This window comes from Macaca fascicularis, chromosome 6 (genome assembly GCF_037993035.2).
Source record: "Macaca fascicularis isolate 582-1 chromosome 6, T2T-MFA8v1.1".
Lineage (NCBI taxonomy): Eukaryota > Metazoa > Chordata > Mammalia > Primates > Cercopithecidae > Macaca > Macaca fascicularis.
In genome coordinates, this window is record NC_088380.1 from 144851528 (window position 1) to 144993339 (window position 141812).

A 141812-nucleotide genomic window follows, 5' to 3' on the forward strand; every position below is an offset into this window, starting at 1 on the left:
CAAGGGTGTAGACAAGGTTATGGACAGGAGATAGCTGGGTAGGCACAGAACCTACTGCTCTTTCCTGTCTGTAGGGAAAATCAATGAAAAAAAGTCATTTTTAGAGCAACAGTCATGGGTTATTACTAGACCCTTTATCTTTTGTACTCGTTTTGTGTATACTCAGTCTCCGCATCCATGAGACCATGGAACGTGCTAGTCCCTGATATTGCCAACTTTACATGATTGAGGCAATTTCCTGTTGCTTATTGTGGGTAACAATCTAGCCAAAAATCTCAGCATCTCACTTTCTCTACAGGCTCCTTTTCTAATCAGGAGCTACCAGTCTCCCACACCTGTATTAAATGCATTCAGATACGAGTTACAGAATTTTCTTTGCCCCCAGCCCCACTAATTCCATGGTAAGATGGGGTGCTACTAAGAGAACCCCTTTACTGCTGGTCTATTTCCAGTTCCCCTAAGAGTTGAATGGAGAAACACGTAGACTTAATAACATTGGTAGACTAGGAAGGGGAAGAAGTTAGGTCGGTTTTAGGAAACACACCAAGATGGGGGGGGGGGCACGTTGGCTTTCAGTCAGTGGAAAGAGTGGTGTTATGCATCCAATGGAAGTAATACATTGGCCAATTGGAAAGGAACCTAAGAAATACTGGCAGTATAGAATGGTGCTGTTATGGGCCAATGAGAAGAAAGATATTGTGTCTCATGGACCAATGGGGAGAACATTTCCTGCAAGACAGCAGGTTGGGTGGCTCATATTTTCAGGATAGGAAATCAGTGGGGGTATTGGAGATACTAAATAGCTCAAAACATCCACTCTCTAGGTACCTTGCCCCTCACCCTCTTACCCCGTAAATGTCTTTGGCATCCGAGGAGAGCAAGCTAAAAAGCCCTCTCATATGTACGACTCCCTAAAGGAAGATTGAGACCAGGGATGGTGCCAGGGGGAAGCTGAAGGAACCGCCCACTTCCCTACCCCGGCCGAACCTGCAATTCCCCTCCCGACCGCAGGGGGCACTGCAGGCCCCGGGGAGATTGGGGCGGAGCGCTGCGAGGGGCCAGGAGCTGCCGCCCCGCTCCAGAGCGCGGGGGGCGCTGTGCGGGGCCCAGGCTGCGGCTCCGCTCCCGGCCACGGGGGGCGCTGCGCGGCGCCGGTGGTTGGTGGTGGCTGTTGGGGGGGGTGGGGGGGAACGGCGGCCGCGGGTGGTGCGGAGGGAGGCCTTGCGGGCGGATCGGGCGCTTGGCGGCGGAGGCGGTGGGAGGCGGCGGGCGGGAGCGCGGGTCAGGCCGGCCCCGGCGATGGCGGACGCGGCGGCCTCCCCGGTGGGCAAGCGACTGCTGCTTCTGTTCGCGGACACTGCGGCCTCAGCCTCGGCCTCAGTCCCCGCGGCGGCGGCGGCGAGCGGAGATCCGGGGCCTGCGCTGCGCACTCGAGCCTGGCGGGCCGGCACGGTGCGGGCCATGAGCGGGGCGGTGCCCCAGGACCTAGCGGTGAGTGGCGGCCGAGTCGGGCACTCGAGGCCGGGGCTGCGGGGCCTGCGGGCGGCCTCCCCGGGGGCCTTTGTGAGGGGGCGGTGGGATGGGGGTGACCCATTTCCGTGCCCCCGCATCTCCTTAGCGCCCCCCGCCGGCACCTCGGCACCCCGAGCTCTTGCCGGCATGGCTTCCGCGTCGGGGTATGCGCCCCTGTTACCCCCGGGGGGCGGCCAGGGCGCCCGGAGCTGCTGCTTGCAGCCGGCAGGCCCCGCCTCCTGAGCGACCCTTTCTCGGCGTTCCCCCCAACACGCCTTCGGAGCAGACTCTCGAATCTTGAGCTCCCGGGAGCCTCAGAGTTCGGCCAGTGTTGCCGCTGCCCTCTCGAAGACGCGGACCTGTGGTCCCCAGCCTCTCCCAGGAGACCTGCGCCCTGTTCCTTTTCTCCCAGAGCCCCAAGTGGGGCGGGAATGTGGGCAGTTATGGGAGGCACGGAGATTGCAGTTGGAGCTGGTCGGGGCTTTTTTATCTGGCAGTTACTTCCTCGTCTGAGCTGGGCTCAGCCTGGCTGTCTCCAGAAAGGCCAGCTCTCGGCACTGTCTCGAGCTCTCGTCTACTTACGCTTCTGGGTGACAGGAGCTGCAGTTGTGGCTGTTTTTGATAAGTTTGAGATCTTTCTTAGTAGCCGAACGGGGCTGCTGGGTAGTGCTTTTTGCTCCCAGCTCAGCTACTCCCCCCCAACCCGGGAGAGGTTTTGTTTTGAAACTTTGTGTTTGGGCTTGGCCCCTTTTGAATGCCTTGGTGAGTTTCGTGATTAAAGCTGTTCAGTCTTAGAACTTAACTAGCATTCGGGATCTTGATGTGTTATTCTCGTTAATGTGGCGGTAAAATATAGTGTTTGAGTTTTGGCAAGCCACTTTATTTCCTCATTTTGATAGGGGCCCTAGCTTCTCTGGTGATATAAGGCTGTGAAAAATGGTGTGTGTGCGTGTTGGGGCAGGGGGTGGTCTTTTGGAATGTAATAGATCAGCAAGCAGAAAGTAAATTTTCTTGATGAACTTGCTTCTGCAGATATAAACGGTAACGCAGTTTGTGAGATTTGGAAGTGATGTTGTAGGCTTCCGATGTTCATTTTTCTTCCTATTGATCAACGGTGTTAGACTGTCCTTTTTCACTAATACACAAGCTTTATGGATTTTTTTGTGCATGGCTTAGGCTTTGCTTCTGCTACTTGGGTTCATTTGCTTTGATCTTTCTTCATGCTGTGTAAGAAACGCTGCTAGGACATTTATGAGGCCTCAGTGGGGCAAATTTGCGAAGATATATCAGAAATATAAGGGGATGGAATGATGATTAAGACTGGGATTTGGATTCCTCTGCGCTTTCTTTAAAAGATGGCTGGGATGGGAAAAGAAGTGTCCATTTCAGATTGATTCTACTCCCGTCGAGGCAAAACATACTTTGACCTAAGGCCTAGTTTGCCCTAGATATTCATTGGGATTTTTTTCTGGTTCTTGCAATGGTCGTCTCGTTTCCTCCATCAGATGAATTGCTAATGAGCTCTGCACCTGAAATGGCTCCCCATTCACTTTGTTGTTTGCTGTGCTCCCTAAGGGCAGAGGTTTTTGAAGCTCACTTCCTTTCTGGACACCCACTAAGCTAAATACTGAATAATTTTACCACTGAGCCCACGGAACTGGGTTCTCAAACCAAGTAAAAAGTTGCAGTGATTCTTGGAAATTAAAGCAAAGAACATTACAACTATGTTGAGGTCTTGCATGGGGCTGTGTGAATATAGAAGCAAAGGCAGGTTTGTATTTTGAGAATACATTTATGCTCGTCTTACATGTATATCCAGGGACATAGATGATAAAACAGCCAGACCAAAACTCAGAGCCTTTAGATTTTTTCACCAGCTTGCAAAATTGTTCAAGAATTGCTGTTTTGTTGAGGTTCTATTAATGACAATGACCAGTGTAGGATGAGAACGGGCCGTTTTGTTTTTCTTTCTTATTAAAAGAGATTTCCTTTGGACCGTGGGCATGTGGACCTTTCCAATTTGCACCACACACGGTAGTAAACACAACTGTCTTCCAATCAAAAGTGTTCTTCCCGTACTCAAGGGTGGAGTTTGCAAGCAGCTGGCCTGTGATTGGGCAGATTTTCATTCAGTTATGTTTAAGATGTTTTCAGGCATGCTTGGTTTTGAGTAATGCCTAGCAGGGCGCCCCCTTTTAAGGATGAGTAATTGAGGGTTGGATGAATGAGTTTCTGAAGTGATTGAAAACACACTTCTCAATTTTAGACTCCACAAATATACTCTTTCTAAATACTTTTTGATTCAGATATCCTATAAAATATAGTACTGATCCATTTAATGAAACGTTTTTTGGAAAACAGTAACAAAGCTAAGTGCTACCTTAAGATGAGATATGAAATAAAGGAGTCAGGATCTGAGAGTTTTGTTGATTGAGAGTTTTGTTGGTAAGGGTCTCATAGGTGGACATCTTCACCAGCAAAAGCCATGCTGACAAATTATTCAGATGTTTAGCCAAGGCATGAAAACAGCTTTTTCCCCCTTTCTCATGGAATAGTAGTAGTTTTGTGTTTTAAAATGGGCCTTTTATTTTTTTTAGAATAGTTTATTGGGTTTTTATGCATTTATCTCTGGCTCTTTCCTAATCCGGTGTCCTCTTTGTGTTCCTAAGTCATTATTGGCTCATGTAAGTTGCAGAGACCTTGGGACTGTCACATCTGTGTGTATTGTAGATAAAACAGACCAAAAAATAGAAGAAAGAAACCCATGGATTTTCCTTTTTTTTGTTATAAAAGCAAAGCTTGTAATTTGCAAAATGTCAAACAAAGGTTTACACAGGAAAAACCAGCAATCTCTTTGCTCATCTTTCTTAATACTAATACAAAAACATGAAAACATTCAACCGTATACAGTTTCCTTTTTTTAGCAAATGGTGTCATACTGCACAATATTTACATCCTGCCTTTTTTTCTTTCATTTGACAGTGTACCATGGGGATCAATACTTACAGATTTTACTCATCATTTTTGGTAACTACCTTATATTCCATAGAATGGATGTACCATAATTTATTCAGTTATTCCTCCTGTTAATGGACATTCAGGTTATCTCAAGTTTTTTTTGGCAGTATAGACGGTGCTGTCATTAATATACTTGTATACACATTTTTATGTAATCTAGGTTTTATTTCTGTAGTTTAGCAATCCAGGATTGAAATTGTTCTGTTAAGAAGTATATGTATTTTTTATTTTATTACATAATGCCAGGTTATTTTCCAGTAGGTGTATAGCATTTCCTACTCCACCAACAATACTCAAAGTGCTTGCTTGTTTCTCTTTACCCTTGCCATCACTGGTGTCATCAATCTTTCGTTTTTGCCAATCTGATGGGTGAAAAACAGTATCCATGATTTTCATGACTATTTGTCCTTTTTTTCCATGTGTACTGGCTTTTTCATTTATTTGTTACTTATGGATATCTTTTGCTCATTTGAGAAAAATAGGAGTTGTCTTATCACTCTCTGCAAGTTCTGTGCATGCATATTAACTCCTTCACCTGCTCAATGGGTTGTATTTTGTTTCATTTGTCTCTTGACTTTTTTTTTGTTTTGTTTTGAGACAGAGTCTCGCTGTGTTACCCAGGCTGGAGTGCAGTGGCTCCATCTCAGCTCACTGCAACCTCTGCCTCCTAGGTTCAAGCGATTCTCCTGCCTCAGCCTCCCGAGTAGTTGGGACTACAGGCACATGCCACCATGCCCAGCTAATTTTTTGTATTTTTAGTAGAGACGGGGTTTCACCATATTGGCCAAGATGGTCTCTATGTCCTGACCTTGTGATCTGCCCACCTCGACCTCCCAAAGTGCTGGGTTTTACAGGTGTGAGCCACCGGGCCCGGCTTCTTGAGTTTTTTAATGGGTTGCTTTGCCATATAGAAAAATAAGAATTTTATGTTATCAGAATTATCGGGCCTCTTTTTGTTTCTTTGTTTTGTTTTTGAGACAGAGTCTTGCTCTGTCTCCCAGGCTAGAGTGCAGTGGCATGCTTGCAGCTCACTCCTGGGCTAGAGTGATCCTCCCAGGGACTACAGGCATGCGCCACCAGGCCTGGCTAACTTTTGTATTTGTTGTAGAAATGGGGTTTCACCATGTTGCCCAGGCTAGTCTGGAACTCCTGGGCTCAAGCAGTTGCCTGCCTCAGCCTCCCAAAGTGCTGGGATTCCAAACATGAGCCACTGCGCCTGGCCTGACTTTTCTTAATAGTTTAGGATTACTTGACTGGGAAGGAATCCCCATCTTGAACCTGTATAAATATACTTTAAAAAACTTTTTTTTTTTTTTTTTTGAGACAGGGTCTCTCTGTTGCCCAAGCTGGAGTACTATGACACAATCACAACACACTGCAGCTTCGACCTCCCTGGGCTCAGGTGATACTCCCGCCTCAGCCTCCCAAGTAGCTAGAACCACAGATGCCCACTACCACGTCTGGCTAACGTTTATATTTTGTATAGAGGTAGGTTTTGTCATGTTGCCCAGGCAGGTCTTGAACTCCTGGGTTCAAGCAATCTGCCTGACTCGGCCCCCTAAAGTGTTGGGATTACAGGCGTGAGCCACTATGCCCAGCCAACATTCTTGTTTATTTTTACCTTTAGATTTTTGGTCCATCTGGAATTTATTTTTTATTTTTATTTATTTATTTATTTTGAGACGGAGTCTCACTCTGTTGCCCAGGCTGGAGTGCAGTGGTGTGATATTGGCTCACTGCAACCTCTGCCTCCTAGGTTCAACCAATTCTTCTGCCTCAACCTCCCAAGTAGCTGGGACTACAGGCATGCACGAGATCGGGTTTCGCCACGTTGGCCAGGCTTGTCTCGAAGTCCTGACCTCAGGTGATCCACCCACGTCAGCCTCCTAAAGTGCTGGGATTACAGGTATGAGCCACCGTGCCTGGCCTGTAATTATTTATTTATTTAGAGACAGAATTTCATTCTTATCACCCAGGCTGGAGTGCAATGGTGTGATCTCGGCTCACTGCAACCTCTGCCTCCTGGGTTCAAGCGATTCTCCTGCCTCAGCCCCCCCAAGTAGCTGGGATTACAGGCGCCCACCACCATGTAATTTCACCATGTTGGCCAGGCTGGTCTCGAACTCCTGACCTCAGATGATCTGCCTGCCCCGGCCTTCCAAGTGCTGGGATTACAGGTCTGAGCCACTGTGCCCAGCGGGAATTTTTTTTTTTTTTTTTTTTTTTTTTGGGAGACGGAGTCTTGCTTTGTTGTGCAGGCTGTAGTGCAGTGGCACGATCTCAGCTTACTGCTGCAACCACTGCCTTCCAGATTCAAGCGATTCTCCTGCCTCCAGTCCCAGTGGCTGGGATTACAGGCATGCGCCACCACACCCAGCTAGTATTTTTTATTTTTTAGTAGAGACAGGATTTCGCCATGTTGGCCAGGCTGGTGATCCACCCGCCTTGGCCTCCCAAACTGCTGGGATTACAGTCATGAGCCACTGCGCCCGGCCCTTTTTTTTTTTTTATTTTAATGGTTTTATCTGTCACCCAGGCTGGAGTACAGTGGTGCAGTCATAGCTTACTGCAACCTCAAATTTGTGGGCTCAGTTGGTCCTCCTGCCTCAGCTTCCTGAGTAGCTGGGACTACAGGTATACAGCACCATTCTCAGCTTTTTTGTTTGTTTGTTTGTTTTTGAGACACAGTCTTACTGTGTCACCCAGGCTGGTGTGCAGTGGTGCAGTCTTGGCTCACTGCAACCTCCACCTCCAGAGTTCAAGATATTCTCCTGCCTTAGTCTCCTGAGTAGTTGGGATTACAGGCGTGTGCCACCATGTCTGGCTAATTTTTGTATTTTTAGTAGAGACAGCGTTTCATGATGTTGGCCAGGCTAGTCTTGAACTCCTGACCTCAGCTGATTTGCCTATCTCAGCCTCCCAAAGTGCTGGGATTACAGGTGCGAGCCACCGTGCCCCTGTGCTTTTTTTTTTTTTTTTTTTTGGTAGAGATTGGGTCTCACAGTTTTGCCCAGGCTGGTTTCAAACTCCTGGCCTTAAGTGATCACCGCTCGGCCTCCCCAAGTGCTAGGATTACAGGCATGAGCCACTGCACTTAGCCTGGAATATTTTTGTAATTGGCAAGTGAGATGAGGGACCTAATTTTTTTTTCTGCTGAGTGACCAATTGTGGCGACACTAATTTTTTTAGGTAAACCATTCTTTTTCTTTCTGTACGTATAATTAAATAATGCTGTAAATGTAGTATCACTTGGTTTTGAATGTGTATCATAGTTATCTCATGTATCCAGAAGTTACCAGAGAAGTGAAAGCATATATGCCCTATTTTTTTTAGTCCCTTAATCTTTCATCTCTATTTCAAGGAAAGACAGATTCTAAAATACTCCCTTCCTTTGATTAGAGATAATGTAATAATTGTAGCAATGTCTAGGCTAGTACTATGTTTCTTCTATCTGAGAGTCTTCCAGGAGGAGTGACAGTGTATCTGCCTTCTGTTTTTACACCTCCCCACCCAACCTTTCCTCTGTCTCAGGGTGGGGTAGGTAACTCTAAAATACCTATTTTGTTTCTAAATAATGTAATAATTATAGTCAGGTCCAGGACAGTATTATATTTACTGTATTTCCAGTATACAATTCGCTACCTGTGGTCAAACATAGAATTTCAGCCCTAGTTGAAATGGGAGTTTGTGGCTTTTAAAATGTTTGTGTCCTTTTATTACTTATAATTCCAAAAGTTAAAACTCTGAGTGATATCTTGATACTTATGCTCTGTTTATTAATGTAAATAGAATATGTTTTTGTGAATCTGTGTATGGTGTAGAGAACTTTAAATAAAAATGACATTGTACTTTTTGACATTGAGTATATACCATTTAATTGTGAGCCCTTCTAAGCACACTCATCACCTTAACTCTCCCCTTACAGCAGCAGGTCTGTTTTTGAAACACTGAGCCATGGTTGAGTTTTTCAGACTCTCAAGCACTTTATATAGTTGATTTAAAAAAAAAAAAAGATTGTCTCTGTGTGTGTGTGTGTGTGTGTGTGTGTGTGTGAATCTTAATAGTTCTATTTCTTTTTTTTTTTTTGAGACGGAGTCTCACTCTTTCACCCAGGCTGGAGTGCAGTGGCACAGTCTTGGCTCACTGCAACCTCCGCCCCCCGGGTTCAAGTGATTCTCCTGCCTCAGCCTCTCAAGTAGCTGGGATTACAGGCAAGTAGCTGGGATTACAGGTTCCTGCCACCACACCCAGCTAATTTTTATATTTTTAGTAGAGACAGGGTTTCACCATGTTGGCCAGGCTGGTCTTGAACTCCTGACCGCAAGTAATCTGCCTGCCTTGGCCTCCCGAAGTGCTTATATTACAGGTGTGAGCCACTACGCCCAGCCATTAATTTCCCATTTGTTTCTAAGGGACTTGCTTCACTAAGTCCCCACCTGCCAAGAGTTCATTCTCTTTTTTTTTTTAATACACCGCTTCCTGGGTCTCTTCTCCAACTTGTTCTAGTTTATTTATTTAGTTCCCCCTCCACCAACAGACTCAAAATGGTGGGTAAGAAACATGGCATTTTCTGTTGTGATTTTCTTTGCAACAGCTGGGGTGGGTTCTATAGGCTTTGCTTCCACAAGGCCTGGGGGACGCAACACCTGTTGTTGCTTCTCAGTTTTCCACTGCCTTTGACAGGTTAGTGGTTTTTAAGCCCTTTCCACTGTACCATCCCTACTGCCCCTGGTGCGAAAGCATCATCTTTTGCTCTTGATCTCTAGGTGAGTAAAAACTGCCTGATTAGTAATGATTCAGATAGTGTGACCTCTTTGAGTTTGGCAAGGGCCGAAACTCCTTTTTTTTTTTTTCCTTTTTTCACGACTTCAGAGGTAATCAGGCTCTAGGGGACTGATTCTCTCTAACCGAACTCTGGAGACTGAATTGTAAATCCATATGCAAGGTTATTAATTTACAGTGGGAGGTATACCTACCCAGAGATCTGCATACAGCCCCTTCCTGCTCTGCTGTAGAGACCAAATTACTGGTAAGAAGGGTCTTCAATGTGCAAAGAATTGGACAAGGGAAGTTGGGTGTTGCCAAAAGGCTGTTTAAAGCAAGCAGCCTTGATTTTAGTGATCCTCCACTTTTCTAGTATTTTCTGGCTTTCATTGCTTTGTTCCCTCTTTAACCTTTTCTTTTAATGCTGTCATCCATTGAAATCCTATACAGAGAAAAGAAAACCTGCTTATCCTTCAGGCCCATGCATCCTGGGAGCTACAAACCCTATAAAGCCTTTCCGATTCCCCAGCATGTTGTTTTTATTCTTTGTTCCTTTAGCACTTTGTGGAGACCACTTTTTGGAATATTTATTGTAGTTTTTCTTGTTATAGATATGTGTAGCAAGATGTATAGCTTGTGAAGAAGTTCAGGAAACGCCACCCCAAAATGTGCTGCTTTGGATCTCAAACTGAAGGCACTTGGGGAGCAGCAGATGGAGGGCTGTCTCTGAGCTTACTTCATCTACCTAAAGACACATCCTCCAAGAGGAACTCTAGGCCGGGCGCTGTGGCTCACGCCCGTAATCCCAACACTTTGGGAGGCTGAGGTGGGCAGATCACTTGAGGCCAGGAGTTCAAGACCAATCTGGCCGACATGACAAAACCCCATGTCTGCTAAAAATTACAAAAATTAGCCGGGCGTGGTGGCGCACGTAATCCCTGCTACTCGGAGGCACAAGAATGACTTGAACCTGGAAGGCAGAGGTTGCAGTGAACCAAGATTGCACCACTGCACTCCAGCCTGAAAGAAACCAAAAAAAAAAAAAAAAGAAGGAACGCTATTGTCATGAATCTCTTCCCTGCTAACCTTATCAACCAGGGCAGATTAATTCCTATCACAGGAGATGAGACTGGAGGTCTATACCACATGCAGACAGGCAACTTTAGCTGTCAACCTGTTCTTCTGAGGACCCATTGATTTTTTTCCCAAAAATCATTAAGCCAGGTTCAGTGGTGTGGACCTATAGAGAAGATCACTTGAGCCCAGGATTTTTTTGTATACACACACACACACACACACACACAATATCTTAAATAAGTGAATAATGTATGTGGTTTACTCTCCCCTAAGTTGCCTATGAGAAATATAGAAATGTAATTATTTCTGTAATTTTATATTATTATATAATTATTTCTATAATTTTATAATTATATAATTATATAAAAACTATTTCTATAATTTCTTTAGAAATACAAGAAAGCTTCTCAGTCTCACTGGGTTCTGGGTATTTACTTTTCCTTCTTGTGATGCCCCCTACATGTAACAAATTTGTATTATTTTTCTCTCCTTAAACTGCTGACTGTTAATCACCTAACCTTCAGAAGGTAGAGGGAAAGTCTTCCATCCTCCACACTTGCTTATCTGTTCTACTAGACTGTAAATTCATGGAGGTCAGGAAACATGGATTTTTCTCTTTTTTCTCTTCTTTTCTCTAACCACTCTGTCTAAAAAAAGTAGAACATTTTGAAGCCCCTATTAGGCTGATGTTCACTTCCGATTTATTACGGAATTTCTACTCTGCGGCCCCGTTATCTTTATAATCTTTCAATTTTTTTCTTTTACATGTTTTTATTGATATGGACTCACTACTAATTTTTTCATCTTGATATTGGAGTCACATTTGGGACTCCAATCCAAGGTACACTTGCCTTTGGTTTTGTGATTTGCGTCCGGGTTGTTTTCTTAGATTTGAAACATTTGGTGTTTTCTTTTTCTAATTCTAAAGTAATGCATGTCCATTATACAAAATGTAGAAATTATTATTTTTTTTTTTTGAAACGGAGTCTCGCTGTGTCTCCCAGGCTGGAGTGCAATGGTGTGATCTCGGCTCACTGCAACCTCCGCCTCCTGGGTTCAAGTGATTCTCCTGCCTCAGCCTCCTGAGTAGCTGGGACTACAGGCTCCCGCCACCACACCCGGATAATTTTTTGTATTTTTAGTAGAGACGGGGTTTCACCGTGTTAGCCAGGATGGTCTCAATCTCCTGACCTCGTGATCCGCCCGCTTTGGCCTCCCAAAGTGCTGGGATTACAGGCATGAGCCATCGCGCCTGGCCTCATACTGCATTTTTAATTTTTAATTTTGCTTTTTCATTTAATGTGGCAGTTATTTTCTTTATTTTTCTTTTTCTTTTTTCCTCTTTTTTTTTTTTTTTTTTTTTGAGATGGAGTCTCACTCACTCTGTCGCCCAGGCTGGAGTGCAGTGGCACGATCTGTGCTCACTGCAACCTCCATCTCCCGATTTCAAGTCATTCTCCTCCCTCAGCCTCCCAAGTAGCTGGGATTACAGGTGCTGTGCCACCATGCCCGGCTAATTTTTGTATTTTTAGTAGAGATGGTGTTTCGTCACGTTGACCAGGTTGTTCTCGAACTCCTGACCGTAAATAATCTGCCTGCCTCAGCCTCCCAGAGTGCTGGGATTACAGGTATAAGTCACCACACTCAGCCTGTTATTTTCCTTTTTTACTAAAAATTATTCGTTTTATGGGTGATTTTAATTTTCTTGGTGCTCTTCTGTATTTTCCACTGGTAATTCATGTATTGCTTTTATAACCCAAAAGAAAATAATAAATGCTGTGCAAGGAATTTGAACGTAATCTTATGCACGTAATTTTTTTTGGCTGAGTAATTTAACTCTTCCCCTTTCATTGGATATTAAAATTGTTTCAGATTTTAGGCTTCATCTATAATGCCATGGTGAGCATTTTTGTGAATAAAACCTTTTCAGTGTTTAGGGTTATTTACTAGGATTATGGTCCGAAGTGATATGATAGACACTGAGTATGTACATGTTTAAGATTCTTGATATATAGCAATTTAAAAAAAAAAAGTCATGCCAGTTTTTACTCTGACCTGAGTTTGCTTATGGAATAAGCATTTATCTGGAGCCCATATTCTGCTACGCATTTAAAGTCTTTATTTCTTGTAATCCTACAGGCAATCCTTTGAGGTCTTTATTGTCCCTATTTATAGGCAAAGGAAGTGAGGCTCAAAGAGGCTAAAGTGACTTGCTCCAGGCTACACAGTTAAGAAATGGGAGAGGTGGGATGCAAATCTATATCTGTCATTCCACAACCCCTGAAAGCACTAGATTCAGGTTATTTCCGTTGTTCCCATGTACTTCACATTTATTTTATTCAGGATGTTAGAAAGTAGAAAAATTTGGGGATATTTGGTAGAAAGCTATCTCTTGAGAGTCAAAGAAACTGTAAAGAGAAAATTATTTTTAATTTGAAAACAGAGGTATTCAACTCATGCATCTACTCCCACCTTGACAAGATATCCCACAGTTGTGTAATATTATTTTTAACAGAGTTCACATTTTGTTTGGAGTATAGGTAGGAAAACTGGAAAATTTAGGAGCCTTGGAAAGTTATCTTTGATTTCCTTTACCATCTCACAGTCATCACCATATCCTGTTATTTTTATCTCTAATTTCTCAAATATACTTTACATTCATCCAGTATTCTTTTTTTTTCTTTTTTCTTTTTTTGAGACAAAGTCTTGCTCTTGTCCCCCAGGCTGGAGTACAATGGGGCAATCTCCACTCACTGCAACCTCCCGGATTCAAGCGATTCTCCTGCCTCAGCCTCTTGAGTAGCTGGGATTACAGGTGCCTGCCACCACGCCTGGCTAATTGTTGTATTTTTGGTAGAGACGGAGGTTTCACCCTGTTGGCCAGGCTGGTCTCAAACTCCTGACCTCAGGTGATCCGCCCACCTCGGCCTCCCAAAGTGCTGGGATTACAGTCATGAGCCACCACGCACGGCCCTTACTGGGTTAGGTCTTTTAACTGGGTTATTATTGCTTTGTAATTGGTCTCCCTGCTTCCAGTTTCTTCCATCCATATCTTCCAACCTGACCCCAAAGGCAATTCTTTCCTCTTTTTTTAAAAAAAATAAGTTAATTATAAATACATTCTTTTAGGCCAGGCACAGTGGCTTACACCTGTAATCCCAGCACTTTGGGAGGCCAAGGCGGCCAGATCACTTGAGGTCAAGAGTTCAAGACCAGCCTGGCCAACATGGTGAAACCCCATCTCTACAAAAAATACAAAAATTAGCCGGGCGTGGTGGTGCTTTGCCTATAATCCCAGCTACTCGAGAGTCTGAGGCACAGAATGCCTTGAACCCGGGAGGCGGAGATTGCGGTGAGCCTAGTGATATTGTCTCAAACAAATAAATAAATAAATAAATAAGTAAATTCTTTTTTAAAAAAGGAAACATCTACCGATGAGGCTAAAATACTGTTCACTGTCTCATCCCAGCCCTCCCACTCACAATCCCCTCCCCTCAGATAATCTGCAACTTGCTTTTTTTCCCTCACATAATGTATCTCAGTGATCTTTCCACATTGGTCTATTAGATAGATCTCATTTTTAAAAACTCCTATTATTTATTCCATAGTATAAGTTGTATTTTAGTTATTCACCTAATTATAAAATGCTTTATAATTTCCATTTTGATTTCCTGTTTAAACTGAGTTTTGAGAACTTCCCCCCATTGTCTTTCTTTTTTCTTTCCTTCTTTTTTTTTTTTTTTTTTTTTTTTTTTTTTTTTTTTTTTTGAGACAGGGTCTCACTGTTGTCCAGGCTGGCGTGCAGTGGCATGATCATAGTTCACTGTAGCCCTGACTTCATGGGCTCAAGCAGTCCTCCTACCTCAGCCTTCCAAGTGGCTAAGACTTATAGGTGCACACCACTATGCCCAGCTAATTTTTTATTTTTGTAAAGATAAGGTCTCACCTATGTTACCCAGGGTGGTCTCGAACTCCTAGGCTCAAGTGATCCTCCCACCTCAGCCTCCCAAAGTGTTGGGGATTACAGGCATCAGCCACCATTCCTGGACCCCATTATCTTTCTATAGTTTACTAGGTCTCCCCACCACCTTTAAAACTGTCAGTGCTCCTTCAAGGCCTGTAGAGGCAACATAAGCTCAGATAGGTCTAGGGAGGAACCAGACTTGTGAAAAACAGCTGGGTGACAGACCAAAAGGTGTAGTGGGCATTGGCAGCCGCTGGAAGTGCACACGCTGCCTAAAGATATTCAAATGCACAAGGCCGGGCGCGGTGGCTCAAGCCTGTAATCCCCGCAGTTTGGGAGGCCGAGACGGGCGGATCACAAGATCAGGAGATTGAGACCATCCTGGCTAACACAGTGAAACCCCATCTCTACTAAAAAAAAATACAAAAAACTAGCCGGGCGAGGTGGCGGGCACCTGTAGTCCCAGCTTCTCGGGAGGCTGAGGCAGGAGAATGGCGTGAACCCAGGAGGTGGAGCTTGCAGTGAGCTGAGATCCGGCCACTGCACTCCAGCGTGGGTGACAGAGCGAGACTCCGTCTCAAAAAAAAAAAAAAAGATATTCAAATGCACAATATAAACAAACGAAAGACCACTCCTGGCCAAACAGCATCTTTGTCAACAGGTTTCAATTTTTCAACCATTAATATGCCAGTCAGAGCGCTTTACAGCTTACTTACTAACCACCTCCTCCTACTGCTCCCAGGACACTTGATCTGCTTTTATTTTTCTCTGCCTTTGCACCTGCTGGAAAGTCTTTCCTTCTTTTTTCTGCCAGAAGTATGCAGCTTGTCCTTTAAGACCCAGTTTGTATACTACTACCTCTTCTTGAAAATGTTCTGGTTTCTCAAAGCAGACATCTTGTCTAATCTAACATAGCCTATTCAAATCTTTATTATTATCCTGATTACTTCGCACTGAAATAATTTCTGTACCTCTCTGTTGGGCTCATCTAGGGTGTGAGTCCCTACTGTCAATTTGCTGCCTTATTTACCTTGATATTCTTGGCCCTGGCAAATGCTTCACTTATAAGAGGCATTCTATTTGTGTTAAGAGAGTGAATAAAACGAATAATGTTATTAATTATAGTAAGAATGGCCTTGAGAACAGCCAGAATCCAAACTGATGATTACATGACAAACATGAAGCCCCATATCACTTGGATTACTACCATCTGATTTTGTCAAACTTAGGATAATTTATTTTTAAAGAACTTATTTAAATGTCACTAAAATGAATATAAATCACATGTAGACCACAAAGAGAAATGCAAGCAAGAATTTTAACACTAACTTTTCTTAACTAATAAAATACTTTACATGTAATCCTTGGGTTCTAACCGAAGCATGTGTTGTACCATTTGCTACTTTTACTCTAATAGTAGAAATTTAATCTGACTTTTTAAAAAATTTCTTAGCTGATCATGGTTTGTTTTAATCAGGCTTTTAAAAAATTATCTTGGCGGGGCGTGGTGGCTCACCCCTGTAATCTCAGCACTTTGGGAGGCCAAGGCAGGTGGATCATGAGGTTGGGAGTTCAGGACCATCCTGGGCAAGATGGTGAAACCCCATCTCTACTAAAAATACAAAAATTAGCTGGTGTGGTGGCGGGCACCTGTAATCCCAGCTACTCAGGAGGCTGAGGCAGGAGAATCGCTTGAACCCGGGAGGCAGAGGTTGCAGTGAGCCGAGATCGCACCACTGCACTCCAGCCTAGGCAACAAAGAGTCCTTCTCAAAAAGAAAAACAAACAAACAAAAAAAAACTCAAACTGTTTTAGTCCTCCCCTACTAAGATTATCAGCCTCCCTTGGTCATCTCTGACTCAATCCAATCACTACCTTTATTTTTGCTAGTTTATATCCCTTCTTTGTGTCCTGTGCCCTGGCCACTACCATTAAGAGTATGTGTTCTATGTACTTAGATTTAAAATGATTCTTCTTCTTTTTCTTTCTTTTTTTTTTTTTTTTTTTTTTTTTTTGAGACAGGGTCTCACTCTGTTGCTCAGGCTGGAGTACAGGCTCATGATCATAGCTCGCTCCCGCCTTGAACTCCTGGGCCCAAGCTGTCCTCCCATGTCAGCCTCCTGAGTAGTGTGGACTACAGGTGTACCCCACTATGCCTGGTTAATTTTTTCTTTTTTTTTTTCTTTTTTTTTTTTGTAGAGACAGGATCTTGCTATGTTGCCAGGTCTGGTTTTGAACTCTTGAACTGCTGGACTCAAGTGATCCTCCCGCCTCAACCTCCCACAGTGCTGGGATTACAGATGTGGGCCACCGCGTCCCACGTGAAATGATTCTTTACCTTGTATGTTCAACTCTTTCATTTTTGTAGCTAGGAAGCCAAGTACAGTCCTGGGCCAGAAACAAGCTTCACTCTTGAGGGAATATGTTTACATATATCCATAGTCCATGTTTATATATATCTACATTCCATATTGCTTTCAAAACAAATTCATATTATCAGATTGGAGCTGTCGTTTGATCCCAGGGTTTTTTCAGATTTAACACTTTATTCCATATCCTTTCCCCAAGTAAGGTAAGAGATAATTGCCCTTAAATTAGGTAAAATGTAACTCCCAAATATTTTAACTTTTTCCTAACGTTTTTAGGTATGTGATGATAGTATTGGATTCTTGAATATTAACTTTTAAAATATTCAAATTCTTATCTACAAAGAATAAAAATCATTACAGCTTTAGCCCAGTGGCTTATTTTAGTGTTGTTCTTGTTTTTGTGTGTTGGTATAACATAGAATATTATGATTCCTATGTTGATTTTTAAAGTGGTTGGCAGATTAGAACTATTCATCATGGCACCTAGCCATTGGTTACCATAGAGCCTCAACCTTTGGTTTTCTGAGGACACCTGGTAGAGTACTGTGTCACTCAGGGTCAGATCCAATCTGGGTATTGAACATTCCAGGCTGCTTTTCATGGTTTGCAAGGTCTTTTCTGTCCTCCAGCCATTGTGTCCTCCTGAGATCAGTTCATCTTTGTGATGGCAGCACTTCTTTTCTCTGGTTCAAAATCGAAGTCATTTTTCAATTCTCCCGTACTTCTGTGTTCAGCTAGTCATCAACTTTGTGATAGGGCTCTTGGATTCTCATAAGCACAAGTCACTTCCTTCCTCATTTTACTACCCCTAACTCTGGGTCATGTAAGAACACTCCCTACTACTCCCCTACCATATACACACACACAAAACCTTTTAATGATAGTTGCATGCACACACCCACACCTCCCATTGACAGCTGGATGAAGCGCCAATCTTTTATCCAAGTGTTCAAGGTCTTCCACATCTACTCCTAGCCTTTTTAGCCTTATTTGCTACTGCTTCCTCCATAGTATGTTAAATAGTTCCTGGCCATCCCAGAACTTAACTGGGGCTTTTGTTGTCCTCAGTCTCTATCAGTTCCTCTGCACCTCTGAAGTGATCTTGTGCCTCTGAATACCCACCATACTTTTTTTTACCCTGTTTCTATTTATCCTGTGACATACTGTTGCCCAAATAGTGCTTTATAATCAGCCAAAGTGCTTTAGAATCTGTTCCTTTATTTAATTTTCACAACCAGTCCATGAGGTAAGAGAAAACTAAGATTTGAGGAGGGAAAAGTAAGTTATCTAGGTTTTGCAAGAGAGTGGAACTGAGACACTAATCCAGGCCTCCTGGAACATGAGCTCCAAGCTTTGTACATTATGCTGCCTTTCTTGGTGCCGGAGTCTGCACTTAAAGTAAGTTTGAATACATCTCTCTCTTTCCAGTTGCCTGTAAGTTACCTGAAGGCAGGGACTATGTCTTATTCCCCTATAACATGTATGTATGAATGAGCCTATTTATATATTAAATATACTGCAGTTCAGTGTTCTGTCCTTTTTCTTTGTAAAAATCATTCTTCTCCTCTCTGAGCCTTGCATCTTTTTATTAAGTAGAAATGAAGCTTACTTTTCTCATTGCTAATTTCTTTGTTGGAGTATTATAGATAATAGAACTAGAACTTTATAACGAATTTAACTTTTGGGATAACTTTTCAGCAGTGCACTTCAGTTCACAAGGATTTGTTACCTGTGAAGAGATTAAACCAGTAGCCAGGCTACTGAGCTATGGTTCCATACTTTCCAAGTGTAAATTTCCTGAATTTTCATATCATTATAATTTTTATGTTGGTTATTTGAGAACACGTATACAAACAAAAAGCTATTGTGAATTCAGTAATATTTTTCTTCAAATTTTTTTCACTGTGGTAAAATCAACATAAAATTTTATTAACAATTTTTAATAGATTTGAATTTTATTAATTACATCATCTACATGTATTTGAAAAATGATAGTACATACATCTGCAAGACCTCTGACATTCATTCTAGGAAATGCTTGGTGCCCCTAATACTTACAGATTCTCCTGGTAACTCCGTAGTTGCCAGTTGGGAGTCATGTCTATGGGGATTCTAATATTGTCCTACATCACTTAGTGTTGCCTTAAGAATTTTGCTCTTGTTGCCTAGGCTGGAGTGCAATGGCACAATCTCGGCTCACCGCAACCTCCGCCTCCTGGGTTGAAGTGATTCATCTGCCTCAGCCTCCTGAGTAGCTGGGATTATAGGCATGCGCCACCACGCCCAGCTAATTTTGTATTTTTAGTGGAGATGGGGTTTCTCCATGTTGGTCAGGCTGGTCTCGAACTCCTGACCTCAGGTTTGATCCGCGCGCCTCAGCCTCCCAAAGTGTTGGGCTTACAGGTGTGAGCCACTGCGCGCGGCCTCACGTGAGAAATTTTTTTTTTTTTTTTTTTTTTTTTTTTTTTTTTTGAGACGGAGTCTCGCTGTGTCTCCCAGGCTGGAGTGCAGTGGCGTGATCTCGGCTCACTGCAAGCTCCGCCTCCCGGGTTCACGCCATTCTCCCGCCTCAGCCTCCCAAGTAGCTGAGACTACAGGCGCCCGCCACCACGCCCGGCTAGTTTTTTTTTGTATTTTTAGTAGAGACGGGGTTTCACCATGTTAGCCAGGATAGTCTCGATCTCCTGACCTCGTGATCCACCCGCCTCGGCCTCCCAAAGTGCTGGGATTACAGGCTTGAGCCACCGCGCCCGGCCCACGTGAGAAATTTTATAGAGCCAAGTAGTTGGAGAAGCTTTGCTTCCCTGAGTAATTGCTGTGTGTTTTCCTTGTGGACAACAAGAACTATGCAACTGACTTTGTCTCCATTTTTATATTGGGCTTTGGGAAACTTAAAGCCAAATATGTTACACAGGCTGTGCCCAGTGGCTCACGCCTGTAATCCCAACACTTCGGGAGACCAAGGTGGGTGGATCAGTTGAAGCCAGGAGTTCGAGACCAGCCTGGCCAACATGGCAAAATCCCATCTGTACAAAAAATGCAAAAATTAGCTGGGCGTGGTGGTGCACACCTATAGTCCCAACTACTCGGGAGGCTGTGGCAGAAGAATCGCTTGAACCCAGAAGGCGGAGGTTGCAGTGATCCAAGATCGTGCCAGCCTGGGTGACACAGCAAGACTCTGTCTCAAAAAACAAAAAGTCATAGAATCACAGCAGCTATATAGATCCTTATTTCCTGCTAAGTTTTCCTTTTTTTTTTAACTTTGATAGTGACTTCCTGTTGTAGTTTGCTTGGCTCTGATTTTAATTTATAATTTATTGTTTCGTTACACGTGTTTCCCAAAAGCCAACAAAAATCCTTAGTTGATGGAGTGGGATATAAATAAATAAATACTCTGGCCCTTTTGTGACCAGCTATATATTAGGCACTGGACATATCTATTATAAATAGTGATAATTTATATACATATGTAGCTTTTTTTTGAGATAGAGTCCCACTCTGTTGCTCAGGCTGGAATGCAGTGGCATAATCTCGGCTCACTGCAACCTCCACCTCCCGTGTTCAAGCAGTTCTCTGCCTCCGCCTCCTGAGTAGCTGGGATTACAGGTGCCCGCCATCATGCCCAGCTAATTTTTGTATTTTTAGTAGAAACAGCGTTTCACCATCTTGTCTAGGCTGGTCTTGAACTCCCAACTTTGTGATCCACCTGCCTCAGCCTCCCAAAGTTCTGGGATTACAGGCATGAGCCACCGTGCCTGGCCACATATGTAGCTTTTGATGCTGTGTTGACTCATCTTCAGAAGTCAGAATTTATATAGAAAGTCAAAGCTGGGGCCAGCCAGGGTAGCTCATACCTATAATCCCAGCACTTTGTGAGGCTGAGGCAGGAAGATTGCTTGGCTCCAGGAGTTCAAGACCAGCCTGGGCAACATAGTGAGACCCTGTCTCTGCAAATAATCAAAAATTAGCTGGACATGGTAGTGTGCGCCTATAGTCTCAGCTACCCAGGAGGCTGAGGGAGAACTGCTTGGGCCTAGGAAGTCAAGGCTGTAGTGAGCCATGATTGTGCCACACAGCACTCAGTTTGGGCAACAAAGTAAGACTCTGTCTCCAAAAAAAAAAAAAAAAAAGGTCAAATCTAAGCATAGTATTTATTAGAAAAATGTAGCTTCATTTAATGTAATCTGCTTTCAGAACTGTATAAATACAGTGTCTACTTAAGTATATCTCAAGAAGTGAAGTATCTGTTCAGGGAAGAAGAAAGCATTGTGACTACAGCAAGTCTCTGCTAGCCGATGTGAGATTACTGCTGACAGTTGCACTTAAGAATCCACATGCAGCTTTGTGTGGTGGCTCACACCTATAATCCCAGCACTTTGGGACGCCAAGGTAGGAGGATCACTTGAGCCCAGGAGTTCAAGACTGGCCTGGGTAACATAGTAAGACCCTATCTCTACTGAAATAATTAATTTTAATTTAATTTTAAATTTTAAAAAAGGCTGGGCACAGTGACTCACGCCTGTAATCCTAGACTTTGTGAGGTTGAGGTGGGCAGATCCCTTGTTCAGAAGTTCAAGACCAGCCTGGGCAACATGGTGAAACTGTGTCTCTACAAAAAATAAGCTGGGCATGGTGGCATATGCTAGTAGTTCCAGCTACTTGGGAGACTGAGGCAGGAGGATCATTTGAGCCCAGGATGCAGAGGTTGCAGTGAGCTGAGATCACGCCGTTTCACTGCAGCTTGGGCGACAGAGTGAGGCCCTGTCTCAATCAATCAATCAATAGAATCCACACACAGGAATGGGAGAACGATGTTTTTCAGTATTTTATCTTTTTGAATTTTTGCCATATACATACATCACCTATTGAAAAAATAATTAAAAGTTCACAATTTCAATAGAAGTATTAAAAATTTCTTCCCATTGGATTATGAGCTTTTTGAGACCAAGAAGTATGCCAGATTCCTTTCTGTACTCGTGAACCTAGTATAGTATGCCCTCAGCTAGTTTGTGTAAATATGAATTAGAAACTAAGAGTTGCCAATTTCAGTAGGGACATGACTAAAAATTACTGAATGACTGTGAATAGTTCATGCCTCCTTAACTCTGTTCCTCCTTTTCAGAATGGGGCTGAGACCAGCTTCCTGGCTCTGAAGATCAATTTTTATTGACATCCATTAAAAGATCTTAAACACAAGTTAGAATTATTCCTAGTCAGTTGTTCAGAACAGTGGGGTTTATGTTCATTTGTAAGTATAGTGTGAGATTTTTCCAAGTGTGACTTCCAAACTGCTTTTTATCTCTTTTTGCAGATCTTTGTAGAATTTGATGGCTGTAACTGGAAACAACACTCTTGGGTAAAAGTTCATGCTGAAGAAGTTATTGTGCTTCTGCTGGAAGGATCTCTTGTATGGGCACCCCGTGAGGACCCAGTCCTTCTCCAGGGTATTCGAGTCTCCATTGCACAATGGCCAGCCCTGGTGAGTGGCTTTTACTGGGTGGGAACGTATCTGAGCTTTACTCCTATAAACATAACTATGACATGTTACAGACAGAGTATGTATAAGAACTGTATACTTTGTCCTTAACATACGTTTATTCTGAAGTTACTAATGCAAAAATTAGGAGCAGTCTTTTCTCCTTTGTCCTCCAAAACGTTTTATATTAGGTGATATTTGATATGAAAGAATTTTTTTGGCCGGACACCGTGGCTCATGCCTTGTAATCCCAGCACTTTGGGAGACTGAGGCAGGAAGATCATTTAAGCTCAGGAGTTTGAGACTATCCTGGTAACATGCCAAAACCCCATCTCTACAAAAAATATAAAAATTAGCTAGGTCTGGTGACGCATGTCTGTGGTCCCAGCTACTTGTGGGGCTGAGGTAGGAGGATGGCTTGAGCCCAGGAGGTTGAGGCTACGGTGAGCCATGATTGTGCCACTGTATCCAGCCTGGGTGACAGAGTGAGACCCCTGTCTCAAAAACAAAAAAAAAAACAATGAAAAGAATTTTTTCACCTTTAGTCTTTTCTCAGAGCAAGGTTTTGAAACATTATTTGTAACCTTTGAAGTTTTTTTTCAATTATGGAGTGAAATAAAATAGCATTATAAAATTTATTTTATTTTTTTGAGACGGGGTCTGGCTCTGTCACTCAGGCTGGAATGCAGTGGTGCAATCACAGCTCACTGCAACCTCTGACCCTCAGGCTTAAACCATCCTCCCACCTCAGCCTCCCAAGTAGCTGGGACTACAGATGCACAGCACTGCACCCAGCCTAATTTTTGTATTTTTTGTAGGGATGGTTGCTCATCATGTTGCCTAGGCTGGTCTTGAACTCCTGGGCTCAAGCAGTCCACCTGCTTCAGCCTCCCAAAGTGCTGGGATTATAGGCATGAGCCACTGTGCCTGGCTGTGTGTTATAAAATTTAATTGTGAGAGTATCCATTTGTTTCTGTCTGTCCTATTAGCAAAGTATGGGTATAAATGGTAACTTCTAAAAAATCCTAATTCTCATGTGGCTAACCAAATTAAATAAATAATATTCAAAACAATCTTTTTAACCTATTGATGATATATATCATCACTTACTAAACTGTCTTTTCATTTGCTTTTTTTGTTGTTGTTGTTTTGAGACGGAGTCTCACCCTATCACCCAGGCTTGAGTGCAGTGGCACGATCTAGGCTCACTGCAACCTCCACCTCCCGGGTTCAAGCGATTCTCCTGCCTCAGCCTCCCGAGTGGCTGGGATTACAGGCATGCACCACCATGCCTAGCTAATTTTTGTATTTTTAGTAGAGACAGGGTTTTACCATGTTGTCCAGGCTGGTCTTGAACTCCTAACCTCAGGTGAGTCACTTCTCCCAGCCCTGTCATTTGTTTTTTTTTGTTGTTGTTGTTGTTAAGGAGTTTCATTCTTGTTGCCCAGGCTGGAGTGCAATGGCGCTGTCTCGGCTCACTGCAACCCCCGCCTCCTGGGTTCAAGCGATTCTCCTGCCTCAGCCTCCCAAGTAACTGGGATTACAGGGGCACACAACCACAATGGGCTAATTTTCTATTTTTAGTAGAGACGGAGTTTCACCATGTTGGTCAAGTTGGTCTCGAACTCCGGACCTCGGGTGATCAAGCCATTGAGCCCGGCCTCATTTGTTTTTAAGGCCACTTTCCAGTTGAACTTTTAGGAAAAGCTCTTGTATAAGTGCATATGGGGTCTCTTCATGACTTTTTTGTAGGCTATTTATTTATGAAATGCTAATATGAATTAACCATCCGTATTTATGCCGTTAATTATTTTATAAATTTCACAAAGATTTCAAGAGTTCTAGCGATGATAACAGTATAACTCTTTATTCTGGGAATTTACTGTAATTTAGCTCCCTTGAAACCTGACAAGATTGGCCCTGTTCCTAGGCAGAATTAGGAGAATTTCTGATTCCTCTTGTCCTTTTTAGCCAATAAGAGTATTGAGCTGACTTTCTGCATTAGTTAGCTTCCCATGACTATTTGAGGGGTAGATGCCAGGTTGGGAATGTTTCCAAGGACTTATGCTTTAGCTTATCTGTATTTACTGGGATGAAAGATATAATAATTATTTCTTTGAAGTTAGAGATTTGTTTGAATTGCTATTTTTTTTTAATTCCCAAGTTCTAATCAATTTCTTGTCATTGTACTTCACAGACTTTTACTCCCCTTGTAGATAAATTGGGTTTGGGTTCTGTGGTTCCAGTGGAATATCTTCTGGATCGAGAGCTTCGGTTCCTGTCGGATGCCAATGGGCTGCATCTGTTTCAGGTATTTAACACTTGCTTCAGCCTTGAGCCTATTTTTTTCTCATTGCTAATTTCTTTGTTGGTATAAATATAGGTGTTTCCCCTTTTGCTAGGTGGGAACATATTAGCGTTTCTTATATTACTTCCTCCAGTAAATACGCTGTGCCTTTATTTATTTATTTACTTATTTTTTTGAGACAGAGAGTTTTGCTCTTGTTGCCCAGGCTGGAGTGCGATGGCGTGATCTTGGCTCGCTGAAACCTCTGCCTTCTGAATTCAAGCAATTCTCCTGCCTCAGCCTCCCAAGTAGCTGGGATTACAGGCATGTGCCACCAAATCCAGATAATTTTTGTATTATTAGTAAAGATAGGGTTTCACCATGTTGGTCAGGCTGGTCTCGAACTCCTGACTTCAGGCAATCCACCTGCCTTGGCCTTCCCAAAGTGCTGGGATTATAGGCGTGAGCCACCGTACCTGGTATTTTATAAATTTTATTTATTTATTTATTTTTGAGACAGTCACCTAGACTAGAGTGCAGTGGCTTGATCTCATCTTACTGCAACCTCCACCTCCCAGTTTTAAGTGATTCTTGTGCCTCATCCTCCCAACTAGCTTGGGATCAAAGGCACATGCTATTACACCTGGCTAATTTTTGTAGTCTTTGTAGAGACAGGGTTTTGCCATGTTGTCCAGGCTGATCTCAAACTCCTGGCCTCAAGTGATCCACCCACCTTGCCCTCCCAAAGTGCTGGGATTACAGGCGTGAGCCACCGTACCCAATCTCCCTGTGCATTTTAAAGTTTTTCTGCTCGCTTGAAAAGTACTTCTGGTGGCTGAGGCTTCTTTCTTCTTCTACACGGCTCTACCCTACCCTAAAACCACCCAAGATTTAAGACCACAATTCTGAGTCTCTTCAGAAGAGGTGGTTTCGGCCGGGTGCGGTGGCTCACACCTATAATCCCAGCACTTTGGGAGGCCCAGACAGGCGGATCACGAGGTCAGGAGATCGAGACCATATTGGCTAACACAGTGAAACCCTGTCTCTACTAAAAATACAAAAAAATTAGCCAGGCGTGGTGGTGGGCGCCTGTAGTCCCAGCTACTTGGGAGGCTGAGGCAGGAGAATGGCGTGAACCTGGGAGGCAGAGCTTGCAGGGAGCCAAGATAGTGCCACTGCACTCCAGCCTGGGCAACTGGGCGACTGGGCAACTGGGTGACTGAGCAAGACTGTCTCAAAAAAAAAAAAAAAAAGGAAGAGGTAGCTTCTCTGAGGTGGCTATTTCTGTAACTTGAGTCCAAGGGGGCCTATTCATTATTGACATCCAGGAGTTTGGACTGGTTCCAAGCAACATGAAGTATCATAGTTACAAAGAGAAGGGACTAGTTAATAGTTAAAACAAACCAGTGTCTGAGTTATAGTTTCAGAATTTAGGAAAATACATTTATTTCTCACTTGTAAGGGTTGCTGTCTGCAGGAAGAAAATCAGGAGACTAAGAGTTTTACTGTCTTACTAAGACAGACAAGAGTAGTTATTTCCTAAATTGTCTTCCATGAGATGTTAATGATGATTTCTTTGTTGATATGTCTTCCCTGCTCATTAGGCCTCATTCCCTCTCAGCAACCTTGCTTTATTCATATTTATAATCTTAGTGCTTTATGAGATAGCACTTAGTAAATTTTGGATAAATACTGAAATAAGAAAAAAGATGTACAAGGAATAAAATGTTTTGTGGTCAAATAAGTATGAGAAACACTGGCCTAAATAAGTTTCTTTCCTGTATCTTCGCAGAGTCTTTAATAGGCTATTGTATGTAGAAAGATATATAATATTTCCTAATCCTAATTGATCCTAGCATTCTTAATTTTTGCAAAACATTTCATGAGACTAGAGTTCTTCTCTTTTTTTTGTTGTTCAAGAGACAGGGTCTTATTCTGCCATCTAGGCTGGAATGCAATGGCACAGCCATAGCTCACTGCAGCCTCAAACTCCTGGGTTCAAGCGATCCTCCTGCCTTGGCCTCCAAAAGTACTGAGATTACAGGCATGATCACCACACCTAGCCTGAGACTAAGGTTCTGTAGATACCGTTTGGCAAATGTTGATACGCAGCTCCTTAGGATATGATTTTTCTCAACTGATTAGATGTTTGCTATTCATGTTAACATTCAGTTGTTTTCTTCTTTTATCTTTACCAGATGGGAACAGATAGCCAAAACCAGCTTCTTTTGGAACATGCTGCACTGAGAGAAACAGTTAATGCTTTGATCAGTGACCAAAAGCTACAGGAGATATTCAGCCGAGGTAAGAACAGATAGTCTTCTGTCCCTGAACTCTGATTCAGGTGAATGATCACTGTTGAGTGATAGTATGGGATACCACGCAACCTTAAACATTTGTACTTACCTTCTTTTTGTGGGCAGAGTCAGATGCTACATGAAGGATAATTATTATTATTTATTAAAAAATAATGAAAATAAAGAGTATCTCCAGTTAGCTGGATCTCTAGAATAGAGATCTCATTCTCTCTCCATCACTCGTCTTATGGAGGTGTCTGTAACAGAGGTGAGACTCTGTATTATTCTGTCTAAGGTCCATCCATCCCCTTAAGATGCTCTTAGAGCAAAAACAGGATCTCATTCAGACCAGCGTTTCCGGTTCATTCTGCATTTCATAATATACAGTTTTATTGTGAGTTGAGTTTTAGTTTTTTTTAATTTCTTAAATATTATGTACTAGACAGTGTTAAGGCATTGGGGATATAGCAATGAATTAGAAAATCTTTGCTTTTTTAACTTACAATCTACAAGTTTCTCAAGAACTAAAAACACCAACAAATAACTTAGAGTGCAGAGTATAATGTGTCCACAGACTCATTCACGTTAAAAGCATGTTGTTTTTAAGAATGAAAAAAATTATTAGCTTTCAAGTTCAGATACAAGTTTTGCCCAAGATTCTACACAAAAGGTGTAAACTATTGGCTTCATTTATGTTATACATTCACTCCCCTTCCTTTCTTGATCTCATAATAATCATTATTTTCAGGGAAATAGTTTCCTTGTTTCTCTTTTGTCAAAATAAATCTAAACAGGTAAAGGTAGAAAAACTGACCTATTGGGGAAGGAAGGTGTCAGGATAAAATGATGTTAAATAATCAAGGAAAGATACAGTGGAAGAAAGAATATGAGGAAAATTGGTAGCAGAAAAGAAAATTGAGTGGACAGAAGGAGAGGTAGGACATAGAAAAGTTACAGAATCTTAATTTTAGCTCTGAGAGAGAATAATCTAAAATTGGTAACGATTTAGCTATCTAGTCTCAATGAACAAGGATATGGCGGGGGGGAAACTGTCCTTGGAGGACAGCTTAAATTGCAGAGTAACATTACCTGCTGATAAAGTAATATATTTGAAACTCTGCGTTCCTAGGAAGACAGGTGCTATATTTGTTCAGCCTATTATTAGTGCAAAAGGCTGGAAACGTCGTAAATTGAACTCTCCACCCACTGTTATTGAAACTCAGATACCAGAATGTAAACGGCCATATATAACATAACATAACATAACAACATAACATAACATAACATAACAGCACATTCAACTTAGTGGCCTCCCACTTTTTTTATGTACATGTAGTTAGATACATGTCAGGTATCTAACTACATTTTCATACTACCGTAGTTTTTTATTTGGAAGTTTGCTTTCCTTTCCTATAATACTTTCAGAACTGGAAGATTGAGGCAAGGGGGCATTGGAGGGCTGGGAAAGTCTGAGGAATTTGTGAATAAATGAAGAATTTACAAAGACCACTGGAAGAAACCATTCAGGTTTTGTTTTTAAATTGCTGAGTATGGTAAATCTGGAATTGCTCATTTGTTCAATTCTATAAAAGGGGACCAAAAGTGCCAAATATTTACATTACCTAATTTTCCTTTGACTTTTAGAAACAATTATGAAATATAGCTTAGCCAAAAATATTCAATACTGACTGATCTCCCTTTTAGGTCCCTACAGTGTTCAAGGTCACAGGGTCAAGGTATATCAGCCAGAGGGGGAAGAAGGGTGGCTCTATGGTGTTGTGAGCCATCAAGACTCCATCACTCGTCTTATGGAGGTATCTGTAACTGAGGTGAGACTCTGCATTATTCTGTCTAAGGTCTGTCCATCCCCTTAAAAAGGATGGTTTAGATAGGTGAGCACTTCACTATGTGTAAGATGACTTGGGTCCCATCCCTGACTCTATCACTTAATAGTTGTGTAACCCCTAGAAAGGCTATTGAACTTTCTTAACTTCACTGTTCTCATCTATAAACTAGAGGTAAATATGTAAACCCCCACTGACCTTACAACACTGTTTTAGGTCCTGAGATTAAAGTATCTGAAAGTGCTTTGAAATCTGTAAAACAATATATAAATGTATGATAGTAGTATTATATTCATAATGGTTAGTAGTTGGAGTGCAGTGGTGCGATCACAGCTCACTGCAGCCTCTGCCTCTCGGGCTCAAGCAATTCTCCCACCTCACCCTCTGGAGTAGCTGGCACTACAGGCGTGTGCCACCACACCTAGCTAATTTTTCTATTTTTTGTAGAGAAGGAGTCTTGCTATGTTGCCTGGCTGGTCTCAAACTCCTGGGCTCAAGTGATCTACCCACCTCAGCCTCCCAAAGTGTTGGGATTACAGATATGAACCAGTGCACCCGGCCAAAATATTTATATATTTATTTATATGATATATATGAGTTATATGATACATACTTTATATGATATATAATTTATATGCTGTCTATAAATATGTCACACTTTAGTAACAAATAGGATCATATTGTACACATAGTTACATAATTTACCTTTTTTACTTAATTGTATATAATGATCATTTTTGTATGTAAATGTAAAGATCTGTCTCATCCTTTAAAATAGATGCATTCTTTTCCACTACATAGATATATCATGACTAATCTAAAATTGATAGACATTTAAATCATTGCCAATATTTTCACTAGTACATGTAATATCACAGTGAACATCTTTTTACATTATTTATTGGAATAAATTTGTATGTATAATTACTAGGTCAAAGAATATGCACAATAAATTTGACATTTTCTATCAAATTGCCCCCCTACAGGGTTTTTATTCTCTAATAGTAGAATGATTCTTTTTTCTTTTTTAAACAGAGTCTCACTGTGTTCCCCAGGTTGGTCTCGAACTCCTGGTCATCCTGCCTCAGCCTTCCAAAGTGCTGGGGTTACAGGCATGATCTACCATGCCCGGCCTGGAGTGATTTTTTTTTTTTTTTTTTTTTTTTGAGACAGAATTTTGCTCTTGTTGCCCAAGCTGGAATGCAATGGCATGATCTCGGCTCACTGCAACCTCCACCTCCCGGGTTCAAGCGAATCTCCTGCCTCAGCCTCCCGAGTCACTGAGATTACAGTCGTACCACCACACCCGGCTAATTTTTTGTATTTTTAGTAGAAACGGGGTTTCACCATGTTGGCCAGGCTGGTCTTGAACTGCTGACCTCAGGTGATCCACCCACCTTGGCCTCCCAAAATGCTGAGATTACAGGCATGAACCACTGTACCTAACCTTAGAGTGATTCTTTTAATGATTATTGGTTCTGAAGGTTTTTTGTTTCATACTATACAGAATAAGATGGTTTTAGAGATACAGGATTCAAAATTAACATCGCTAAAAGGCACACTTGGATATGAATTCACTTCTTTCATTCATTTGCTTAACAAATATTTGAATGCTTACCGTGTTCTAACCTGTTGTAGCAGTAAATGAGACAGTAGAGAGCTCTGCTGTCATGGAGCTTTCATTCTAGTAGGTGAGTCAAAACAATAAAGAGATAATTACATCGATTAGGAAATTACATAATTATGTCTTTATGGGCAAGGCATTAAACATCTTTTTCCCCTCCTACTGTAGAGTGGTGAGATCAAGTCGGTAGATCCCAGACTAATCCATGTGATGCTGATGGATAATTCAACGTCTCAAAGCGAGGTATAGTAATGGACTGCATTCCTGAGCAGACTCATGAGCTTGCATTATCTTGCTGTATGTAGATCCCTTATATATGTGTTTTCCATGGATGCCCTTTGAGTTGTTCAGCTTTAGCCACTGTACATTTTTTTGCTGTCTCCACAGTCTGTCTAAGGGGGGATGTTCTCAAGAAAGAGACCTAGTTTGAGCAAACCCTTTTAATCATGACTATGTTCCCTAATTCTTCTAAAATGCAAGGCTGGTTTCTTCCTGTATTCTGTCAGGACAGGTATATTTGAAAGATACAGTAGTCAGTTAAAAGTGCAATAAGCAGTAGTAATACTCGTGATCTACCAAGTAACAAGAAATGAAGGATAAACTATGTCCACTTTTTTTTTTTTTTTTTCCATTCGGTGGCAGGGAGCTCCAAGGGAGTCTGAAATTCTGTATTCCCAAGTAGAATCAATTCAAGCTGGTACCTAGTTCAGTGTTCAGCCCACAGTGAATTGGTTACTCCATAATTGTTATGAGCCTGCCCAACTCTTGGTTTATTCAGAATTAATGTAGCCCAAAAAAAGATGTATTGATGATCTCTGGGCCAGGCGCAGTAGCTCACACATGTAATTCCAGCACTTTGGGAGGCCAAGGCAGGTGGATCACTTGAGGTCAGGAGTTCAAGACCAGCCTGGCCAACATGGTGAAATTCTGTCTCTAAAAAATACAAAAAAAAAATTAGCCAGGCATGATGATGGGTGTCTGTAATCCCAGCTCCTTGGGAGGCTGAGGTGGGAGAATCTCTAGAACCTTAGCTGGAGGTTGAAATGAGCCAAGATCGCACCATTGCACTCCAGCCTGGGTGATAGAGCAAGACTCTGTCTCAAAAAAAAAAAAAATCTCTGCCTAAACCAATCGAGTAATTCTGTGTGAATTTCCTTCAGTTGACCAGCTATCCGCATATTCCTCACAGTATCTTAGCACCTCTGTAATATTGCTGTCTTTGCCACTCCTGCTAAGTATATAGTCTTTCCTCATCTTTATCCAGTCATTCTTCCTAAAACAAGATCAGAATAGGAAAAGAAAAAAAAATTTTTTTTTTGAGACAGGGTCTCGCTATCTTGCCCAGTCTGGTCTCAAACTCCCACCTAAGCCTCCCAAAGTGCTGAGATGACAGGCATGAGCCACCGTACCTGGCCAGGGTTAAATTTGAAAACTGTTTACTACATGTAATATTACCACAAATAGGGTAAGTCTCCTGACTGTGTTTGCATGGCCGAAAACACCTGCTACTTTGATCATGTATTGGTCCCCTTTTTTGTTCCTTTCCTTATTTCATTCCTTCATTAAGCACATATTGTATGCCAGGTACTATTCAGCTGGCCAAATGTAACTGGGGAGTACTGGTCTCAATGTTATAGGCTGCTTACTCACATATGAGTAGCTCACTGTAAGTAGGACTTACATATAAGTTGTTTAGGGACTGGTAGTAGGTTTCTGTGAGCCAGGCTCTGCAAGTTGGCTGGATGACTTATAGGTGAGATGTTTGGTTTGTGTTTGTTTGTTTTTGAGACAGAGTGTTGCTATGTCGCCCAGGCTGGAGTGCAGTGGGGCGATCTCGGCTCACTGCAACCTCCACCTCCCGGGTTCAAGCGATTCTTCTGTCTCAGCCTCCCGAATAGCTGGGATTACACACGCGCACCACCATGCCCACCTAATTTTTGTATTTTTAGTAGAGACAGGGTTTCACCATATTGACCAGGCTGGTCTCAAACTCCTGACCTCATGATCTGCCCACCTTGGCCCCCCAAAGTTTTGGGTTTGCAGGCGCGAACCACCACACCAAGCGATCTTTGGTTTTTAGCAGCAGATGTTGGTTCTTCCTTTTTTAGTATTAGCGTGATATTACTGTTTTCTTTGCTAGCAAAGTCCAATTATTTTTTATAGTTCTGCCAAGTTTGATAGTAACCTTTTTTAGAGATCCGTGATCACCTCATCTCCTTTAAGTATGGGTGAATGAACAAGAAAGAACAGAGTTCACTGATTGTGATTTACATCAGTAAAAACTGGGTGGTGACAGAGATTGAAGAAAGAATTTAAAAGCTTTTAAAAATCAAAAGAGGCCAAGGCAGGTGGATCACCTGAGGTCAGAGTTTGAGAACAGCCTGGCCAACATCATGAAACCCTGTCTCTACTAAAAAATACAAAAATTAGCTGGGCATAGTGGTGGGCACCTTTAATCCCAGCTACTTGGGAGGCTGAGGCAAGAGAATCGCTTGAACACAGGAGGCGGAGGTTGCAGTGACCCAAGATCGCGCTATTGCACTCCAGCCTGGGTGACAAGAGGAAAACTCCATCTCAAAAAAAATCAAATAAAAAGAAAATCAAAAGAAAACAACACTTAGCAAACAGATAAACTTCTTGAATGAAAGGTTTAGAGACAGTGCGGTAGCTCACGCCTGTAATCCCAGCACTTTGGGAGGCCGAGGTGGGCAGATCACCTGAGGTCAGGAGTTTGAGACCAGCCTCGCCAACATGGTGAAACCTCGTCTCTACTAAAAAAATACGAAAATTAGGCCAGGCATGGTTGCTCACACTTGTAATTCCAGCACTTTGGGAGGCTGAGGTGAGTAGATTACCTGAGATCAGGAGTTCGAGACCAACCTGGCCAACATGATGAAACCCTGTCTCTACTAAAAATACAAAAAATTAGCTGGGCATGGTGGCAGGCACCTGTAGTCCCAGCTACTCGGGAGGCTGAGGCAGGAGAATCGCTCGAACCTGGGAGGCAGAGGTTGCCATGAGCTGAAATCACACCATTGCAATCCAGCCTGCATGACAAGAGCGAAATTCTGTCTCAAAAATAAATAAATTAATTAATTAACCGGGTGTGGTGGCACACGCCTGTAGTCCCAACTACTGGGGAGGCTGAGGCAAGACAATCACTTGAACCCGTTAGGTGGAGCTTGCAGTGAGCCGAGATCATGCCACTGCACTCCAGCATGGGCAACAGAGCAAGACTCCATCTCAGGGGGAAAAAAAAAGGAAAGGCTTAGAAACTTAGATAATATTACCAAAAGTATAGGGAAACAAAAATCTTGAGCTGTGCTTAACAGTTTTTTGTTTTGTTTTGTTTTGTTTTTTTGAGAAGGAGTTTCCCTCTTGTTGCCCAGGCTGGAGTGCAATGGCACAGTCTCGGCTCACTGCAATCTTCCCCTCCGGGTTCAAGTGATTCTCCTGCGTCAGCCTCCCCAGTAGCTGGGATTACAGGCATGCACCACCATGCCTGGCTGATTTTGTATTTTTAGTAGAGACGAGGTTTCACCATGTTGGCCAGGCTGGTCTCAAACTCCTGCCCTCAGGTGGATCCACCCACCTCAGCCTCTCAAAGTGCTGGGATTACAGGCATGAGCCAACACGCCAGGCCTCCTTAAGAGGTTTTTTGTTTTTTTTTTTTTTTTTTTTGAGACGGAGTCTCACGCTGTTGCCCAGGCTGGAGTGCAGTGGCGCGATCTCGGCTCACTGCAAGCTCCGCCTCCCGGGTTCCCGCCATTCTCCTGCCTCAGCCTCCTGAGTAGCTGGGACTACAGGCGCCCGCCACCGCGCCCGGCTAATTTTTTGTATTTTTAGTAGAGACGGGGTTTCACTGTGGTCTCGATCTCCTGACCTTGTGATCCGCCCGCCTCGGCCTCCCAAAGTGCTGGGATTACAGGCTTGAGCCACCGCGCCCGGCCCTTAAGAGGTTTATAGAAGACAGTTTAAGGAGAAAGGACGGTAATGAAGGCAGCAAAAGAGGAAAAATACAGAAACTAGGACTGGCAAAAAGAAATTTAAAAATTTTTGAGTTTACATTGTAACAGCTATGATAATGATTACAATAAAGATATAGATCTGCAAAGAATTTATAAATATTGAAGGACGTAAGAGTACATTAACTAAGTTGGTAAATATTAATGGCTAAATAACTGTGTGTCACATATTACCACCCCCACACAAGTTTCTGAATAAAACCATCTGGAAGTTACCCAAATAATGCTAAAGTGAATACCTGTTTCATGATGGAAAGCCAATCTAAAAAATGTTCCAGCTGTAACTTTGCTGCCCAAAGATTGCTCTAGAAAATGTTAGCTGCATCCCATACCTGACTCCCTTCATTCTCAGGGAGAGAGTCTATTCAGAGATGGGAATTGCCCCTTCTAATCCTATATCATCCTGGGTTGTTTTGGCCTCTTAAATAAGACACAAGATTTCATGAGGTAGTCTGAAATTACTAGAAGAAATATGAGATTTGCCTGTTTGGCTAGTGGTAGCCAGCTTTTTTCCCTTTCCTCTGTCTAATGCTTTGAAATAAGATCTGGGGATTGAGTTTTTACAGTGTCTACATGAGCAATCCAAACCTGTCTCTTTCAGGTTTTCTTTTCTTAATTTATTTTACTTATTTATTTATTTATTTTGAGACAGAGTCTCGCTCTGTTACCAGGCTGGAGTGCAGTGGCGCCCTCTCGGCTCACTGCAACCTCTGCCTCCTGGATTCAAGTGATTCCCTTCCCTCAGCCTCCCAAGTTGCTGGGACTACAGGCATGTGCCACCACACCTAGCTAATTTTTTATATTTTAGTAGAGATGGGGTTTCACCATGTTGGCCAGGATGGTGTCAATCTTCTGACATTGTGATCTGCCTGCCTTGGCCTCCCAAAGTGCTGGGATTACAGACATGAGCCACTGCGCCCAGCCCAGGTTCACTTTTCCTTTGGTCACAGACTCACAAATGTTGGTTTAGTGACTTCTCGTTAGAGAAGGTTCCCTATTTCAGTACTTAAAATGCAAGTTTCTTTCAAGCAAGGAAATAAATATGTAATAAAGTGAGTTATTTCATCAAGGGGTAAGAGAAAGTTTGCCAAGTGAGTTAACCTCTGGTAACTATTATCTTGAATGTGTGTATATAAATTGAGTCACAGAAAGATTAGAGCTTTTAACAAAGGGGATGTTTTAGAACTGGCATTGGAACTTGGCAGTCTATGCCTGCTTTGTCTGTTTCTAGAGATGGGAAAGAGCTAATGGTATATGGTATTCACAGGATGAAAGTTTCCTTGTAATCTTTTTTGAATTTTGTTTTGTAGGGGGGTACGTTAAAAGCAGTAAAATCTTCCAAAGGAAAGAAGAAAAGAGAAAGCATAGAGGGTAAAGATGGCCGGAGGAGGAAAAGTGCTTCGGACTCTGGGTGTGACCCTGCATCAAAGAAATTAAAAGGAGACAGGGGTGAAGTAGACAGTAATGGGAGCGATGGAGGTGAGGCAAGCCGAGGGCCCTGGAAAGGAGGGAATGCCAGTGGAGAGCCAGGGCTGGATCAGAGAGCCAAGCAGCCACCGTCTACATTTGTCCCCCAGATTAACCGCAACATTCGCTTTGCCACTTACACCAAAGAAAACGGCAGGACTCTGGTGGTGCAGGATGAGCCTGTAGGTGGGGACACACCTGCATCTTTCACTCCGTATTCTACAGCCACAGGTCAGACACCTTTGGCCCCAGAGGTGGGTGGAGCCGAAAACAAAGAGGCAGGAAAAACACTGGAACAAGTTGGCCAGGGCATAGTGGCTTCCGCAGCTGTGGTCACTACTGCCAGCTCCACCCCAAACACAGTGAGGATCTCAGACACTGGCCTTGCAGCAGGGACTGTGCCAGAAAAACAGAAAGGCAGCCGGTCGCAGGCCTCGGGAGAGGTGAGTTACTTCAGGGGCAGATTTGCAAGATTTGGGTTTACTCTTTCGCCCTCCTTTATTGCTAACATTAAAAAACATTCAAGTGCCCCAGGGAAGGAGTATTTCTGAGATGTGCTTAAAATGTACTCTATGGAAGGCCTTTACTGCTCATTGGGTAAATGTGTATATTTTAATAACTGTATCAGCTCTTAAAAGGCACCGGAACAATTGGGTGAATCAAAAACTGATGATAAAACCTAATTTAAAGACATGTTAAAGTAGATCTGGTGGGGAATGTTTTAAGTTCAATTATCTATTTAGTTCATATAGTGGTCAAGCCTCTACTAGGCCTATAAGAGGTGAGGTTAATGAATTACAGTATTAGTAATAGTGAATACTATAATTAAGGCTATGTGTGCAAGCCACCATTACTCTGTTTTCAATTCGTCATTTTCTGTGATATTTTCCCTTGAGGCTGAGTTAATTTCCATCATTTGATATGGCCATGAAAGGTTTTTTTCTCCCCAACTTCATCTTTTTAAGCCTTACCTGGAAAATTCGATGGATATCATCACAACAGTATCTGATTTCCTTTGTTCTTTATCTGATATGCATATATGGTTGCTAAAATGGAACCTCTGTTAAATGTAAGTTAACATCAAGTTGTCTCCCTAATCCAAAATATCAAAATCACTATAATATAATCTTTTTGACTAATTTTGGTCACCAAAATATGATTTATGGTGCTAGTCATCTTTTTTTTCCCAAACAGCTATTAACTCAAGCTAGAATATGAAATACAGAGATGAAATGGTTAATGATTTTTAAAAATTATATATAGGAAACTATTGTATGCTACGTACTGTATATTATATGTAAAGAATTGAAACCCCTATTTGAAGGAGCTCACATCCTAAAACGGAATCATTTCAGATATAACAATGCCAGACAAAACATGACAAACATGACTTCTTTCCCTCCCCAACAAGTGCAGATTGTTAATCCCTAGTGTGCAGGGATAGGGAGGGAGATGAAATGTCCACACAGAAGAGGAGAGGGCCTGTAAATGCAAATTTCACACTGTTGATGGTTTGTGCTGTTAGTTGACCAGCATTCCTAAGATAACCAGGTGAGGATCTTACATGGATTTCCAGTGTAAATCGTCATAGTGTCTAAATTATTTTTAAAAAGCTCCATGTCAAAGGCAGTGTGAATGTAAATGGGGCTTACAAAATAGACCAGGTTTTACATGCTATAAAAGAGACCCACTGAATGCTGCTACTCTTAGAGTAGCAAAGCTGAATATACGAAATTCATATTCAAAGAGTATTTTCTTTTAAACAGGTTGAGGAAATTTTTGTGACTATAAAATTTCTATAAAACATAGTCATGTTGCTATGTTTCTGTTTGGTTCTTCTAGGATATGATTTAAAAGTATAGAAATGAGCCAGGCACAGTACAGCTCATGCCTGTAATCCGAGCATTTTGGGAGGCCGAAGCAGGTGGATCACTAGGTCAGGAGATCGAGACCATCCTGGCTAACACGATGAAACCCCGTCTCTACTAAAAATACAAAACATTAGCCAGGCATGGTGGTGTGGGCGCCTGTAGTCCCAGCTACTTGGGAGGCTGAGGCAGGAGAATGGCATGAGCCCAAATGGCGTGAACCCAAGAGGCAGAGCTTGCAGTGAGCTCTGCAAGTGAGATCTGCAAGTGAGATCACGCCATTGCACTCCAGCCTGGGCAACAGAGTGAGACTCTGTCTCAAAAAAAAAAAAAAACAAAAACAAAAATAAGCTGGGCTTGGTGGCATGTGTCTGTAATCCCAGCTACCCAGGAGGCTGAGGCAGGAGAATCACTTGAACCCGGGAGGCGGAGGTTACAGTGAGCCAAGATCGTACCACCACTCCAGCCTGGGTGACAGAGTGAGACTCCGTCTCAATAAATAAATAAATAAATAAATAAATGTGTGGAAATTAATGTTTTCATTACAATGCCTGATCTAAAATAAAGACAGCCAACAGGAAACTTCTTGCCCTAAAAACTGGGTTGAGATGAGTTTCTCATTACCTTTTTATAAGAAAAGGATTTGGAATTTAATCATTTGAAGGAAAATGAAAGACTGTCCAAATTATTTTTCATTCATGTGTGTATTTATTTTTAAAGGGTAACTTTAGGAGTGAAACATGAGCTACCCATGCTGGTTCCTTGAAGTCATGCAGGTATCAAGGCTCCTGGCCAAATCCTGCCTGTGAAGCAACAGCAGCACCTCAGGGCTGTGTCTGTTCTCTTTTTCTCTATTGTGGGGAGGGAGTTTAAGTCAATGCTTACTGGTCAGTAGGAAGATAAAGAAAAAAGGAGCTTTAATTTTTTAACTTTAAGATACCCTGAAGTAGTCTCTGTAGCACAGACAGAGGCAAGCCTAGGTGGCCTGCTTGATTCTTACGTCTCTGTGCCACCCCTCAAGGAAAGCCTGAATGTTAACTCCTCTCGTGTATTTAAAGAATAGTTTAATTAAAACTCTGTCCCATCTTTATAAGAGAATAGCCCTTTTGTTTATCGGGAATCCCTTTAATTGTAGTAAAATATACATAATGTAAAACTTATGACTTGAAAATGTACAGTTCTGTGGCATTTAGTACATTTACAGTGTTGCAAAACTATGAAGACTATCTAGATCCAGAAATTTCATCACTCCAAAAGGAAAACTCCATATCCATTAAGTGGTGATGGAATAATTTTTATTTCCAGTGTTTTAAAGTGAATATTAAGGTATATCATCCTCTACTACTTGAAAGTAATCTATGATGTGCAAGTCAAGTACTAGGATCTGGGTTTTATTAAATTAATAAATATTAAGTAAGGGCTCATAACTACCTATGGGTCTCTTCTCTCTCTCTGTGTGTGTGTATGTGTGTGTGTGTGTGTGTGTGTGTGTGTCCCTCTTGTCTATATCTGGGTACATTAATATATAGGAAAGTTCGTTCTTTTTTTTTTTTGAGACGGAGTCTTGCTCTGTCGCCAGGCTGGAGTGCAATGGCGCGATCTGGGTTCACTGCAACCTCTGCCTCCCGGGTTCAAGCAATTCTCCTGCCTCAGCCTCCCGAGTAGCTGGGACTACAGCCACGTGCCACCATGCTCGGCTCATTTTTTGTGTTTTTAGTAGAGACAGGGTTTCACCATGTTGGCCAGGATGGTCTCGAACTCCAGACCTCGTGATCCACCCACGTCGGCCTCCCAAAGTGCTGGAATTACACCAGGCCCCATTCTTTATACAGTCATTCACAAGCAGAAGTTAACATTTTGAAGGTAAAAGAAGGAAAGGATAGTGTTTTATTATTTCATTCTTCAGTTACGCTGAAAGCTTTTTTTGGGATATTGTCAGTATATACATTTATCCTCTTGGTTTCTTATTAGATTCTAATTATAACAAAGGTCTTGGTAAATAGCTTGCTTTCTTTAATTTTAGCATCTGTATGTCTAACATTAATTGAAGTAGATATTCAACTCGTAGGTTGACTTGAACCCATAAATAGATGCCAAAATCCAAAAGGGTCCATGTTGTGGACTTTAAGATTAATGAGGAGAACACTTTTCTTTAATGTGCAGTAGGCTTGTCCTAGGATTAAAGCCATTTTTTGTAAAATGGGCAATTTTACAGTAGCCCAAATAAATCAAAACTTTAACAGTAGTTCCCAAGGTCATTGAGATATATTTTAATACTACAGGGGTCACTGTAAAAGCTGGTGTCTATTCAGGAACCCTTCTCTCCAATTCCTTAGAGGAGCTCTCCACTTCCAAATGCATGCCAAAAAGGCTACATGGCCTTCTAGCACTGTGACAACCAATTGGATAACAACCAAGGGAATGGCAGGATGAATGACATCCTGCTATCTCTGGTTCACCTTGCTAAAGATACCCTCAGTGTAGTCTGTGGCAGATTTCTTCCCACTGCTGGTGAACTCCAGTTATAAGAGAAGATCCATGGAATTGTAAAAGAGAAAAGTTGATTGACCCCCAAGAAATGCTGATATGGTGATAGTGAGGTCCAAGAAAGAGATCATTAGATAGTCATAAGAAGCCAGCATCACTAATTCAGACTATCTTCCTTTCAGAATTCAAGAAATTCTATTCTGGCCTCTTCTGGATTTGGAGCACCTCTCCCTAGTTCATCGCAACCTTTGACTTTTGGAAGTGGAAGGAGCCAGTCTAATGGTGTTCTAGCCACAGAGAACAAACCTTTGGGCTTCTCTTTTGGCTGTAGCTCTGCACAAGAGGCTCAGAAAGACACTGATCTCTCCAAAAACTTGTTTTTTCAATGCATGTCCCAAACTTTACCTACCAGTAACTACTTCACTACTGTTTCAGAGAGTTTGGCAGATGATTCTTCTAGTCGGGACTCATTCAAACAAAGCCTTGAGAGCCTGAGCTCAGGCCTATGTAAAGGCAGATCCGTTCTTGGAGCAGACACTAAGCCAGGCTCTAAGGCTGGCAGCTCTGTGGACCGGAAAGTGCCTGCAGAGTCCATGCCCACCCTCACTCCAGCCTTCCCACGGAGCCTCCTAAATACCCGTACCCCAGAGAATCATGAAAATCTATTTTTACAGCCCCCCAAATTGTCCCGAGAAGAGCCTTCTAATCCTTTCCTGGCATTTGTGGAGAAAGTTGAACACAGCCCTTTCAGCAGTTTTGCATCTCAGGCATCAGGTAGCTCCTCTTCTGCTACCACTGTCACCTCCAAGGTGGCACCCAGCTGGCCCGAGTCTCACTCCTCTGCAGATTCGGCATCTTTAGCAAAGAAGAAACCCCTCTTCATTACAACTGACTCCTCCAAGCTAGTATCTGGTGTTCTGGGCTCAGCTCTTACCACTGGGGGCCCAAGCCTCTCTGCCATGGGGAATGGCCGCTCCAGCTCGCCCACCAGCAGCCTCACTCAGCCCATTGAGATGCCAACTCTCTCCTCCAGCCCCACAGAGGAGAGGCCAACTGTGGGCCCTGGGCAGCAGGACAATCCTCTCCTCAAAACCTTTAGTAACGTCTTTGGCAGGCACTCAGGCGGCTTTCTGTCCTCCCCGGCAGATTTTTCACAGGAGAACAAAGCTCCTTTTGAAGCTGTGAAAAGGTTCTCACTGGATGAGCGAAGCTTGGCTTGCAGACAGGACTCGGACTCCAGCACCAACAGTGACCTGTCAGATTTGAGTGACTCTGAGGAACAGCTGCAGGCTAAGACAGGCCTGAAGGGGATTCCGGAGCACCTGATGGGGAAGCTGGGCCCCAATGGGGAGCGCAGTGCTGAGCTGTTGCTGGGCAAAAGCAAAGGGAAGCAGGCCCCCAAGGGCCGGCCTCGGACCGCCCCCCTGAAAGGTGATCCTGCTGGGGCTGTATTTGGGCTTTGCTCTGGCACTGGGCTCAAATGCCTGTTGTGTTCTTGTGCAGCAGAGGCCCTCACTTTGATGGAAAGTTCTGTAATCTCATAGAATTACAGAGCCAAGAGGACCTGGCAGAGGCCCCTCGTCAGACCTGGTTCAGGGCAGGATTGCATCTAAACCAGCACTGTAAGAGGGGTATCTGTCCCATATAATGATAATCCCCCAAAGGAGGACTCTTGATCTTCCTTGGCAGTCGGTTATTTTTGGTCAGGAACTATTTCTTTGCGTTTGTCTCATCCCTTTTTACTTCACTTTGGCTCATCCTCTTTACTTCAGAGGGGTTACTGGGAACTGGTATCCATTCCCACATAGCAGACATTTGTAGACGTGATGAAGCAGAGAGAATCACCCCTCAGTTTGCTTCTCTCTGAAACCTACATAAGGATTTTAACAGCTCTATCAAAATCCATTAACTTCTGTGGTGTGAGGTTATGATCCAGAAGCATGTAAAACAAAGTCTTGTGGTAAAAGCGGCTGTTTTCAATAGGAATTGCTATGTTGTGGGAGCTCAAGAGGTCCTGATGAACAGAATAGCCATATTGTGAGAGACTAGAGGCAGGTGATGGCTATATTCTGCCTCCTTGTGTTTTTCACACCCATATGCAAAGTTGTTTCGCCTTAGTGTGGCACTTCCCACAAGTTCTGCATGGTTCTTAGCTCCCAATGGAAGCTTCTTTGCTCCTTGCTTTCCCTTCCTTTCAAGGATGGACATAATGGGTACATGCCGAAGCAGGGAAAGAAGTAGCAACCCAGGTCAGGACAAATGTCTGTCCCCAAAAGAATCATGCTATTGGTTCCTGTTTACACCCCATGACAAACTTTTCTTCTCTTCCCCTTGCCACAGTTGGCCAGTCAGTGCTGAAAGATGTAAGCAAAGTGAAGAAGCTGAAGCAATCTGGAGAGCCCTTCCTGCAGGATGGGTCATGCATCAACGTGGCACCTCATCTGCACAAGTGTCGTGAATGCCGCCTGGAGCGGTACCGGAAGTTTAAGGAACAGGAGCAAGATGATTCCACTGTAGCCTGCCGTTTCTTTCACTTCCGGAGGTACCCAGACTCCTGTTTTCCTCATTTGCCACTTTTCACTAGTGACACATAACTTCCACTCTCTCTCTAAAAGTCTATAAACATGTTTCATCGTCTTGGTCTTTGCTTTCCTCAACTCCTTTGCTCTCAGCGTCTGTGAAGAGGCTCTGGCATAGTAGTCACTTAGTTGTTTGGATTGTAAAATGACATGTGGTTTTGTCCTTGGAGAATTGAAATTGAGCAGTGTTAGCTGTAGCCCTGTGCTATTCCCTGAGTTATTCCTAACTTAGGTTGGTTCTATTTGAAACCACTATTATAAGCAGAAGGACTGCATTTCATATTATGGATCTGCCTGACTGCTTATTCCTCCTCAGTGCTAGAGTAACTTGAATCATGTTAAAAAGAAGGGGAAATAAGATTTGGAGATAATGTGAAACATCTTTGAAGTAGATATAACTGATGAAAATCTGGGAATATCATCTGCTTTTACCAAACAACATCTCTTTAGTTACTTTTCTTCTGCTTGATAAACTTAGAAGGGGAGTTTCTTCTGAGTGACCTTTCAAGAATCTTTAATTTTAAAGTAAATCTAAATGGTTTATCAATATGGTATGGATTCACTTAGCAAATGTTTATTGAGCATTTAATGTGTGCTAACCCTTGCTCTGGCCATTGAGTGTTCAGCAGTGAACAACAAAAAAATCACATTTCAGCCCTCAGAAGGTTGGGGAGGCAGACAGTAAATAAGGAAAAAGGCCAAGCATGATTACACACCTTTAATTCCAGCACTTTGGGAGGCTGAAGCAGAAGGATCACTTGAGACCAGCATGGGCAACATAGTGAGACCTTGTCTCTACAGAAAAATTTTAAAAATTAGCCGAGTGTGGTAGCACACACCTGTAATTCCAGCTACTCAGGAGGCTGAGGTGGGAGGATCACTTGAGCCCGGGAGGTCGAGGCTGCATTGAGCCTTGATTGTACCACTGCACACCAGCCTTAGAAGCAATGCAAGGCTCTCTCTAAAAGAAAAATAAAAAATGATATGTCAGCTGATAATAACTACGAGAAAAATAAGGAAAGAGGATTGAAGTGTGAGGAGGCTAGAGAGGCTACAGTTTTAAACAAGATGATTTGAGAAAGTGAGAGTTGAAGAACAGTCTGCAGGAGGTGAAGGAGTACACCATACTGTGACAGGTATTCCAGACAGTTGCAGCCATCCCAAAGCTGGAATGTTTCTGGTGTGTCCATAAAGTTAGGTTGCTAAAATAGAATAAGCAAAGAAGGAAAAGGAGTTGAGGTGAATGAGTTAATGGTGGGTCCACATTTTAAAAGGCTATTCCAAAGGCCTTGGTTTTTACTCTGATGAGAAGTCATTGGAGGCCTTGAACTGATGAGTGACACTGATTAATGTTTTAAAAGGCCACTTTGGCCACCTTCTTGAGAATAGGTTATATAGAGGCAAGGGCAGAAGCAGAGAAGTTAGGAGGCTGTTGGAATTATCCAAGTGAGAAATGATGGGGCCTGGCCCAGGGAGATAGTGATGGACATGATGAGAAGTGGTTGAAGATAGAGCAGACATAATTTTCTGATGAATTAGATGTGAAGTATGAAAGAAAGGACCTAAGGATGATTCTATGTCTGCTTCTAGGTATGTCTTTTGGCCTAAAAACAGGAAGAATGAGATTGCCATTTACTGATAAAGAGATTCTTTAGGGAAAAGCAGGTTTGGGGAGGAAAAGGGGGAGTTTTAACTTGGCCGTGTTAAATTTGAGATGCCTGTTAGATTTTCAAAGGTGAGATACTGAGAAGGCAGCTGGAGATACAGCTCTAGAGTTAAGGGAAGGGGTCCTACTGAAGATATACATTTGGATATCACCAGGTATTTAAAGCTATCAATGTAAGTGAGATCAGAGGATAAAGAAGAATAGCAGTCCGGGGACCAAACTCTGGTACTCTCCGATTTTAGAGGTGAGAAAGATGGAAGCAACTAGTAAAGGAGACTGAAAAAGAACAGCTAGTGAAATAGCAGGAAAACTAGGCAGTGAAGTATCCCAGAAGACACTAAAGAAAGTGTTTCCAGGAAGGAATAATGAACTGTGTCAAATGTTGCTACTTGGATGGGGGCGATAGCTCACGCTTGTAATCCAATCCCAGGACTTTGGGAGGCTAAGGTTGAAGGATCACTTGAGGCCAGCAGTTTGAGATCATCCTGAACAACGTAGTGAGACCCTGTCTCTACAAAAATAGTAATAATAATAATAATTTTTTTTTTTTTTGAGATGGAGTCTTGCCCTGTTGCCCAGGCTGGCGTGGTCTTGGCTCACTGCAACCTCCGCCTCCTGGGTTCAAGCGATTCTGCTGCCTCAGTCTCCTGAGTAGCTGGGATTACATGTGCGCGCCACCACGCTCGGCTAATTTTTTGTATTTTTGGTAGAGATAGGGTTTCACCACGTTGGCCATGCTGGTCTTGAACTCCTAACCTGAGGTTATCCGCTTGCCTCAGCCTCCCAAAGTGCTGGGATTGTAGGTGTGAGCCACCGTGCCCGGCACAAAACAATTTTTAATAAAAAAATAAAAATGTTGCTGACAGGTCATGTTACATATGAACTAGAAGTGACTGATTTAGCAAGGTAGAATTACCTTATCAAAATAGTTTTGGTAGATTGGTAGGGGAAGTGCCTGATTGTAGGGAAGAAAATTTGAGGGAAAGGAACCGATGGCAATGAGTATAGACAACTCTTTTTTTTTTTTTTTTTTTTTTTTTTTTTTGAGATGGAGTCTCGCTCTGTCGCCCAGGCTGGAGTGCAGTGGCACAATCTCAGCTCACTGCAAGCTCTGCCTCCTGGGTTCGTGCCATTCTCCTGCCTCAGCCGAGTAGCTGGGACTACAGGCGCCCGCTACCACGCTTGGCTAATTTTTTGTATTTTTAGTAGAGATGAGATTTCACCGTGTTAGCCAGGATGGTCTCAATCTCCTGACCTCATGATCCACCCACCTCGGCCTCCCAAAGTGCTGGGATTACAGGCATGAGTCACCGCGCCTGGTCGAGTATAGACAGCTCTTCAGAGAAACTTTGCTCAAGCAGATAAATGGAGGGAGGGTATGGCTTGAGAGGATTTTTGTGGTAGAAATTGGAGTGAATTTATTTATTTATTTATTTATTTTTTTTTTTTTTTTTTTTTTGAGACGGAGTCTCGCTCTGTCCCCCAGGCTGGAGTGCAGTGGCCGGATCTCAGCTCACTGCAAGCTCCACCTCCCGGGTTCACGCCATTCTCCTGCCTCAGCCTCCCGAGTAGCTGGGACTACAGGCGCCCGCCACTGCTCCCGGCTAATTTTTGTATTTTTTTAGTAGAGACGGGGTTTCACGTGTTAGCCAGGATGGTCTCGATCTCCTGACCTCGTGATCCACCCACCTCGGCCTCCCAAAGTGCTGGGATTACAGGCTTGAGCCACCGCGCCCGGCCGGAGTGAATTTATATGCTGGCAACAGTGATCTGATAGAGAAGAAAATAGATGATACTGAAAAGAGAGGAGAGATTTAGTGGATAAATGTCTTTGGGTTGCGGAAAAGTGATAGGATGTAGCAGGAGATACTGGCCTTTGCTGGTTCAGAGCAGCAGGAAATCATACGGAATATGTGGGCCAAGTTGCAGGTAAGTGTGGTAGTGTCATGGTGTGAGCTTGTGGAAGTTGTCTTCTGGCTCCTGTTTCCTCAGTGGAATAGAAAGCAAGGTCGTCACGGGGGAAGTAATATTGGAGGTATGAATAGAAGGAAGGTATGAAAATAGGCATCTAGGAGAGGGAGTGTACCAAGAAACTGTATCATGACTGTCAGGCAGTATTAAGGACTCACCTGAGGTAGGCAGACGTGAATTTAAAGTGTTAAAAGTCCGGGCACAGTGGCTCATGCCTATAATCCGGACACTTTGGAAGGCCGAGGTGGGCGGATCGCTTAAGCCCAGGTATTTGAGATTGGCCTGGGCAACATGGCAAGACCCTGTCTCTACAAACAGTTTTAAAAAATGAAAAATTAGGCCGGGTGCAGTGGCTCACGCCTGTAATTCCAGCACTTTGGGAGGCTGAGGCAGGCGGATCACGAGGTCAGGAGATCGAGACCATCCTGGCTTAACACGGTGAAACCTCGTCTCTACTAAAAATACAAAAAATTAGCTGCACGTGGTGTCAGGCTAGTAGTCCCAGCTACTGGGGAGGCTGAGGCGGGAGAATGGCATGAACCCCAGAGGAGGAGCTTGCAGTGAGCCGAGATCATGCCACTGCACTCCAGCCTGGGTGGCAGAGCGACACTCTGTCCCAAAAAAAAATAAAAAAATAAAAAATTAGCTGGATGTGGTGGCATGTGCCTGTAATCCCAGCTACTTGGGAAGCTGAGGTGGCAGGATTGTTTGAGCCCAGGAGGTCAAGGCTGCAGTGAGCTCTGATGGCACCACTGTGCTCCAGCCTGGATGACAGAGCGCAACTTTGTCTCCAAAAAATAGTTACAAGGAAAGTGGCTCTGTGTTGGCCGGGAGTGGTGTGGTTCACGCCTGTAATCCCAGCACTTTGGAAGGCCAAGGCAGGCAGATTACTTGACGTCAGTAGTTCAAGACCAGCCTGGGCAATGTGGTGAAACCCTGTCTCTACTAAAAATACAAAAATTAGCTGGGCATGGTGGCTTGCACCTGTAGTCCCAGCTACTCAAGAGGCTGAGGCAGGAGAATTTATCGAACCCGGGAGGTGGAGGTTGCAGTGAGCCAAGATCATGCCACGGCACTCCAGCCTGGGTGACAGAGCAAGACTCTGTCTTAAAAAAAAAAACAACTGGAAAGTGGGTCTGTGTTTTTCTCTGGTCACATTCAGCAGTATGGGTGCAGGTGTAAAACAGGTAAATGGAAAAACTAAGAGCAACTCTGGGACAACTTTTTAAAGAATCTAAACCTATTAAATGTTATGTTAACAAGCTTTACTGTTAGCAGAGAATGCATACTGTTTTGGTCAACTTTGGTGAAAATTCTTAGTCTGATTCCTGTTGTCTCAGTTTAGGTGTGTGTTAGTTTGCATTGCTACTGCGATTTACCATGTATTTGATCATGTCTCAGGTTGATCTTCACTCGAAAGGGGGTACTCCGTGTGGAGGGGTTTCTAAGCCCCCAGCAAAGTGACCCTGATGCCATGAACCTGTGGATTCCCTCTTCCTCCCTAGCAGAAGGGATAGATCTAGAGACCTCAAAATACATCCTGGCCAATGTTGGGGACCAGTTCTGCCAGCTCGTAATGTCTGAGAAGGAGGCCATGATGATGGTGGAGCCGCACCGTAAGTCACCTTCTCACTTGTCTTCCAGGTGCTCCTAGTGAAAAACTTCTATTTTCTTTCACTTAAAGGGAGGATTGGGGACAGTGGCAGATGGCATTTTCTATGAATGAATTAAGACCGATAAGACTTCTCTTTGTAGCAACTTGTAGTTGAGACCTTAACTATATCCAGCAGACCTCATTCTTTCAGTCTTTGGCAATTAACAAACCAAAATCTCCTTCTCTGCTTGCCTTTCATTTTTGTAGCACAACAGCCATAACATCCATTTAAATTCCCATTTGGGTTTGCTTCATTCTGAATATTTTCAGTTAGCTTTGAACCAATTTCTATTAATAAGCTGTATGGTTTGTAAATAGATGGTGTGCTACTAGGTGCCATGTTTCATACCTAGAACGCACATTATTCATACATTTCAAATATTTCCATGTCTGTAAGATACTATGCCCTATTTTCCAGACTAAGAAAAATTATACTGTGAAATTATATCGTAAATTTCGTTTTTTTTTTTTTTTTGAGACGGAGTCTCACTCTGTCGCCCAGGCTGGAGTGCAGTGGTGCGATCTCAGCTCACTGCAACCTCCACCTCCTGGGTTCACACCGTTCTCCTGCCTCAGCCTCCTGAGTAGCTGGGACTACAGGCACCCACCACCACGCCCAGCTAATTTTTTGTATTTTTAGTAGAGACAGGGTTTCACTGTGTTAGCCAGGATGGTCTCAATCTCCTGACCTCGTGATCCGCCTGCATCGGCCTCCCAGCGTGCTGGGATTACAGGCGTGAGCCACCGTGCCTGGCCCTATATTCTAAATTTCAAGAGAGGAAACCTCTTATTTTGAAACTCCCCCAGTTAAAAATTTTTCAATTCCAGCCAGGCACAGTGGCTCACGCCTGTAATCTCAGAACTTTGGGAGGCAGAGGCAGGCGGATCATGAGGTCAGGAGTTCGAGACTAGCCTAACCAACATGGTGAAACCCCGTCTCTACTAAAAATAAAAAATTAGCTGGGCTTGGTGGCGGGTGCCTGTAATCCCAGCTACTTGGGAGGCTGAGGCAGGAGAATCGTTTGAACCCGGGAGGCGGAGGTTGCAGTGAGCCAAGATTGTGCCATTGCACTCTAGCCTGGGCGGCAGGGCAAGACTCCATCTCAAAAAAGAAAAAAAAAATTATAAGTAAGTTTGTTCAGAAATACTAGAAATTCTTGTATTTAGTTTCTCCTACAATTTTTTTTTTTTTTTTTTTTTTTTTTTTTTTTGAGACGGAGTCTCGCTGTGTCGCCCAGGGTGGAGTGCAGTGGCCGGATCTCAGCTCACTGCAAGCTCCGCCTCCCGGGTTTTTACACCATTCTCCTGCCTCAGCCTCCCGAGTAGCCGGGACTACAGGCGCCCGCCACCTCGCCCAGCTAGTTTTTTGTATTTTTTAGTAGAGACGGGGTTTCACCGTGTTAGCCAGGATGGTCTCGATCTCCTGACCTCGTGATCCGCCCGTCTTGGCCTCCCAAAGTTCTGGGATTACAGGCTTGAGCCACCGCGCCCGGCCAGTTTCTCCTACAATTATAGAAACACAGACTTCATGAATCTTTGAGTTTTATTGCTGAACAAAATAACTTGAGTAGGGAATCAGTGGGTCTGGGGTCTTTTGCTATTGGTCAGGATGATCAATGCCAATTCTGTTCCGTCTTTCCACCAGAGAAAGTGGCATGGAAGCGAGCTGTGCGTGGTGTACGGGAGATGTGTGATGTGTGTGAAACAACTCTCTTCAACATCCACTGGGTTTGTCGCAAATGTGGATTTGGGGTCTGCCTTGACTGTTACCGGCTCAGGAAAAGCCGGCCACGCAGTGGTAAGTAAACATTGTCCTGTGCAGCTCGAAAGGTAACCTGGAGGTATGTCCTTGGTGTTGTGGGATTTGAAAATTGAGGCAGGAATGGGCTTATGTCTCTCTTTAGCTACTTGGCTTCATTCAACTTTGTTGTATTGTAAGATCTTAAAATGGCAAATACTTAGCCTAGGAAGGCTGAAACAGGACAAGAAAGGTTATTAATTTTCCCTTGTTTTGTTTTGTTTTTGTTTTTGTTTTAAGGCAGGTTCTCGCTCTGTCACCCAGGTTGGAATGCAGCAGCACAATCACAGCTTACTGCACCCTTGACCTCCTAGGCTCAAGAGATCTTCCTCGACCTCTCAGAGTGCTGGGAATCACAGGCATGAGCCACCGTACCTGTGTTTTTTTTAAATAACATCTTTATTGAGGTATAATTCACATACCATAAAATTCACCCCTTTTAATGTGTACAAGGCTTAGTGTGGTGGCTCATGCCTGTAATTCCAGCACTTTGAGAGGTTGAGATAGGAGGATCACTTGAGGCCGGGGGTTTGAGACCAGTCTGGGCAACACAGCAAGACCCCATCTCTACAAAATAAAATAAAATTAGCTAGCTAGACATGGTGGCACATGCTTGTAGTCATAGCTACTCAGGAGGCTGAGGCAGGAGGATCACCTCAGCTCAGAGTATGAGGTTATAGTAAGCTGTGATCATGCCACTGCATTCCAGCCTGGACAGCAGAGTGAGACCTGCCTAAAAATCAATTAATTAATTAAATAAAGTAAATCTAAAAGGTTGTACAGCCATCACCATTATCTAATTCCATTTTCATCACCCCACACCCCACCTGACAACCCATACCTATTATCACTCCCCGTTCCTCCTCAGCCCTTGGCATCCGCTAGTCCGCTTTTCTCTCTTTTTTTTAGACTAATGCTATTTTAACAAGTAGTCTGCTTTTTGTCTCTGTAGATTTGCCTATTCTGGACATATCATAAAAATAGAATCGGCCAGGCGCCATGGCTCACGCCTGTAATCCCAGCACTTTGGGAGACCAAGGCGGGCGGATCCCAAGGTCAGGAGTTCAAGACCAGCCTGGCCAATATGGTGAAACCCCGTCTCTACTAAAAATACAAAAATTAGCCAGGCGTGGTGGTGTGTGCCTGTAATCCCAGCTACTCGAAAGGCTGAGGCAGGAGAGTCACTTGAACCTGGGAGATGGAGGTTGCAGTGAGCTGAAATCATACCGCTGTACTCCAGCCTAGGCAACAGAGCAAGACTTCATCTCAAAAAAAAAAAAAAAAATCATACACTATTATGTCTAGTGCATAGCTAAGTAACTTGCTAAACAGTTTGATTCTTCCAAGGCTTGCTTCACACTTTGTTATGCCTTCTGTGACTAGCCCTTTTCACTTAGTGTAATGTTTTAAAGTTTCATCTGTATTTTAGCACATGTGAACCATCATTCCTTTGCATTGCCAAATAATACTCCTTTTTTGGATATACTACATTTTGTTTATTCACCAGTTGATGGACTTTTGGGTTGCCTCCACATTTGGCTATTATGAATAGTGCTACTGTGAACATTTGTGTACAGTTTTTTTGTGTGAATTTATGGTTGCATTTCTATTGAGTATATATATATATATGTAGGAGTGGAATTGTCTAGGGCATATGAGAATTCTACTTTTAACCTTTTGAGGAACTGCCAGACTATATTTTAAAGTAGCTGCAGTATTTTACAATCCCACCAGCAATGTGTGAGGGAATTTTCCACATTCTTGCCAACACTTGTCCTTTGTCTTTTTTGTTACAGCCATCACAGTGGCTGTGAAGTAGTATCTCATTGTGTCATTTTGATTTGCTTTCCCCTGGTGACTAACGATGTTGAGTATCTTTTCTTGTGCTTTTTTTTTCTTTTCTTTTTTTTTTATTTGTTTTTAAGAAAGGGTCTTGCTTTGTCAGTCAGGCTGGAGTGCAGTGGCATGATCATGGCTCATTGCAGCCTCATCCTCCTGGGCCCAAGCAGTTCTCCCATCTAAGCTTCCTGCATAGCTGGGACTACAGGCATGTGCTATCATGCCTGGCTTATTTTTTTTAGTAGAGATGGAGTCTTGCTACATTGCCCAGTCTGGTCTCTAATTCCCAGGCTGAAGTGATCCTCCTGCCTTGGCCTCCCAAACTGCTGGAATCATAGGTGTGAGTCACTGTGCCCAGCCATTTGTTTATTTTCTTATGAAAAATGTCTGTTCAAATTATTTGCTGCCCTTGGCTCTTGCTTTATCTTATTATATGCCAAAAACCCTCCTTACCCCTTGACTTTTTCAGTCTTCCCTCTTCAGAGGTACAATATAATCATTGTACAGTGGTTTAGAGCTTAGGCTACTGTGATGTGACACCTATTTCTACCTCTTATTGTACCAATAATTGTATTTTGGGCTAGTTACTTAATCCTGCAGAGCCTCAGGTTTCTTGTCTGCAAAACAAAGGTATCAGTACTTCCCTCACAGCTTTGTTGTTTTGAAAGAGATGTATGTAACGTGGTTAGAACAGGACCTGACACCCACCAGGTATTCCATAAATGTTAGCTGCTAGAGTATTCTCCTCCCGCCCATGAAAGATTAACTGCCGCAGGAATTGCCCTCCTGCCATAAACAGTGAGAAAATTAGATAAAATATATGAAACCACAGTTTTTGACATCAAACAACAGGCAACATGGGACTGTTATCTCTGAGAGAAGGGGAAAAAACAAGGTGATCCCTACAGTTGCCCTGGCTTACTGCTTAGTCACAGTTCCTAGCTATAGCAAGGGAAAGAGAACCGAAACAGAAACTGCCAACCTTACTGACTAGAGACAGAGATGACAGTCTGAGAAGAGTAAGGCAAAGTGCTGAAAATGTTGGAAGTGCACAGAGATCTACAGAGAGCCCCTTGGTTTTTTGCCTATATAATAATCTGTGCATGAATGAGATGAAACTCCACAAAGCCCAAGATGGAACCTTCAGAAAGCAGTTGACTGAATAATTCACAAAATTCATGATTTGTATTCCCACCAGCCAATGTGAAGAGTAGTGGGACTAATTTAGTCTCAGAATAAAAACTATTCTGGAGCCTCCATAACAAAGTATAAAGCAAGCCTTGGAAGAGTCAAACTGATCAGCAAGTTACTTAATTGTGCACCACACTAACACCAAATACCCTTTAATGGAATAAAGGAGCATCCTTCAAACAAAACCTGTTACCCAGAAAAATAAGTCACAAAGCCTTGCATTTAATCAGTAATTATCAAGTGTGCAAAAATACCAACTTACATGACCAGTAAGCCGAGGAGGGGTAATCAATCAATAGGAAAAAACCCCAGAATGACAGCAAAATAGAATAGAAAAGAACCAGCCTGGCACAGTGGCTCATGCCTGTAATCTCAGAACTTTGGGAGGCCCAGGCAGGTGGATAACCTGAGGTCTGGAGTTCGAGACCAGCCTGTCCAACATGGTGAAACCCTGTCTCCACGAAAAATACAAAAAATTAGCCAGGCATGGTGGCAGGTGCCTGTGATCCCAGCTACTCGGGAGGCTAAGGCAGGAGAATCACTTGAATTCGGGAGGCAGAGGTTGCAGTGAGCCAAGATCATGTCATTGTACTCCAGCCTGGGCAACAAGAGCGAAACTCTGTCTCAGGAAAAAAAAAAAAAAAGAATAGAAAAGAACCTTAAGCCAGGTATGGGGGCTCACACCTGTAATCCCAGCACTTTGGGAGGCTGAGGCGGGAGGATCACTTACGTCCAGGAGTTCATTTCCAACCTGGGCAATATAGCAAGACCCCATCTCAACCAAAAAAAGAAGAACTTTAATGTAGCTACTATACATCTTATACATATGATTAAGGATTTAAAGAAAAACATGATGTGATGAGGAGAGAAAAAGAAGATATATAAAGGCCCAAATGAAAACTTATAGAGATGAAAAATATCTCAGATATTTACACCAGATGAGATTAACAGCAGATTAGATAATATAGAAGGAAAAAAAAAGACTAAACTTGGCCGGGCGCGGTAGGTCAAGCCTGTAATCCCAGCACTTTGGGAGGCCGAGACGGGCGGATCACGAGGTCAGGAGATCGAGACCATCCTGGCTAACATGGTGAAACCCCGTCTCCACTAAAAAATACAAAAAACTAGCCGGGCGAAGTGGCGGGTGCCTGTAGTCCCAGCTACTCGGGAGGCTGAGACAGGAGAATGGCGTGAACCTGGGAGGCGGAGCTTGCAGTGAGCTGAGATCCGGCCACGGCACTCCAGCCTGGGCGACAGAGCGAGACTCCGTCTCAAAAAAAAAAAAAAAAAGACTAAACTTGCGGACACGACAAAAGAAACTATCTAAAACAAAGCACAGAGAAAAATGACCTACATTTATTAATTGAAGAATGCTTTGTAGAGCTGCAGGAAATACCAGGTGGTCTACCAAACGTACAAGTAGAGTTTCAGAAAGAAAGAGTGGGAGAGCAGAGACAAAAAATATTTAAATAAAACCAAAAAATTTCCAGATTTGGTGAAAATTATGTACAGACAAAATTAACAAATTCCAAACAATAGAAACATTAAGAAAACCACACCAAAGCACATTTTGTGTAGAGTAACAAAGATAAGAAGGAAAGCCTGGATGGGCGCCGTGGCTCATGCCTGTAATCCCAGCACTTTGGGAGACCAAGGTGGGCGGATCACCTGAGGTCAGGAGTTGGAGACCAACCTGGCCAATATGGTGAAATCCTGTCTCTACTAAAAAATACAAAATTAGCCGGGTGTGGTGGCACATGCCTGTAGTCCCAGCTGAGGCAGGCTGAGGCAGGAGAATCGCTTGAACCTGGGAAGCGGAGGGAGGTTGAGGTGAGCCGAGGTCGTGCCATTGCACTTCAGCCTGGGCAACAAAAGCAAAACTCTGTCTCAAAAAATAAAAAAAAAGAAAGACAACCAATTTGTCAGAAGTCCTGTAGGCCAGAAGACAACAGAAAACAATGGAATGAACTTTTTTGTTTTGTTTTGTTTTTTCTTTTTTTTTTCTTGAGATGGAGTCTCACTCTTGCCCAGGCTAGAATGCAGGGGCGTGATCTCGGCTCACTACAATCTCCACCTCCTGAGTTCAAGCTATTCTCCTGCCTCAGCCCCTTCAAGTAGCTGGGATTACAGGCATGTGCCACCATGCCCTGCTAATTTTTTTTTTTTTTTTTTTTTTTTGTATTTTTAATAGAGTCAGGGTTTTGCCATGTTAATTAATCAGGCTCGTCTCAAACTCCTGATTACAGATGTGAGGCACCGTGCCCAGCCTACAAATTTTTTTTTTTTTTTTTTTTTTTTTGAGACAGAGTGTTGCACTGTTGACCAGGCTGGAGTGCAGTGGTGCAATCTCGGCTCACTGCAATCTCTGCCTCCCAGGTTCAAGTGATTCTGCTGCCTCAGCCTCCCAAGTAGCTGGGATTACAGGTTACTGCCACCACGCCTGGCTAATTTTTTGTACTTTTAGTAGAGATGGGGTTTCACTATGTTAGCAGGCTAGTTTGAACTCCTGACTTCATGATCCACCCGCCTCGGACTCCCAAAGTCCTGGGATTACAGGCGTGAGCCACCATGCCCCGCCACAAATATTTTTTAAAAGTAGCCGGGCATGGTGACACATGCCTGTGGTCACAGCTACTTGGGAGGTTGAGGTGGGAGGATCACTTGAGCTGGGAGGTTGAGCCATGATCACTTCACTGCACTCTAGTGTAGGCAACAGAGTGAGACTCTGTCTTACAAAAGAAAAAAAAAAGAGTGACTATTCTATCAGCTTTTCTTAAACCAAGAAAAGCTGATAGAATGCACCACCAGCAGATCCACACGATAATAAAGTTAAAGGTAGTTATTCAGGCAGAAGAAAATGATATGGAAATCAGAACTTACACAAAGTAATGGAGAACATCCTACGTGGTGTATGAGAGTGAATATAAAAGATCTCTTTTTCTCATATAATATTTTTAAAAGTTAATTGTTTAAAAGCAAAAATAGTAACAATGTATTGTGGGGTTTATACTATATGTAAAATTCAAATATATAATAGCAGCACAGAGAAAAAGGGGAAAATGGAAGTATAGTTTTGTAAGGATCTTACACTGTATATAAAGTGAATGTAAAGTGAAGATAGACTCTTAAGTTGAAGATTAATACTGAAAATCCTAAAGCAACCACTTAAAAACAAAGAAATATAGCTAATAAGTTCAAAATGGAAAACAAAATCAAATAACAAAAAATATGTAAGTAATTCAAAAGAAGGCAGGAAAAATGAAACCATAAAGAAATGGGACTGACTGGGTTCGGTGGCTCACACCTGCAATCCCAACACTTTGAGAAGTCAAGATGGGGGTTACTTGAGGCCAGAAGTTCAAGACCAGTCTGGGCAACATAGCAAGACTCCAATTTCTACAAAAAATTTAAGTATTAGCTGGGCATGGTGGCACACACCTGTGGTCCCAACTACTCAGAGGCTGATGGGAGAAGATCATTTGAGCCCAGAAGGTTGAGACTGCAGGGAGCCGTGATTGCACCACTGCATTCCAGCCTGGATGACAGAGTGCAACCCTGTCTCAAAAGTTAAGGCCAGGCGCAGTGGCTCACACCTGTAATCCCAGAACTTTGGGAGGCTGAGGCAGGTGGATCACCTGAGGTCAGGAGTTTGAGACCAGCCTGGCCAACATGGTGAAACCCTGTCTCTACTAAAAATACAAAAAAAATTAGCCAAGCATGGTGGCGGGCACCTGTAGACCTAGCTACTCAGGAGGTCTCACTTAGGCGGAGGTTACAGTGAGCTGAGGTCGCGATGTTGCACTCTAGCCTAGGCAACAAGAGTGAAACTCTGTCTCAAAAAAAATAAAAAAAAGAAAAGTTAAACAATTAACTTTTTAAAAGAGTATAAATGAGAAAAAGATATTTTATATGTACTAATCTTCTGCCTACATGATAAAAAAGAGAATATACAGTTTACCAATGAGAGATCGCAGGCACAGTGATGTGTGCCTATACTGTCATCTACTTGAGAGTCTTAGGTGGGAAGGTCACTTGAATCCAGGAGTTTGAGACCAGCAGGGGAATATAGTGAGACCCTATCTCTTTTATAATAAAAAAAAGAATATGAGGACCACAATACAGATCCTTTAGACATTAAAAGGATAAGTAAAATGAACATTATTATGCCAATAAATTTTTTTTTTTTTTCAGACAGTGTCTATCTCTGTCTCCCGGGCTGGAGTGCAGTGGCACCATCTCAGCCCACTGCAACCTCCACCTTCCGGGTTCAAGCGATTCTCCTTCCCTAGCCTCCCAAGTGGCTGGGGTTACAGGTGCGTGCCACCAAACCTAGCTAATTTTTGTATTTTTAGTAGAGACCGAGTTTTGGCATGTTGGCCAGGCTGGTTTTGAACTCCTGACCTCAGGCAATCTGCCCACCTCAGCCTGCCAAAGTGCTGGGATTACAGGTGTGAGCCACCACGCCCAGCCTATGCTTTTACAGCTTAGATATAATGGACAAATTCCATGAAAAACACAAACCATCAAAATTCCCTCGAGAACAAATAGAGAACCTAAATAACTTTACATTAAAAAATTGGTCTTTTCCTCTTGGAAGTCCCCTCTCTCTCACTAGAGAGAGATCTGTTTTCCTTTCTTTTTCTTTCTCTTTCTTTTGCCTGTTAAACCTCCACTCCTAAATTCCTCATGTGTGTCCATGTCCAAAATTTTCCTGGCACGAGATGATGAACCTCAGGTATTTACCCCAGACAACATAGCTGCTTCATATTGGGAACCTCGTCCCAGATACCAAGGTACAGCATTCATCAAAATGCAACATCTGGTGGAGGCAAACCAGTGTTACAACCCATCGGAATGGCTAACAGCAATCAAACTCCAAATGGTGCTACAGTCAAAACCACACATGGACATGCCTTTCTTCTGAGGACCCTTAGATCAACCCCAGGAGGAGCCCTACCTGCTGTTCCCCACACAACACCTCTTTTCAGCAGGAAGTAGCCAGAAAGAGCCCTCATCCAGTACCCCCTAATAGCAGTTAGGGTTACCACTCCAGAGGGCGGAATGATACAGGTGTTAAGAAGAAATTACTTAGGGGCCGGGCGCGGTGGCTCAAGCCTGTAATCCCAGCACTTTGGGAGGCCGAAACGGGTGGATCACGAGGTCAGGAGATCGAGACCATCCTAGCTAAACGGTGAAACCCCGTCTCTACTAAAAAATACAAAAAACCAGCCAGGCGAAGTGGCGGACGCCTGTAGTCCCAGCTACTCGGGAAGCTGAGGCAGGAGAATGGCATGAACCCGGGAGGCGGATCTTGCAGTGAGCTGAGATCCGGCCACTGCACTCCAGCCTGGGCGACAGAGCGAGACTCCGTCTCAAAAAAAAAAAAAAAAAAGAAATTACTTAGGCAGATACTGAGGGTACAGAAGTCCTTGGTAAGGTTTTCCATTTAATGAAAAGCAGCCCCAAATTATTTTCTTTCTGACAAAGAGCAGCCTGTAAAATTGAGTTGCAGACAGATGTTAGCAGTTATGAAATCATGTTCAAGATGGGAGCTCCATCTTCCCTTCTCTTTGTCAACCACATGTACAGTAAGGAGCAGACAAGATGGCACCAGCCAAGGGGAAAGTTCATTTGCATAATAAGATTAGGGTGGGGCTGTCAGCCTTCCCCTAATACTATGTAAACATCATACCTGATTGAACCAATCTGTAATCCCTATGTAAATCAGACACCGCCTCCTCAAGCCTGACTATAAAATCCAGCACATCTTTTCCTCTTGGGAGTCCCCTCTCTCTCACTAGAGAGCTGTTTTCCTTTCTCTTTCTTGTTTTTTGTTTTTGTTTTTGCCTATTAAATCTTTGCTCTTAAACTCCTAAAAAAAAAAGAGAGAAAGAAAGAAATTGAATTTGCAGTTTCAAAAACCTTTCAACAAAGAAGACTTAAGGTCTAGATGGTGGCCTTACTAGTAAATTACAGCAAACGTTTAAGGAGGAAGTAATACCAACTATGCACACAGTCTTTCAGAAAATTGAAGGAAACACTTACCAGCTTGTTTTATGAAACCAGCATTATACTAACATCAAAACCAAATAAAGACGTGAGAAGCATAGAAAGTTACAACCCCAGTATGAGTTATAAACATAGATGTAAAAATAGATGTAAAAATATTTTATAAAATTTAAGCAAGTTTGAGTCAAGAGATACATAAAAAGAATAATACATCATGAACAAATGGGGTTCACTTGAAAATCAGTGCAGTCCACTATATTAGTAGACTAAAAAATAACCACATGATCTCAACATATAGCAGAAAAATCGTTTGTCTAAATTATCAAAAATCTAGGCTATGCATTCTCATCAGGTGAAAATTGGCTCTTGCTGGGGATGGAGAATCTAAAATGTTAAAAAATTTTTGTGCCCTTTCAGGGGGCCATAATACATAAACAGATATACAGTATATTTGGTATTAAAATTTCTTGGGTGGAGAGCACAATGACCACAAAACAAAATCTGAAAAGGCTCTTTGGAGAATGATAATGAAATAATGTTTGAAAAACACAACTGTGTATAAGTAGAATATCATATGTAATATGAAAGATTGACTTCTTCCTCTTAGGTTCAGGAACAAAGCAAGGATGTCTGCTTTTGTAACTTCTATTCAGTATTTTACTGGAGTTAGTGGTCAGTATGAAGAAATAAAGGGGAAAAGGAAAACAAAAAAGAGACATACAGATTGGAAAGAGGTAAAATGGTTTTTATTCTCAGACAACATGATCATCTATTTAGAAATCCAGAGATCTACAAAAAAGCTAATTAATGAGTTTTTTTTCAATGTTACAGGATACAAAGTCAACATACAAAGATCAATTATTTTTCTGTATAATAGCAGTGAACAATTAGAAATTGAAATGTAATGGGAGGTTGAAGCAGAAGAATTCCTTGAACCTGGGAGGCGGAAGCTTCAGTGAGCCAAGATCACACCACAGCGTTATTTACAGTAGCATCGTAAAATCATGAAGTGCTTAGGGACAAATTTAGCCAATACCTACAAGACACATACACTGAAGACTACAACATATTACTGAAATTAAAGAATATCTAAATAAATGAAGAGATATACCATATTTGTGGATCTAAAGATTGAATATGGGCTGCGTGTGGTGGCTCATGTCTAATCCCTAGCACTTTGGGAAGCTGAAGTGGGAGAATCACTTGAGGCCAGGAGTTTGAGACCAGCCTGGGCAACACAGCAAGATCCCATCTCTACAAAAAGAAAAGATAAAGAAAAAAATAATAATAATGAAAAATAGGCCGGGCACCGTGGTTCACTCACGCTTGTAATCCCAGCACTTTGGGAGGCCACCTGAGGTTGGGAGTTTGAGACCGGCCTTACCAACATGGAGAAACCCTGTCTCTACTAAAAATACAAAATTAGTCAGGCATGGTGGCACATGCCTATAATCCCAGCTCCTCGGGAGGCTGAGGCAGGAGAATCGCTTGAACCCAGGAGGCAGAGGTTGCGGTGAGCAGAGATCATGCCATTGCACTCCAGCCTGGGCAACGAGCGAAACTCCGTCTTAAAAAAAAAAAGAGGAGAAAAGAAAAATAGAGGATTGAATACTAAGATGTTACTTCTTCTAAATTGATATGTAATTAAATGCAATTCCAAATCAAAGTCTCAGTAGGCCATTTTGTAGAAATTGACAAGATGTTTCTGAAATTTATATGAAATACAGAGGATCTAGAATAACCAAAACAATTTTGAAATAGATTCAAATTGAAGGACTTGTACTACATTTCAAGAATTAATATTAAAGCTACAGTAATCAAGACACTGTGGTAAGGGAACAGAAAACAATCTAGAAGTAAACCCACACCTACATAATCAACTATGACAAAGGTGCCAAGGTAGTTCAGTAGGGGAAAGGATAGCCCTTTCATAAATGGTACTGGAACAACTGTATATCCATATTCAAAGAAAAAAAGAGGAACTTCTCCCTTTACCTCCTACCATATACAAAATACTAACTCTTGGTGGACCATAAGCCTAAACATAAAAGCTAAAACTAAAACTTCTAGAAAGAAAGAAAATATTTGTATCCTTGCACTAAACAAATATTTCTTAGAACACAATGCAAATGAAAAACAAATATAAAAGTTTATTTTTTGGCCAGGCACGGTGGCTCAAGCCTGTAATCCCAGCACTTTGGGAGGCCAAGACGGGCGGATCACAAGGTCAGGAGATCGAGACCATCCTGGCTAACACAGTGAAACCCCGTCTCTACTAAAAACAAAAAAAAACAGCTGGGCGAGGTGGCGGGCGCCTGTAGTCCCAGCTACTTGGAAGGCTGAGGCAGAAGAATGGTGTAAACCTGGGAGGCAGAGCTTGCAGTGAGCTGAGATCCGGCCACTGCACTCCAGCCCGGGTGGCAGAGCGAGACTCCGTCTCAAAAAAAAAAAAAAGTTTATTTTTTATTCTTAATTTTTTTTTTTTTTTTTTTTTTTTTTTGGTGAGACAGTCTCACCCTGTCACCCAGGCTGGAGTGCAGTGGTGCAATCTTAGCTCACTGCAGCCTCCACCTCCCAGGATCAAGCGATCCTCCTGCCTCAGCCTCCTGAGCAGTCAGGATTACAGGTGCCCGCCATCACACCCAGCCAATTTTTTTGTATTTTTAGTAGAGATAGGGTTTCACCATGTTGGCCAGGCTGGTCTCAAACTCCTGACCTCGGGTGATCCACCTGCCTCGGCCTCCCAAAGTGCTGGGATTACGGGCACAAGCTGTTGTGCCCAGCCTAATATACAAGTTTAAAACTTTTATCTTTTCAGAAGACACATTAAGGCTGGGCACGGTGGACTCGTGCTTGTAATCCCAGCACTTTGGGAGGCCGAGACAGGTGGATCACCTGAGGTCAGGATTTCAAGACCAGCCTGGCCAACATGATGAAACCCTGTCCCTACTAACAATACAGAGAATTAGCCGGGCATGGTGGCAGGCACCTGTAATCCCAGCTGCTCGGGAAGCTGCGGCAGGAGGATCACTTCAACCCAGGAGGCAGAGGTTGCGGTGAACCGAGGATGCACCACTGCACTCCAGCTGGGCAAAAGAGTGAGACCCCGTCTCCAAAAAAAAAAAAAAAAGACACATTTAAGAAAATGAAAATAGCCCAGGCACAGTGGCTTATAACCTGTATTCCCAACAGTTACAGAGGCCAAGGCAGTGGGATTGCTTGAGCCCAGGAGTTCAGGACCAGCCTAGGCAACATAGGGAGACCTCATCTCTACAAAAAAACATTTAAAAATTAGCGAGACGTGGTGGCTTTCACCTGTGGTCCCAGCTACTCAGGAGGCTGAGGTGGGAGAATTATTTAACCCTGGAAGGTTGAGGCTGCAGTGAGCCATGATTGTGCCATTGCACTCCAGCCTGGGTGACAGAGTGAGACCCTGTCTCCAAAAAGCAAATGAAAAGCTGCTGTGCATAGTGGTGTACACCTATAATCCCAGCTACTTGGGAGGCTGAGACAGAAGGATCGCTGGAGTCCAGCAGGAGTTTGACACCAGCCTGGGCAAACAAGCCCGTTTTTTTGTTATTGTTGTTCTGTTTTGGTTTGGTTTTGTAGAAATGGGGTCTCACTGTGTTGCCCATCCTGGTGTTTAACTCTTATGCTCAAGCAATTCTTCCACATTGGCCTTCCAAAGTGCTACAGGTATGAGCCACCATGCCAGCCCAAGCTAGTTTTAAAAAGGTTTGAACAGATACCTCACCAAAAAAGATAGATCGATGACAGATAAGTACACGGGAAAAATTGTAATTCATTTGGGAAATATAAATTAAAACCATAATGAGAAATCATTATGTCCACTAGAATGGCTAAAATTTTTAAAACTGACAGTATCAGCCGGGCGCAGCAGCTCATACCTGTAATCCCAGCACTTTGGGAGGCCGATGCGGGTGGATCATGAGGTCAGGAGATTGAGACCATCCTGGCTAACATGGTGAAACCCTGTCTCTATGAAAAACACAAAAAATTATCTGGGCATAGTGGCACGTGCCTGTAGTCTCAGCTACTCGAGAGGCGGAGGCAGGAGAATTGCTTGAACCTGGGAGGCGGAGGTCGCAGTGAGCCGAGATCTCGCCACTGCACTCCAGCCTGGGCGACAGATTGAGACTCCATCTCAAAAGAAACAAAACTGGACAGTATCAAGTATTATCAAGGATGTGGAAGAAGTAGACCTCTTAAATATTGCTGGTAGGAATGCAGATTGGTACCATCACTTTGGAAAGCAATAAGGTCATTTCTTACAAAGTTATAAAACTAAAATTTACCATATGACCTAGCATCCCACTGCTAGGTATTTACAAGAGAAATGAAAACATTGCCCCAAAAAGACCTGTACATCAATGTTTATATCCGCTTTATTTATTTTTTTGTTTTTTGTTTTTTGTTTTTCAGACAGTGTCTCTTTGTGTTGCCCAGGCTGGAGTGCAGTGGAGCGATCTCTGCTCCCTGCAGCCTCCGCCTCCTAGGCTCAAACAGTTCTCCTACCTCAGTCTCCCAAGTAGCTGGGGCCACAGGCATGCACCACCACACTTGGCTAATTTTTTTTTTTTTTTTTTTTTGTCATGTTGTCCAGGCTGGTCTCAAACTCCTGGGCTCAAGTTCCTGAGCCCACCTCGGCCTCCCAAAGTGCTGGTATTACAGGTGTGAGCCACTGCACCCAGCCGTGTAGCAGCTTTATTTATAATAGCCAAAAATTGGAAACAGTCCAAATGTTCACCAGCTGATGAACAGATAAGTTATGGCACATTCATACCGTGGAATACTACTCAGCTATAAAAAGGAATGAATCACTAATACACACAACAATGTAGGTGACTCAAAAGCATTATGCTAAGTGAAAGAAACCCAACACAAAAACTGCATCCTACATGCTTCCATTTATATGAAATTTTTGAAAAGCAAAACTTTAGTATTATAAAGTTGATCACTGATGGCCAGGGCTTGAGGGAAGAGAACTGACTACAAAAAGCCTGAGAGAACTTTTGTAGATGGAATAGAAAGGTTCTTCGTCATGATTGTGGTAGTTGTTCATTCAGTTTCTCTAAACTCACTGAAGTAAACACTTTAAATTGCTGGATTTATTCTTTATAAATTATACCTTAGGTTGGGCACAGTGACTCATGCCTGTAATCCCAGCACTTTGGGAAGCCAAGGCCAGCCCAGGAACTTGAGCCCAGGAGTTGAAGACCAGCCTGGGTGACATGGCGAAACTCCATCTCTACAAAAAAATACAAACATTAGTTGGGAGTAATGGTGCATTCCTGTAGTCCCAGCTACTCTGCAGGCTAGGGTGGGAGGATGGCTTGAGCCAGGGAGGCGGAGGTTGCAGTGAGCCATGATCAAGCCACTAGACTCCAGCATGGATGATAGAGCCAAACCTTGTCTCAAAAATAAATAAATAAATAAATAAATAAATAAATGAAATCTCAGTAAAGCAGGGGCCTTTTTTTTTTTTTTAATTAGCTGTTATCTCCTTTGGCCATGAGAAAATTGGCCTTTGGGGTTCTGAAACTCCCACTCACTGAGAAGGATCCATTTTTGTGACCCTTATAAGTAAAATCATTCATTTCTGTTTCAGAGACAGAAGAGATGGGTGATGAAGAAGTTTTCTCCTGGTTGAAGTGTGCAAAGGGACAGTCCCACGAACCAGAGAATCTCATGCCCACGCAAATTATTCCTGGCACAGGTAAGGAAATTCCTTTTTTAGATTTGGTGGAAAAAATGTTTTTAGTTGAGATAGCCATACACCATAACATTTTTTGAAATGATTTAGCCTGATTTTTTCTTTTAAGCATCATCATATTTCTCTGAGAATCTGGATGATGATGATGATGATGATTGAAGAGACACCGTCTGCTCTGTCACCCAGGCTGGAGTGCAGTGGTGTGATCATAGCTTACTGCAGCCTTGAACTCCCGGCCTCAAGTGATCCTCCCACCTCAGCCTGTCAAGTAGCTAGGACTACAGGCATGCACCACCACACCTGGCTTATTATTTAATTTAATTTTTTTTTTTTCAGAGATAAGGTCCCAATATGTTGCACAGGCTAGTCTTGAACTCCTGGCCTCAAGTGACCCTCCCACCTCAGCCTCCCAAAGTGCTGGGAGTATAACCATGAGCCACCGTGCTCAGCCAAATTTGGATCTTTAGATGTGTGTTAGTGTGCATATGGCCACTGCACACTCTGCTCCCCATTACTGATTAGAGGACCTGGTCTTGTTTCCTGATACCATTTCACATTCCTGTGATTGGCTGGACCAGAATGAAAAAGCCAGTGCCTAGGCTTTCAGAGAGACTTCTGGTTTTAGGCTTGTAAAACAGCTAAAATGGTCAGGTGTGGTAGCTCATGCCTGTAATCCCAGCACTTTGGGAGGCCAAGATTGGAGGATCACTTGAAGCCAGGAGTTCAAAACCAGACTGGTCAACATAGGAAGACCCCATCTCATATAATTAAAAAATAAAATAAATCCAGCTGAAGATAATAAGATATCTTGAATCCATGAGGAAAACAGCTTGCTCAGCAGTAGGAATGAATGGTCATGTTTGTGTCACAATCCCAGTTTACTTCAGTGATTCTTCCAGAAGTTCTGTATGCCTAGCTTCTGTACTTCCATTAACATACATGCATTGAAGGTGATGACTCTGCCAAACTACTGCCTATATTATCCTCCACTTAAGAAAGCTTTGCCATGCCGGGCGCGGTGGCTCACGCCTGTAATCCCAGCACTTTGGGAGGCCGAGGCGGGCGGATCACAAGGTCAGGAGATCGAGACCACGGTGAAACCCCGTTTCTACTAAAAATACAAAAAATAGCCGGGCGCGGTGGCGGGCGCCTGTAGTCCCAGCTACTCAGGAGGCTGAGGCAGGAGAATGGCGTGAACCCGGGAGGCGGAGCTTGCAGTGAGCCGAGATTGCGCCACTGCACTCCAGCCTGGGCGACAGAGCGAGACTCTGTCTCAAAAAAAAAAAAAAAAAAAAAGAAAGCTTTGCCACAGTCTAGCCACGGTGGCTCACACCTGTAATCCCAGCACTTTGGGAGGTTGAGGCGGGTGAATCACTTGAGGTCAGAAGTTCGAGACCAGCCTGGCCAATGTGGTGACACCCCATCTCTACTAAAAATATAAAATTAGCCAGGCATGGTGGTAGGCGCCTGTAATCCCAACTACTGGGGAGACTGAAGCAGGAGAATTGCTTGAACCCAGGAGGCAGAGATTGCAGTGAGCCAAGATCACGCCACTGCACTCCAGCCTAGGTGATACAGTGAGACTGTCTCCAAAAAAAAAAAAAAATTTTTTGGTGGCACGTCCCTCGATCCCTTATACCCCACTGCTTCTAAGCCAAAGGGTTTCTTGAGTGCAGTGGTAGGATGCCTGCTCCCTGCAGGTCTAAGTATAGTTAAATATTTACCCATATAAAGTTTACATTGATCTATTAATTAGGTTTTACCTTTTTTTTAAGGTATAACTTACAGTACAGTATACAATTCCAAATGTTTACACTCTGAGGTGGAGTCTCACCCTGTCACCCAGGGTGGAGTACAGTGGCATGATCTCAGCTCACTGCAACCTCTGCCTCCTAGATTCAAGCGATTCTCGTGCCTCAGCCTCCCAAGTAGCTAGAATTACAGGCACGCACCATCATGCCCATCTAATTTTTGTATTTTTGGTAGAGATGGGGTTTCACCATGTTGGCCAGGTTGGCCTCAAACTCCTGAACTTAAAGCAATTCTTCTGCCTTGGCCTCCCACGTGCTGGAATTAGAGGCGTGAGCCACCACAACTGGCCAATATTTACACTCTTGAACACTAAAGAATCGACCCCTAAAGTTTCTCCTGGAGGATACTGTGTTAATGTTTACTAGAAGAGGGAAAGGAGTATAGCTTAGTGCTCAAAAGTAGCAGAACTTTAGGGGTAGTTATACCTGGGCTAAAGTCTTAGTGCTTCTGTTTACCAGCTTTATGTACTTGAGCAAATGACCTAACTTCTCTCAGTCTCAGTTTGATCATCAGAAATTGAAGATAAAAGCAGCTACCTTATTGAAATGTGGTAAGGATTGAGGGAGATAATGTAAAGAACACTCTTAGCAAAATATGTGGCATATACAAGTATTCTGGTGTTATTTTTATTGTTTACCTTTTTTTCCCAGCTCTTTACAATATTGGAGACATGGTACATGCTGCCCGGGGCAAGTGGGGAATTAAAGCAAACTGCCCTTGTATCAGTCGACAGAACAAATCTGTATTGAGACCTGCTGTCACCAATGGGATGTCACAGGTAAACTGGTGTGTGTGGGTATAACTAAGTGAAGCTTAAATTTTTTTGTACCAGGGTATGCCCCCTTTTCAACTCTGTTATGCCAGACTACTGTAGGATTCCTGAGGAATCAGGAGATGGGGAAGCCTTTCTAGAGAGAGGTTAAAGGACTTTACTCAAAGGATTTTAATTACTCCTGATTGGTACAGTCTCTCTTCATTCATCTTTAAACCAGTTCATGGTTGACTGATAGCACAAAGAGATTCTTAGCATCTTGTCAAGATACATACCTTAGGGTCTTTGTATGGGTAAAGAATATAGAAAAGGTTGCTGAGTACTGCTGGTCTTGAGTCTTACCTGAGAAGGCACATGGTCCCTATCACTGGATTCATCTCAGGTGCAGAAGACAGAAATAGGAAGATTGGCTCACTGAGTTGGGTTCAGAGGCAGTGGTTTTCACATTGCTCTGTCCGTTTTTGTTTTATTTTGTTTTGTTTTGTTTTTTTGAGACAGAGTCTTACTCTGTTGCCCATACTGGAGTAGTGTCATGATCTCGGCTCACTGCAACCTCTGCCTCCTGGGTTCACGTGATTCTCATGCCTCAGCCTCCCAAGTAGCTGGAACTACAGGCATGCGCCACCATACCCGGGTAGTTTTTGTATTTGTAGTAGAGACAGGGTTTCACCGTGTTGCTCAGGCTGGTTTCGAACTCCTGATATCAAGTGATCCACCCACCTTGGACTCCCAAGATTCTGGGATTATAGGCACGAGCCACCGCACCCGGCCTGGTTTTCTTTTCAGACACCCACAACCAACTGCTTACATTCCATGGCCTTTCTGGCAACACTGCTACAACATATCGTTGATGATAAGAGGCACAGGGATTAATGCTGAGGGGTCTTGAGATATATTTTCAGTAGAGTTGACTATATAGAGTATGCAAATATGCAAATACTCTAGATAGAGCAAATTATTTGGAAAAATCAATGAGTAATAAACATTTATTTAGCATTTATGTGTGTCAGAGTTATGCTAAGCCCTTTGCATATACTATTTTATGTAATCCTAAGAACAGCACCACGAGGTCATTTAAATTACCAATTCGCCATTGCAGAAATTGTGTCTGGCGTGCTAACTCTTTATTTTAGATTAGAAACTTCAAGCCTCATTCACTGATCTTTCCACAGAACCTAGCCTGGTTTCTGGCATGTTGTAGGACTCAATAAATATATGTTGAATTAAAGAATGTATGCAGTGCCAGTTTACAGGACAGATTATTCTTCCCAGGCCTATTTAGTATGTGAAGCCATTACTAGTTGTGTTGTATTTTTTTCTACCCAAGGACAGCACACCAGTCATGTTGGCCTTCTGTGTTTCAGCTTCCTAGCATAAACCCTAGTGCCTCTTCTGGAAACGAAACTACCTTCTCAGGCGGAGGAGGACCGGCACCAATAACAACTCCAGAGCCGGACCATGTTCCCAAAGCCGACAGCACTGACATCAGATCTGAAGAGCCTCTGAAAACAGACAGTTCGGCATCAAATAGCAATAGTGAACTGAAAGCCATCAGGCCTCCTTGTCCTGACACGGCGCCACCTTCCTCCGCCCTGCACTGGTTGGCAGATTTAGCAACTCAGAAGGCTAAAGAAGAAACAAAAGGTGAGCAGAACCTCTGTTCTGCCTGTGGTAGAAGTCATGAATTTTTTCCAGGATTCTTTGAACTCACACATTATCATGCACATTTATGAAACGTGCTGCTTGCTTTCTCTGGCTAATCACATAAAAATGAGGGACTGCGGCCGGGCGCGGTGGCTCAAGCCTGTAATCCCAGCACTTTGGGAGGCCGAGACGGGCGGATCACGAGGTTAGGAGATCGAGACCATCCTGGCTAATACGGTGAAACCCCGTCTCTACTAAAAAAAAAAATACAAAAAAAAAAAACTAGCCGGGCGAGGTGGCGGGCGCCTGTAGTCCCAGCTACTCGGGAGGCTGAGGCAGGAGAATGGCGCAAACCCGGGAGGCGGAGCTTGCAGTGAGCTGAGATCCGGCCACTGCACTCCAGCCTGGGTGACAAAGCGAGACTCTGTCTCAACAAAAAAAAAAAGAAAAAAAAAAAAATGAGGGACTGCCTTTCAACTTCTTTCTAGAAGTGGAACTTCTCTAAAAAGGCAGATTCCTGGGCCCTACCCTGGATCTTCTTAGTCAGTATTTATACAAGGGGTTTTTTGTTTGTTTGTTTGTTTGTTTTGTTTTGAGACGGAGTTTCACTCTTGTTGCCTGGAGTTCAGGCTGGAGTGCAATGGCGCGATCTTGGCTCACTGCAACCTCCGCCTCCTGGGTTCAAGTGATTCTCCCGCCTCAGCCTCCCAAGTAGCTGGGATTACAGGGATGCACCACCACGCCCAGCTAATTTTTTTGTATTTTTAGTAGAGACGAGGTTTCTCCATGTTGGTCAGGCTGGTCTCAAACTCCCGACCTCAGGTGATCCACCTGCCTTGGCCTCCCAAACTGCTGGGATTACAGGCGTGAGCCACCATGCCCAGCCATATACAATACTTTTAACAAGCTTCTCAGATGGTTCTGTTATACAGCCAGGGTTGAGAGCTAGACTTAGAGCAGAAGTTTTCAGCTGGGCACAAGAATCAGCTGGGGAATGGTTAAAAATGCAGATTCCTGTGTCCCACCCAGAACTATGAAATCAGAATCTCTGAGGGTAACAATCTCCATTTTTAACAGGCACTCCAAGTGACTTCAGTACAGGTATTCTGGAGATACAGGTTAAACACTATCTTAGAAAGTGAGGGAGATGGAAGATGGATGACAACAAAAGGGAGTTTGAAATTCAGATCTGGTAAAGAAGTAGTAGGAGAGCTTCTCCTTGGCTGTGAGACCTCCTATAATTCTAGCTTGTAAGGCTTGACCCAAACAAACCATACACAGTTTGGGGGGGTGCAGGGGAAGGGAGACAATCTTTCCTCCTTCCCATGTGACTGATTTTCAGGGGTCAGTTGTGTGCTGAGTATTCCTTTTCGTACCTAATGCTATTCCCGCTTATGTTCTTACAGAAGCAGGGTCCCTGAGGTCGGTGCTCAATAAAGAGTCTCATTCGCCCTTTGGGCTGGACTCGTTCAACTCCACTGCAAAGGTCTCTCCGTTGACTCCAAAGCTTTTTAACAGTCTGTTGCTGGGTCCCACTGCCTCCAACAACAAAACCGAAGGGTCTAGCCTTCGAGACCTCCTTCACTCCGGGCCTGGAAAACTTCCTCAAACCCCCTTGGACACAGGCATACCCTTTCCCCCGGTCTTCTCTACATCCTCAGCAGTAAGTGTCCGCTCTGCAACTCTAGCCTTTGCAGCTTTTCCATGAAAGAACCATCAGAGATCAGATTATTGGGTTAGAGGGTACATGGGTGATTTGTGGTCTCTACATTGTCAAGTTGACAAGGTCTCTCTTTAAAGTTTTGGGAATGTTTGAGATCTTTTTAAGTAGTGAACTTTTTGTACCATGTTAGGAAGTCTGTAAAAATTGAGATTTTGAAATTTTTCAGTCATCAGCAGAAAAGTTAATACACTGATTACTTGTTTTTCTTGATAATAACAGGCATTAATTTTTTTTTAACCTGGACAGTACATTTTTATTGTATTCTTGGATATCTAATAGATGTCTCAAACCTTTAATGCATCTAAGCCTGAACTCCTGAACATCTAAGCCTGACCATAAGCCTGCTTCTCCTTAGTTTTCCCCTACTGGTTGGTGACATCTCTGTCCTTCTGATTGCTTGCACCAGAAATCTTAGAATCATTTGGGCCTCGCCTGTCTTACCTTTCATATCTAATTTGTTAGCAAATCCTTTCAAATTTGATCTTTAAACTATATTCAGAATCCACTCATTTTTCATCAGCTCTATTGCTTCCTCTCTGTTCTGAGCCAACATCTTGCCTAAGTTTTTGCAATAAATTCCTTATAGGTCCCCTTGTTTCTGCCCTTTACAATCTACAGTGTATTTTCAACACAGTAGCTAGAATGGTTCTTTTAAAATATAAGTCATCCCATGGGAGACTTTTTATTAAGAAATAAAAATTAGGCCGGGCGCGGTGGCTCAAGCCTGTAATCGCAGCACTTTGGGAGGCTGAGACGGGCGGATCACAAGGTCAGGAGATCGAGACCATCCTGGCTAACACGGTGAAACCCCGTCTCTACTAAAAAAAATACAAAAAACTAGCCGGGCGAGGTGGCGGGCGCCTGTAGTCCCAGCTACTCGGGAGGCTGAGGCAAGAGAATGGCGTAAGCCCAGGAGGCGGAGCTTGCAGTGAGCTGAGATCCGGCCACTGCACTCCAGCCTGGGCGACAGAGCGAGACTCCGTCTCAAAAAAAAAAAAAAAAAAAAAAAAAAGAAATAAAAATTAAAAAAGAAATGAAATGGAGAAAAATAATAAAATATAAGTCAGATCATATCACCTCTGCCTGAAATCCTTCAAGGGCTTCCTTTTTCTCTCATAAGATGAACAGAGTTGTTATAGTGCTTACACATGAGTAGAGTCACGCACCTGGACTCTGAGGCCATAGTCCTATCTGTTCATCTTCCTCTTACCTTTCTGACTTCAACTACCACTCTCTGTCCTGTTCACTCCACTCCAGCCACACCCACCTTCTTTGAACATGGCCAGGCATGCTCCCTCTTCAGGGCCTTTGCTCTTGTTATTTCCTCCACCTAGAATTTCTTTCCCATGTAACCACCTCACTTGCTTCATTATCAGCTCCCTCACCTAACTCCTGAAATGTTACCCTCAGTAACCCTTTCTTCATATATCACCCTTCTGCACATACCTATTTTCACTTCTTTGTTTTTTTATAGCACTCATTATCATCTGACCTATTACATGTTTGATTTTCTGTCTCTTGCCTCTCCTAAAGGCATTTTTGACTATTCTGTAGTATATCCCCAGTGCCATGGTGTTTGATCCAGTCATGTTTAGTAAGCATTTATTGAATGAATGAATTAACAAGGTACAATATCTGAAAGATAGAAAAGAGGCTGGGCACGGTGTCTCACACCTATAATCCCAGCACTTTGGGAGGCCGAGGTGGACAGATCACTTGAGGTCAGGAGTTCAAGACTAACCTGACCAATGTGGTGAAATCCTGTCTCTACTGAAAAACTACAAAAATTAGCCAGGCATGATTGCACATGCTTGTAATCCCAGCTACTCGGGAGGCTGAGGCAGGAGAATCGCCTGAACCTGGGAGGTGGAAGTTGCAGTGAGCCAAGATCGCACCACTGCACTCCAGCCTAGGCGACAGAGGGAGATCCATCTCAAAAAAATAAATAAATAAATAAAATAAAAAAGGTTTCGAGTGAAAAGTTTCCTTTGCACCCTTGCCTCCCAGCCACCTGTTTCCCTTTCTAGAAGTCTCCAGTGTTTCTCGAGATATGATAATTCGTATGTATGTTTTTCCCCTTTCATACAAATGTTCTACACCTTGCTTTTCTGATTTTTAGTTTATATGTCCTGCAGATCATTTCAAGTGAATACATAAACATGTTTCTTATTTTGTTTTATGACTAATGCCTGAAACCTGATGAATTGTGGGTGACTGAGCCCTCTATACAATTTGGGTTATTTGTTTCTCTTTTGGATAAGTAACTGTTTTTTGTTTTGTTTTGTTTTTTTGAGACACAGTCTCACTCTGTTGCCCAAGCTGGAGTGCTGTGGCATGATCTCAGCTCACTGCAACCTCTGCCTCTCAGGTTCAAGCAATTCTCCTGCCTTAGCCTCCCTCCCAAGCGAGTAGCTAGGACTACAGGCATGTGCCACCACACCGGGCTAATTTTTGTATTTTTAGTAGAGATAGGGTTTCATCATGTTGGCCAGGCTGGTCTCGAACTCCTGACCTCAGGTAATCCACCCGCCTTGGCCTCCCAAAGTGCTGGGATTAACAGGCGTGAGCCACCATACCTGGCCTGGATAAGTAACTTTTTAAAAGCAAACAAAACAATTACTTTGGGTACTGTTTCATGTATACTTGCTCATTATACCACCAGTTCTTTTTCTAATTCTCCCATGATGTTACATAATTATACATACTTTATAGAGATAGGGATTAGTAATACTGTAAGCATAGGATTATCCAGTTTATAAAAGCTTCCCCACCTTCAGTTCTGTGACCTTAGGTATGTCACTTTCATCTCTGGGCCTGAGCTTTCCCATCAACTGAAACAGGTGAGTGATTCTCAGTGGGATAGTAGTGAGGAAAAAATGGAGAGTAGGAGACTGCTTTCAGAATGTACAGTTACTCTTGGACACTCTGCTACACCCATCATTGAGGTACTCCCTGGTAGAAAATCACTGCCTTGATAAGTCACTTCAGTTACTGAATTGAAGTATTGTATCCCTTGGGCATGCTGGTTAGGAAAAATTTAGAACCCTCAAACTAAGTGACCTTATTCTACTCAGTTACAGCATTTGATGATCCCTGTAGTCTGCATGCATATGTGCTTTGTATACTGAATGGCTGATGCCAAAGGTATTTCTTAGGTCTCAGATCTCTCGAGGCAGAAGGGATCTGTTATACTTTTCTTTCCTAAATGTTAAGGTAAAATATGAAGGATAAAAGAATTTAAGGTGTTGACTTATTATCCCCCTTCCAGTTGTAAAAGACATTTTAATAACTTTTGTAGAATTTAATCAGATAGGTCAGAACTCCTTGTGAATACAATTGTGAGACAGTTTTTTGAATGCCGTTACCTGATGGATTTGTGTCTGACAGGGAGTGAAGAGCAAGGCCAGCCTACCCAACTTTCTTGACCACATCATTGCCTCAGTGGTAGAAAATAAGAAAACCTCAGATGCTTCAAAGCGGGCCTGCAACTTGACTGATACCCAGAAGGAAGTGAAGGAGATGGTGATGGGGTTAAATGTGCTAGATCCCCATACTTCTCACTCCTGGCTTTGTGATGGGAGGCTTCTGTGTCTCCATGACCCCAGCAACAAAAACAACTGGAAGATCTTCCGGGAGTGTTGGAAGCAAGGTCAGGTAAGCAAGAATAAGTCGTTCCAAGGGCCAACTATCTGCCTGCCTACCACAGCCACCTGGACAATTCCAGGTCTCTCTTTTTGCCAGGGAGATTTAGACATAGTTAGGTTATTGTAATAGCCTTGCAACTTCGAGTTGTTTTGGGTTTTTAAAAGCAAGGAGATGGTCAGGCACAGTGGCTCACACCTGTAATCTCAGCACTTTGGGAGGCCAAGGCAGGCACATCATCTGAAGTCAGGAGTTCAAGACTAGCTTGGCCAACATAGTGAAATCCTGTCTCTACTAAAAATATAAAAAAGAACTAGCTGGGCATGGTGGTGGGCGCCTGTAATCCCAGCTGCTTGGGAGGGTGAGGCAGGAGAATCACTTTACCTGGGAGGCAGAGGGTGCAGTGAGCCAAGATCATGCCGCTACATTCCAGCCTGGACGACAGAGCAAGATTCCACCTCAAAAATAAATAATAAATAAATAAAAGCAAGGAGATTACTAAAAACGCACTTTGCATCCTCTTGTTTCTAAGCTATATAGTTCTGTGTTCTTAAAAAGGCAGTCGAAATGTCTGTTAGGTGGTGATCTGGCATTGATGACACCTTTAGAGAAGTGTGATTTTAAGATGGGGCAGAGGAGGGGTTGGAGGTAGGTAGTACTTTTCTAGGTAAATGTTTTAAGGCCACACAAGTTTTTTGATAGTGTGATAACACTCCCAACTTTAAAAACTTGAGCAGGTGCTTGAGGAAGAGGAGCTCATGGCATCATCATTTTCAATATGAGGAAGTGTTCACAAAGTACAAAGTTGCACTTGTCAGCTTTTTGTCCTCTCACCTCAAAACAGTGGTAGGTATTAGGGCAACAAAAGTGATTTCCCCAGGGTGAGAACTAAGCATAACGATGGAGTAGAAGCATTTCCTTTCACTTTAGTTGACATGTGGAAATCCATGGATTATACAACTGGGAAAGAACAGTAGAGCTTCCTGGAGAAGAGGAGGCCCTCCTCAGGAAACCCTCCTATTCTGTCTCAGCCCTAAAGCTGGAAGTTTTTCCTGGATTGCTCTGATTGGGATATTTTTGTTTCCACAGCCAGTGCTGGTTTCGGGGGTACATAAAAAGCTCAAGTCTGAGCTCTGGAAGCCAGAAGCCTTTAGCCAGGAATTTGGAGACCAGGATGTAGACTTGGTGAACTGCAGGAACTGTGCTATAATTTCCGATGTGAAAGTTCGGGATTTCTGGGATGGTTTTGAGATCATATGCAGTAAGTAGCTTTCATATCTAGTTCAGTAATAGCAGACTGGAAAATAAGCATCTATATGCCCAGCTCTGCCCTTGAATAATAAATTATATTCTGGGGCATAATAGGGACTTGAAAAAATTAATTAATTAAAAATTAAAAACAGGCCGGGCACGGTGGCTCAAGCCTGTAATCCCAGCACTTTGGGAGGCCGAGACGGGCGGATCACGAGGTCAGGAGATCGAGACCATCCTGGCTAATACGGTGAAACCCCATCTCTACTAAAAAATACAAAAAACTAGCCGGGCAAGGTGACGGGCGCCTGTAGTCCCAGCTACTCGGGAGGCTGAGGCAGGAGAATGGTGTGAACCCGGGAGGCAGAGCTTGCAGTGAGCTGAGATCCGGCCACTGCACTCCAGCCTGGGCGACAGAGCAAGACTCCGTCTCAAAAAATAAAATAAAATTAAATTAAATTAAAAACAGACAGCCGGGCATGGTCACTCGCTCCTTTAATTTCAGTCCTTTCGGAGGCTGAGGCGTGGATCACTTGGGGGTCAGGAGTTCAAGACCAGCCTGGCCAACTTAGCGAAACGCTGTCTCTACTAAAAATACAAAAATTAGCCGGGCATGGTGTGTGCCTATAAACCCAGCTACTCAGGAAGCTGAGGCAGGAGAATCACTTGAACCCAGGAGGCAGAGGTTGCAATGAGCCAAGGTGGCACCACTGCACTCCAGCCTGGGTGATGGAGTGAGACTCTGTCTCAAAAATAAATAAATAAATAAATAAATAAATAAATAAATCCAAATTATACCCACTTGGTAGGGGAACATTCTGCCCTGGTACCAACTCTGTAGCTTACATGGCAATCGCATGACTCTCAGAGCATGCCTGGACTTAATCATGTGATTCCATGAGCTGTGCAGAGCACTTTACTCTGAGAAAGGGGGATAGAATCCATGTAAGATGGAAAAATAAGACACACACTGAAGTAGTGAGTGAGGAAAACAAAGCCCACCTAGTCCATTATAGGGGTTTACAAGTCTGAAATAAAAGGTTAGTCTCCTAGGCCGGGCACAGTGCCTTATGCCTGTAATCCCAGCACTTTGGGAGGCCAAGGCAGGCGGATCATCTGAGGTCAGGAGTTCGAGACCAGCCTGGCCAACATGGCAAAACCCCGTCTCTACTAAAAATACAAAAATTAACTGGGCGTGGTGGTGGTCACCTGTAATCCCAGCTACTCAGGAGGCTGAGGCAGGGAGAATCGCTTGAAACCAGGAGGCGGAGGTTGCAGTGAGCCAAGATCGTGCCACTGTACTCCAGCCCGGGTGACAGAGCAAGACTGTCTCAAAAAAAAAAAAAAAAGAGGTTAGTCTCCTAAAACTTAGTCACTGTTGAAAATCGGACACCAGCCAAACCAGCAGATGTTTGTGGGAGTACTCTCTGTCTTCCAGAACGACTACGGTCAGAAGATGGGCAGCCAATGGTGCTCAAACTCAAGGACTGGCCTCCTGGGGAAGATTTTCGAGACATGATGCCAACCAGGTTAGTGACCTGTGGTGGTGTCATCTTCAGAAGCCATCACAGAGTAGTCACAGAAAAGTGAACTTTGTCTATTGGCTTTCTTCCCCTATAACAAGCTAAGTCATCTTTCCTGCACTTTTATAGGTTTGAAGATCTGATGGAGAACCTTCCTCTGCCAGAATATACCAAACGAGATGGCAGGCTCAATCTGGCCTCTAGGCTACCTAGCTACTTTGTAAGGCCTGATCTGGGTCCCAAGATGTACAACGCCTATGGTATGAGGGAGAGGCTAAAATTGCTCTTTTGGGGGACTGTTGTTCTTATTTCAACTATAGAGGGAGATCTGTGGTCAATGTCAGGTATAGAGATGATTGCAGGCAAGTGCTAGAGAAGTGAATAGCATCCAAGATAGTCTTGAATATGTTTACTTTTGTCATACTGGTTTTCATAACATCCATGTGTGCCCAAACCATAAACTTACATGTCTCCAGTAGTGAGGAAGTTTCATGTCAAAAACTCTACCTAAGGAGCCATATTCTTGAGTCTAAGAGACTTGACAAAATAATAATGAAGAGGTCTGGGTGCCATGCTACCCAGCCAGTGCTTTGTGAAGGCCAGTGATGACCTAAATCACAGTGAAAGCTCAGCTTTATCTCAATACGCCTAATGCCCGTATCTGTTTTGTTTTTCATGAAGAGATCGTTTTTTGGAGGTAGATTTGTTCTGTGTCCAGCGTCAATGAGAAATCAGTCTTAAAACAGTATAAAAAAGATGAAAGTGATTTCTTCATAAACAAATAGACTTCACTCTCCTAATTTTACTCATTTAAGAACACCCTTGAGCATGTTTTCAGATGTAGCGTTGATGTGGATTCTTCCGAATATTGGCCCTTCACCTTGCATATTTTTCTTTCTCCTTCAGGGTTGATAACAGCAGAAGATAGAAGAGTTGGTACAACAAATCTTCATTTAGATGTGTCTGATGCTGTTAATGTGATGGTGTATGTTGGGATTCCCATCGGGGAGGGTGCTCATGATGAAGGTATGCTTTCTAGAATCTGCTGCTTCAGGATGGTGAGGCTTTGTCTTGGGAATACAGTGTTGGGTGTTTTCATTCTTAGGGCCAGTGGCTTTTCCTTTTTCCTTTTTCTTTTTTCTTTTTTTTTTTTTTGAAGGCTGAGTCTCGCCTCACTCTATCCCCCAGGCTAGAGAGCAATGGCGCAATCTTGGCTCACTGCAACCTCCACTGCCTCCCGGGTTCAAGCAGTTCTCCTGCGTCAGCCTACTGGGATTACAAGCGCCTGCCACCACACCCGGCTAATTTTTGTATTTTTAGTATGGATGGGTTTTGCCATGTTGGCCGGGCTGGTCTCAAACTCCTGACCTCAGGTTATCTGCCTGCCCTAAAGTGCTGGGATTACAGGCGTCAGCCACTGCACCTGGCTTCTTTTTTCTTTTCTTAATCCCCTAGTGGCTTTTTCTTGTTTCTTCCAGGCCTAATGGGAAGTGGCCCAGTGGATGTTGCTAGGTAAAGGGGGAGGTTCTAGTAGAGAAGAATACCACTTTGCATATCTTTGACTAGAGTCTCTTTCTAGAAATGCTACCCTTTTCTACTTTGTAGCCTCACAAAGAGAAATGAAGGTCAGCTGTGGAGTGACAGATGATAAAGCCAGGACCTTCATAAAAATGAAGCACAAAAGTGATATTTTGCTGCATTTATAATTCCTGCCATCTTAGTGTTAAAATTAATACATGTTCATTATGGAAATTTCAAAAAAAGGGATACTTTTTTAAAAGAAAATAAGTAACTCAAAATCTCAAGGTTCAGGGATAATTTCTTTGTTTTTGTTTTTTTTTTTTTGAGATAGAGTCTCACTATGTTGCTCAGACTGGCTTCAAACTCCTGGGCTCCAGCATTCCTCCCACCTCAGCCTCCCAAGTAACTGGGCCTACAGGCAAGGCCACTGTGCCTGGCTTTACATTTGCTTTTTTTTTCTCTTCTTTTCTTTTTTCTGCAACCTCCACCTCCTGGGTTCAAGCAATTCTCAGGCCTCAGCCTCCCAAGTAGCTGGGATTACAGGCATGTGCCACCACACTCGGCTAATTTTTGTATTTTTAGTAGAGATGGGGTTTCACCATGTTGGCCAGGCTGGACTCGAACTCCCAACCTCAGGTGATCCGCCCACCTCAGCCTCTCAAAGTGCTGGGATTATAGACATGAGCCACCATGCCCAGCCTACATTTGCCTTGGATTCTGCACACCTGCAACATTCATGATGGTGTTTTTTAGGTCATTATAATAGACAAGCATTAGAAGCCAACCCTCTTCACTTGCCAGTGATGCTTTATGCTCTGTGGACTTCAATTCAGAATCCTAGTGTTTGAAGGGGTCTTGAGAACATATATAGACTCCATATACTTGTAGCGGAAAATAACCTGCAAGTTAAACATTAAGATATGGCTACACAGTTTAAGCAAAAAGTACGTGTTAAGGGGAAATTATACCTCCAAAAATGCTGAATCTCTAATAAGTAAGGAAGGTTTAATGTTGTTCTGTGTGTAGGGAGCTTAGACCGGTATGAATTTTGGTTCTTTGATTCTGCATTACATTATTCCAGAGATGGAGAAGAGTAAAAACTCAGTTTGTTTGAACTGGACATTTCGTTTCACTCAGTGGTACTGAAATGTCTGACTACACTGAAAATGTCATTTTGCCCTTTTCAGAGGTACTCAAGACAATTGACGAGGGAGATGCTGATGAGGTGACAAAGCAGAGGATTCATGATGGAAAAGAGAAGCCAGGTGCTTTATGGCACATCTATGCAGCCAAGGATGCAGAGAAGATCCGGGAGCTGCTCCGAAAGGTACGTGCCTGGGTGGGCTGTGCTCCCAGCTCACATATCAAGGGTCTGGATGCTGAGACACCCTAACTAGGGTTTCTCATGTAGAGTCCCTTGGCATTAAAGACGTGTTGGCCATGGTATCTCTGGTGGCAAAGCCCAAAGGCCTGAATCCATACCTAGAGGATGTTGACTAGAATAAAGTTTTGCCATCCCCACCCCATCTTAGGACATTGCTACAGCAAGTTGGATTTATACTGTCAATAATGTTTAATTTTCCCATCTTTGGATTTGATTGTGGCTTCAGGTTGGAGAAGAACAAGGCCAAGAGAACCCCCCTGATCATGACCCAATTCATGACCAAAGTTGGTACCTGGACCAGACCCTCCGTAAGAGACTCTACGAGGAGTATGGTGTGCAAGGCTGGGCTATCGTGCAGTTCCTAGGTGATGCTGTTTTCATACCTGCTGGAGCCCCACACCAGGTGGGTTCCTGCTTGGGGGTTGGGCTGGACAGTTCCATGGGCTTCTTATTTCTGTCTTTCTTGCTAATCTACCAAGAGATTTAAGTAGCTAGATCAGACTGATTTCTCTTATGCTGCAATTTATTTTATGCTTTTATTTTCTTCCTTGTAATGTTAAGGCTCATTTAAAAATTTTTAAACAGGGCTGGGCACAGTGGCTCACGCCCGTAATCCCAGCACTTTGGGAGGCCGAGGCAGGCAGATCACCTGAGGTCGGGAGTTCAAGACCAGCCTGACCAACATGGTGAAACCCCATCTCTACTAAAAATACAAAATTAGCCAGGCGTGGTGGCACATGCCTATAATCCCAGCTACTCAGGAGGCTGAGGCAGGAGAATCACTTGAACCCAGGAGGTGGAGGTTGCAGTGAGCCAAGATCGCGCCATTGCACTCCAGCCTGGGCAACAAGAGCAAAACTCGGTCTCAAAAAAAAAAAAAAAATTTAAAACAATGCAAGCTATTAAAGAAAAAGTGACAAGTCCTAGCTCAGCTACTTGTAGCATACTCTTCTTATCAATCCCCTTATCCTACTTTCCCAATCTAGTTGCTTTCCTCAGAGGTAGCCTACTGTTAACAGTTGGTGTATATTTTTCCAGAGCATTTTCTGTGCAAATACTAATGTTTTTATGTATTTTTTTTCCTTTTTTTTTTTTTTTTTTTGTGGTAGAGACTGGGTTTCACCATGTTGCCTAGGCTGGTCTTGAACTCCTGAGCTCAAGCAATCAACCTGCCTCGGCCTCCCAAAGTGCTGGGATTACAGGCATGAGCCATTGCACCTGGCCATTGTTTTTATTTATACATTTGCACTTACAGCTTTTCTGTGTTGTTATAAAAATAGAAATATTATACATATTTCTTAAGGTTTTTTTTAACTATATCATGGACGTTTTCCATATATTATTGAATCTCTAATGTCTGATATTTACCCTCTGCACTTTGCCCCTCGCAGGTTCACAATCTATACAGTTGCATAAAAGTAGCAGAAGACTTTGTATCTCCAGAACATGTAAAGCACTGTTTCCGCCTGACTCAGGAATTCAGGCATCTCTCTAACACTCATACAAATCATGAGGATAAACTGCAGGTAAATAACTCCTCCTCCTACCCCACTCTGTCTTCTCATTGCAAACTCATATACATTACACAGAAAGCACATTCTCCTTTCTGAGGGTATTCTCCGAAGGTCTAATTGTGGAGGAGAAATGATGCAGGGAAGAAGTTTGGGGATATGGAGTCATTTTAGGACGCATTTAATTGTTTTTTAGGCCGGGCGCGGTGGCTCAAGCCTGTAATCCCAGCACTTTGGGAGGCCGAGACGGGCGGATCACGAGGTCAGGAGATCGAGACCATCCTGGCTAACACAATGAAACCCCGTCTCCACTAAAAATACAAAAAAAAATTAGCCGGGCGTGGTGGCGGCGCCTGTAGTCCCAGCTACTCGGGAGGCTGAGGCAGGAGAATGGCGGGAACCCGGGAGGCGGAGCTTGCAGTGAGCCGAGATCGCGCCACTGCACTCCAGCCTGGGCGACAGAGCGAGACTCCGCCTCAAAAAAAAAAAAAAAAATTGTTTTTTAAAGTTTTTCTTCTTTTTTACAAAAATTAGCTGCGCATGATGGGTCATGCCTGTAGTCCCAGCTACTCAGGAAACAGGCAGGAGAATTGTTTGAACTGGGAGGCGGAGGTTGCAGTGAGCCGAAATCATGCCACTGCACTCCAACCTGGGTGACAGCAAAACAAAAAAAAAAAAAAAAAGATTTTCTTCTTTTTAATAGAATAGGGTCTATGTTGCCCAGGCTGGTCTCAAACTACTGGGCTCAAGATATCCTCTCACCTCAGCCTCACAAAGTACTGGGAATACAGCTGTGAGCCACTGCTTAACGTAACCATTTCTGTTGTGACAGTCCTCATTTCTCTCCCCTTCAGAGTTACAGTATTACTAGTGTTAGTAACTAACTAGACAGACCTCCCCAAAAGGTGGGAAAGGCACTATGGCAGTGTGTTCTAAGCATGTTTTTGAGAATAAATGTTGCGCCGAAGCTGCTTCTCATAGCAGATTTCTATACAGACTCAATTTCTTAGAGCTCTGCTAGGGATTACATTTCATGTCCCTAAGAACTGTATCCCCTTGTAGAGCAGAGCTGAACAATCAGATTAGGTTTCCTCTGCTCTTGAAATGGATTGGAATTTTAAGGCAGAATTTCATCATTAATACATTTAGATAGTTTAGTTGCATAAAAAGAACAAAGAGAACCGGGCACGGTGGCTCATGCCTGTAATTCCAGCACTTTGGGAGGCCAAGGTGGGTGGATCACGAGGTCAGGTGATCGAGATCATCCTGGCTAATATGTTGATACCCCATCTCTACTAAAAATACAAAAAATTAGCCGGGCCTGGTGGCACACACCTGTAGTCCTAGCTACTCGGGAGGCTGAGACAGGAGAATCGCTAGAACCTGGGAGGCAGAGGTTGCAGTGAGCTGAGATCGCGCCACTGCACTCCAGCCTGGGTGACAGAACGAGACACCGTCTCAAAAAAGAATAAGGAAGCAAAGTTCTCTAGGCTTTCACTGTGGCCTCTTTTTTTCTGGCATGCCTGTGGCTCAAGTGTATTTTCTTTGGTTGTTGATAGATCAGATTGAAGAGGTTTTTCTTTCTTTCTTTCTTTCTTTTTTTTTTTTTAAAGACAGAGTCTCTCTCTGTTGCCCAGGCTGGAGTGCAGTGGCATGATCTCGGCTCACTGCAACCTCCGCCTCCCAGGTTCACGCCATTCTCCTGCCTCAGCCTCCCAAGTAGCTGGGACTACAGGCGTCTGCCACCATGCCTGGCTATTTTTTTGTATTTTTAGTAGAGATGGGGTTTCACTGTGTTAGCCAGGATGGTCTTGATTGCTTGACCTTGTGATCCACCTGCCTCGGCCTCCCAAAGTGCTGGGATTACAGGCGTGAGCCACCGCGCCCAGCCAGAAGAGGTTTTTCTTAATTGCTGGTAGATTCAATCACTTTCAACTCTGAGTCTGATGTGCCTTTTCCTTTCTTTTCTTTTCTTTCTTTCTTTCTTTTTTTTTTTTTTTTTTTTTTTTTTTTTTGAGACGGAGTCTTGCCTTGTCGCCCAGGCTGCAGTGCAGTGGTGCGATCTCGGCTCACTGCAACCTCCACCTGCCGGGTTCATGCCATTCTCCTGCCTCAGCCTCCCGTGTAGCTGAGACTATAGGCGCTCGCCACCACACCGGGCTAATTTTTTGTATTTTTAGTAGAAACGGGGACCTTGTTAGCCAGGATGGTCTCGATCTCCTGACCTCATGATTCACCCATCTCAGCCTCCCAAAGTGCTGGAATTACAGGCGTGAGCCACCGCACCCAGCTTCTTTCTTCTCTTTTTTTTTTTTTTTTTTTTTTTTGAGACGGAGTCTTGGTCTGTCGCCCAGGCTGGGGTGCAGTGGCACAATCGCGGCTTACTGCAACCTCTGCCTCCTGGGTTCACGCCATTCTCCTGCCTCAGCCTCCCGAGTAGCTGGGACTATAGGCGCTCGCCACTACGCCTGGCTAATTTTTTGTATTTAGTAGAGACGGAGTTTCACTGTGTTAGCCAGGATGGTCTCGATCTCCTGACCTCGTGATCCGCCCGCCTTGGCCTCCCAAAGTGCTGGGATTACAGGCGTGAGCCACCGCGCCCGGCCTTTTTTTTTTTTTTTTTTTTTTTTTGACAGAGTCTCAGTTTGTCACCCACGCTGGAGTGCAGTGGCATGATATTGGCTCACTGCAACCTCCACCGTCTGGGTTCAAGCAGTTCTCCTGCCTCAGCGTCTCAGGTAGCTGGAATTACAGGCACCTGCCACTGTGCCCGGCTCATTTTTGTAGTTTTTTAATAGAGACGGGGTTTCACCATCTTGACCAGGCTGGTCTTGAACTCCTGACCTCATGATCCACCTGCCTCGACCTCCTAAAGTGCTGGGATTACAGATGTGAGCCACCCTGGCTGGCTGGTTTTGTTTTTTTTTTTTTTTTTTTTTTTTTGAGACAGGGTCTTACTCTGTCGCCAAAGCTAAAGTGCAATGGTGTGATCTTGGCTCACTGCATCCTTCATCTCCTGGGTTCAAGTGATTCTCCTGCCTCAGCCTCCTATGTAGCTGGGATTACAGGCATGCGCCACCACACCGAGATAATTTTTGTATTTTTTGGTAGAGACGCGGTTTCACCATTTTGGCCAGGCTGGTCTTGAACTCCTGACTTCAGGTGATCTGCCTGCCTCTACCTCCCAAAGCGCTGGAATTACAGGAGTGAGCCACTGCACCCAGCCAACCATAAAGTTTTAATACAAAGTATAATCAACATTGGTTTTTGTTTGTTTATTTATCAAGATGGAGTCCCGCTCTGTTGCCCAGGCTGCAGTGCAGTGGCGTGATCTTGCCTCACTGCAACCTCTGCATCCCGAGTTCAAGCGATTCTCCTGCCTCAGCCTCCCGAGTATCTGGGGATTACAGGCACACGTCACCACACCAAGCTAATTTTTGTATTTTTAGTAGAAACGGGGTTTCGCCATGTTGGCCAGGCTGGTCTTGAACTCCCAACCTCAGGTGATCCGCCTGCCTCGGCGTCCCAAAATGCTGAGATTACAGGTGTGAGTCACTGTGCCCATGCAACATTGGTGTTTAGATAGAATGAGAATATAAAGGTAACATGTCACCTTACCCATAACACCTTTCCTTGAGCTAGGGATGTTGGGTGTGTGTCTGCAGTCACAGCCACTCAGGAGGCTGAAGTGGGAGGATCACTTGAGCCCAGGAGTTTTGAAGCTATCGTGACCTATGATCGCCCCACTACACTCCAGCCTGGGCAACAGACTCTGTCTCTTTATTTAAAAACAAAAAACAGGCTGGGCGCAGTGGCTCATGCCTGTAATCCCAACACTTTGGGAGGCCGAGGTGGGCAGATCACAAGGTTAGGAGTTCAAGACCAGCCTGGCCAATATGGTGAAACCCTTGTCTCTACTAAAAATACAAAAATTAGCCAGGCGTGGTGGCGGGCGCCTGTAGTCCCAGCTACTCAGGAGGCTGAGACAGGAGAATCGCTTGAACCCAGGAGGCAGAGGTTGCAGTGAGCTGAGATGGCACCACTGCGCTCCAGCCTGGGCAACAGTGTTAGACTCCATCTCAAAAAAAAAAAGACCTCTCCTGACTACCCTGTTTAGAATAACAACTCCTGCTCCAGCACTCCCAGTCCCACTTTCACTGCTTTATTTTTTCTGGGGTGTGTGTGTGTGTGTGTGTGTGTGTGTGTGTGTATATATATATATAATTATTTTTTTTTAATCTGTTACTTAACCCTACTAGAATGTAAGCTATTTAAGCTCTATGAAGGCAGGAATTTTACTTTTTTACTCAATGCTTTTCCTTAGCACAATGTCTGACACATAGTAGGTATTCATAAATCTTTGTTGAAGCAATGCAAAAAAATTAATGGAGAATAGCATAAGAGGGACTTGGATGCCCATGAGCCAGCTTAAGAAATTACAGCACACATACATATACATGGTTGAAGCCCCCATGTACCCTTCCCCTTTGCATTTCCCCACTTTTCCTCTGCAGAAATAACCTCAACTCTCTTGTCAGCCCTTTAAAAGAAAACTGTCTTCATTATCTTCACTTTAATATGCCTGTTTACTTTTTTCAATAACTTTTATTGTGTGTTCCAATTTCACAGGTAATATATCCAAATCAGAAAACATATAAGCACGAAGAGAAAAAATAGGCCATAATCCTGCTTTCCACTCTTGTTTTAATGCATCCTTATTAGCTGTAGAACCTTAAGGAAGCCTCTTAACTATATAAGGAAGTAAATTTCTCCAGGTGTTCACTGTGGCCTTAGTTTCCTCAGTTTCTCCTCTGTAAATTGGGCGTGATAATAATAGAACCTACCTCATAGGATTCTGGCAAGGATTAAGCGAAGGTCCACATAAAGAGCTCAGCAACATCGCCTGCCCAGGACATAGTAAGCACTTAAATGATGGTGATCAAATAGCCTTTCACATAACTTCAGTATTCTTTTTTGAGTACAGACCTTATGCCCTATGTGATTTGTAAATGACTGTGGGGATTGATACAGGAACGCACAGTCCTTGTTGGGAGTTTCCCCACTAAACCAGTAGGCTTACAGTCAAGGTAGAACATACATTTGCATGGGGCTGCCGTGAACTGACTTTGCTGTTTACCCTTTCTAGGTGAAGAACATCATTTACCATGCAGTGAAAGATGCGGTTGGCACCCTCAAGGCTCATGAATCCAAACTGGCAAGGTCCTAGGCATGGAGAAACTCCAAGCTCCCCTGCGAAGCAGGTCTTTCACTCACAACACTTACAGGGAACGGCAGGGCTCTTTGCTGGAGCAAAGGCCCTTCACCCGGAGCCAGTGTGGTCAGTATTCCAAACTCTCCAGCCACTCTATTCTACGCTGCCTCAACACCGAAGGTTGACACAGGAAAGTCGTACTGTTGACACACACAGTTTGAGACTCCAAGCCAAGAGTGCCACATCCTATCCTGTGGCCTTTTGGAAATCCGAATTGCCTGAACATGGCGGGGCTTTCCTGCACATTCTCCTGATTTGAGATTCATGGGCACACCTTTCTTTTCTTTTCTTCTTGTGCCTAGTTAAATGGGAATGTGTTTGGAGGTAGGGGAAATCACATAACTGGTACAAGTATGGGGTAATTGCTTAAACATGCCTGGTGGAAGTCTGATAGCGTCTCTGCACGTGACCTCTGACAAAGCCCATCCCAGGAGACGGGGTGAAGCCATTCCCCACACTCTCCTGTGAACACCGGAGTCTGGCTAGACCCAGGGAGAACCCACTGCTTTTCCCAGGAGGCTCCAGGATTAGGAAATGTGTGTATTTAGTGAAAAATAGGTTTGTAGTGAAATAGTTACTATTTCATGAAAGTAGATATTTTTAGAATTTTTGAAATACCACAGTTGTTTTCCTGGATTATGAGGAAAGGCACATTACATTTAGTCTTCCTTTCGATATAAAACTCTTTGAAGAAATATGATTTTTAGAAATCAGCTACCCATTATAGCACAAAATCAGCCAAAGCAGAATTTTTTAAAATTGGCTTTTTTAGGATTCTTTTAGTTTCTCCCCCTCCCATCTTAGTCTTACCTTGAGGGAACAGTCCTATGAGAAGGAACTTTGTCACGTCTGAGCTGTGGTGTGTTCCCCGTGTGTGTACAACACTGGTGACTCCAGGAACCATTTTCACCTATTACCGGTGTTCCCTGGGGACTCCTCTTAACGTTTCCAAATGGGAAGGACAGTTGATTTCCAACATGAGGTTTTTTGTTTTTTATCCAGAAATATTTTCAGCAAAACCTTCCAACTGAGTGGAGTCTGATTAAGGATTTATTTGAAAATGGTGGAATTCATTGGCCCATAGGTACATTGAAAAATGTATCTCTCTCCAGCTGTACTGTAGTGCCCTGCAGGCTGTTTATATGTTCACAGTTACTTTTTTTTAAAAATAAAAGTCATTTAATGTAGAATACTTTTAATTTCACTTTCTGTATTTTAATTTTGTTGAAGGGCTGATTGGGATTTCCATGTTCTTATTAAAAATCTAACAAATCTTTTTGGAGTGGACTAAATTATTTGCATACCAACCCTTCTAAAATCAGCATTAGATTGGGAGTTGGGTTGGAGGTGGGGGATTCGTTTTCAGGTCTTCATAACTGTGCTACACCCAGATATTTTTCTTTGCTTGTTGAGGCTGTGCCATGTTGGGAGAAGGGAAATTGCTAGGGTGAGGTTAGTATGGTTTGGGGAATTGGGGGGAAGGGGAAGGGGCCACATGAGTTAGAGGGTAGGAAGAGAGACATGTTTCCCCATACTTCATGCTCTGTGAATGGAGTGGGAAAGGTGGGGTCCTCCCTTCCTGTGGCAGAGTCTGGGGGGAAGGGCCATTGTGTGTGGTCTCAGCAAAGTTGGACAGTCTGTGGTGGGATTCTTAAGCAGGTGGCCTGGCTGCCCACATGTAATGTGCGGCCATAGATCCACCTTAGATGGTGGGAGACACTCATGTGGGTTTTATCAAACAGTAATTAAAGTGTTCCATTGTGAGGTGAGAACAGACTGCATTCCAATTAGAAGAGGCTTTCTGGAGAGGAAGTTGTGAAGAATAGCAAGAGGGGTTATCAGAGGCTGCTTCTCTGGAACCTTTTGGGAAACATCTTCCAAAGTGTTTGAACCTGGAAATATAATTTATCAGGTTAGAAATAGACCATTGTGTGGTTCAAGGATACTGAGCTTGAATAAGACCATGACTCTTTGAAATACACAGTTCTGAATGTGTCCTTTCAGCCCGGATGGGCACAGGTTGATGCTGTGGTCACCCGAAGGATTACACCTCAACATAAAGGGTAGAGGAATGCTGAAGCTTTAAAATGGGACAGGAAAGGAGAGCAATAGGGCTGGGGGGTTGGTGGATGGTGGGAAGTTGGTTGCTTTACTGAAGGTCAGGAGGCAGGCTAGCCTACATTCTGGATATAAATGTCTTTAGAATCAGGACATTCACTGCCACTAGTGCTTGCTGATGGGGGTGGAACTGGAGCCCCAGAACCCTCTCCCAGCCCCTCTGTTTGAAAAGAAGGTTGACCCTTTGTTGTCAGTAACCACATTGAGAGCATAAAGCTCTGTTCCCCTGCAAAGCTAAGGAGCTGACAATGTGAAAAAGCAGACCAGCAGCCCAGTGACTCACACCTGTGATCCCAGCACTTTGGGAGGCTGAGGCGGGTGGATCGCTTGAGCTCAGGAGTTTGAGATCAGCCTGGGCAATATTGCAAAACCCTGTCTTGACAAAAAAAAAAAAAAAGCTGGTTGTGGCTTGGGCCTGTAGTCCCAGCTACTCGGGAGGCTAAGGTGGGAGGATCACTCAAACCCAGGAGGTGTGCTGAGGTTGTGCCACTGCACTCCAGCGTGAGCGACAGAATGAGACCCTGTCTCAAAAAAAAAAAGACGGATCTGGCCAGGGGAGATCCTCTTTCAACGGGGGTGAGAAGGAGTGGGGTGAACAGGTGCGGCTGTACCTGTGAGTCAGGAGCTCAGGTGGATGTCTCCAGGGCCTGTGATGAGGAGAGTTTGCTAGTCAGCAGTTGGGGATGTAACCTGTTTAAAGTAGGCTTCCTGGGGTTATCTTAGCAGCATGACTTGGTGGCTTTGTGACTCTCAACAGATTATTGAACCTTAAGCTTCTCATTCCCTTATCTTCAAAATGAGGGCATTTATAGCACCTGCCTTATAGGGTGGTCAAGAGAATTCACTGGCAACGCAGTGAAGCTCTTAGCACAGGGGCTGGCACACAGTAAGCGCTTGATGTGGGCAGGGCAGGAGGTGGGCAGGGGTCGATTTCAAGATGTAACCATGGAGACCTCCACAACAGCCTAGGGCTTGAAACCCAAGAAAGATGAACAAGCGATTCGAGGAAGGCAGGGCACTGAGGGTCGGAGGCGCATGCCCGGCCACAGCAGGTGCTGGGGGCGCGCCGCCGCCGCCGCCGCGGCCTCCCGGCCTCCCCTTTAAGAGCCGCCGCCGCCGCCGCCCACGGCCCGCCGCTGCGGCAGGGACCTCCCCTTTAACGGCGGCGCTGGGCGCTCCGCTGCCCCCGCGGCGGCTGCTGCAGCGGCTGCTGCTGCTACTGCGGCTCCTGCTGCCGCCGCCGCCGCCGCCGCTCGGCCTCAGGCAGCTGCATCCTCGGCCGGGCCGGGTCCCCGCCCCGCGCCGCGCCCGGCCCCGCCATGGTGTCCTGGATCATCTCTCGCCTGGTGGTGTGAGTGCGGCGGCGAGGGGGGTGATGCGGGCTGTGATGGAGGGCGGGGTTGTTAAAGCCCGGGTGGACTTCTCCGAAGCTTGGTGCAGCAGAGTCACCTAAAGGCGCTGCGTCCTTATTTGGGGTCCCCAGAGACATGGAGATGTGGCACCCAGGACTGGAGGGGGGAATATTAGGGGAGCGTGGTAGGCCTGGCTTCCCAGGGACCTCACCCACATTCTTTATTAATAACCTCTTTTATTTCTACCGTCCTTGCACCTGCGCCCATCCTAGGGGCTGAGCAGCACGGCTTGATTTAAAAGGGAAGGCAGGCGCGTCCCCTCCCCCACCTAGCAGGTCTGGGCTGGAGGAGGTCCTCAGACCCGGGCCCTGTCCCTCTCGGGGAGGGAACAGGGTGATGGAAGAGAGTGGAGCAAGGCAGGGCCTCATCATCATTCCGCAGCTCAGAGCCATCACCAGGCCCCTTGGCCTCTCCCTTCCACTCACTGTCAGGAGACTGGGGACGAGAGCACATGCCCTTAGGCCCCCTAGGGAGGAAGTTTGGGTATGGGGAAGCAGAAATGCTCGGAGGACAAAGTGTGAGAGGTAACCGGGAGAGGGGATGTATGTGCTCAGCCTGGGATTGTGGACGCCGCTGGGGGAGGACGCTCGGTGGCCTTCATTCCAGGCTGCCAGCTACACTGTGGAGCCATGTCTCTGGCACCTCCCCGGGCCCCAGGAGGGAACTCACACCATTCTCCACGACCCCAGACTTTGTCCTTGAGGATTCTGCCCCGCACTCCACTTGCACCAGGCAGTTTGGAAGTATCCCGCCTGTCCATGTGGAAACAGGAGGCACCCACACATTGTCAAGGGGCTGAGCCTGACAGGAGCTCCTTGTGGGCCTCGGAGTTATTCCCTGCCCTAATGAGGACACTGCCCCTCGGCCTCCACCGTTGTGGACTGACACCGGTAGCCCCACCCTGCTCCCTTCCCATTCGGTGCAGCCGGGCTGGCCAAGTGCTTCTGTCCTGGTTTCCTCTAGACTCCTTCTCTTCCCCCATCCACCACAGGGGGAATGGAGGGGTCTCACGCCTCCATGTGGCCTTCAGGGTGGCTGCTTCTCTCTTGCCTGGGCAAGCCCCAAAGGGCATCGGCCCTCTTCTTTCCCAGCCTGTGTCTTGTCTGCACTCTGTAGTTGGATCACCAGCGGGGGCCCTCCCCTGAGCCCCATCCCTGTGGTGTTTACATGGGGGAATAAGCCTCTTTGCCTCTCTCAGGGCCTCCTGCCCCTATGCCCTTTGTTCCCTAGGGCCCCAGGGCCACAGTGGTACCTCTGACTGCCAGGTAAGGGTGCCTTGGTAGGTAGTGTCAGGTTTCCTCGCAGAGCCTGGCTCTGAGACAGGGAGGTAGAGGGTAAGGGCAGATGGGTGTGAAAGGGCATGAGGTCAAGAAGGAAGACACCCTGTGGCAGTGACCTGACTCCCAGTCCCCATGACATGTTTGTGCATAACCAAGGATCATGGCACAAGGGACCACACTGGACCCTCTGGCCTCTGGGCCTTTCCCTGCCTCCAGGGCTGGAGAAAAACTGAATAGTGGAGCAGGGAAGCGCATCACCCTAGCTAGCTGGGCATGTTCCATGCTGCTTTGACCTTAACCCCTGACCTGAGTTCATCAGTCCAGCAGGGAGTTCTGTCCCTCTTCCCATTATTTACCCAGGGTCTGATGCAGAGCTGGGAGGGAGAGGCCACTGCCCTTGGCTGAGGGGCCCAGTAACCATGCCTGCCTCCCTAGGCTCATCTTTGGCACCTTGTACCCAGCCTATTCTTCCTACAAGGCCGTGAAGACAAAAAACGTGAAGGAATATGTGAGTGGATGACCCTTCACCCCCTACCCAACCCACATGGCAGAGAGAGGGGAGGACACTGGGTCCTATTACAGATGGGGGTGACTTTGCACCAATGCTGTCAGCCACTAACAAGACCCACCAGCAAAGGAGGGCCCTGGATGTCCCGCACAGTGCCTCCAACATGGCTGGCAGGCAGAAGTGGGGTCCTGGGTATTCTAACCAGGCATGTTCCACAGGCATAGATGGGGTCCTGGGTGTCCCTGCCCCTCAGCCCCATGCCCCAGTGAGCGCTTTCCTCTGTCCCTCAGGTGAAATGGATGATGTACTGGATCGTCTTTGCCTTCTTCACCACGGCCGAGACGCTCACGGATATAGTGCTCTCCTGGTGAGGTCCAGCATCCCCTCCTGCATCTCAGGGCCCAGGGCCTCTGCCTGTCTCTACCCGGCCAGCCAAACAAAAGATTGGGCCTGGGAGTGAAGCTCCTCCCACTCCTGACAATTTCTTGGGGTCCTTGATATCTCCCCTCTCATGCCTAACTTGACCTGTAGAAGAACAGACATAGTAGTGCCAGGCAAGGGGGCTCACGCTTGTAATCTCAGCACTTCGGGGGACCAAGGCTGGTGGATCACCTGAGGCCAGGAGTTTGAGATAAACCTGGGCAACACAGTGAGACCTCATCTCTACTAAAAAATTTTTTATATTAACCAGGTATGGTGGCATGTGCCTGTAGACCCAGCTACTCAGGAAGCTGAGACAGAAAGATCGCTTGAGCCCAGGAGTTGGGGGCTGCTGTGAGCTATGATCGTGCCACTGCACTCCAGCCTGAGTGACAGAGCAAGACCTTGTCTCTTAAAAAAGAAAAAAGAGCTGGGTGCGGTAGCTCACACCTGTAATCCCAGCACTTTGGGAGGCCTAGCTGGGTGGATCATTTGAGGTCAGGAGTTTGAGACCAGCCTGGCCAACATGGTGAAACCCTGTCTCCACTAAAAATACAAAAAAAATTAGCTGGGCGTGGTAGTGCCCCTGTAATCCCAGCTACTAGGGAGGCTGAGGCAGGAGAACTGCTTGAACCCAGGAGGTGAAGGTTGCAGTGAGCCGAGATCATGCCATTGCAAGCCTGGGCAACAGAGTGAGACTCCGTCTCAAAAAAAAAAAAAAAGGGAGTAAGAACAAACATAACCCCCACGTTTCTTTCTGGTGGCAACCAGAGCACCTCAGTGGAATTCAGGAAACCTGCTTCTGCCATGCTGCCTATGACCTTAGGCAGGTCACAGCTCTCGAGGCCTCAGTTTCCTTATTTGTAAAATAGGCATATGATTCACTCCTATAAACACTGGATACTTGCATTTCCAAGGCATTTCCCAGGTCGTACTAGACTACTAGACTACTATGAGCACTTTGAGGACAGGGAATGTGTCTTAATCATCTGTGCATTCACAGCAGGAACTCAAAAACGTTTACTGAATGATCAGATACCTCTTGGAAGAGAGAACTAATAATACAGTTCATCAGAACTCAAGAGAAGAGAATGTTACCAAGGGGGAGAGGACAAGAGATCATTACATGTAGAGATAAGGCCCTTGCATTTGAGAAAAATAGTTTTAGGAGAGGAAAGAGATGGAGAGATGGGTTAAAAATTGAGGGTAAAGGCCAGGCACAGTGGCTCACGCCTGTAATCCCAGCACTTTGGGAGGCCGAGGCAGGCAGATCACGAGGTCAGGAGATCAAGACCATCCTGGCTAACATGGTGAAACCCCGTCTCTACTAAAAATACAAAAATTAGCTAGGCGTTATGGCGTGTGCTTGTAATCCCAGCTACTTGGGAGGCTGAGACAGAAGAATCGCTTGAACCCAGGAGACGGAGGTTGCAGTGAGCCGAGATTGCACCACTGCACTCCAGCCTGGTGACAGGACTCAGTCTCCAAAAAAAAAAAAAATTTGAGGGTAAAGGCTGGGCGTGGTACCGTCTGCTTGTAATCCTAGCACTTTGGGAAGCCAAGGCAGGAGGGTCGCTTGAGGCTAAGAGTTTGAGATCAGCCTGGGCAACATAGCAAGACCTGTCTATTAAAAAAAAAAAAAAAATTGGCCAGGTGCGGTGGCTCATGCCTTAATCCCAGCACTTTGGGAGGCCGAGGCGGGCAGATCACCTGAGGTCAGGAGTTCGAGACCAGCCTGACCAACATGGTGAAACCCCGTCTCTACTAAAAATACTAAATTAGCCGGGCATGGTGGCGCATGCCTGTAATCCCAGCTACTCGGGAGGCTGAGGCAGGAGAATTGCTTGAACCCAGGAGGCGGAGGTTGTGGTGAGCCAAGATCATGCCACTGCACTCCAGCCTGAGCAACAAAAACGAGACTGTGTCTCAGAAAAAAAAAAAAAAAAAAAAAAATTGAGAGTAGAGCAAGGGTAGTGAGGTAAAAAAAAAAAAAAAAAAAAAAAAAAAAAAAAAAAAAAAAAAAAAATTGACAGTAGTGAATACAGATGCCTTTTTTTCTTTTTCTGAGGTAGAATCTCACTCTGTCATTCAGGTTGGAGTGCAGTGGTGTGATCTCGGCTTACTGCAGCCTCGACCTCCTGGGCTCAAGTGATCTTCCCACCTCAACCTCCTGAGTAGCTGGGACCACAGGCACATGCCACCACACCTGGCTTCTTTTTTATTTTTTGTAGAGATGGGGTTTTGCTGTGTTGTCAAGCTGGTCTCGAACTCCTGGGCTTAGATGATCCTCCCACCTTGGTTCCCAAAGTGCTGGGAGATTACAGGCCACTGTGCCAGGCCAATACATGTGTCTTGACACAGCAAAATAGAGAGTTTTGATGAGGGCTTTGTGAGGACGTAGGTGACCTGAAGGAGTTTGTGACCAGAGGAGAAGGCGCTATGGGGACTGAAGGGCAATCCTGAAAAGTGAGGGGCGTGTCACGGCGAGGCAGGAGGTTCCCCAGCAAGCTAGAGAAGCCCCAGGCCTCTCAATGATAGGGAGGGCAGGAAAGGAAGGGGTGAAGACTCAGGCGTGGGCCTGCACAGTCGAGAGCAAGGTCGCAAGGTCGAGAGTTTCCCTTGGTGTTGACCCTAGGGCAGAGGAAGGGGGTTTTCTCTAGGAGGGAGAGGGCTGGGGCTTGGGGAGAGGATGAGGCAAGGAGAGTCGCTGCTGGGGGAAATTCCTTCTAGAGTCACTGCTTACCTTCCTGTCTGGAGCCTCAGCTGAGCCCCCCAGATGCTTTTGGATTAGAAAGGAGCAGTCCGGGCCGGGCGCGGTGGCTCACGCCTGTAATCCCAGCACTTTGGGAGGCCGAGGTGGGCAGATCACAAGGTCAGGAGATCGAGATCATCCTGGCTAACACGGTGAAACCCTGACTCTACTAAAAATAGAAAAATTAGCCAGGCAAGGTGGCGGGCGCCTGTAGTCCCAGCTACTCGGGAGGCTGAGTCAGGAGAATGGCGTGAACCTGGGAGGCGGAGCTTGCAGTGAGCTCATGCCACTGTACTCCAGCCTGGGCCACAGAACCAGACTGCATCTCAAAAAAAAAAAAAAAGAAAGAAAGGAGCAGTCCCATGAGCCTCATGGGGACCCCAGAGCACTCAGAGTGAGGGGCTATCACACACAGGACCGGTGCTGCTAGACACAGGGCACCTCCCGACTCCCTGCCCTGTACTCCGCGCTTGCCCCTGTCCCAACAGGTTCCCCTTCTACTTTGAACTGAAGATCGCCTTCGTGATATGGCTGCTGTCCCCATACACCAAGGGCTCCAGTGTGCTCTACCGCAAGTTCGTGCACCCAACACTGTCCAACAAGGAGAAGGTTTGCCCCCACTCTCAGCTTACCTCCCAGCCTGCCCCAAGCCAAGGCAGCCCAGAGCCTGTAGCCTCATACAGACTGGCCCTCCCTGTGGGGCCCAGAGCCCGAAGTGACCTGACAGGGCTGCCGTGGCCTCCTGGAGCAGGCAGGGGCCTCTGTCCAGGGGTGAACAAGGATAGGGCAGGGCCTCGACAGCAGCGCCCAGCTCTCCTCTTCTCCCTTCCCCTCCAATGCCATAGGAGATCGACGAGTACATCACGCAGGCCCGAGACAAGAGCTATGAGACCATGATGAGGGTGGGCAAGAGGGGCCTGAACCTGGCCGCTAATGCCGCAGTCACAGCTGCTGCCAAGGTGAGATGGGGGCAGGCTCGGATTCCCAGGGCCCCGCCTTGTACAAAGGGCCCTGGCCAGGCCCCTTGCGTCCACCCTGTGCTCAGGGCTGTAGAGACTCTGGGCTCGTGCAGCTGGAGGTTCCAGTCCAGGCTCTACCCCTATCTGGCCAAGTCACTTTCATCGTCCAGCCATTTCCGCATCTGTCCGGAGGCGAAGTGTGGTCCTGCCCCAGCCCTCAGCTCTGTCTGTGTGGGACTGGGTGAAGACGGTGTGGGGAGGGCACCGAGCCTGGGCTGCTGCCAGCACCATGGTGACCGCTATCTCCACCCCGCCCCTTTCCCCGGCTCTCCCGGTGCGTGGTGGTGACCCTAGGGCCAGGGGGTGCTGTCAGAGAAGCTCCGCAGCTTCAGCATGCAGGACCTGACCCTGATTCGGGACGAGGATGCACTGCCCCTGCAGGGGCCCGACGGCCGCCTCCGACCCGGCCCTGGCAGCCTCCTGGACACCATTGAGGACTTAGGTACAGGCAGGGCCTGAGGTTGGGGAGGGGCCCCAAGGGCAAGGCCAAGGAGCCCAGATGGGAAAGATTCCCCCATCTCCTTTTCTCCCTGCACCCAGGAGATGACCCTGCCCTGGGTCTAAGGTCCAGCACAAACGTGGCAGATTCCCGGACAGAGGCCTCTGAGGATGACATGGGAGACAAAGCTCCCAAGAGGGCCAAACCCATCAAAAAGGCCCCCAAAGCTGAGGTGAGGGCACTGGCCAGAGCTCGGGGAAACAGGCAGGGGGTGGTGGCTCCAAGCTGAGCCCCATCTTCCTCCGTCTTTCCACAGCCACTGGCTTCCAAGACACTGAAGACCCGGCCCAAGAAGAAGGCTTCTGGCGGGGGCGACTCAGCTTGAGACCCTCCACCCCCGCAGGCTGCAGAGCAAGGATGAAGCCTCAGGAAGGGCCTCGGACCCAGCCCCTGCTCCACACTGTGCCAGTAGCCTAGGTGTCTCAGGCCCCTGGGCCCCTCAGATGGCCATTTCCGTGCCTGCCCAGTGGCCACTCTACTGGAAGGGGCTTGGAAAAGAGGAGGGAGGCCCAGCTGTGGGGGTTGAGGGTAAAGGGTGGACCAGAGGCTGAGGACTGAGCCACCTAAGGAGGTGGGGACCCCTCAGCCTCCACTGCTGTTCCGCTGCAGCCCCGCCCTGCCCCGCCCCGCCCACCCAGTGCCTTGCTGAAGCCCATAGCCATCCGCTTCTCAGAGGTCCTATCATGTCTCCACTGCTCGCCTTGGTTTGGGAGCAGGGAGGGGGCAGTCCTAGCCCAGATGGACCAAGGACGGGCCTGAAAACACGTGGGGGGAAGGGAGCACATGGGGAGGATGTCAGGGACTCTGGGTGGGGCCTCCAGGTGCAGCTGTGGGTGGAAGACCGGGGTTGGCGTGTGCTTCAGCAACCAGGATGGCCAGGCCAGAGCTGCAGCTGGGGGCTCTTTTCCTGGTCATTGGGTGGGGCTGAGTGCCACATGTTCCCACATTAAAAAGGGGGGTCCAGGGCTGTGTGTTTGCGTGTGTCTTTCTGGGCCTAGGGCTGGGGGGAGTTTGGGTCAAGGACTGTCCCTCCAGCAGTCACCTCCTCCCACCCTCAGCCCCACCCTCAGCCCCACAGTCAACTGGCCATTTCCCTGCTCAACCCTCCCTCCTAGACCCTGAGCCTCAGAGGATCCAGCCCATGAGAGAACGGGCATCTGGGAGGCCCCTCACCTGCTCCTTTGACCTTGCTCCCTTTCAGGTCACCCATTTCCACCATGCCCTGGGCTGGACTCCCGTGCTCCTCAGGGCCCACCCCTGCTCTGGTACAGGCCCCTGCTGAGTGGGTCCCTCTCCTCTGCCCCTGGGGCCCATCCCCTATTGTCCAGGGTCCCCATCCTATACCAAGCAGACTGGGCGCTAAGACCCCTGGCAGAACCCAGACTCTGCTCGCACCTGCCCCAGCTTCTGCCACAGCTTCAGTCAGGGCCAGGAGGAACACATGAAGAAGAAAGAGAAATGCAGGAGCCGTGGGGCTCCCGGTTCCTTGGGAAGAGGGTGCCCAGTGGACCTTTGGCACTGGATGAGCCAATAAACCAAACTCTGGCACCTCATTTATTTTGGCATCTGTGCTTTGTTCTTGCCACACCAGCTGACAGGTGGGAAGGACCTCAAGTGAAGCAGGACCCAGCTGGGGGAGTCGGGAGGCCAGCCTGTGATCCACAGGAGCTCTGGTCCCCAGCTAAGAGATGGGCTTGAGGTGGCTCAGTCTAGGAAAATGGTTTTGGGACTCAAAACCAGAGGCCTGGGCCGGGCGCGGTGGCTCACGCCTGTAATCCCAGCACTTTGGGAGGCTGAGGCGGGCAGATCACGAGGTCAGGAGATCAAGACCATCCTGGCCAAGATGGTGAAACCCCGTCTGTACTAAAAAAAATTAGCCAGGCGTTGTGGTGTGCACCTGTAGTCCCAGCTACTTGGGAGGCTGAGGTAGGGGAATCGCTTGAATGTGGGAGGCGGAGATTGCAGTGAGCCAAGATTACACCACTGCACTCCAGCCTGGTGAAAGAGCAAGACTGTCTCAAACAAAACAAAAAACAGAGGTTTAGCTGGGTGTGGTGGCTCACACCTATAATCTCAGCACTTTGGGAGGCCGAGGTAGGAGGATCCTTGAACCCAGGATTTTGAGACCAGCCTGGGCAACATGGGAAAATCACATCTGTATTTTTTTTTATTTTTATTTTTATTTTTTTTTTTTGGAAACTGAGTCTCTATTGCCAAGGCTAGAGTGCGGTGGTGTGATCTTGACTCGCTGCAACCTCCGCCTCCTGGGTTCAAGTGATTCTCATGCCTCAGCCTCCCGAGTAGCTGGGATTACAGGCATGCGCCACCATGCCCAGCTAATTTTTGTATTTTTAGTAGAGACTGGGTTTCACCATGTTGGCTAGGCTGGTCTCGAACTCCTGACCTCAAATGATCGGCCTCCCAAAGTGCTGGGATTACAGGCGTGAGACATCGTGCCAGACCACATCTCTATTTTTAAAAATAATAATAATTAATAAATAAAAACCAGAGGCCTAAGAAGGGTCAGGGGCCCCAACCCCAAGGACGGTCTTATCCCTCAGAATCTTACCCCAAGTGTTCAGTGGACCTTCTGGTATCCAACAAAAAGTGCTAGGTGTAGGCTCTGGGGGACAAAGATCCCAGTGAGGCCCCCAGTGGGGACAGGATAAGATATGGAGCTGTGGGGCAGGCCTCAGGGACTGTGCCTAGAAAGGCCAAAAATGCCAAAGGGGGTTGAGCCAGACACATTGAGCGAATAAGCAGAGATGGGGAAGCCAAGACAAGGGCTTGTGGAGAAACCAGCCCTGGGGACAGAGAGGGAACCAAGGGCTGAGACAAAGAGGCACAACCTTTGTGACACCAGGAAAGGCAGGGGTCCAGCCCTAACTGCTGGGCTAGGTTAGAGGAAAGGAGGAGGAGGGAGCTGCAGGGCATGGGGTCGGAGCCCTGGGAAGCAGAGCCAGAGCTCCAGGGGCCAAGAAGCACAACTGACTGGGGATGAGCCCCCGGGAAGCTGGAACCAAGGGGGAGGGAAAGGCTGGCAGAGGAGCAGAGGCAGGTATGGAGGAGAGATTGACAAAGGAAAAGAGCCGTAAGGGAGGAAAAAGGGATCAGAGAAATAGCTCAACCTGTGGAAGGAAAATTGAGGAAGCAGGCCATGGGGTGGGTAGGGGGTGTGAATAGGACCTAGACCCAGGCTCTGGACCCCAAGTTTGGCAAAGTGCCCCTACACTAGGCTTCCCTCCTCCTTCCCTGGCATCACAGGGTATGTGCATAGGGCATGTGCCAAGCTAGCCAAGAGCCCCCTGAAGTGAGGTCACAGTGGGGGATGTGAGATGTCCCTTTTGTCTTTCCTTGGAGTCCTCCAGTCAACTAGCCCTCTGAGGGGCATCGCCTTCACCATCAGCCTCTGAGCAATTTTGGCCCATTTTTCCATCGGAAAGGAGAGGAAGCTACCATGGTAAAATATAGGGGAGGCATTCATTCTAGAAAGATCCCCAGAGGGTAAGATGCTGCAGAACCACGCTAACAGCTACCATATGCCCAGGAAACCAGGTTAGGCGCTCTTTAACCTAAATCTCATTTGCTGCATATCACACACACACACAGCCTCACACTCAGGAGCATGCTCGCATCCACAGTGACTGGTGGCTAGACAGGTGACGTCCAGATTCCGCATTGTCAAGCTCTCCATGCGCATCAGGGGTTCCCCTGTGTCCACAGGAACATGCTCAGATTTCCAAGCGCATTGGTTTGTTGCTATGGAAACATTCAGGCTTCTAGAATTCTGGGCACAGGGCCCGCCCCCTGTGGTGCAGAGAAGAGGAGAGCTAGAGGGTGACAAGAAGAATGGGTGGAAAGGCTCCTGGGAAAGAGGCTGGCTGGTGGCACACATCTGGGCCTAGGTGACCCCTTGCTGTCCCCTCATTCCCTGGGAAAATCTCCCCTTCCCCCTCTCCCCTCTGCCTCCGTAGATCTCTCCAAGCCAGGGTAGTGGGAAAGAGATGTCAGAAATAGGTGTATGGCCAGCGCTCTGTGGAAGGTGCTTGATCACTGCCTGGGTCTCCAGGGGCCTTTGAGAGGTATTAGCTTTGGGTAGGGACTGGGGCAGGCGAGCGCTGGGTCCCATGCCCAGGCCTCCTTGGATCGCCCTCCAGGCCTGAGGTTCCTGGTTATAACAGCCTCAGGTCTCTAGCTTCTTCAGCTGGCTCCCCCTCCCTTTCTTGTGGGTGCCCTACACCCGGAGAACCTGCTTAAAATGGGATTTCCAGGCTGTGACGTCAGAGGAAAGCCGGCAGCTCCATCCAGCCTCTGCCAGCTCTCCCTTGATCGGCAGAGCTGAGCCCAGCTTTGCTTGGCCTGGAGGGAGGCAGGGCGGGCACAGGAGGGAGGGGTTTTGGGGGCTCTGAGCCATGGTCCCCATACCTGTAGCATCCAGAATGACAGGGAGAGGCTGTTTGCAGGCCCAAAGCCCCTCTTAGCTTCCCCACTATCTTCAATTTCCGCCAGTACACGATCACCCCCCTCCCACATCCCCCCAGTTTTTCCCTCTCTGAGCTGGGTCAGGTCTATCTGGAGGAGGAGGGCATCTCCTGTCCTTACCGGACAGCGGCTTCTGTGTGTGTCTTGCCTGAAGCTGTGCCATATCCAGGCTGCAGGCGGCGAAGGGTGGGAGGGATGCCTGCGAGGATGGAAAAGTCCACTAGGTGGCGCAGCTGCCTCCCTATGTGGGAATCCCTGGCCCCGCGGAAAACCCTCTCCCGCCGCCAGTAGGCTCAAGGTTTGGTGAGCAGAGTGCCTCATCCTCTGCTCCCTGGAGCTGGAGGTTCATGAAGAAAGCATCCTTGTGGGTGAACAGGACAGCTGTGGGTTCTCCAGCAGTCTTCCCCTAAGCCCAGTCTGTGTGCACACCTACTGCCCCAGGAGATGGTCAGACCTAGAAGAGGACCCCCACTTTCAGTGAGGTTCCAGCACCCTCCCCCAAACAGAAATTGCCAAGCTCACCCTGGGATGATTCTTTTTTTTTTTCTTTTGGAGACAGAGTATTGCTCTGTCGCCCAGGCTGGAGTGCCGTGGCATGATCTCAGCTCACTACAACCTCCGCCTCCCGAGTTCTAGCTATTCTCTTGCCTCAGTCTCCCAAGTAGTTGGGATTACAGGCACAGGCCACCATGCCTGGCTAATTTTTTGCCTTTTTTTTCCTTTTTAATAAAGATGGGGTTTTGCCATGTTGGCCAGGCTGGTCTCAAACTCCTGGCTTCCAGTGATCCTCCCACCTCCCAAAGTGCTGGGATTAAAGGCGTGAGTCACTGCACCTGGCCCCAACCTGGGCTTCTGAAATGGCATCTAGAGAGGCTGCTGGAGCTGATTTCAGAGTCAAGAGGGGAGAGGGACCCCTGAGGCAGCAAGGGGTGGGGAACTGGGGCGTGGAGGTAGGAAGGAGAAGTTGGGTCCAGAGGGAGGGAAGCTCATATAGCTGCAGCATTTCCTGGATATGATCTCCCTGATGGCCACAGTGGCAGTCCCAGGACTGTTCCAGATGCCCCCTGCCCCTTCTGTATTTTCATCTGGGGTACTGTGGAGTTGAAAAAGACAAAGTCAGGCCAGATGTGGCGTGGTGGCGGACACCTGTAGTCCCAGCTACTCAGAGGCTGAGGCAGGAGAATTGCTTGAACCCGGGAGGCAAGAGGTTGCAGTGAGCTGAGATTGTGCCATTGCACTCCAGCCCAGGCGACAGTGTGAGATTCCACCTCAAAAAGAAAAAAAAAAAAAAAAAAAAGGAAAGAAAGAAAGAAAGAAAGAAGGAAGGAAGGAAGGAAGGAAGGAAAGAAAGAAAGAAAGAAAGAAAGAAAGAAAGAAAGAAAGAAAGAAAGAAAGAAAGAAAGAAAGAAAGAAAGAAAGAAAGAAAGAAAAAAATTCCCTAGTCTCCAAATCCTGGAATCCCATAGTATTCTTGCAGGGGCTAGGGGTGAGGCTCCTCAATGACCTACCTTTCCCTGACCTTTTTCCCAAGTTGACCCCATGCATCCCCTATGAATTACCCTCTCCTTTTGTCCCAGTCAGAAAAGTGATCAATAAATAATGCTGCTTGAAATATTAATGGTGAGTTTTACACCAGCATCCCTTAACTGTGCCTGTCGTTTTCCTGACAGGGAAATGCATAGTCCCCCAGACAGCTCATTCCCGTCTCGGCCAACAGAGGGTCTTTCTTTGCCAAGACTTCACCCCATTCCCATCTCAGCCAGAATCATGATTCAGTCCCATCAACTAAGAAAAGGAAGGGTCCCCCAGAGATCAACTCAGTCAGCACCTCCAACCCCGGAAGGGTGGAGTAAGCTAAGCCAGGTAGAAGCCCTTCCTGATACCTCAATTTCCCACGGTGTGATTGAGATCCCGTTTCCTCTGTTCCATGTCCATCCTGGGCCTGCCAGGTCCAGCTTTCTGGGTGGCCGACTCAGAATAAGACTGCAGCCTCCCTGCCCGCTCCTGGACTACTTGGAGTCTGAGCAGAGGACATTCATGTGCTCCTAGACTGCTCGAGCCCAGGTCACTCTCATGTGGTTTTGTTCTCCTGGAAGAAGGGGAGGAGTGGGAAGGACAAAGAGGTGGAGAGGAGGGTCATTGAAACTCTGGAGCCCAACTTACCCAGTACCAGTTCCCTGCAGAAGCCATGACCGCTCAAATCTATTTTTTTTTTTTTTTTTGGAGACAGAGTCTTGCTCTGTCACCCAGACTGGAGTGCAATGGCATGGTCTTAGCTCACTGCAACCTCCACCTCCTGGGTTCAAGAGATTCTCCTGCCTCAGCCTTCTGAGTAGCTGGAACTACAGGTGCATGCCATCATGCCTGGCTAATTTTGTATTTTTAGTAGAGTCAGGGTTTCACCATGTTGGCCAGGCAGGTCTCAAACTCCTGACTTCAAATGATCTGCCTGCCTCGGCCTCCCAAAGTGCTGGGATTACAGACGTGAGCCCCCGCGCCTGGCCTCAAATCTTTTTTTTTTTTTCTGGGGACACAGGGTCTTGCTTGCTTCATTGCCCACACTGGAGTGTAATGGCACAATCACGGCTTACTGCAGCCTCAACCTCCTGGGCTCAAGCAATCCTCCCACCTTAGCCTCCCGCGTATCTGGAACCACAAGCGCACACCACCACGCCTCGCCAGTTTTTCTTTTTTTTTTTTTCTTTTTTGAGATAAGATGGCCTTTATTGCAGCACGAACCAAGTGAGGAGGACAGCATGTCAACAGCTCTCCAGGAGCCACCAAAGGCAAGGGGCCCACCCTGCCCCTGCAACAGGTCCCCCAGGGGCTAGAGCATAGCTCCCCCAAGGAAGGTCAAGGCATGCTTGTAAACAGGGGCCCAGACAACACAGAGAGGGGAGGCGGCCTCATCGGGTACAGCTTTGCTACAAGAAAGATTGTTATTAATTTCAAAGAGGAGACACCGCCATGCCTAGCCCTGCCCTCCCATGCTGCCAGGCTCTAGAGGTAGCTCCTGCCTGCCTAGGGAGTTAGGCCCACCCACTGCCCGTGAGCCTGGCCCAAGCACACTGCAGCCACACAAAAAGCGCTGGCAGCTGACTCCAAATTTCAGAAACACAATTAGAAAAGAACTAGGCCAGGCATGGTGGCTCATGCCTGTAATCCCAGCACTTTGGGAGGCCGAGGCGGGCGGATCAGAAGTTCGAGAACAGCCTGACCAACATGGTGAAACCCCATCTCTACTAAAAATACAAAAATTAGCTGGGTGTGGTGATGCGTGCCTGTAATCCCAGCTACTCAGGAGGCTGAGGCAGGAGAATCGCTTGAACCCAGAAGGCGGAGGTTGCAGTGAGCCGAGATTGTGCCAATGCACTCCAGCCTGGGCGACAGAGTGAGACTCTATCTCAAAAAAAAAAAAAAAGAAAAGAAAAGAAAACTGGAATGTTACATTTTTCTCCCATACATTAAAAAATAAGAAAAAGCAAACATTTTGACTATAGACCCTGGTAGGTGGCATCTGACTTTAACCTGAAGTTCTCCTTGGAATCCTTTTCTGCCTGGCGCTCTGCCTGGCACTCTGCCATCCACAATCAGCCCCAGCCCCAGGCCCCCCTCACCGGAAGATCCTGGCCCATCTCAGAGGAGGGCGGGACCCCGCAGAGTGCCTGGCGAACAGAGCAACCACTGGGAAGACAGGGACTGATTGGGAAGACAAATGGGAAAGGAAACAGTAACAGAAGGTGGCGGCCTCCTGCCAGGACCTCAGCGGGAGGTTGCTGGTGAAGGTCCTGGGTGAGCTGGAGATGGGTGATAAGGTGACCTTGCTGGGTGGTAGTCTCAGGCTGTTCCTGGGCACCTGTCACATAGACCCCTGTGGGCACAGTGTGGGGCCCCACACCCGTCCCAGGGTTGTCCTGATACATAAGAGCAGAGACCCTGGAAGAGAAACCCGCCTGCCCCATGTGACACAGGGCTCCCAAACGCTTCCCTGTGGAACCCTGCTCCCGAGGACACCTTGTCTCGCTCCACAGAACCCTTTCCCCAGCACCCCCCGGAAACACAGCAGCTGGAAACTAACTCTCCATGCCAGGAACGAAGCCCTTGGCTAAGCCAGAGACTCATCAGTGCACGGATGGTGGTGAGGGGTGAGGACAGGCCCTGGGGCAGCGCTCTGCCCTGGGGACACCATCACTGTCCTGCTCTGACCCACAGGTGGGAGGAGGATGCTGTGCTCCCAGAGTGTGAGGATGGCTCAGGAGGACAGACGCCTGGGGCTGAGGCTGTGCCCAGAGCCGGTGTGGGGAGGGGTGTGGGGGGCTTTGCAGAGGCAGCTCAGAGAACTGAGGTTGGAATCCTGCCCCAAGCTCAGGTTTTGGGGACGGCAAGTGCCTAGACAAGGCAGGTGACATTACAGTCACTGAGCTGGTCCAGAAACAAGGTGCTGAAGACGTCGTTGAAGAAGGTGGCGTGGTGCCTGCAGGCTCGCTTGCAGTCGGGGTTGAAGTTCACCTCCAGGATCTGCAGCTGCATCACCCGCTTTCCATCTGGACGGTTGTCCCACTTCAGCATGAGGTCGATGGCATACATCTGGCCAGTTTTTAAAAATGATTTTTTGTAGAGACAGCGGTTGCCCTATGTTGTCCAGGCTGGTCTCAAACTCCTGAGCTCAAGGGATCCTCCTGCCTCGGCCTCCCAAAGTGTTGGGATTACAGGTGTGAGCCACGATGCCCACTCCACTCAAATCTTTGCATGCACATTTGCTTCTGCCCGTAGCACCCTTGTTCACCTGCTTCACCTGGTCAGCTCCTGTATGTGCTTCAAGTCTCAGCCCAGAGTGACTCCCCCACCCCACCTCCAAGTTGTCAGATGCCCCTCCAGGCCCCTGACATACCTGTCCTTTCCCCCTGACAGCATGCATTGCCCTGTGTGCCCCTTGCCTGCTTCCCAGTCTGTTTACCCACCAGCCCGAAGGCCGGGGCATAGACAATGGGCCCAGCTGGCTCCCCACTGTTTGCCCAGCATCTCCAGCACGGGGCCTGGTACACGATAAACACTTGGCACATTTTTGTGGAATGTTAGAATGATGCCCCTGCAGCAATCTTCCCCTCCTGGAAAAACAGCAACCTTCAGACTTCAGTGTCTCTCAGCTGAGCTGTTGCCTACGCCCGAGAATGAGTGTCTGCGCTAAACAGGAGCTGCCCAGATCGGCTGCCCCTGCCCTGGCTGCCCCAGCATGTGCCCACGCTCACTGGTGCTCCTTTTCTCTCTCTCTCACACACAGATGGGAGTCAGCTTTCCAGCCACATTCAGTTCTCACTTTAATTCAAATGCTAAATTGGGAAGAAGAGCAGCTTCACACTCTCGATTTAGCCTGGGAGAGAAAAAGTGAGACGGCCTGGATATTGCCAGGGAAAGGAGAAAGAGAAAGCAGGGTCTGGGGTTGGAGGGTGGTGGCAAATGTACCAGAGCCCAAGGGAAAACAATGAAAGCCCCACCACCCAGCTCCTAAAAATAAACCACCCAGAGCTCTGACCCCAGGGTGGCCCTTAAAGCCTCTTTCCTACAGCAGGGCAACCATTCCCGGCATTATCTCCATCTGGAGAGGGTGTGACTAGGGGGAGCAGGGGAGTCTCTGAATATTAAAGCTACCCAGAGAGGGAGATGCTGCTACTTTGGTCACTGGTAGTAGAAATCATGAGGTCCTTCTTAAGTCTGACTTTGATTCCCCCTGTGAGAGCTACAGGTTATGATGAATTAGAACTCTGAGTCCACAAACAGATACTTCCACATCAATGTTCACAGCAGCATTATTCCCAGTCACCAAGAGGTGAACAACCCTCTGCTCATCAGTCGATAAGTGGATAAACAAAATGTGGTATATACGTGCAATGGAACATTAGACAGCCTTAAGAAGGAATGGGATTTTGACACATGCTACAACATGGATAAGCCCTGAAAACATTATGGCAGGTGAAATAAGCCAGACACAAAAGGACAAATATTGTATGATTATGCTTACATGAATACCTAGAATAGTGAAATCCATAGAGACAGGAACTGTAATAGAGATTAGCAGGCAGCCGGGCTTGATAGCTCATACCTTTAATCCCGGCACCTTGGGAGACCAAGGCGGGCAGATCACTTGAGGCCAGGAGTTTGAGACCAGCCTGGCCAACACGGCAAAACCCCATCTCTACTAAAAATACCAAAATTAGCTGGGCATTGTGGTGCACACCTGTAGACCCAGCTACTCGGGAGGCTGAGGCAGGAGAATCGCTTGAGCCTGGGAGGCAGAGATTGAAGTGAGCAGAGATCATGCCACTGCACTCCAGCCTGGGTGACAGAGTGAGTGAGAGACTCCATCTCAAAAAAAAAAAAAAAAGCAGGGATTGTGGGGAGGAGGGAACAGGGAGTTATTTAAAGGGTGCAGAGTTTCTGTTTGGGATGATGAGAAAGTTCTGAAAAGGACAGTGGTGATAGTTGTACAACAGTGTGAATGTACTTAATGCCACTGAATTGTAAACTTAAAATGGTTCAAATTGTAAATTTTTGTGTATTTTACAATAAAAAATAAATGTTAATTATTAAAATTTTAGGCCAGGCGCCGTGGCTCATGCCTGTAATCCCAATACTTTGGGAGGCCAAGGCGGGCGGATCACCTGAGGTCAGGAGTTCGAGACCAGCCTGACCAACACGGAGAAACCCCATCTCTACTAAAAATACAAAATTAGCTGGGCGTGGTGGCACATGCCTGTAATCCCAGCTACTTGGGAGGCTGAGGCAGGAGAATTGTTTGAACCTGGGAGGCGGAGGTTGCAGTGAGCCGAGATCGTGCGGTTGCACTCCAGCCTGAGCAACAAGAGCGAAACTCCAACTCAAAAAAAATAATAATAATTATTATTATTATTAAAATTTTAAAACACTGAGTCCAATGTCAGCTTTAAGATACTGTTATGTTGGCCAGGCACAGTGGCTCACACCTATAATCCCAGCACTTTGGGAGGCCGAGGTGGGCGGATCACAAGGTCAGGAGATTGAGACCATCCTGGCTAATATGGTGAAACTCCCTCTCTACTAAAAATACAAAAAATTAGCCGGGCGTGGTAGCAGGCGCCTGTAGTCCCAGCTACTCGGGAGGCTGAGGCAGGAGAATGGCGTGAACCCAGGAAGCGGAGCTTGCAGTGAGCCAAGATCACTGCACTCCAGCCTAGGCAACAGAGCAAGGCTCTGTCTCAAAAAAAAAAAAAAAAAAAAAAAAAATACTGCTGTGTCCTGCCATGATGGCCCTCTCTGCAACTGGACCAGAGGGAAACTGGATCCTGTAAGCTCCAGATCCCTCCCTGTGCCTGCTTTTAGGAAGAGAAGTGCTGCCTCTGCCAGGAGTACAGCTGAGACTTTTCTGAGGATGTTCCTAGGGACAGAAGCAGAACCTCCCGCCCTTATGGCTGGTTGTCAGTGTGATCGTGGATGGAAGCTCTCTCTCCTGTGCTGGGCGCCATCTTCCTTCTCACTCACGCATGTTGACTTTGCCTTAAAACAGGGTTCCCATATGGAGGGAGTTGATAGGAAGATGGTTGGAGGAAGGAAAAATGACAGGGCCCTTCCATCAGCCTCCCAACCACCCTACTGCCACTGTACCCAGGGAGATGGATGCTCCTTTGGGCTGGGCAGCTTGTCAGTCAGCGTGGTTGTCAGCTTTTCTGGCTGTCTTTCTGTCTCTGCCTAGGAGGCCCCTGCAGGGGCCCCTGTGATAGCTGGTGCTGATGCATCGAGACCCCATCCTCTCTCCTGGACCATTGCATGGGTGCCTGCCGGTCTCATCATCTGCCCTCCCCATGCCCCTCACAGCCTCCTGAGATGATTTTTTAAATGGGATGTTGGCTCTCTGACTGCCTGGGAAGCACTTCAGGGGGTGGGGGCTGGATCAGGGCCCCCGCATTCACTGTGCTTCCCCCATGACAGTGTGTGTCACACTGCTCCAAGTGCTTCTTAACGTCTGTCTCCCCCACTGGGCTACGAGCTGCCAAAGAGGGGGACCCTCCTCACCATTCTGTATCTTTAATGCCTAGAGCAGAAATGATGTTTGATAAATACTTGTGGAATGGATGAATTTAAGTGACCTGCTCCTATGTCTGTCTCCCCTACCCGATTTGACTGAAGAACCCTGCAGGGTGAAAGTGAGTTTCATCTGATTCATTCTGGGGTCCCAGAGAAGAGTTCTTGGTAGGAGCTGGGGTTCAGCCGGAGGGCTCTGAAGCCAGGCTGTCTGGATTGGAATCCTGGCTCTACTAGTGGGCAGCTCTGTGGCCTGGAGCAAATCACCTGCCCTCTCTGAGTACGTTTCCTCATCAGTGAGATGGGGGTGAGGAGGCACCTGCCGCGTAAGGCACTGTGAGGACAAATGCCCGTCAAGTGTTTAGCACAGAGCCCGTCACATGGTTAACGTGTACGGGGTGAGGGCGGGGATGGAGAATGTATCCAGAGACTGAGGAAAATCAGAGGCAACAAGCAGCACAGATATTATTATTGCTGTTTTTCCTGCACCCTGGTGTTTGCTGGAGTGGAAGTTGGGGGTGAAGCCGGTGCCAGAGTGGGTGACCCCAGGGGCTGCCTGCTCCCTCCCTCCCCATCCCTGACACCAAGGTCTGCAGAACCCAAGCTCACCCACCAAGAAGCTGAGCAGCCCCGGCGCTGGGCGGTGGTGAGGGGCCAGAAATAACCGCCGTTGCTATTCCTGCCTTTCTGGGCTGGGTGGAAACGCTGCCTTTCTAATCTAAAGGCTGCTCTCAACTTCCTGCACATCAGTGGGCTCTTATGTAATGCTCCCCTCCCTCTCCTGCCCAACGAGCTTCCAGAGATTTCTGCAGCCGGCTGGCTTTACTGCACACTCAGCTGGGGGTAGGGGGAGCAAAGAAACCACCAGAGGCTGGATTGTCCTCTGAGCCCAGGGTCCTGCCAGCCTCAGCCCTGGGAGAGGGACTGGCCAGCACAGGGCAGAGGGACGGATGTCCAAGGGCAGCAGCCTCGTTCTGCATCTGCAGGGCACTGCAGGGTAGAGAAGACCCACTTCCACCCACTCCCTCTTCCCTTTATAGACTCCCACCCCTGAGGACAGACTGTGCCCCTCCCAATGCTGATGCCCCAAGATCTTCCATTTTAGGCCTAACCTGACTCTGCCTGGTGCGTCGCTCCCCAGGCAGCCTCTGGGGATAGCAGCCCAGACCCCAACTCTCCCAGGCAGGACCCCCCCGACCCCCATCACCAGGGGCTCAATCCTCTGTGATCTCTTCCCTGCAGTCCCTGGATCCTGTCCGGAGCATGCCAGGCACCCTCTTCAGACGCCCTGTGCCTCAGACCTTAGCATCACCCTGCACGGCCCTTCACCTAGCACTGTCCTCTGGCATCCTGAAGGAGTAGATAAGATGGCTCGCACTTCAGCACTCCAGTATGATCCTCCCTCTCTCTCCCTTGTCTTCCTCACGCCACCCCCTCTCACCAGACCCCTCAGGGCACCTTCTGTCCCATCTCATGCCTGGCCTCCTCAGGTTTCTTCTCACCCCTCAAAGCCCTCCCTGGGGTAGGAGCAGAACTGCCCCAGACCCATTCAAGGCCCATCAGCCTTCGGTTGGAAAGTCGGTCGGAAAGTGTGACAGGTGCCCCAGACAAACCCCAAGAGAGTCACTTCCTGAGCCCCGGGCTGGCCACGTGCAAACCACGGCCTGAACAGCCCAGTGGGTGCTGACGTAGCCCAGGGCTGGGGAGGAGGAAGCAGCAATGGAAACAGGGGCTTGTTTTCCTCTGAGAGCTGCAGCCGGCTCAGCCCTGGGTCAGGTGTTGGAGATGGGATGGTTCCACTGGCTTTCTCCTGGAGCCCCAGCAGCCTTGGGCAAGCTCAGTTCTCTCTCCCCTCTGCCTCCTCCTCCTCTCCTGTTTGCAAAGACAGGTCTAAGTGCAGATATCAGCTGAGGGCCTCTCACCTTTCCCCCGGCTTCTGGTATCAGTCACTTGGCCAGCAAGGTCTGAGAGCCCCAGGTCATTCCCAAGCACCCTTGAGGCCCAGTAGGCCCCTAGACCAGGGTACAGAGTGACTCGGGGCCTTCCTTACCTCCAACACGGTTTCCTGCAGGCCCCAGGCCGGTTGTTTCATCTGGGCTGTTGGTCATAAGTGGGGCGCTCACTAGCCCCAAGTGAGATTTGGCTCCACGGGAGGGGCCAATTTTTTCACCGTCTCCTCCCTTTTCTGTCTCCCCAGTCACAGCAAACAGAAGTGTGCCACTGGCCAAAAGATAGACCAGAGGGGAGTGAGGTGACTCAGATGCCCCAGCCTTGTGGCTGAGAAGCCAGGTCAGCAGCATAACCCTATCTAGGGAGGTAACTTTCAGCCCTGTTCGTGATGGGCTAAGGCCTGGGCAGCACACAGGATTCTGAGCTCAGCTCCTCCTACCATTCCCAGGTGGAAGCTGCCTTCCAGGGGCTCACACCACAGGGGCTGGGCAGGGTTGGGAAGGGCCACCTTCTCCCCTGTATGAGCTGTGAGGACAAGGGAGAGTGGGGGTGGACTGCTACGTTTGGCTCTGCACAATTCTTGCTGTCCACACCTTCACCTGAGGCCCCAGAAAGATCACAGCCGGACTCCCTTCCCTTCTGAGGCCTTTGCAAGGCTGGCCCTCTGCCTGCAATGCTCTCCCCACCACACCCCTCTGTGCAGAGCCAGTTTCCTCTCCTCTTTTCTATCTTTTATCACTGCATAAATGCCACCTCCTCCAATATGCCTTTCCCTCACCTTCCTAGTATATAAGCCACACTCACCATGATCTGAAATTATCCTTTTTATTTGCATAACTGTTTATTTCTGTCTATCCCACTGAATGGTATTTTCCATGAGAGCAAAGCCTCACTGCAGAATCTCTAAGAGTTAGCACTGCATCCAATACACACAGTAGGCAATAAACCTTTTTAAAAGAATGAATGTTTTATTTAACTTTACCTTCTGCTACTTCCCAAAAGGAAATCTCTCTACTCCAGCCCATCTCCTCACCTTCCAGCCTCTTTTTCCCCAGACAGACCACACACAGGCGCTCCTGGCCAACCCACCCCCAAGCCTGGCCTGAAACAGTTTCTCACTTCCCCACCACAAAGTTTGGGCCTTCTCTTGTTCCTTCTCCTCCAAAACCTCTTCAATGTCCCTGACCGTCTCCCAGCCCCCTGGAATCTCTCCCTCCTCTTATCTCCTATGTCCCTTAACATCACTGAGTTTTGCTGGCTAACAGGGCTGCTTCCTTCCTATTCTTTATTCTCTTGTAACATAGAATCCAGGTTCCCTTCTACCCAGCTGTAAGCGCCTTAGAGGCAAAGGCCTATGCCATGGTTCTTATTCCCAAACCTTGACTGCAGTTAGTCCTCAGGGAAGTTTTTATTGTTGTTGATAATGGGTGTTCAACCAGTTAGGTTGTAAGAGAAACTAACTGAGGATGTTTTATTTTATTCAATAAAGAAGGAATTCATTGGCCTGCATAACTAAAAAGCTCAGGCTGAGTGCAGGGACCTTCCGTCTGTCTGTCTCTTCTGACTTCCCCTGCATTGGCTTCATTCTCAGGCAGGCTCTCCAGGCCTGTGGGAGAGACGGCCTCCAGGCTTACATCCTATTGGCTTAGTACCATCAGAGAAAGGGAATTTCCCTTTCCCAAGAGTTCTGGAAAAAGTGATTCTCATTGGCCTGGTTTGGGTCATGTGCCCATCCTGACTCAATCACTACAGCTAGGGAAATGATCCACTCCTGGGCCTGGGTGGATGGCCAGGCCCAGGGAACATACCTACTCATAGATCTAGGGTGGGGGCTGTCTGTCCCCAACCACATGGACTAGGGTGGCTCCCCAAAGGAAACTGCTGGCTGGGGAATATTAATAAAAAGAAAGGGGAATTGATGTTGGTCATGCAAAACAAAAGATGCAGACGTAGACTATGAGAATTTTCCGTGCTAAGCTTCAGCAAGAACCTGAAAATACCTTAGGTGAACTGCACAGGAGAATCACCGGGGAACTGATTTGCCCTGGCTGGGGCAGAGGACGTTCTCTCCGAGTCTAGGTGGCTTTCCAGGGACAGCACAAGAATCCCAGGCTGATACCTCGGCCCAGTGCTGGCACTCACGAGCTCGGGAAGATTGTGACACAGTTGGTCCAGGGTAACACCTGTCTTTTTCAGACCTCCACAGGCGATTCTGCTGCACAAAGTTGAAAAATTCTGCTCTAGGCAACATTCTACTGCAGCAAGAAGGATTCACATCAACTCTTAGGGATTATGTGCCCTGTGATAGGATTGGTGTGTTTTTCCCCATCTGCACAGCTTTCCAGAAAAGGGTCACTGGAGTTTTCTTGGAGGCTGAGGATGGGTGAACTGTGGATGACCCTATGGATCCAAAGCCCCTGAAAAGAACAATAGCCACTGTTTGTCAAATGCCAATTGCAAGGCAGGTACCGTGCGTTGGGACTTGACATATGGCAGCCCACATAAATTTCAGTCCTCACAACAATACTCCCATGTGGGTTTTTTTTTGTTTTTGTTTGTTTTGTTTTGTTTTGAGACGGAGTGTAGCTCTGTCGCCCACCAGGCTGGAGTGCAGTGACCCGATCTTGGCTCACTGCAAGCTCCACCTCCCGGTTCACGCCATTCTCCTGCCTCAGCCTCCTGAGTAGCTGGGACCACAAACGCCCGCCACCACACCTGACTAATTTTTTTTTTTTTTTTTTTTTTTTTTTTTTTTTTTTTTTTAGTAGAGACGGGGTTTCACCGTGTTAGCCAGGATGGTCTAGATCTCCTGACTGTGTGATCCGCCCGCCTCGGCCTCCCAAAGTGCTGGGATTACAGGCGTGAGCCGCCGCGCCCGGCCCCCATGTGGGTATTATTACTATTATTTATTTATTTATTTGAGACGGAGTCGCACTAGCCCGGCCTCATGTGTGTATTATTAACATTAGCTCCATTTTATAGTTGAAGAAAGTGAGACACAAAAAGCGTGGCTGGCCAGGCACAGTGACTCACGCCTGTAATCCCAGCACTTTGGGAGGCCGAGGCGGGTGGATCACCTCAGGTTAGGAGTTCAAGACCAGGCTGGCCAGCATGGTGAAACCTCATCTCTATTAAAAATACAAAAATTAGCCGGGTGTGGTGGGGTGCATCTGTGGTCCCAGCTACTAGGGAGGCTAAGGCAGGAGAATAGCTTGAACCCAGGAGGCGGAGGTTGTGGTGAGCCAAAATCGCCCCATTGCACTCCAGCCTGGGTGACACAGGGAGACTGTCTCAAAAAAAGCAAAAAACAAAAACAAACAAAAAGCTTGGCTGGCTGGGTGCTGTAGCTCACACCCGGAATCCCAGCACTTGGGGAGGCCGAAGTGCGTGAATAGCTTGAGCTCAGGAGTTCAAGACCAGCCTGGGCAACATGGTGAAATCCTCTCTCTACGAAAATACAAAAAAAAAAAAAAAAAAAAAAGCATGGTGGCAGACACCTGTAGCCCAAGCTACTTGAGATGCCGAGGCTGAAGAATCACTTGAGCCTGGGAGGCGCAGGTTGCAGTGAGCTCGCGCCACTGCACTCCAACCTGGGTGCCAGAGTGAGACCCCGTATCAGAAAGAATAAAAACATAAAGAAATAAATTTGGCTAAGGTACCCTACCAGGGAGTGGCAAAATGAACATTCAGACACAGGACCATCTGTGCTACAACAGCCTGGCCTTTCTGCCCTTGCGGCAGGAGTCCTCTGAGAGGTGCATCACTCCTGCCCCAATGGACAACTCTGTAGACAGTGGGAGTGAGCCCCCCACCCCCCCAGCGTACTTGAGATGGCAGGCTCCGAGACGAGGGGGTCCTGGATCATTGCTGGATTCCTTAAGTTGATTTTTATAAGAAAACGTGTTTGGAGGTGGGACAGCTACAGAGGGATGAAGTCCAAGAGTTACACCCTCCCCCACTTAAACCCCCTTACCCCGACCTCCAGAGGCTGTTGGGGTTCACCGAGGCCCTCACCTTCTCCCTTCCCTCTCTGTGTCGTCAAGCACCCTCCTTCCCCACATACACTTTCTGTTTTCTTTTTAAATCCAGAAAAACAGCACCTCCTCTGGATTCAGAGCTAGAGCAGGAGGAGCCTTCCCTTCCCGGAATCCCTGTTCCCTTTGGGGTGCGCATTTGACTGCGTCTTGGGGGCGGGGAGGGCTTCCCTGTTCGCGTCCGGCCCCCGGGAAACCTGCGGCAATCGTTCTCCCCCCCCCCACCACCCACCCCCTGCTTCCTTCTCCCCTCGCCTTGGCCAGGCTTGGGGTGAGGAATGTTATCCCGGAGTCCGGGCGCCTCGGCAGTGGCGGGTCCCCAGGGACTGCAGGGGGGGAGCCCGGGCTGCAGCGCCTGCTCAGTTCGCGCTCACTGCGTCGAAGGCTCCCCCGGCCTGGCTCCGCGCCCAGCGCTGCATCCGGGAGGGGGAGCGAGGAGGCGGCGGAAGAGCCCGCGCGGCCGGAGCCCGTGGCTGAGAGTGGAGAGGAAACCTCCAGGGGGCAGCACCGAGCCGCCTAGCCGGTCCTCTCTTCGCGCCCAGCCCGGGGTCCCCAGATAGCCCATAGGGAAGCCCCCGCTTACGGATTCCCGCAGCGTCGGCCACCCCTCCACCTGGACTGTATAAGCGGGGGAAGTGACCCCCCACCACAAGGACCATTATTTCCTGGTGAGAACAGGAATCAGGTCTCTCCTGGGGCAATCAGCTTCCCCACTTCGGTCCCCCAAAGGTGGGCTCTTTGCCGGTGGGGACTAGGGAACAGCCTTTTGGTTCCGGGGGGACACAGGGGACCCCAGGCACCAGCAAGCAGCCCCATCCCACTGACAGGTGGCAGAGGCAAGGCAGCTCACTGCTATGCAGTGTCCCAAGAACCAAGTGGCCATGACTTCCTACCCTCAGTTTCCCCGGCGACACCCGGAAAGACACCGTGCCATAGGTCGAGGCCCGGGGTCAAGGCCCCGCCTCTCCTGGGCGGCCCCTGCCCAGGCTGGCCCAGCAGCTCCTCCCCCGCACTCCCGGCTCGCTCTCACGGTCCCTGAGGTGGGCGGGCGGGCCCTGGATGACAGCCGCAGAACCCCGGCCCGACTCGCCCTCGCCCCCGCTCTGGGTCTGGGCTTCCCCAGCCTAGTTCACGCCTGGGAGCCGCCTGAGCAGCCGCGCGCCCCGCGCCACGCGCCCCGAGCCCTCCCCGCCTGGGCGTCCCCAGCTCCCGCGAGCGCTCGGGCTCCCGGCTTGGAACCAGGGAGGAGGGAGGGAGCGAGGGAGCAACCAGCTGCGACCCGGAAATGCCATATAAGGAGCAGGAAGGATCCCCCGCCGGAACAACCCTTATTTGGGCAGCGCCTTATTTGGAGTGGCCCGATATGGCCCGGCCGTTTCCGGCTCTGGGAGGAGGGAAGAAGGCGGAGGGAAGAAGGCGGAGGGAGGGGCGGGGGCAACGCGGGAACTCCGGAGCGGCGCGGGTCCCGAGGCCCTGGCGGCGGTTCGAGCTCTAGGCTTCCCCGAAGCCTGGGCACCTGGGATGCGGGCGCGGGCCCGGGCCCCAGGGTGCAGGATGGAGGTGCCGGGCGCTGTCGGATGGGGGGCTTCACGTCACTCCGGGTCCTCCCGGCTGGTCCTGCCATATTAGGGCTTCCTGCTTCCCATATATGGCCATGTACGTCACGACGGAGGCGGGCCCGTGCAGTTCCAGACCCTTCAAATAGAGGCGGATCCGGGGAGTCGCGAGAGATCCCAGCGCGCAGAACTTGGGGAGCCGCCGCCGCCATCCGCCGCCGCAGCCAGCTTCCGCCGCCGCAGGACCGGCCCCTGTCCCAGCCTCCGCAGCCGCGGCGCGTCCACGCCCGCCCGCGCCCAGGGCGAGTCGGGGTCCCCACCTGTGCGCTCCTCAGTGTGCCCCGCGCCCCGCATGTAACCCGGCCAGGCCCCCGAAACTGTCCCCCGCAGCTCCAGCCCCGGGCTGCGCCCACCCGCCCCGACACCAGCTCTCCCGCCCGCTCGTCCAGGATGGCCGCGGCCAAGGCCGAGATGCAGCTGATGTCCCCGCTGCAGATCTCTGACCCGTTCGGATCCTTTCCTCACTCGCCCACCATGGACAACTACCCTAAGCTGGAGGAGATGATGCTGCTGAGCAACGGGGCTCCCCAGTTCCTCGGCGCCGCCGGGGCCCCTGAGGGCAGCGGCAGTAACAGCAGCAGCAGCAGCGGGGGCGGTGGAGGCGGCGGGGGCGGCAGCAACAGCAGCAGCAGCAGCAGCAGCAGCAACACCTTCAACCCTCAGGCGGACACGGGCGAGCAGCCCTACGAACACCTGACCGCAGGTAAGCAGTGGCCTACGCTGAGGGGGAACCTTTCCGCCACCATCCTGGCGTCCAGTCCTTCACCGCAGGAGTGCTCCTGAATCTTAGGATGCGAGCCGGGTTTCCCTTTCATTCCTCGCATCCCCAGGGTCATGTGTTAGAGGAATGCCAAGGGACCCCACACAGCCCACCTCCGGCCCTCATCCCTAGCAGCAGAGGACAGAGCTTTTGTTTTGGATGGAGAGCTCTGGAGCTGCGTGGGTGGGTGGAGGGGGAGGGCTTATTTTGATGAGCGGGGCTCGGTCCCCTCCCCCCGGAAAGGCTTGCCTTGCCTTGCTTGCCGCCTGCCCCCAAGGAAGGACCGTGATCCTTGGCCGTGGATGTCCCGGCAGCCCGGGTTTGGGGGCGCGCACTAGCCGCGGCCGTGGGGGTGCTGGCGGGAATCCCTCGCCCGCGCAGCCGCCGCTGCGGAGCGCTGCGAGCTGCAGTGGAGGGGGATTCTCCGTATTTGCGTCAGCTGTTGTTGAAATGGGCTCTGCCACTGGAGCGGGTTCAGGAACATTGCAATCTGCTGCTATCAATTATTAACTACCTCGGGAGTCAATGGTAGCCGGCCGACCTCTTGCCTGGCAGCTCGGGTCGTTCTCATCCTCCAGTGATTGCTCTCCAGTAACCAGGCCTCCCCTTTCTCTCTCCTGCCAGAGTCTTTTCCTGACATCTCTCTGAACAACGAGAAGGTGCTGGTGGAGACAAGTTACCCCAGCCAAACCACTCGACTGCCCCCCATCACCTATACTGGCCGCTTTTCCCTGGAACCTGCACCCAACAGTGGCAACACCTTATGGCCCGAGCCCCTCTTCAGCTTGGTCAGTGGCCTCGTGAGCATGACCAACCCACCAGCCTCCTCGTCCTCAGCACCATCTCCAGCGGCCTCCTCCTCCTCCGCCTCCCAGAGCCCACCCCTGAGCTGTGCAGTGCCATCCAACGACAGCAGTCCCATTTACTCAGCTGCACCCACCTTCCCCACGCCGAACACTGACATTTTCCCTGAGCCACAAAGCCAGGCCTTCCCGGGCTCAGCAGGGACAGCGCTCCAGTACCCGCCTCCTGCCTACCCTGCCGCCAAGGGTGGCTTCCAGGTTCCCATGATCCCCGACTACCTGTTTCCACAGCAACAGGGGGATCTGGGCCTGGGTACCCCAGACCAGAAGCCCTTCCAGGGCCTGGAGAGCCGCACCCAGCAGCCTTCGCTCACCCCCCTGTCAACTATCAAGGCCTTTGCCACTCAGTCGGGCTCCCAGGACCTGAAGGCCCTCAATACCAGTTACCAGTCCCAACTCATCAAACCCAGCCGAATGCGCAAGTACCCCAACCGGCCCAGCAAGACGCCCCCCCACGAACGCCCTTACGCTTGCCCGGTGGAGTCCTGTGATCGCCGCTTCTCCCGCTCTGACGAGCTCACCCGCCACATCCGCATCCACACAGGCCAGAAGCCCTTCCAGTGCCGCATCTGCATGCGCAACTTCAGCCGCAGCGACCACCTCACCACCCACATCCGTACCCACACGGGCGAGAAGCCCTTCGCCTGCGACATCTGTGGGAGAAAGTTTGCCAGGAGCGATGAACGCAAGAGGCATACCAAGATCCACTTGCGGCAGAAGGACAAGAAAGCAGACAAAAGTGTTGTGGCCTCTTCGGCCACCTCCTCTCTCTCTTCCTACCCATCCCCGGTTGCTACCTCTTACCCGTCCCCGGTTACTACCTCTTATCCATCCCCGGCCACCACCTCATACCCGTCCCCTGTGCCCACCTCCTTCTCCTCTCCCGGCTCCTCAACCTACCCATCCCCTGTGCACAGTGGCTTCCCCTCCCCGTCGGTGGCCACCACGTACTCCTCCGTTCCCCCTGCTTTCCCTGCCCAGGTCAGCAGCTTCCCTTCCTCAGCTGTCACCAACTCCTTCAGCGCCTCCACAGGGCTTTCGGACATGACAGCAACCTTTTCTCCCAGGACAATTGAAATTTGCTAAAGGGAAAGGGGAAACAAAGGGAAAAGGGAGAAAAAGAAACACAAGAGACTTAAAGGACAAGAGGAGGAGATGGCGGTAGGAGAGGAGGGTTCCTCTTAGGTCAGATGGAGGTTCTCAGAGCCAAGTCCTCCCTCTCTACTTGGAGTGGAAGGTCTATTGGCCAACGACCCTTTTTGCCCACTTCCCCTTCCCCAATTCCTATTCCCTTTGACTTCAGCTGCCTGAAACAGCCATGTCCAAGTTCTTCACCTCTATCCAAAGAACTTGATTTGCATGGATTTTGGATAAATCATTTCAGTATCATCTCCATCATATGCCTGACCCCTTGCTCCCTTCAATGCTAGAAAATCGAGTTGGCAAAATGGGGTTTGGGCCCCTCAGAGCCCTGCCCTGCACCCTTGTACAGTGTCTGTGCCATGGATTTCATTTTTCTTGGGGTACTCTTGATGTGAAGATAATTTGCATATTCTATTGTATTATTTGGAGTTAGGTCCTCACTTAGGGGAAAAAAAAAAAGAAAAGCCAAGCAAACCAATGGTGATCCTCTATTTTGTGATGATGCTGTGACAATAAGTGTGAACCTTTTTTTTGAAACAGCAGTCCTAGGTATTCTCAGAGCATGTGTCCGAGTGTTGTTCCGTTAACCTTTCTGTAAATACTGCTCGACTGGACTCTCACATGTGGCAAAATATGGTTTGGTTTTTCTTTTTTTTTTTTTTTTTAAAGTTTTTTCTTTGTCCTTTTGGTTTAAAAAGTTTCACGTCTTGGTGCCTTTTGTGTGATGCGCCTTGCTGATGGCTTGACATGTGCAATTGTGAAGGACATGCTCACCTCTAGCCTTAAGGGGGACAGGGAGTGATGATTTGGGGGAGGCTTTGGGAGCAAAATAAGGAAGAGGGCTGAGCTGAGCTTCGGTTCTCCAGAATGTAAGAAAACAAAATCTAAAACAAAATCTGAACTCTCAAAAGTCTATTTTTTTAACTGAAAATGTAAATTTATAAATATATTCAGGAGTTGGAATGTTGTAGTTACCTACTGAGTAGGCGGCAATTTTTGTATGTTATGAACATGCAGTTCATTATTTTGTGGTTCTATTTTACTTTGTACTTGTGTTTGCTTAAACAAAGTGAGTGTTTGGCTTATAAACACATTGAATGCGCTTTATTGCCCATGGGATATGTGGTGTATATCCTTCCAAAAAATTAAAAGGAAAATAAAGTAGCTGTGATTGGGTATGTGTTTCCTGGGTTAGGGGAAGGACTCTGCCCTATTGAGGGCTATGAGGTTTTCTGAAGATGGCCTGTAGAGATACAAGGATCCTCCAGCCAGAGTCAGGCCACTGTGTGAAACTGGAGTTCGTTATTTTTGAGGACTGAGTCTGTGACTAGACAGGGTCTTGCTCTATCCTTCCAGGCTGGAGTGCAGTAGTGTAATCACAGCTCACTGCAGCCTTGACCTCCCAGGCTCAAGTGATCCTCCCATCTCAGCCTCCTGAGTAGCTAGACTGTAGGCACGTGCCACCACACTCAGCTAATGTTTATAGAGACAGGGTTTTGCCCTGTTGCCCAGGCTGGGGTTCTTCTCTTCCTGATAATGGGCCTGTTCCTCCTCAGTCTGTTGGGCTGAAGCTTTACCCTGGTTAGCTAAAGCCAAGAAAGGCCAGAGTTAGGGCTGGGACATGTGTGACCAGAGGCAGTACTACTCTACTGGCATCAAATGTTGGGCCAGTCCCATCCCCCACCTCTACTCAGGGTTGGAAAATCTGTGATCTTGGGAATCCCTGCCATGTGCAGTTAGGGGAGGTAAGAAGTGGGCACAAGGGCTTTGGGGAAACAGTAACAATGCTGGGGCCAACTCAGCCTCTCCCTCCCATTCCCCATGTCCCCAGCAACTTGAGGTCATCAAAGAAGCCTAGAAGAGGTAAAGGCCAGTTCTCAAGCCAAGAATCCTTCCAGGAAGAAATTCTTATTACTTGCCAGCTGGAACTGCCATCCTTGGCAGCTTCGTGGGACAGAGGATAGAGTGGGCAGAAGGCTGGCCTGGAGTCTAAAGTTCCCATCCAGGCCAAATCTGTTCCCATTGTGTAGGAGGCCTGAGGTTCTAGGTTCTTTTGGCCTCAGTCCCCTGAGGGACCACTCCCACTGCTGGGGCAATCCCTGTGGGCACATAAGCATCTGCATACTCTGTGAGAGGCCTTGACCTGGCCACGACAGACACCATGGGAGGAGCTCCTCTTCCAGGAATGTGGATTGTTGGCTGGGGAGATAGATATAAGACAAAAATTACAACATGGTATTGTGTTATGCAATATGGGCAAGAATGGGGCTCTTTGGGAGCACAGTGAAAGGCACCCAACCCACCCAGGGAATTAGGAAAGGTAGAAAAATTGAGTTAGGAAGCACAAGCAGGAGTCAACCCGATTGACTTGGTTTGTGGGTGAGGCAGGGAGGACACTGGCTGAGTCTACTCAGCAGTGTGGATGAGATGGATTACTGAGTGGAAGCACTACCTCCTACCCTGATATCTAAGTATTTTATGAATTGGTCAGACTCCACCATTCACTGGGTGGATGGGTACAATAGAGTTGATGTCCTGGAATTCCCAAGCCTTGGCTCCTCTCCCAACTTCTGACCCCTAAAATCAGAGGGACAATGAGGTATCCCCTTGACCTGGTATGGTTATCAGGCCCGGAGTGAAGTGAAAGTCTAATCTGCTTCTACCTCTTCTCCTTCCTCTAAGGGTCTCCCAGGTGGTTCTCAACCCACGCTTTCTGGAGCCACAGGAATTCCAATAGCCCCCTGACATTGGCCCAATTCTTTCTCGTGCAGTCTAGCCTTCCCTGACCAACGCCGTTGACCTCTGCCCTTTCCCATGGCACCAGACTCCTCAGCCTAGAGCGGGGGAACTGGGCACTTTCTCTAGCAAGGGACACATCCCTGTGAGCCTCCTGGCAAAATTGCCAGGTCCTGATGGGACAATATTTGTATTGGCACACCTCTTCTCAGCCCCACCTACCCCTCCCCATCTCACTCTAGGCCCAGGAACACAAGTCCATGCCTGTTACACATTCTTAAGAGTTTCTCACTCCAGACTCCCAAGAAACAAAACATGGCAAGAATAAAATATGAAAGAAGGAGCACTGAGACTCTGTTCCTTTAAAGCAGAGGGTCTTGTATGTTACAAGTTCATCAGAATGAGATTCCCAGGCCCCATGAACAGAGCAGCTGACTGATACCTTACATTTGGGATAGGGTCCTGGAACTGGCCTTGATAACAAGGTCATTCTCATGCAGATGGCTTGTTGCTAGCTAATATTTATTTTATTATATTTTATTTTATTTTATTTTATTTTTGAGACAGGGTTTCATTGTCACCCAGGCTGGAGTGCAGCGGTGTGACTACAACCCATTGCAACCTTGAACTCCTGGGCTCAAAGTCTCCTCCAGCCTCCCAAGTAGCTGAGAATACAGATGCACTATAGATGACTACTTTTTTTATTTTTTATTTTTTGTTTATTTTTTGAGGCAGAGTCTGGCTCTGTCGCCCAGGCTGGAGTGCAATGGCATGATCTCGGCTCACTGCAACCTCCATCTCCTGGGTTCAAGTGATTCTCCTGCCTCAGCCTCCTAAGTAGCTGGGATTACAGGCACCCACCAGCAGGACTGGCTAATTTTTTTTTTTTTTTTTTTTTTTTTGAGACAGAGTCTCGCTTTGTTGCCCAGGCTGGAGTGCAGTAGCCTGATCTCAGCTCACTGCAAGCTCCGCCTCCCAGGTTCACACCATTCTCCTGCCTCAGCCTCCGAGCAGCTGGGACTACAGGCGCCCGCCACCACGCCCAGCTACTTTTTTGTATGTTTAGCAGAGATGGGGTTTCACCGTGTTAGCCAGGATGATGTCGATCTCCTAACCTCGTGATCCGCCCCCCTCGGCCTCCCAAAGTACTGGGATTACAGGTGTGAGCCACCGCGCCCAGCCCCTTAATTTTTGTATTTTTAGTAGAGACGGTTTCACCATGTTGGCCAGTCTGGTCTTGAACTCCTGACCTCAGGTGATCTGCCCGCCTTGGCCTCCCAAAGTGCTGGGGTTACAGGCGTAAGCCACTGCACCCAACCTTTAATTTTTTTTTTTTTTTTTAAGAGATGGGAGGGTCATACTTTGTTGCCCAGGATGATCTCGAACTCCTGAGTTCAAGTTATCCCTCCTATCCTGGCCTCTCAGGGTGCTGGGATTACGGGCGTGAGCCAACACATTTGGCTGCTAACTAATTTTTATTAGTCCTGTTGCCAGGGTTTCTTTAGGTTCTGACGGTCCAAACTTAAGTTTCTTTTCATGGCTGAAATAGGGAATGGGGCAAAAAGCTGCTCCCTTTTACAGTTCTACAGTATAATGAATGTGTTGGCTGATACAAAAATAAAAATATAAGAATAATGAGTGTTTATTTAAATTCCTACTCCTGCTAGGGAAATAGAAAACCAAGGGCACGAGACAGTGCTGATAAGAGCTCTCATCATTATAAAGGTTAAGGTTGGAGAAGGGTCCCGGAGAGTGTTGAACAATTGATTGCTACCTGGGGACATTGTCTAGGGCTTCAGGAATGTAAGGAAGAACAGAGAGGAGTAGGGTAGAAGGGAGTTGGGGGTGGGGGACTGGGCTGAGGACAAGGATAGGTTTTGATTCTGAAGTAAAAGAACCAGGTCCTAAAGACCCTTGACCCTTCCTCCTCCTACCTGAAAGGTACTCTTTTTGCTTGAATTTCAGGAATGTTCAGCCTCGTTCTCACCTGTTTTGAAAGATTCCAAGCACTCAGGAAGGCGGAGCTTGGCCCGGGGTGTGCGGCAAGCTGGAGTTTTCAGTGTGTTTCCTTCTACCTTCCCCCTATTCAGAACTGCCCCTATCTCCCAGGTATGGAACTGGAGCCAGGTAAGGGTACTATAGGGTCAGAGGTATTCCCTGCCAGTCCCCCTCCCTGCATCCATACTGTTTTCACTGTTTCAGTCCACACTTAGTGCAGTTGGAGAGGGGAAGCCATTGGGCAGAGCAATATCCCAGAGTCCTAAGGGAAATGAGGCCAAGTTTAAAATAATCAGATGTCAAGCAAATAACCTTTCAACATTTTACCCAGAAACCTTTGGGTGCTAATAAGATTTTTGCACCCAAATAGCAAATCTAACCCTCTACTTCAGTAAGTTTTCTCCCAGTCTCCTTATCTCCATTACTAGGGCCTAGGAGAGCCTCTGAGTCTAAGCTTCCTTCAGATGACCTCTCGGGTCAGATCGGTGGCCCAGCAACTCAGATGCAAGTAAAAGATAATTTCTCTTTCCAGGGAGTTCTCTCCACAAGCCCATTCTCCTTGGCACTTAGGGTTTTAAAAATTATTATTACAACTCTATTGAAGGCTGTGTATGGTGGCTCACACCTATAATTACTATACTTTGGCAGGCCGAGGCGAGAGATTGCTTGAGCCCAGGAGTTCAAGATCGGCCTGGGCAACATAGGGAGACCCTGTCTGTACAAAAAAATAAAATAAACTGGGCATGGTGGCCCACGCCTGTAGTTCCAGAGATTCGGGACGCTGAGGTAGGAGGACTGCTTGAGCCTGGGAGGTCAAGGCTGCAGTGAGCTGAGATCATGCCACTTCACTCCAGCTTGGGCAGCAGAGCAAGACCTGGTTTCAAACAAATATATTTTTAACTATTTTTGTATTTTTTAGGCCAGGTGCGGTAGCTGATGCCTGTAATCCCAGCACTTTGGGAGGCCAAGGTTAGGGGATCACCTGAGGTCAGGAGTTCAAGACCAGCCTGGCCAGCATGATGAAACCCCGTCTCGACTAAAAATACAAAAAAATTAGCCGGGCATGGTGACACACACCTGTAATCCCAGCTACTCGGGAGGCTAAGACATGAAAAGTGCTTGAACCTGGGAGGCGGAGGTTGCAGTGAGCCCAGATAGCGCCACTGCACTCTAGCCTGAGCAACAGAGCAAGACTCTGTCTCTAAATAAATAAATAAATAAATAAAATTTTTTAAAATTAAAAAAACAAAAAAAGAAACTATTTTGGTATTTTTTGTAAAGATGGGGTTTCAATATGTTGCCCCGGCTGGAGGTACTACTGATGAACAATAAACTGTACATATAAAGTGTACAACTTGATGAGTCTTGACCTATGTGTACACAGGTGAAATAATCGCAATTATGATACTGAACATTACCATCACCTCCAAAAGTTTCCTCATGCTCCTTGGTAATCTTTCCTCCCTTCCACCCCTGTACCCGGGCAATCACTGATCTATCACCGTGAATCAGTTTGCATTCTTTATTTTCTTTCTTTTTTTTTTTTTTTCAATTTGAGAGTAGGTACTGTTTTTTGTTTGTTCGTTTGTTTTTTCTATTTTTGAGACGGAGTCTCGCTCTGTCACCCAGGCTGGAGTGCAGTGGCACAATCTCAGCTGACTGCAAGCTCTGCCTCCTGGGTTCACGCCATTCTCCTGCCTCAGCCTCCCGAGTAGCTGGCACTACGGGTGCCTGCTACCACACTCAGCTAATTTTTTTGTATTTTTAGTAGAGACGGGGTTTCAAAGTGTTAGGCAGGATAGTCTCGAACTCCTGACCTTGTGATCCACCCGCCTTGGCCTCCTAAAGTGCTGGGATTACAGGCATGAGCCACCGTGCCCGGCCAAGAGTAGGTACTGTTTATTACCCGACCACCTTAGAAAAATAATCATGGTAGACACCTAAGTTCATTCTTCTAATAAGCCTGTTGATACGATCCTCCCTGTTGCCAGTGTCTCCAGCTTCTACAAAGTGGGTGGTCTTCATTCCACCTTGTGGAGTAGATAATTTGAAGGGCCACAGCTAGTTATTTGCTTCTTTGAAGCATTTTCCAACAGTATAAATCTCATGAATCAGATCCTCCATGCAGATGATGCCATATTTACCAAGAGCTCAAGCAATCAAAGTGTTATATATCAAAGCAGTTCGCTTCTTACTGATTTTGCCATAACCACGCTTATAAATTAGTTCATTTACTGACTTCAGATTTGGGTGCCCCCATGCAATATATAGGTCTACAATCCTCAGCATGTTAACTGAAGCCTGTTGAGCTTCACAAAGTTTCCACTGAAGTTTGACGACAGCAAAGAAGCTGCAACACCTTTTGGACCTTTGGGCTCACACCATCGATACATCTGATCCTGATGACAAATGCCAGTTTGGGTTCTGCAGGTACATAGAAGTTGCCAGCTTTTCTTGCCATCCTTGCGATTCGAATTTCAGTTATGTACATCTGCCTATATTCCTTGTGACAGTGCTTTTCTTTTTCACAGATAAGCTTCCTCCTTGCCTTGCTTTCTTTTCTTTTTCTTTTTCTTTTTTTTCTTCTTTTTTTTTTAAGATGGAGTTTCGCTCTTGTTGCCCAGGCTGGAGTGCAACGGGCACGATGTCAGCTCACCGCAACCTCTGCCTCCCGGGTTCAAGCGATTCTCCTGCTTCAGCCTCCCGAGTAGCTGGGACTACAGGTGCCTGCCACCATGCCTGGCTAATTTTTGTATTTTTAGCAGAGACCAGGCTTCACCATGTTGGCCAGGCTGGTCTTGAACTCCTGACCTCAGATGATCCACCCACCTCGACCTCCCAAAGTGCTAGGATTACAGGCGTGAGCCACCACGCCCGACCTCCTCCTTGCCTTTCAAAGCATCTTTTGGGCAAACTTCTTTCTCAGGTGCTTGATTTTTCAGTTTTTCAAAATTCCTTTTCTTTTCTTTTTTTTAAAGATGGAGTTTCGCTCTCGTTGCCCAGGCTGGAGTGCAATGGTGCGTTCTTGGCTCACTCAACCTCTGCCTCCTGGGTTCAAGCGATTCTCCTGTCTCAGCCTCCTGAGTAGCTGGGATTACAGGCATATGCCACCACACCAAGCTAATTTTGTAATTTTAGTAGAGAGGGGTTTCTCTATATTGGTCAGGCTGGTCTCAAACTCCCAACTTCAGGTGATCCGCCTGCCTCGGCCTCCCAAAGTGCTGGAATTACAGGCGTGAGCCACCGCACCTGGCCTCCTTTGCTTTTTCTTAAGGGTTTCTGGTATAGCAGTAACCTTCTTCTCTTCTATACCCTTCATGGTTCCAGCCGGAAAAAGAAGATAGAGTGTCTCATATATGGAATTATTCCATATGTCCTTGATTTGATCTGGCTTCCTTCACTTAGCATCAATGTTCAGGATACATTGATGTTGCTGTGTGTACACTGCAAATAGTTCACTCCTTTTCATTGCCAAGTAGCATTCTGCTATATGGCTATGCCTCAGTTGTTCATCCTTTTCCCTGTGGAGGGACATCTGGGCTGGTTCCTTTGGGGCTATTACAGATAAAGCCGCTGTGATCATTGGAGTACAAGTCCTTGTGTAGATGTGTCCACATTTATTCCAAAGTTTCCCCCAAACTGTTCTGGCTCCTTCTTCCCACAATAGCCACATTTATTCACATCTCTGGTGCTTAACACAAGAAGCACCCATCTTCTCCCACACTCAGAGTCAAGGTCTCCTAAAAGATTTGCTTCCTTTAATCATTGCTCAAGCAAACAGAGCCAGCCTCTTTGTCTTTTTTTTTTTTTTTTTTTTTAAGAGACAGAGTCTCGCTGTGTCACCAGGCTAGAGTGCAGTGGCAGGATCTCGGGTCACTGCAACCTCTGCCTCCCAGGTTCAAGCGATTCTCATGCCTCAGCCTCCCGAGTAGCTGGGATTACATGCATGTGCCACCACACCCAGCTAATTTTTGTATTTTTAGTAGAGATGGGGTTACCCATCTTGGCCAGAATGGTCTCGATCTCCTGACCTCATGATCCACCCTCCTCAACCTCCCAAAGTGCTGGGATTATAGCGTGAGCTACTGCCCTGGCCCCTTTGTCATTTTTATTGCTCTACTCCAAGCTCTCTCCCATTTGTTTCTATCTATTTTTTTTTTTTTTTTTTTTTTGAGACAGTCTTACTCTGTTACCCAGGCTGGAGTGCAATGGCGCCATCTCGGCTCTCTGCAACTGCCACCTCCTGGGTTCAAGCAGTTCTCCTGCCTCAGCCTCCTGAGTAGCTGGGACTACAGCCGCGTGCCACTGCGCCCGGCTAATTTTTGTTTTTTTAGTAGAGGTCTCGAACTCCTGACCTCAAGTGATCTGTCTGCTTTGGCCTCCCAAAGTGCTGGAATTACATGCGTGAGCCACCATGCTAGGCCCCATTTGTTTCTGTCTTCCTGGTAATGAGGTATCTGGGCTAAGCAAAGTAGATTGTCATTATTTAGTCAGCTCAGCAAATGGACAAAAGTCCATGGTGATACTTTTCTAAAGAGGAGAGGTGTCTGGGAGAGGGTGAGCCTGGGATTGATCAGATACTCCTATCTCAAAAACAGGAAGAGGCTAAGGGTCAGGTGATATGGGACGCTGCCCTTGGGGGACTAGTCCCGAGAGGTTATCTGTACACTTTGCCTTTATCACCATCTCCTGTGGACGGTTCCTGATGGGTTTTCTGGAACACGGGCCCCATTCACCCACTGGTTGTCACAGACTCTAATCTACCACATTTTCTTCTCTCGGACTGGGCTTAGTACTGTAACTAAAACTTTTCTCTTTCCTCTTTGGACATCAGGAGTGTGGGGCTATGGAGCCGCCAGAGGAGAGAAGGACAGCGGAGGCTGGAAGGCAGGTCTGGGTCTGTGCTCCCCACTCTGATAAACTGACACTTGCTGATGACCTGGCATGTGTGGGGGCTGTCCTTCACAGTTATTCTTTCCAGACAGACAATAACAAGTATCAATGAGGATGTGAATAAACCAGAACCCTCACATTTTGCTGGTGGGGACGTAAAAAGATGCAGCCACTTTGGAAAATGGTTTAGTTATTTCTTATAAAGTTAAACGTACACTTACCATATGACCCAGCAATTCTACTCCTGGGTATCTACCTAACAGAAATAAAAATATGTTCACACAAAGACTTGCATGCAAATGTTCATAGCAGCATTATTCATAATAGCCGGAGTGGAAACAATCCAAGTGTCTATTCAATCAGTGCACAGATAAGCAAAATGTGGTATATCCAAACGATGAAATAGGCCTCAGCAATAAAAAGGAACAAAATACAGATGTTGCCACAACATGCGTAAACCTCAAAACATTTCGATTAAGAAGTTAGGTGCAAAGGACTACATAGTGTATGACTGCATTTATATGAAATGTCCAGAAAATGCAAAAGTCTTATAGAGACAGAAAGCAGATTAGTAGTTGTCTGGGGCTGGGTGTGAGAGAGTTATTGACTGCCAATGAGTTTGCTATTTGGGGGATCATGAAGATATTCTAAAACTGTATTGTTATGTTTGAACAATTGTTTACATTACTGAAAGTTATCCCATCCTGGCTAACACAGTGAAACCCCGTCTCTACTAAAAAATACATAAAACTAGCCGGGCGAGGTGGCGGGCGCCTGTAGTCCCAGCTACTCGGGAGGCTGAGGCAAGAGAATGGCCTAAACCCGGGAGGCAGAGCTTGCAGTGAGCCGAGATCCGGCCACTGCACTCCAGCCTGGGCGACAGAGCGAGACTCCGCCTCAAAAAAAAAAAAAAAAGAAAAAGAAAGTTATTGAATTATACACAAAGATGGGTGAAATTTATGGTATGTAAATTATAACTTACGAAGTTTTTTTTTTTTTTTTTTTTGGGACAGAGTTTTGCTGTGTCACCCAGGCTGGAGTGCAGTGGCGTAATCTTGGCTTACTGCAACCTACACCTCCCGGGTTCAAGCGATTCTCCTACCTCAGCCTCCCGAGTAGTTGGGACTATAGGCATGTGCCACCACGCCTGGTTAATTTTTGTATTTTTAGTAAGATGGGGTTTTGCCATGCTGTCTAATTTTTGTATTTTTAGTAAGATGGGGTTTTGCCATGTTGCCCAGGCTGGTCTCGAACTCCTGATCTCAAGTGATCTGCCTGCCTCGGCCTCCCAAAGTGCTGGGATTACAGGTGTGAACCACCACGCCCAGCTGGAATATTTAAAACATTATCCTTGCTTGCCGGCGCTGTGGCTCACGTCTGTAATTCCAGCACTTTGGGAGGCCGAGGTGGGCAGATCACCTGAGGTCAGGAGTTCAAGACCAGCCTGGCCAACATGGCGAAAACCCGTCTCTACTAAAAATACAAAAATAAGCCAGGCATGGTGGCGGGCACCTGTAGCCCCAGCTACTTGGGAGGCTAAGGTGGGAGAACCACTTGAACCCAGGAGGTGGAGGTTGCAGTGAGCCAAGATCGCGCCACTACACTCCAGCTTGGGCGACAGAGTGAGACTTCCTCTCAACAAACAAAACAAAAACAAAAGAACAGGCAGCCCACCTGGGCCAGGGTGGCTCCTCAACTGCCAGATAAATCTAGAAGTCACCATTTCCACAGAACCAGCAGTGGGTGCCGTCCTCAGAGAAAACCAACTCAGCCTCCCTGGAAGCTCATTTCTCCTCAGAACCAATTTCACTTCCTAGAACCTTTTCAGCTCCAGTGACCAGAAGACTGAGAACCAAACTAGGCCTCATTTGTTGAACAAATTAACAGAGCACCTATGGTGGGAGAGTTGGTTCTGAGGATTTGGAGGGGCTCTGGGAGAAGGAGAAACTCAACCACCCCAGCCTTGCTAACCACCTTTGAATCTCAGTAGAACCAACTTTGAATTCCCTGAAACTGGCTTCTCACAAACAGTGCATCCCCTCCAGCTGCCTTATTAAAACCAATTTTCAGTCACCTCAACACCAACTGTCCAGCTCAAACTATCATCTCAGAACCACCCATTTAATAGTCTCAGATGCACCTAACTGGGTCCATTTGTAAGCCTTTACGGGTCAGCTATGGCAGTGTTCTCAATCTTCTGTTAATGACACTAACACAATTTCTAGTGCCCTCAAGTCCCCAGGAAACAGGGACTCTCCAGTGGTGACTGCTTCCAGTCCTATTACAGCAGCCTCAGAACCAATTTTGTCACCAGTTTTGTGATGACTCCCCTGCATTGTCTCCTCAGAATCATCGTTCATTCTCTTTCGAGCCAGATTTCATTTTTGGCTAATGAAATTGTCAAGGTCCTTACAACTTTCTCTTCAGAAGTATATTAGTTCTACTCGGAAGCACTTTTTCCATCACCTCAGGCCCAGCTGTCAGCCTTCGTAAAGCAAACCTTTAGGTCATTCACCCATGGGCTTCAGTTTCCCCATCTACTTCATGGGGGAAATAATGCTTTTTTTTGTTTTTTCTTTAAAAAGGTAATGTTGGCCAGGCGCAGTGGCTCATGCCTATAATCTCAGCACTTTGGGAGGCCGAGGCAGGTGGACTGCTTGAGCCCAGGAGTTTGAGACCAGCCTGGGCAACATGGTGAAACCCCATCTCTACTAAAAATACAAAAAATTTAGCTGGGCGTAGTGGCGGGCGCCTGTAGTCCCAGCTTCTCAGGAGGCTGAGGCAGGAGAATGGCGTGAACCCAGGAGGTGGAGCTTGCAGTGAGCGGATATCGCGTCACTGTACTCCAGCCCGGGCGACATAGGGAGACTCCGTCCAAAAAAAAAAAAAAAAGAAAAACAGGCCTGGTGCGGTGGCTGATGCCTGTAATCCCAGCACTTTGGGAGGCCAAGGTGGGTGGATCACTTGAGGAGTTCAAGACCAGCCTGGCCAACATGGTGAAACTCCATCTCCACTAAAAAAAATACAAAAATTAGCCAGGCATGGTGGCAGGTGCCTGTAATCCCAGCTACTTGGAGATGGAGGCATGAGAATTGCTTGAACTAGGGAGGCGGAGGTTGCAATAAGCTGAGATGCGCCACTGCACTCTAGCCTGGATGACAGAGCAGACTGTGTCAAACAAAACAAAACAAACAAAGATGGGAAAGATTTCCTGGGGACTCAGGCCTCTAGGCTTTTGCTGAGTGGATGCAAGTTGTTTAACATTCCCCGTAAGTGGATGGTCTGTCTGTTAGAGGCTGGCGGGATGGAAGCACCAGACAATTGCTGTTGGCTTCCAAATTTGGGGGCTGTAGGTTTTTTAGAAACCAGAAAGTATTATTTTATTAGTTCACCAAGCTCCCTCAACTATTTCTTAGAGAACTCGTGAGATCTCGCCCCCATCACTGAATTCTCTTTCCATCTCCATTCCCCATATACAACTCACACAAAGCACTAGGCTCAAAGCCTTCTCTTAAATTTCTTTCTTTTGCTTATTACTGAATTGGTGTTAGCGAGGTGTTCCTGTTGGTTATTCTTGAGTCAGACTTTGTTTTATTGTTCTACAATTTTGCAGGCACCCCTTAGAAAGAAGAGTTCAAGTCTGGGTGACTCTCTTGGGGTCATCCTCAGTACTAGTTCATCCAGAGTCTATGTGGCTCCTTTGCTCTGTCATGAATAGATCAAAATTTATCCAAAATGTATTATCAAATACCTACTTTATGTCAGGCCCTCAGCACATACAGATAAACAGGATAGAGTCTGGGGCAGCACCACATTGCATGGGGAAAGATTCAGAAAGAAATAATTACCATAGTGTGATATATGAGAGGTGTGTACAGGGCAGGGAGTGACTAATTCTGTCAAGGAGGAGAGATGGAGGAACGGGGTGTAGAAGGAAGACTAGGAGTTCACAGGAGGACGTGCAGGCAAGGGAACAGCAAGTGCAAAGCCAGGGAGGTGTGTTCAGGAACCAGCAAATTAATGGTGGGGCGGCAGGAAGCATGGAGGGGAGGGGCAGGGAATGTGGCTGGAAAGGCAGGTTAGGGCTAGATTTGAAAGGCCCTCAGTGAGAGTCCAGGGGGTTGTACTTTTCCTGAAGGCAACAGGGACTGAGATGGCATTAGTGTGTAGGCACGCCACTACTTTTGATCGTGTTTCTGGGTGTCTGAAAAGCTACATAGCTTCAAGTCTCCTCAGGAGAGTCCTCTACTTCTGATGTAGCAATAATGACAATAATTTCGATGGATCACTTCGGATTGTATGCATGCTTTTTAATTTCAGCTTTCAATAAGGTCTGGGCTACCTGAAACTCAATTATTCAATCTTTTCTTTTCTTTTCCTTTCTTTCTTTTTTTTTTTTTTTTTTTTTTTTTTTAAGACGGAGTCTCGCTCTGTCGCCAGGCTGGAGTGCTGTGGCACGATCTCGGCTCACTGCAAGCTCCGCCTCCCGGGTTCACGCCATTCTCCTGCCTCAGCCTCCCGAGTAGCTGGGACTACAGGCGCCCGCCACCGCGCCCGGCTAATTTTTTTGTATTTTTAGTAGAGACGGGGTTTCACCGTGGTCTCCATCTCCTGACCTTGTGATCCGCCCACCTCAGCCTCCCAAAGTGCTGGCATTGCAGGCGTGAGCCACCGCGCCCGGCTCTTTTCTTTTTCTTTTTTGTTTTTATGACAGAGTCTCACTCTGTCACCTAGGCTGGAGCGCAGTGGTGCGATCTTGGCTCACTGTAAGCTCTGCCTCCTGGGTTCATGCCATTCTCCTGCCTCAGCCTCCTGAGTAGCTGGGACTACAGGGGCCTGCCACCATGTCTGGCTAATTTTTTGTATTTTTAGTAGAGGCAGGGTTTGACCGCGTTAGCCACGATGGTCTCAATCTCCTGACCTCGTGATCCGCCCGCCTCAGCCTCGAAAAGTGCTGGGATTACAGGTGTGAGCCACCGCGCCCGGCCTATTCAATCTTTTCATTAATTTTTTTTTTTTTAATATAGAGGTCAGGGGCTTGCTATACTGCACAGGTTGGACTTGAATTCCTGAGCTCAAGTGACCCTCCCGCTTCATCTTCCAGAGTATCTAGGACTACAGTTCTGTGCCATCATGCCCAGCTAATTTGTAATTTATTTTTTATAGAGATGGGATTTCACTTTGTTGCCCAGGCTGGTCTTAAACTCCTAGCCTCAGGCAATCCTTCTGCCTTGGCCTCCCAAAATGCTGGGATTACAGGCATGAGCCACCATGCCCAGACAATTATTCAATCTTAATCTAGGCCGGGTGTGGCGGCTCATGCCTGTAATCCCAGCACTTTGGGAGGCAGAGGTAGGCGGATCACTTGAGGTCAGGAGTTCAAGACCACCCTGGCCAAGATGGTGAAACCCTATCTCTACTAAAAATACAAAAATTAGCCAGGCATGGTGGCAGGTGCCTGTAATCCCAGCTACTTGGGAGGCTGAGGCAGGAGAATCACTTGAACCCAGGAGGTGGAGGTTGCAGTGAGTCAAGACCATACCACTGCACTCCAGCTTGGGGGGCAGAGTAAGACTAGGCTCAAAAAAAAAAATATATATATATATATATATACACACACACACACACACACACACACACGCACACATATAAATTCTAAAAATAAATTCTAAATATCCATTTTGTGGCTAGATCAAGCTTCATAATTTTTATTGTAGAAAATCTTAAATATCCTCAAAAGTAGGGGGAATGATGCAATAACCTCCCTGTATCTATCAACCAGTTCAACAATGATCAATTCACAGCAGTCTTGTTTTTTCTATAACACCCTCTTCCCTACCCTCACCCACACACACTCGATTATTTTGAAGCAAATCCCAGACATTATATAATTTCATCTGTAAATACTTCAGTGTATATCTTCATAAGTATTTTTAAGTTATTTTGCTTGAATCAGAACCAAAAAAAGACAGCTTTGCATTTGGTCGATGTCTTTTAAATTTCTTTTCAGCCACACTAGTTCCTTTTGCTATCTATTTACTGAAGAAACCAGGTTATTTGTCCTGAAGAATTTCTCACTTTTTGAATTGTACACATTGCATTGTTCCCCCCCCCTTATAATTCTGTTCAATATGTCCTTCTAGCTCATCAATTTCACATAATTATACCCAGTTATTATACCCAGAGGCTGGATCCAACTTGGGTTCACTTTTTAGGTAATGCTATACACTTCATATTGCAACATAACAAGAAGCACGTAATTTTTAGGGTTTTTTTTTTCCTCTCTCTCTTTACTTTCCTATATGGGATTTCTAAATGGTGAAATATAATTCACATAACATAAGATTCTCCATTTAAAGTGTACAATTCAATGAGTTTTAGTATATTTATAGTGTTGCACAACCATTGCCACTAATTCCAGAACATTACAATTATCCCCAAAATAAACCCTGTACCTGTTAGCAGACACTCTCCATTCCTTACCACCCCCCCGCCCCCAAATCACTGGCAACTACTAATCTACTTTCTGTCTCTACCAGTTTGCCTGTTCTGGACATTTCATATACATAGAATTAAGTAATATATGGCCTTTTGTGTCTGGGTCCATTCACTGAACATAATGTTTTCAAGGTTCATCAATTTTGTAGCGTGTCTCAGTACTTCACTCCTCTTTATGTCTGAATCATATTCCATTATATGGATATACCACATTTTATTTATCCATTCATCAGTTGATGGACATTTGGATTGTTTCCATTTTTTAGCTATTCGAATAATACTTGTTGCTGTGAACATTATGTACAGGTTTCTGTACAAACACATGCTTTCAATTCTCTTGGGTAGTTATCTTTTTGTGTGCGTGATGTTAAAATGAATTAAGCAGCCAGGTGCCTGTAGTCCCAGCTAATCAAGAGGCTAAGGCAGGAAGATCCTTTGAGCCCAGGAGTTTGAGGCTATAGTGAGCTATTATTGCACCTGTGAATAGCCACTGCACTCCAGCCTAAGCAACATAGGAGACCCTGTCTCTGAAAAAACCCAGATTGACTGATGGGTCCAAGTATCATTGGCATTACAAAGTTTCCCTATACCTTTCATGCAATGATTACAGAAATCTCCAATGATCAATGATCCTTATCTAAATCTATTATCTCATTAGGGGTTAAAAGGGTGATTTTATTTATTTTTTGTTTTTCTATTTTTTTGAGATGGAGTTTCGCTCTTGTCACCTAGGCTGGAGTACAATGACGTATCTCGGCTCACTGCAACCTCCACCTCTCAGGTTCAAGCGATTCTCCTGTCTCAGCCTCCTGAGTAGCTGGGACTACAGGCGCATGCCATGACAACCGGCTAATTTTGTATTTTTGGTAGAGATGGAGTTTCACTATGTTGGCCAGGCTGGTCTCGAACTTCTGACCTCAATTGATCTGCCCGCCTTGGCATCTCAATGTGCTAGGTTCACAGGCATGAGTCAATGCACTCGGCCAAAGGGTGATTTCATAATTCTATCATTCCGTTTGCATTGGTTAGCCAGAATTTTTCTAGACTAAATCATAATTGTAAAGAAATCATGATAAATACTCAAGCCTCTTCTTTCATTTGTCAAATGACAATATTTTGTACTTTCCTGTATGGAACCCCAAAGAAATTCTGAATGTCTACATGGTCAAGGCTTTCCATGGAGCTGCAAATAAAAAAGTATGATCCTGGCCTGGTGTGGTGGCTCACGCTTGTAATCCCAGCACTTTGGGAGGCTGAGGTGGGAGGATCACCTGAGGTCGGAAGTTCAAGACCAGCCTGACCAACATGGAGAAACCCTGTCTCTATTAAAAATACAAAATTAGCCAGACATGGTGGTGCATGTCTGTAATCCCAGCTACTCAGGAGGCTGAGGCAGGAGAATCACTTGAACCCAGGAGGCAGAGGTTGTGGTAAGCGGAGATCGCGCCATTGCACTGCGCCATTGCACTCCAGCCTGGGCAACAAGAGCGAAACTCCATCTCAAAAAAAAAAAAAAAATAAATAAATAAAGAATTATGATCCTGGAGACAGAAAACAAAAATAAATCCAATCTTGATTTGGAAAACTACAAGGTGTCTACTTAATGCCTCAGAGCAATACTGTACTCTATAAAATTCCTCCTAACCTTTCCTTTCTACTCCCTCTCTTTCCCTTCTCTCTTCCCCTTCCCTGTTCTTTATCATATAGATGGATTTAGCCTCTCTGTCTAAGTTCTTCTTTCTCTCAGCCTCTCTAGTTCTCCATCTCCTTCTGTCTCTAACCAGCACCCTCACCCACTCATTTCGATTCTGTATTACAAAAGATGCTGGACTGGAGATGGCTGAGAGCAGACTCCTGGAGCTGGGAGTGGGCATGAATTCTGAGCTGGAAACCTTTTGTGGATGGTTTTGAGGAGAGAAAACAAGGAGAAACACTCAAACTAACGAAGCTTATTTCCATCACATGTATTTTCTGCAATGAGCATGAATCACATATGGTGGAACAAAAAATAAATAAATAAAATGTTTTAAAAATAAGAGGTGGTAGGGAAGGAAGTGAGCACTATTCTTTCTCACTTTCCAGTTCCCCTTCTTCTCCATACAGACTGCTGCATCCTTGGCTTTCTGTTCCAGGGAAAGTGAAGTGGAACCTTTCCTCTGACTCAGGATTTCAAGTGTTTCCCACCCCCTCAGGCCCGCAGCGTGGGTGGGAGCCTTGGAGTCATGCTCCTATCACCATGCAGAGGAGCTCTGTGAGCTATGGGAGCCAGGCTGGTTAAAGGCCTTCAGTGATAGATGAGAAGTCTCCCTAATTTTTTTTTTTTTTTTTGAGACGGAGTCTTGCACTGTCACCCAGGCTGGAGTGCAGTGGCGTGATCTCCACTCACTGCAAGCTCTGCCTCCTGGGTTCACACCATTCTCTTGCCTCAGCCTCCCGTGTAGCTGGGACTACAGGCGCCCACCCCCGCTCCCGGCTAATTTTTTGTATTTTTAGTAGAGACGGAGTTTCACCGTGTTAGTCAGGATGGTCTCGATCTCCTGACCTCGTGATCCACCCGCCTCAGCCTCCCAAAGTGCTGGGATTACAGCTGTAAGCCACTGTGCCTGGCCGAGGTTTCCCTGATTAAAACTGCTGGGCTCGGCCAGGCCGGTGGCTCACGCCTGTAATGCCAACACTTTGGGAGGCCGAGGCGGGTGGATCACTTGAGGTCAGGAGTTCAAGACTAGTCTGGCCAACATGGTGAAACCCCATCTCTACTAAAAATATAAAAATTAGTGACCATTTGTATGGTGCAGTCAGTTGGTGTGCTTGCCTCCAACTCTGGAGATGGGTGGTTTGAGCCCGTTCTGGCGAGTGTCTCTTGCATTTTGGCCAAGCACAGTGGCTCACGCCTATAATCCCAGCACTTTCGGAGGCCGAGGTGGATGGATCATGAGGTCAGGAGTTCGAGACCAGCGTGGCCAACATGGTGAAACCCCGTCTCTACTAAAATACAAAAAATTAGCTGGGCATGGTGGTGCGCACCTGTAGTCCCAGCTGCAGGTTGAGGCAGGAGAATCACTTGAACCCCAGAGGCAGAGGTTGCAGTGAGCCAAGATCACGCCATTGCACTCCAGCCTGGCGTGGTGGCACGCACCCATAGTCCCAGCTACTCAGGAGGCTAAGGCAGAAAAATCGCTTGAACCTGGGAGGCAGAGGTTGCAGTGAGTGAAGATGGTACCACTGCACTCCAGCCTGGGCAACAGAGCAAGACGTGGTGTCAAACAAACAAACAAACCATCAAACAAAAAAACTGCTGGATTCTCCAGCCTCTTCTCCAAGAAGCACCTCCTTGGGTCTTCAGATCTCCCGAGGCTGTTCAATTGAGACATCTTGGTCTCTTAGGAAAATTTCAAGGCTTCAGAAGGGTAGTAGAGACCTCTCAAGTCTCCTCCTGCTTCTGGAGTCCAGGTTGGGAGAGAGAGGCCAGCTGACAGCCAAAGTCCCAAGACACAGGGCCCCGTATCACCCATGCCTATCTGTCCACGCCCCATACATGCTCTGGTGGCAAGTGTGAACAAAACAAAGTGAACAGCGGCCAAGTTTTCATCTGTGTGTGGAGCACTAGGGAAATGTAGGTGTGGGCAGATTTTTGTGGTCTCAGCCTATCTGAGCAGGTGCCCTAGGGGCGGTGAAGAAGCCTTGGTGAGTCGGGAGACAGCAGGGCAAAGAGGACAAGCACGCGTGCTCTGGAGTCACACAGACCCAAATTCTGAGCCCTTGGTCTGCCATTTACATACTTCATGATCACAGGCAAGTTCCCTACTTCTCTGAACCTCAGTTTTCACCTGTAGAAAATGGCAGTAATTCTCATTCTAGTATGTGTTAAAAAAAAATAAGACATTTAAAATAATTAAAGTTTAAAAAAAAAAAGCAAAATAAAATGGCCATAATGGTTTCATCTCATTGGTTTATGTGGGTTAAATGAGGCAATGTCTACAGAATGCTGGGCCAGTTCTCTTTTTTTTAGAGACAGAGTCTCACCCTGTCACCCAGGCTAGAGTGCAGTGGTGTGATCTCGGCTCACCGAAGCCTCGACCTCCCAGGCTCAAGCAATCCTCCCCTACCTCAGCCTCCTGAGTAGCTGGGACTACAGCATGCACCACCACGCCTGGATAATTTTTGTATTTTTGGTAGCAGGGGTGTCTTGCCATGTTGTCCAAGCTGGCCAACTCTCTCATTAATTGGGAGTTGTTATTGAGGAGTCCATATGCTTCAATTTCCTTATCTCTAAAACAGAGATAACAGTAGGATTACCTGAGGGGGGATTAAATGAGATAATAAATGAAGAGTGGTTGACACACTGTGGGTAAATGTTAACTATTAACACTATCAACACCTCCCCTGTTTTGCTCAAGGTCAAAACTCAATAGTTTCCTCCTCCTCTTGCTTTCTCCCTGACCCTGTTCCATTTGCCTGGAAATGACCCTTCTTATCTTTTTGGACAGAAGAATGCACTCAGAAGAGAGCTCGTGGGAGAGCAGGAGGAGATCCAGGGATCTCTGTCCTTGGTGAGACCTGCCTCTCCCCTCCCACCGCACTCAGATCCAGGGCTTTCCTATGAGCATCTCTCTTGGACAAAGCTCTGCCCAAGGGTTCATTTTAGAGACTTCTGTAATCTCAAGAGGATCAGTATTAATCTTCCCCACCTACAAGATGAGTGGCAGCCCAAAGCCAAGTGCTTCCCAGCCAGGGAGAGAAAGACATGGAAGTTCCCTTTTTTTCTGTGTCTCTCCCCGCCTCCTTTTTGCAGGGGAGCTGAATGTGCTCCTCCGGAGGGATTGAGGGAAGCCAGGGCTGGCTCCAAAGCAATTTTGCCTAGATGAAGCTGGCAGCTGGGAACCACTTTCCCTCCGCTTGCCCTCTGCCGGGGAAACTCCATGACGGAGACAAGGCAGCTGGCAGGGAGAAGCCTCTGGATTGGGGCTGCTGCAGTGCCAGGCAGGGCAACACAGGAACACATGGGCCCAGAGGCAGACGCTGATGCCACCTTTCCTTGCTGAGGACTCCCTAGAAAGGCAGTGCCTTGGGGCCTGCGGGGAAGATTATTTTTACCTGTAGCACAGAAGCAAATATAAAGGAACACAGAACTAGTGGAAAAGGTAAGGGGCTGGGCTCTGAAGAACAGGGTCCCAACCCTGGTGCTGCCACTCCACGGCCGTGCAATTTTTGGTCAAGTTGCTTGAGCTCTTTCCCCAAATTTTAGTTTCCCTATTTGTAAAATGAATGTTGTAATACGTCCCTCATAGGAACTGTGCGGAGAATTAGTTGAAACGATGTATGGGAAGCTGGGACATGGGAGATGGCTAATAAATATTCATTTATGCCACAGAGGAACTGAAGAGAAAGGAAATCGCTGGATTTTGGAGGTTTTATGATTTATCAGCTTATTCTAGGGAATTAAGCCCTGGGCCTCATGCCATTTGTCAGGGGCCTGGTTCTAGCGAAGATACGTGTTTATCCTTTGCCATGAGATCCCAAGAGTCTCCCAAAATATTCTGGGCCTCAGAACTGGTTTCTCTGGGTGGCAGAGGATCAGCACATAGGACAGAAGGAACCTGTTCCTCAGAGATCCAATTGGCATCTCCCTTAAGCCTTTTGCTGCCCTCCACGAACCCATCCTTTTGTGCTGCCAGCTCCATGTCCCCGTTCCGGGGGAGGCCAGAATGACACAGCTACATGTCACCCCGTAGTCTACAATGAGGGGAAGGAGCTGTGTCCCTGCTGGAATTGAAAAACATCCTTGAGGGCTGCAACTTTTACAGGGAAGGTTACCATGCCAACGACAGCCTCCTTGCCTGACAGGGATGAAAGGAAACAAGGCCGTGGGTGACATGCATCTATTGTGTGTCCACAAACTTGCCTGGAATCTATCAGGGGCTGCGGACTGCTGCTCAGCAGGATGGAACAGGAGGATTCAGGTTAGATTTCAGTGGGACTCCAGGACAGGCAGGACTGATGAGGGCAGGGCACGGCCAGCAAGCGAGGATTGGGAAATGCTTCTCTGAGATTGATATCCATCTCTTGGTGAAATGTGTGGGTGTGGTACTGACAGCAGGCGTGGGAGGGGACAGTGTCCTAGATACCAGTTTCTGGCTGTGATGGGAATCTCGACTTCTCCAGGTTCTTTCTGCTTTCACAGGATGGTCTAGGAGGTTACCT

General features: G+C 46.5%; 3 protein-coding genes and 1 long non-coding RNA gene across 10 annotated transcripts; 3 read left to right on the forward strand and 1 right to left on the reverse strand.

Moving 5' to 3' along the window:
- Nucleotides 1–1184: 1184 nt before the first annotated feature.
- Nucleotides 1185–87849, forward strand: KDM3B (lysine demethylase 3B). 3 transcript variants are annotated; one of them, XM_005557901.4, is made up of 24 exons: nt 1185–1491; nt 22016–22183; nt 24378–24491; nt 26666–26771; nt 28469–28593; nt 30401–30475; nt 35568–36167; nt 40262–41510; nt 42420–42621; nt 47697–47911; nt 49595–49747; nt 64416–64523; nt 66983–67110; nt 68469–68748; nt 70155–70411; nt 73859–74125; nt 75203–75374; nt 76803–76893; nt 77017–77147; nt 77794–77913; nt 79596–79735; nt 80019–80195; nt 81184–81318; nt 86450–87849. In XM_005557901.4, exons 1-24 carry the CDS (start codon nt 1300–1302, stop codon nt 86528–86530), a joined length of 5286 nt encoding a protein of 1761 aa, XP_005557958.1. In that variant the 5' UTR covers nt 1185–1299; the 3' UTR covers nt 86531–87849. The 3 variants fall into 3 exon arrangements, with proteins under 3 accessions (XP_005557958.1, XP_005557960.1, XP_073850458.1); XM_005557903.4 differs by lacking the exon at nt 35568–36167; XM_073994357.1 differs by lacking the exons at nt 1185–1491; nt 22016–22183; nt 24378–24491; ... (2 more) ...; nt 30401–30475; nt 35568–36167 and adding an exon at nt 39343–39455.
- A 1677-nt stretch (nt 87850–89526) lies between these two features.
- On the forward strand, nt 89527–98136 carry REEP2 (receptor accessory protein 2). Of its 5 annotated transcripts, none has more exons than XR_012414134.1 (8): nt 89527–90044; nt 91821–91893; nt 92184–92584; nt 95554–95674; nt 95911–96024; nt 96385–96526; nt 96625–96755; nt 96840–97548. XR_012414134.1 is itself a non-coding variant. In XM_073994359.1 (8 exons), the coding sequence occupies exons 5-8, from the start codon at nt 95959–95961 to the stop codon at nt 96906–96908; spliced, it is 414 nt and encodes a 137-aa protein (XP_073850460.1). In that variant the 5' UTR covers nt 89858–90044; nt 91821–91893; nt 92184–92584; nt 95554–95674; nt 95911–95958; the 3' UTR covers nt 96909–98136. The 5 variants fall into 5 exon arrangements, 4 of the variants coding, with proteins under 4 accessions (XP_073850460.1, XP_073850461.1, XP_005557965.1 ...); XM_073994359.1 differs by having other exon boundaries at nt 89858–90044; nt 96379–96526; nt 96840–98136; XM_073994360.1 differs by having other exon boundaries at nt 89858–90044; nt 96840–98136.
- A 607-nt stretch (nt 98137–98743) lies between these two features.
- LOC135971431 (uncharacterized) lies at nt 98744–99279 on the reverse strand. The gene is made up of 2 exons (XR_010587639.2): nt 99153–99279; nt 98744–99052 (listed from the first exon to the last, which is right to left on the reverse strand). It is a non-coding gene; the product is annotated as an uncharacterized lncRNA (long non-coding RNA).
- A 17550-nt stretch (nt 99280–116829) lies between these two features.
- EGR1 (early growth response 1) lies at nt 116830–120650 on the forward strand. Its single transcript, XM_005557906.4, has 2 exons — nt 116830–117423; nt 118105–120650. The coding sequence occupies exons 1-2, from the start codon at nt 117111–117113 to the stop codon at nt 119427–119429; spliced, it is 1638 nt and encodes a 545-aa protein (XP_005557963.3). The 5' UTR covers nt 116830–117110; the 3' UTR covers nt 119430–120650.
- Nucleotides 120651–141812: the final 21162 nt, after the last annotated feature.

Coding starts and splice junctions, on each gene's coding strand:
- KDM3B (XM_005557901.4), top strand. CDS start 1,300: ATGGCGGACGCGGCGGCCTCCCCGGTGGGCAAGCGACTGCTGCTTCTG. Junction 1,492..22,015: donor CGGTGCCCCAGGACCTAGCG/GTGAGTGGCGGC, acceptor CTCTTTTTGCAG/ATCTTTGTAGAATTTGATGG. Junction 41,511..42,419: donor TCGGACCGCCCCCCTGAAAG/GTGATCCTGCTG, acceptor CCCTTGCCACAG/TTGGCCAGTCAGTGCTGAAA.
- EGR1 (XM_005557906.4), top strand. CDS start 117,111: ATGGCCGCGGCCAAGGCCGAGATGCAGCTGATGTCCCCGCTGCAGATC. Junction 117,424..118,104: donor CTACGAACACCTGACCGCAG/GTAAGCAGTGGC, acceptor CTCTCCTGCCAG/AGTCTTTTCCTGACATCTCT.
- REEP2 (XM_005557908.4), top strand. CDS start 90,013: ATGGTGTCCTGGATCATCTCTCGCCTGGTGGT. Junction 92,261..95,553: donor ACGGATATAGTGCTCTCCTG/GTGAGGTCCAGC, acceptor CTGTCCCAACAG/GTTCCCCTTCTACTTTGAAC. Junction 96,025..96,378: donor CAGTCACAGCTGCTGCCAAG/GTGAGATGGGGG, acceptor TGGTGACCCTAG/GGCCAGGGGGTGCTGTCAGA.